Genomic DNA, 144,179 nt, shown 5'->3' on the forward strand with positions numbered 1-144,179 from the left:
TTGGTTTGCGGTTATCATATGGCCCATCCTTGATTGGATCCTCCTAATTGCAATGTTTCTTTCCCTGATTGGTCACCCTTCACAGAAGACAGCCATATTCTAATATTAAGGACACAGAAAGGTTGCTTTCCATGGCACGTTTTGTGTTGCTTAGCTGTGTGCCTCTAAATTGCATCTTTAATGTTTGAATTTTGCATACAAGCACAATAAGCAAATAATTTACCGGTTGATACAGTTTTATGATAAATCCCATGGCCCGGCGATGCTGATAAGCACATAATCAGTGTAGACTACTTTTGTAAATGATGTGAAAATGTTAGTGTGTTGACAGAGATTTTGTTTAAAAATGTAGTTTTTTAAATGAAAATATAGTAGTATGGACATAGCCTAAGCTGAAAATTGGAAAGTTATAAGACCTTATAATAAAGGCCCTCACTTTAACCAGAAATTAAATTTCAGACTAAGTGTCAGAAGGGGACCTTGTTTTTCAATTTCCTGGATAATCCAGTTACTGAGTGTGTCATGGCTGTCTGCAGGATGTAGGTATTTGCTGGATTGCATAGGAGTCCCCATTTTGAAGTTTATGGCTGGTTGAGATTTACAAACAATACCACGTGTGATAACAGAACTGCTGCTTCCTTGGAGGATCCTGGATAATCCAGTTACTGATTGTGTCAGGATTGTTTGTGTAAGTATCAGCTGTCTTGCAAAGGAGTCGCCGCTTTGACGTCTTGCCTTGGAGGATTTCTGGATTTACCTGACTTGGCAATTAACATTTTTGACAATATTGATTTCTAAACAGCAGATCTGTACTCATTCATGGTTGGTAACAATACATTTTGTTAACTCGTGTTTTCATTATTTGTTAAACCCAGGAAATTTAGCTGTGCCACTTGTTTAATCTGGTTGTCCAGGACTGATAATTGCAGGGACTGAAGGAGATTTAAGCCCTGGCCAGGAGAAGGCAAAAGAAGAGGGGGACGATCCACTGAGAGCACTGCCAAGACACTCGGACAGAGCACAGAGGCTCGCAGGCTGACAAGGGTACGTGTGGCTGGCACGACGTGAGGCACAAGGGTGGCAATACTTCCAGGGAGGAAGGGACAGCTCCACAAGGAGACGTCGGTTGTGGGTCCAGCGAGAGAGGGAAGCCACATGAAAGGACCGAGCAAAGCTGGCAGACAAGAAATAAGGTGTGCCTAATTCACAGCAATGCAAGGAGCCCAGAGTGAAAAAAAAAGGAACAACGAAGAGACGTCAACAGGGATTCCACAATTCTCTTGGAAACGAGTGTCCGGTGAACAGAATGCATTCATGGACAGTTGAACAATTAAGTGTTGGGGTAAAACTTAGAACAAACTGGACTTTGCCCCACTACAGGTTGTATCATCCAATTCTTGTTTTTAATGGACTTTTATAGTGTGAACTGTGTGCTTTCCTTTCTAAAATAAGCAATTTTCTTCATGATACTGTTAGATTTGGTTTATGTTCATTTATCTTTTTCATGTACTTATTATTGTCTGGTGTAATAGAAGTTACTGTTGCTTCCTGAAGTTGCTGTTGTGTCTTTCATTGTGTGTTTACTCACCACCCAATTTAAAGAGACCTGTGTGCTATTATCGGTAAATTTCAGGAGTTCCCAGTCTCTTAATAAAACTGGGTGGCGTAGTCGCATATTCTAACGGTGTCTAGGTTAGATTACCTATAAGTTGACCAGACACCTGTCACATAAGACTGCCTAATGCTATAACATCATCTACTCCCTATTTATAAAATCCAATATTGTGCAAAGATTTTATGTCACTTTTTTTTGTCACGCTTGAAATCGGGCTTATTTTAAAACCTACATATATATATATATATGTTTGGTATCATTCTTTTCAGAATTTATTGAACTTTAATGTGATGTTGTTAGATTTTCAGATTCTTATTCCGTTTGTAAATTATAAACTAAAAAATATCAAGAACTCACTTCCCGCAAGACAAGACTTAACCAAGAGTACCAAGAAATTTAACCACGCCCGGGGCTGGAAATAAAAGACAAAGAGTAGGACAGCTGCTGTTCAGGCTTTTAAATGTTTGAAGCTTTGTACGAGATGCAGCCAGCAGCTGATCGAGCAGAGAGGAGGTAAAAAAAAACTGTATTTGTATCCCATTGTATCACCGTTTAAGAGGGGGGTTTCTTAGGAGTGACCGCGTCTCCTTGGGGTGCGTTCAGCCCCCCTCTTCACAACGCGAGCAGCAGACTGGCTGCAATTGGAGGTTGGGTGCCAAAGACGCCGGGGGGATTGCCCCCCTAGTAATTCTATGAATTAGATATCTAGTTCCCTATAACTTGGTGACCTGCCCAGAGAAGGTTCCATCTCTTGTGACCCTGTGATGCCCCATGCCAGAGCACCTTTATACAAACCTGTGTATCTGGTGTCGTAACTGAATGTATCAGTGGTTGAGAGAAACAAGACCAAATCCAAATACGAAAGTGTAAAATAGTGATTCTATATTTACTAGTGCGTTTACTAGAGTGAAAAATGGAAAGCGGTGTTGTGTGATCAATTAAAATAAACACGGCCCAGAGGACACGTAATAAAAACTATAAAGGGAAATTAAAAAAAAAATCACAAAATCTTTTCTTCTTCTTCCCACCATTAACACAGAAGAAACAACTCTTCAAAAAAGTATTTAGAAAAAATAAACAGATTGCTCACCACTATCAGCCTTACTGTTAAATTCTATGCCTTTTAAATCGTGTACACTACACCTCCTTCTCTCATTCTGCTTCTCAAACTGGTTGACACCTTAATCAAAAGATGACGTCTAGCATCAGCCGCCTGGTTTTACATGAATATGGGTTTGATGTGACCAGTTCTTGACGACGCTCGTCCTGTCTTCTCCATATAAAGAGCACGACACGTGAGGCTGGTGACGTGCTATGTTTCCTCTAACAGGATCTCAATACTTAATTGAACTCATGATCATACAGATGGACAAGTGTTCACGCCTCTCTCTCACAGTACTTAATTGAATTCACCATTGCACAGATGGATGAACTTCTACACCTTTCTCACTTTGACAAATACTCTTATAATTTTTAGACAGAACCTCTTACTTGAATACAAACAGCTTCATTTATCTGTTTCTTCCACTCTGTAGTTGTCAACAAACACCAGTTTTTCTCAGGGACACGCGTGGAGCTGTAGGCCCCCCAGGTCCTACGCAGTATCCGAGTGCCACTCCACCCGTAGTGCATCGCTGTGTCCCTGCACTTCCATTTTTTATCACAGCCTCCCTGTACACATTCAAATGGCAAAACCTTTATAAATAGAAAGGTAGCTATGCAAAAAAACTAATCCATGTGACATGACCCATCACAAACCCTCAACCGAACACTGAAGGTACAGAGAATGGACAACTGGAAGCATTTGTAATTTTGACCTAATACTCCAATCTGCAATCTACTGTGTGTAAAATGCTTACTGGTGTAATAAGTAGAGACTTGAGGCGTGAAAAGGTTTGGGGCAGCCACCCGTTTAATTCGGTTTCCTGGCTGCAAACGTACTTGGGACATCATAGTCAAGTTTACACAACAGAGTCCAAAACAGAACTGCCTGCCTAAGCAAGGCAGTGAGCTTTATAGCTCAGAGGGCGGAAATGATGTCGTCCTCTGGGCGGAACTGGAAGTGACATCACCCTTGGGGCCGGAACCGGAAGTGACCTCATTCTTGGGGCCGGAACCGGAGGTGGTGTGTCCTTCCTGGAAATGGCGGCTCCTGGTGGGATTTCCCGGGTAAGACCTGCAGAGAACTCAGAAAGAGCGTCAGCGTACCCCGCCCCCCCCTGGGCAGATGTATAAACAGTATTGTCTAAGCCCTTCAGCTGCTTCCCATGCACACGTGTGTGACAAGACTCCCCCCTCAGCCCAGACCCGCCGGGTCGGGCGACCTGCACCGAGAGGTCGTGGGCCCGGGAGAGGGCATCGGCGTTGGCATGAAGGGACCCCTGACGATGAACGAGCGTATATTTGTACTGCTGCAGGTCAAGAAACCACCTCGTGACCCGCGGATTGACTCCCTGTGAAGGGCCATCCACTTTAAAGGCGCATGATCCGTCACCAGAGTGAACACGCGACCCAAGAGGTAGTACCGCAGCTGCGTCACCGCCCATTTGATCGCCAGAGCCTCCTTCTCCACCGCCGCGCACCTGGTCTCCCGTCCAACAGTTTCCGCTCAGGTACATAACGGGTGTTCAACACCGCCGACGCTTTGGCTCAACACGGCTCCCAAGCCTGTGTCGGCGTCCGCCTGGAGGACAAAAGGAGAGAGAAGTTAGGGGAGATTAAGATAGGTGCTGAAGTCAGAGCCCTTTTTAAGTCACTGAATGCAGCCCCCGCTTTATCAGACCATACCACCGTATTAGGAGCTCTTTTCTTTGTCAAGTCGGTCAAAGGCGCTCTCTCGAGAAGCGAGGCACAAACCGGCGGTAGTACCCGCCAAACCGAGAAAGGATTGGACTTGCCGCTTGGTTTTGGACGGGCCAGGCCATTATGGCTTGCAACTTGGAACACTGTGGCCTCACAGTACCCCGCCCACTAGGTAGCCCAAATATTTGGCTTCCTCAACCAAGTAACATTTCTTGGGGTTGATGCGAGCCCGCCTCTCCCAATGTCCGTAATACTGCTGTGACCTGCTGTATGTGCTCCTTCCAGGTGCTGGAATAGATGACAACGCCATCCAGATAGGCAGCACAGAACGAGTTATGGGGCGGAGCACTTTGTCCACCAGACGCTGAAAAGTCGCAGGGCCCGTGTAACCCGAATGGAAGGACACGATACTGCCAGTGTCCGCTAGGAGTGCTAAACGCGGTTTTTCCTTCGGACTCGTTAAAGGAACCTGCCAGTACCCCTTTGTCATGTCAAGTGTAGTCAAGAATTTGGCTGGTCCCAGTCTCGAGGAGGTCGCCCACGCGAGGCATGGGATAAGCATCAAATCGGGAAACTTGGTTGAGCCGACGGAAGTCATTGCAAAACCTCCAACTGCCGTCAGGCTTAGCAATCAAGACGATGGGGCTGGACCAGGGACTACTACTTTCCTCGATCACTCCTAGTGCCAGCATTCGCTTGATTTCCAGTTCCACTTCTACTTTCTTTGCCTCCGGGAGTCTGTAGGGTCGCCACGGACGATCACCCCGGTCAGTCACTATGTCGCGCAATCAGAGAGGTCCGACCTGGTTGTTCACTTACCACCTCTGGGACCGGCGGATAGCTGCTTCGAGCTCCTGTCTCTGTCTGGGAGATAGCTGTTGCGAAATTAAGGGCACTTACTTCCGAGAGAGAGCAGGGCTGTCCGGAGGAGGGATCGGGATCCCTCTCCTTCCACGGTTTCAGCAGGTTTACATGATATATTCGCTCAGCTGGTCGGCGATTGGGCTGTTTCACCAAATAGTCGACCAATCCCTTCCTCTCCTTAATTTCGTAGGGGCCTAGCCAATGTGCGAGCAGTTTAGAGTGTGAAGTAGGAACCAATACCATGACGCGATCCCCCGGTTGGAACTCCCGGAGAGTCGTACACGGTCATACAGGCGGGCCTGTGCTGATTGTGCCTCCTCGATATGACTTTTAGTATAGGTCTTATTACATCAAATCTATCGCGCAACTGGGCGATATACTCCAAAATGTTAGTGGAGGGCTGTGCCTCCCCTTCCCAGCCCTCTTTTAAAATATCTAATAAGCCCCGGGGCTGTCTTCCGTATAGTAATTCAAAGGGAGAGAACCCGTAGAGGCTTGAGGACTTCCGGTAGGCAAAGAGGACAAGGGGAGGAGTTGGTCCCAATTCCTCCCATCCTTGCTGACTACCTTACGTAGCATTTGCTTGAGAGTTTGATTGAATCTCTCCACTAGCCCATCGGTTTGAGGATGATACACCGAGGTTTTTAAATGCTTTATTTTCAGTAACTTGGCAGTCTCCTTGAACGTTTCCGAGGTGAAAGGCGTTCCTTGGTCCGTCAGGACTTCTCTAGGAATGCCCACGCGTGAAAAGACTCCTACTAGTTCCGTGCAATATTTTTAGTGGTAGCGGCGCAATGGAACGGCTTCAGGGAATCGGGTTGCATAATCCACGAGGACGAGTATATATTTATATCCTCGGCTGAGGGCTCCAGGGTCCTACTATATCCACCCCAATCCTGTCAAAGGAACGTCAATAAGGGAAGGGGAATCAGAGGAGCACGGTCCTTCCTAGGAATTTGCCGCAGTTGACACTCCGGCAGGAAATGCAAAAGCGCGAACCTCCTCATTAATCCCGGCCAAAAAACGGAGCTTAATGCGCTCTAATGTTTTATCGGAGCCGAGATGGCCTCCAAGAAGGTGAGAGTGGGCTAACTCGCAAACCTGCCGCCGGTAGGTCCGGGACTAGCAACAACTTCCGGACCTTCCCTCATGTTCAGCAACCCGATACAATAATTCATTATCCATGACAAAGTGAGGTCCCTGTGGCATGGGCAAATGCGTGCGTTGGCCGTTAACGAGAACCACTGCATTCTTTATGTGCTTCAGAGAGTCGCCATTCCACTGTTCTCTCTTGAAAGAAGCCGGAGTCGCTCTAAACTGAAAGTGCAACTCAGAGAGCGGGTCCGGTCTGACCTCAAGGGGCGGAGAATCCTCCTCGCTGCCGGGCGCTAGTGGATGACGTAGTAGCCCGCGACGGTCCGGGAGTATCTTCGTCACTCTCTTGGCCTACCGCCCACTCCCTGTCGGCTGATTACACGGTGTGGAAGCAGCTTGAGATGAGTCTTTATCATCTATAACGAGGCCAAAAGCTTTTCGGGAATGCTTTCTAAACTACCGCGTTACTGTCAGACCAGTCCGCCCGAGGATTACGGAAACGGAGGATCCGGTGTACCGCCACGTAAGCCGCCAAGGGTTCCTCCGAGACACACGTAACACCGGCGGTATTGTACGAGCGGATATCTCCGTGTATACATTTTAGACTGGTCTTTTTCTTAATCCATTGTTGCGGTAGAACAAAACGGCGAGCAACGACAGACACGTTACTGCCGGAATCAAACAGCGCTGTTACCCATGTCCATTAATAATAAGCTCTCCCGTATGTTTATCCGCCAGGGATTCCTAAGGGCACACAAACAACCCCCGCCATTGTCCCCTACGGTCCGCCTTGTTCCCCGACAGGTCGCAAGCCAGGCGGCCCGGCGACTTCGGAACAGGCTCTGGATTGCGTGGAAGGGACTGCTTTAGTGGGACATAACTCCGGGTAGTCCACAAGCAGCTGTTCTGCCCTCCCAGGTTTCACAGCCGGCCTCTGGGTTTTTAGGAGCTGTAGTAGCTCGTCCATTGAATGGAATTCCCCAGGCGGCTGGGCAAATTCCTGGGGTAGGTGTTGTAGCAGCAAAAACAGGCCACTTGCTGCACTATTTGTAAGGGGTAATCAAATGGCGTAGCCACTCACCCACCTGTTGCCAGAGAGCCATAGCCTGCTCTGACAGCCCTTTACTGGGTTAAACTCCCAGTTTATATTTCTTTACCTGCTGGCCTGGGGATAACCCATCATTAACAGGGACCTTGGTCCCGATGGGCTCGGCTTTCCTGCCCAGGAAAGCATACTGAGCCACTCGTGTGTGTTCCCCAGAAGCCAGCCCACGCCTGTGGGTCCCCTCCACCTTCTCCACGAGATGGGTTGGTAGCCCCGGGTTATGCTCGTGGAGCAGAGCCTGCACAGCGTCCTTCCTGACCCCGCGCACTCCCTGCCCAAACTCGGCCCCGTACTCACCCACCTGGTTCCTTGAAGGTCGTGTCCCGGTTCTTCAGGGACACCATCCTGCCGACTACGCCACTGTAATAAGTAGAGACCAGAGGCGGAAAGGTTTGGGGCAGCCACCCGCTTAATCGGTTTCCTGGCTGCAAAGCATTTGAGGACATCATAGTCAAGTTTACACAACAGAGTCCAAAACAGAACTGCCTGCCTAAGCAAGGCAGTGAGCTTTATAGCTCAGAGGGCGGAAATGATGTCGTCCTCTGGGCCGGAACTGGAAGTGACATCACCCTTGGGGCCGGAACCGGAAGTGACCTCATTCTTGGGGCCGGAACCGGAGGTGGGGTGTCCTTCCTGGAAATGGCGGCTCCTGGTGGGATTTCCCGGGTAAGACCTGCAGAGAACTCAGAAAGAGCGTCAGCGTACCCCCCCCCCCCTGGGCAGATGTATAAACAGTATTGTCTAAGCCCTTCAGCTGCTTCCCATGCACACGTGTGTGACACTGGCTTTCATCATAATAATCTTTTTTATCTATACCACAGCCTTATCAAAAGCATATGTTGATTTTAACGCTTGTAGTTTTCTAATTTATGTTTGTATGTCACTTATTATCTTTGGATTTATCTTATTTTCATCCCACAGCTTGCTAGAAGAGAGCAACTGCAGGGCCTCAGCTCTGGATTTCCTCAAAACTTGGGTAACATTTCAGAAATGGGGCAACACAGATGCATCTATCAGTCAGTCAGAGGTATAACAAAGGCATTTTGGTGCTACAGAGCAGAGACTAATAGGCTCACTGTAACAATGTTATATTTCAGTCACAGTTCCCCCATCTGTGGTTCAAATATCTCATTTTTCTTTGCTTTTCTCATATTTTATGTTAACGTTGTTGGTCATTTAGTTTCTTTACGTCTATGCAGCTTTCTATTTGCACTCTGTGTTTTGTTGGGTTGGTCCTCCAAGAGGCGGAGCCACCTGCCCATCAAGCCAAAGAACTGCCCACAACCTGATAAAGGCTGAAGAAAACCCACAGTCCCTTGTGGTTCATTAAATGCACTGGCATTAATGAGTTTGTGAGATTTTGATTATCGATTGTTCTGTGCTTTTTATAAATTTTACGGATTTTTAATGTTATGCTCTGTCTTTGGCTTTGCCTTCTGAATTTGTGTATTGGGAAATTGTTGCTACCCAATTGCAACTCTTTCCTTGCATTTTTGATCACCCTTTGATGAACACAGCCTTTTTAAAAAAATCTTTTGTTTGTAACAATTCAGCGTTCACTTGTTGTAACTAGCTGGGGCTTGACAATTTTTTCACTCTAGTGGGCTTTGTTCAGATATTTTGGGATCATTGTGCTTAGGAACTCTCTAGTTCATGACAGAACTAATTACCAAAATAAAATAAAAAGTCCCCTTTCAGCAGATCAGTGGAAATGGAATTGCAGCTTTTTAACGATTCTTCAGATACGGTGGATGGTCATTTCTGTGATTATTGTTCAGCCGTGAATAAGCGCCTGTCTCTGATCGTACACTTGAGTATGTATAATCACGTGATGGTCATCCAGGATAAACTGTTTGATGCCTCATCTCTCGTAGCCAGGATAAAGGATTTACGTGAAGATTATTAGAAATTCTGAGTGAGAAGGTGAAGTCAAAAACAGAGAACAAGGTCAAAAATCTGGAAAATTCATGAAAGCTCCGAATAATCAATAATCAAAATTTCACAAATGCCAGATAATTCAATGAACCACAAGGGACTGTGGGTTTTCCTCAGGCTTCATAGGGTTGAGTGAAGTTCCTTGATCTGATGGGCAGGTGGCTCCGCCTCTTGGAGGACCAACCTAACAAAACACAGGGTACAAAGACAAAGCTGTGTAGATGTAAAGAAGCTAAATGATCAACAATGTTAACATAAAATATGGGGTTTCCGACAGTCCCTTGATGCCGATGGGCAGGTGACTCCACCTCCTGGGGATCCCCCCTCAGAGCACTTTGTACATAGACAAAAAAACGAAATGATCAACAGTATAACAATATAAAATGATTAAGACAGACATTAAAGAGACATTCAAACCCAAGCTGAGGGGAAACCCTGACAGAAACATAACAAGCAATCCTCTGAAGGCCCTGCTCGAACATGTTATTGAAAACAGAGTTAGACTCTTAGACTCAGTTTGGTCATCTGATATTTTAAGAAGAGAACACAAAATTGATTGCAGTACTATCAAATAATAATGAAAAAGTAATGTCAGTATACAGTAGAAATAATAATTACATGTTTTATTTATATATGATATTCCTCAAAGTATTTATAGAGGCATTAGTAATCTAACAGAACAGAGTTCTGCTGTTCTAATGGGTCCATTAGGTAGTTTTCATGGGTCTCAGGTCAAAGTCGAGCAGGTTCATACAGATGTAAAATCTAATTAACTGGAACAAGGAGAAGTTAAATGCTGTTACTGTGAGGTTATGAAGGACATATTACTAAACAGAACTGATTTGTTGAATTTAATCCATTCCAACAGTGCTGGCATTCGTTCAACCAGGAGGAGTGGTGTTAATGAAAGTCAAATGCAAACTCACTCCTTGCCGAGGTTTCTCAAAATGTGTCAATTTATCCATCTGTTTTCTGGGCCGCATGTCCTTGTTAGACTCATAAACAGATTCCTACCCCCACCCAACCACCTCCCACCCCCAAGGGAATACCAGATGTTTCTAGGCCAGCTGTTAAATGTAACTACTTCTTTGTGTTCCAGTTCCAACTTGGGCCCACCAGAAGGAGACCCTATCTCACCTCTGAATGGCAGTGTTCATGGCATATGCACAACATGTGCCCAAACTTCTTTAAAAGTCTCTTCTGAATTGAAGAAAAGACATATTATTCCAAGGTCCTCCCAGGTTACTAAACAGTTTAAAATGTTACTAAAAATGACAACTGAGAACATGATCACTTCTAACCATGATTGTTCCTAGAATTTGTAACCACAAAAAAGGCTCTGACAGATTGTTAAGCAATGTTCGAAACCTTATCTCCATCTTCACTGCTACATGAAGATATAAATCCTTATATCTGCTGCTTTCACATGCGCTGATTAATCTCATTGGTGAAGAAAACTCACAGGTACATAACTTGTGTAACCCTCACTTACAGGAGACTGGCGACTAGTGAAAAGCAAAATAATTTGCACTAAACTGAATATATATATATATATATATATATATATATATATATATATATATATATATATATATATATATATTTATGTATGTGTGTGTGTGTGTGTGTATTCAAGAAACAAATCATCTCCATTGTCAAGGCTGGAAAAAGCTTACCCTGCAGCCAAGGCCTTCTGGGCATGCAACTATAGTTTTCTAAGCACACTGCCATAACAATACTCAGTCGTGATATTGGTCATTTTCTCAAACACCACCAAAAATGTGATCATGTTAGAACTCACCATTCCTTGGGCAGTGCACATGGAGAATATATATGAGATGAAGCTCCCCAAGTAGCAGCTGCTGATAAAACAATTTTGAACATGGAGCTGGAACACTGGGCTGTCAGGGCTTTGAAGGTTGGTCACTATGTAAATGTGGAGGGGTTGGCAAAGAAGAAGGCCATTGGCATCATCACTGATGCCACAAAAAGAACTACCAGATCACCCTAAACTGGGATTTCCTTTTAGCCAACTGCTGCTGGGACACAAGCCAGGGACTGATCACTTATGGCTTTAATACCTGGGTGTCAAGAAATAGGAGTGCCAAATACTGAAATTTTCCAAAGCATGTTGTCCCAAAACACGCCCAATAAGAGAGGGATATCATCATTAAACCCCTGCTAAGAATAACAGCGAACCCCAAATCTTAATAAAATAAAAGATTTATTCTTCCAATCACAAGAAAGCTGTTTGGGGACCACCCACAAAACACATGGAATATACCAAAGGCACCTTATATACATAGACAAAACCAAAAATAAAAAAGATGCACATAAACAATATAAAAAAGAATAAGAAATGAACAAAAGAGACATTCAACATGAATTTGAACCCCATTTAAATCATGGCTGAGACATGACAAAGGCAGAAAGGTCTCAGAACATCCATAAGATTTATTGAGTAAGTAAGGTGGATATGGGAAGAAAGTTGTTTTCCGGCATTATTTCTACATGCATCTGCCTGTCATTTAGTGTCTACCATTGAATAGAAAACTTTGCTGTGCAAGTTTTAGAGGTCAGGGAATCTTGTGGTCAGGTTTATTTCTCGATTTCGTTCATCTTTACATCATTATATTGTGTTTTAATGACATTTTTCCATTACTGTACATCATTATGAAACAATTGTTCTGATGGTTGCTTGCGTGTGAGGCAAGATGACCAGGAGTGCGCAACATGTGATGTCATTATGAGGATGGCCTAAAGGTCAAGGTTGACCACTTCCTGGTTTGACCAGTGTTGTGTGAATTCAACCTAAAAGTCTGCAGTGTTGGCTATTGTGCATCATTTTGATCCCTGCTTTCAAAATCTTTTCTGTTTTGTTGAAAACATCTCTTAGCTTATGTTTTGGATCAATTTACGTGCATATCCTGGTTTTCAACACTTGCTACCCTCCATGACTAGAATTTTGGTTTCGCACCATGATCTTGTTTTCTCCATTCTTGATCTCCTGGTAGTTGAACTTGGCTAGTTTACATTTTTCCATCTCTCCTGAATACATTTCCTTTCAAAACTGTTGCCAGCCTTTGCTGCCAGTACAATAATGTTTCGGGTTAGCTGAGTCTTTTGGATTGTCCATCATCCTCCATCATGCTCTACTTTGCTCAACTTCCGAACAGGGTGCTGTTCTCCAGAGACCTGTAGATCATTGTGACTCTCTTCCAATGGAAGCAACATGGACACAGTTCCTCAGCTAGAGTCTGCACACTTCCACTGCTTGAGGTCTTGTAACCAATCTTTTATCTCCAAACTCCTGTCCTTGGTGGTCTAGAACTCTGGGGCCTGTCTTCTCATACAGGAGTTTTTCTCTGCAGGGCCATCTACTGTTCCTGGCTATTTTGTAATGGCTTTGCACCAGAGAAACTAGTCAATCAGACCAAAGATTGAGACACCTTAGCTATCTTCTTGTATAATACCCTACTGTTGCTGTCTGTTTGTCTGTCCAGGATTTTCAATCACCTGTAGCTTACAAACCATTTGACCGACTGATCCAAAATTTGGTACACATATACTACGTGACATTTACTATCCGCTTTCGGGGTGATGATTGACCTCTAAGGTTATTCCTCTTTTTATTTTTATTTTATTTAATTAGGTGCATTGGTGATCCTAAAATTGTCCCTATTGTGTGTGTGTGTGCACCCTGCGGTGGGCTTGTGCCCCACCCAGGGTTTGTTTCCTGCCTTGCACCCTATGTTGGGTGAGATTGGCTCCAGCAGACCTCCGTAACCCTGTGGATAGGATATAGTGGGTTGGATAAAGGATGGATGGATTATTTTATTGTAGAATCAACTCTCGGCAGCGGCCAGCAGGGCGGCCATGTGGTGCATGCATATGAGCGTCATTCTCTTCCCTACCACCTTCGTCATCACTTCCTCTACTTCTTAATATCTTAAGTCATTCATGAGGCAGATTGAAAACCTAAGTGCCAGCTTAAGTGAAAAATTAAGGAACACGTACTAAGTAATTGCAACACAAGCACTGACTTAATCAGGTTTAAATCAAAAAGATGCAGACGAAAGAAGAGAAGAAGCAGGGAAAAGAAGAGCTGCTCAGGAAGCAGCAAGCACATCAACCTCTGAGAAAACAAATGCCAAACGTACAGAGAAAGAAGATGAAAACTGTTAATGCTCAAGTCAAATGTGCTCACTATGTGCAGTGTGCCATTACTGGTTAGAAAAATGAATGGCCTTGATGGACTAAATGGTCTCTTCTCGTTACGAGAACGCACACCAGAGAGGGAGTGCCAGTCAAGAATGACTGAGGGACATGATGATAGAGAGGAACACGTAGGACAAGAGATGTTATATATTTCTAAATTTATTCTATTAGTTGTCAATAAAGTGGGAAGCTCGAGTAAATATTTAATTGTTAGTCGTATCAAAATTGAGATTCAGTGCTGGATTGATTCTTGCAAACAAGTTATTAGATATACGGACAATAAACACCTCAATGTTTTTATCTATGTTGCAGAGTAGTCCTAACATGTTTTTCTTACTCCGGACGTGGAGAACCTTGTTGGTTTGCATGTTTAACAAATCAAGTATTTCCAAGTGATTCCACAGTCATCATTTTAGATGACTTTTCCTGTGAAATTTGGTATTTGGAGCTCCTCAAATCCAAGTAACTGGTGAAATGTGCCACTAGAAAAAAGACCACCTCAAGAATATTATTTCAAATGCTTACCATGCCATTCCGAAGGCTTCTCTTGGCGACTCTAACCATGCCATGATATTTTGTGTCCCCTAAAATCTGCTAAACAAGAAAAAAAAACAAAAACAAAACAGTGCATAAGCAGAGTAGTGAGGCTGTGAAGAGACTATAGGATGGCTTGGGAGGAAGATATGTGGCAAAGCCTCTGCTGGCTTAGACAAGTACAAAGACAGTTTATGCCAGAAAAATTGTATTCCTACAAAAACAAGCATCAAATATATTAATGACAAACCAAGGTTTTCTTAAGTGAAGAAAAATGAGGAAGCTTGGAAAAGTAGAGATAAGCCTGTTTACAAAGACGCTAACTAACGATGAACTAGACAAGGCAGTTAAGGCTGCCAAGAGTAGACATAAGATCAAGCTGGAACCACATCTTTCTAAAACAAAAATGTTGTGATGCTTCTGGTCAACACAATGTCTCACCCTCCATGCTAAGACACTGAGTGGTCAGTTAGCCCCTGTGTTTACCAATATTTTGAATCTTTCTTTGGTGTTAATGCAAACTCCCTACCTGTTTCAAAGAATCCATAAACATTCCTGTGGCCAGGAAGCAAAAAAAAAATCCTGTTTAAAGGATCACAGGCCAGTGGCACTGACCTCAGCAATAATAGATAGATATTAATTTTAGTGTAGTTGGCAGGATTAGATAAATAGATATTGATTGTACAGTAGTTGGAAGGATTAGATCGATAGATGGATAGATTTTAATTGTAGTGTAGTTAGCAGGATTAGATAGATAGATAGATAGATAGATAGATAGATAGATAGATAGATAGATAGATAGATAGATAGATAGATAGATAGATATTAATTGTAGTGTAGTTGGCAGGATTGTAGTTGCCCACAGGTGTCCCAACACTTCTTTTTGTGTCCTCTTGTTCATACACTTTATAAAAACTTACTTTGACACACATCCATACCTAAATACTGCAGCTAAAAATAAAAGATTTCAACTCTGTCCCACTTCTTCCTATTCTTGAGCACAGATTGAATACCTAAACGGTAGTGAGATACAAAAACGTTGGTTTTCTTGGCTCTCTCTGCCCACAAAGGCCAAAAGGAGGCGTTACCTGATTGGCAATGCATTTTTGTATAAGCTGTATTAAATTATTAAAAAAAAATTGATCACACAAAAATGAATAAATAAATAAATAAAAGTTTATAATGTAAATTATTGGGCATTAAGTGCAGTTCTGCATCATCAAGTTGTTGTATATATTTGTTTTTCTTTGTACAGTATATTGTCTATGACTCTATGTAATGTTGGGATGGTGTCATTTAATGTATATTGTATTTACTTTTGTTATGTGTATGGACATAATACCAATAGATATCTTTAGGAGCTACTATGTTTGGCAATAAAGTTCAATTCAGTTCAATTGTTTTATAGATATAAATGATGATCCATATTGTTAAAGGTGGCTAATGTTATGTAACAGTTTATGTTTTTATTGTACTTTTTCCAATTTTTTGAATTATCATTTTGCCTGTTTTTGTTTGTAATTATGTATTTTTGTGACCCTGTGTTAGGATATAGCAGATTGGAAAATGACTAACTGACTCTTAGTGTGTCTGTATTAATTGTGTTTTATGGGTGGTCCTCCAATAGACAGGGCCACTCGGGTGTCACCACTCGTGAGAAGTTGTTGAGAGTCTTTGTCAGTATTGTTTTTTTTATTTTATTTGATTTACTGTGTTTTCAAACTATTCTACTCTCTTCCTTGGGTTACAGCTCTTGAATTGTGTTTTGGGACTTGTTTGCATGGCATTGCTTTTTATGAAACTTTTAATTTGCTCTTTTTTCACATTTTGTTAATTTTCTGACTTTTTGAAAAAATATTTTTACTTAATACAGATTTCATAGTTTCTATGTCTTGCATAGCATTTTTGATATTTCAAGATTTGAAAGCATATTTTGAACTTTAAAAATTAGTTTCCCAATTATGGAGCCTGCTAAGCTAGAAGACTGTAGCTAGGGGTTGGGGCACTAGCCATATTACAGTGTAGAATATTGAAGCGAGTATAGACAGAGCAACATTTTGTGAATTTTGTGAAGATATACATATCCTGAGGACAGATACCTGTTCCAAACATTGCATCTATAGTGACCTTGTCTAAATTACATCAAAATAAGAAAACTGATAATTGGAAAAACAACTGTTTCCGGCTTCAGATAAAGCACCACAGAGACTGAGCAATTACAGATAATTGAGTAATCATCCCCTGAAAGAATCTCAAGAAAGCCAATTTATATCAGAGTTGAGGCTGTTTCACCAGCGGAAGATTGATAGGAGTTAGAGACTCAAACCTCTTTCCATCTGATAACTATTGATTGGTGAAGGTTTACTTAATTATCAGTCTTTGTTTTCAGTTGGTGTTCCAAAACTGGTCCAGGCAACATAACAGACTATGAAATGACTGTAACCCAAGGGCAATTTGAGAGATCCTAGGGCAATCTCCCAGAATGCATATCTATATTCTTAGGAGAAAACTACTGTGAAAATTGCAAAGAATATAAATTAACCTGGTTACTGAAAGTAATTCCACAAAACAGAGTAAGCAGAAAATTCAACACAATTGTAAAGCATCAATCAATCATTGAGCAGGCTACAGGAGAACTAATCTGCTAACAAAAGTATTTAATTCCACAACTCAATCAACCATCTATCTATCCTGCCTACTATACTAAAATAAGCATCTATCTATCTATCTATCTATCTATCTATCTATCTATCTATCTATCTATCTATCTATCTATCTATCTATCTATCTATCTATCTATACTAATAAAATTGCAAAGCCTACACTGACTGACTAACTAATCAATAATTCTCCAACTACCCGTGTAGGTAGAAGGCTGAAATTTGGCAGGTTCATTCCTTACAGCTTACTTACAAAGGTTGGGCAGGTTTCATTTCGAAATTCTACGCTAAATGGTCATTACTAAAACCTATTTTTTCGTCCAAATACCATAATAGACTTCTGCTCGATGGCCGTGGGAGGCGGAGTTACGCCTCCCACCTAATTTAGTGCCTGCCCATATAAGGCCGTCCGTCAGCGGCAATCCAATAGAAACACTGCCGCTAAATATTCACGGGTGAAGGACTGTGCTTATGCAGACGAAGGTGAGATGGTCAGGGTGGTGTTTGGCACAAACTCAGCGAAACTGCGAGAGAAACTTTTAAGTGCCGGGTCTTAGCTAACATTAAATACAGCCGTGGACATCACACGAGATGGCACCAGCACAGCTGTGAAACTTCGATGCATGTACACCGAGCGGCTCACGTGAACTGACGCAGTGCACAGACAAAAAGCAACAGTTCCAAAGAGTGCTGAACAAAAACTGAATTACACAATTGGAAAGGCAGCAAAGATATATGAAGCGTCTGATACATACAAGCATATTCATAAGTGCAGCTACTGCGGAAACAAAGCACACGGTGGAAAAAGTCAATGTCCCGCTAAAGGAAGACAGTGTAAAAAACCCGTGCATGCAGTGTGTCACGTCTCAGATAAAGAGGAAGACGAGCTGTTTATTGATGCAGTAAGAAACGAATCGATGAATGAAACCTGCCATCTTTACAACGATTGACAAACACGGAATGTAACTTGAACACAACACCTCCTACAAATACGAACCTGATTGAAAGAAATAATGATAATCAAATCCTTGATGACAGCAACACTCAGTAACACTCACAAAACAATTACTGTATATTGACAATCATGTGACCTTATTTTTAAAATATTCCCTTTTCTTTTTCATAACTTCTTTAACACACTACTTCTTCGCTGCGAAGCATGGGTATATATATATATATATATATACCCCGATCTACATACTCTCAAATAGACTATATATATACTGTATATAACCTGCTCTTCACGTGTATTCTGCATGTGTGAAGAAATAACTTTGATTTGAAAAATACCCAAATTTTCTGCTAGGTACTGTAGAAGTCTTAGAACTCCTAGAGGTTGTGATGAAGACAAAGACCAGACATCATAAAAAGGTTTGGAGCAGCCACCTATATAATATTCCTGACTGCGAAAAGGTTTGTAAATTGACAGAGATGTTCACAACACTGAGTCCAAAACAGAATTGATTCCTTGGTGGTAAAATGGTGGCTTTAAAGGCCCATATAGGAAGTGATGTCATCGAAGGGACGGGTTCTGGAAATGACGTCTTCTGAGGTACCGGAACCTGGCAGGAGTTCTTGGGAAAGGTCTGCAGGGCACTAAGAAAGACAGTTAGTGCACCCCACCGCCCCCTGGTCAGATGTGGTATTACCATTACTTAAGCCCTTTAGCTGCCTGCCACTCACACGTGTGTGACAAGGTTTATTTCCTCCAGCATCATCGCCAGGTGAAGTTTTTTGCTTTCCTCGTCCTCTTTTGTACCATAACATATGTTACAAAATCTCACTTTAACATCATAATATTTTAACCATCAGATATTTACGAACAAGGGGTTGCTCATTTTTTACCTCTTTTATAACTGGAATTTTCCATTTAGTTCTTGTAAAACACTTTAAACTACACTTATCTATAAACATATCCTTATAGAAATAAATATTGCAGTTTAATCCGCCTGTTCCAACTGTGCCATCCTCTAGGGAAAACTGTGATTCCTTCCAAACCAAAGTACCTCATAGACAAAGGCAGTTTTGGATGAATATGCATGAACACATTGCAAATAAATGGACATGACCTGATGTCAGCTTTACAATTACATCTGTGAAGTCCCTGCTGAAACATAAGAATTGGCTTTTCCAAGTCCTCTCTAATCTTCATATGATATTTAATTTCAAGAGAGCATCAGGATGACAAATAAGAAAAACAAGCAGGGGTCAGTGTGACAGGACTGCAAATGGAGTATTTGCTCAAGTCCACAGAGATGTGTAGCTGTGCGCATGCAAGTGTAATCACCAATAGACGTGTGTGTGTGAGTGAGTGAGTTCTTTTTTCAAGGTCTGATTCTCCTGCCAGCATAAACATGTACTCCAGACCAGCCGTCACTTTGACCCAATCAACGGCATGCCCGGTGACCTCACTCTGCTGGAGTGGAGTGCAACTCTGACAGCGTTTGATTATTAAAAAAAAAAGAGATTGAAAAGAAACCAGATTCTGCCAGCGCAAAGCGTTTGTGGGATTGTGTGTGTGTGTTTTTGGTCTTTAAACATGGCAGAAGTGACTAACACTGGCTCAAACAGACTCCTTGGCACAGCAACCAGAGTGTCTACACATTAATCAGCTAGCACTAAAAAAATCAATCTGCTCCATGGGAATGAAAATGGAAGTGAGGATTTGGTGGTGCATTGAGGTGACGGTGCGGTAAGGATATTGGGGGTCTTGTCTAGCCCACCATCTAGGTGATTAACATGTCAGCCACAGCAACCACATCTTATCCTCAACTGATCAAGCATAAGAATTTCATGAAAGTTTCTAGTAAGCCAATTACAGGAAAAAAAGAAAAATATTATGTACTGCTTGCAAATAAATGCCTTGTGGCCTGCTTATTGAATTAAAAAAATAGCCCTTTGACTGGAAAATGTAAAATATTAATTGAATATTAGGATCAGACACTTTAACCAACCTGGCGGCACTGGAGAATCAAAACCAACCTGAATGGTTGTTATTACAACAATGGCCAGAGGAATGGACAGAACATTCAGAAGCATCCATTATAACTCATGAAGTTCATTCCACAGATGAGGTTCCTGTCTGCCACATTCCACTGACGCCATGCTGGGGTGGGGAAACTGTATAACGCTGCCACATGCAGTAGTGTCTTGGTCTGCTTACCTTTTTGTCTTAATGTCTGTCATCTCAGTATTTCTGTGTGTGGGGAAAGAATGAAGCCGATGGAGGCAGCGGCACAAACATAACGGACCCTTTGCTTCGGGTTCCAGCCAGTGTTATTAGGGTTGCCTTCACAACAGCTCAACTAAAAAAGGAAGTAGATGGAACTTGTGGGAAAATCAAAAGGAAAAAGAATGAGGATAACCAAAAAAAATCAAAGATGAGAGAGAGGAACCTAAGTGGGCATAAGCACACACATCTAACTTGGACACATTTACAACCTTGCTGAATTGTCGGACTTTGAGAGTTGCAACCTCGAAGATTGTCTTTAGCAGGCAAGTAATCGAAAGATTAAGGAGGGCTTGAATCTGACTGCGTTTTATTCTCGCATATGGGTGAGACAGACAGGATTCTTTTTTTTTTCATAGACAGTGGAATAGCGCAGGTACACCAAACCCCAGGATGTGGGAGTAGCCAGCGTCTGTTCTTATTTTCTCACATTTACTGTTATATAAAGGGGACTGGGACATTATGTTCTGTGTACTTCCCTTAACGCGCACACATACCGGTCCCGGGGCATAACAGCGTTTTAAAAACGTTACAGTAATGTGTGCATGCCCATCTGCCATGCATCTCGACACCCTACCCATCAAATGAAACTTCAAAGTCTCGTCTTTCCGATGATATAAACCATTTTGACACACAACAACCACAGCACTGACACTAAAGCCTTTTTTACAGAGAAGTACATACTTTTAAGAGTTGACTTTCCCTACCTTTGAGACCCCCTGCAAGTCAAACATCAATATTTCCGAGCAGTATTGATCCCATTCTGTCCGTAAGGCTCCAGCGAATATAATCCAGTAAAACGATTAGATCGAAAACACACGATTATATCCTCAAAGGGACAAAAACTCCAGAAAACGTTTCATAACATGAGACTAGCTACGTAATTTTTTTTCACTTCTATTGATCATATCAGACGTAATTTGTTTCTGTCGGCGATAACCATGCTACCGCATGTAACACGGAAGTGTTAGCTTCTGATCGACACCTAAGTTGGCCAGTTACGACGGGTCTGGGGTTGACTGGCACCTCGTATAGCCAACGAGTGTCACAGACAGCTGAACGATGACGTACAACTCAAAACCCTGGTAGAATCTACCAGTTTGATTGGACACTGTGAGTGACACTCAAAACTTACAGCCAATGAGCAGCCGAGCATTTTGATATGTAACTTGCCATACTAACTTGTAAACAAACGCGATGAGCTGCGAAGGTGGCATTTGTGCCAGTCTGCAGAGTTGGTGCGTGGTTGTTTATTGTGATTTAGCCAAGTTTTTTCGAATTTTAAATATGAATAAACGTACCGATAAACGTAAATAAACGCTCGATTAAATAATAGATGCGGCGTGAAAGTAATCAATCGGCCCAGGTGACGTCTAATGGCAGAGAGCGACATGTGACACGCCCTTGTGCTTTCTGCTTGCTAGTGATTGCTGCCATCAAGTGGCACATGGAAAAACGCTGAGCTGTGTTGTAACAGTTCGTAAAAGAAATGTATATAGTTTGTGTGCATTTTATAAAAAAAAAAGTAAAAAATAAAAAATATAAATATATTTTTGGCCCATAAGACTTGTATTGACTATTTTTACATAGAAATGTGTATTTTTTATTGTTTTTATTATTTTTATAACTAATAGAGTGACACTGTGTGTAGATATAGATTCCTTTAGGTGTAAGCTTTCAGTAGAGCCCTCATTGATATCTGTGGGTTGAAGCATTCACAAGTTATTACACTTTTTCTATACGTTCCAAAATGTGGATAATGGGCCCTCTAAAAAGTCCCTGGACATGCCCACATAAAAACTGGTGTAAAAAATGTCATTTTTACAATTATTCTGTTCAAATTTGAAATTCGAGTAGTCAACAAGTTATTCTGTTGGTACATAGTGTGTTTCTGTCCCCACCTACCTACTGCAGCTTTATTTTCCTTTATTTTCATAAAAAAAACAAAAAAATTCATTTTTTCTGTGAGTTCTAATGTGCATAACTTTTGATCAGTCACACCTACAGTGATTCTGACTACTAAGGGTGAAACTAGAGAATGTTACCTTTACAAAGAGACCAAACACGTGTTTATACTCCAGATAGTTCAATAACAGCAATGATTCTAATTTGGAGAGGTCAAATTACAAGCGATTTAGCAAAAATGACCCCGCTTGATAAGGGGTGTTAAGTAAGTGTTTACATATAGTGTATTATATGAATTATTGAGCTATGTGTGGTGTATTATATGTATTATTGTGACATGTGTATTGTGTTACATGTAATATCATGCATTGTGCGTATGTTACTGCAAATGTGATGTATTTTTTGTTTTCAAATATATTCTAGAAAAACTAGTTTCCTATTATTTCTGAAGCTAACTGCTACTGGAGAAGGGGCTTTGATCAAATCTGTAGGGTAATGAATGCTATCCTAAATACTTACAACTATTAATATTGCTGTAATTGTGCTCCTATATAAGGGTGAGTGTTACAAGCCAATGAAACTAGCTGATTAAAAGAAGGTATTCTATTGTGTTTCTTCAGTCTGCCATGTTGCATTGAAGAAGCCCATAGGGCTCCACCAACAGGTGTAAATAAATGCATCCAAGTTGGAGTACATGTATAACAATGGCTCAAGACTCTTCTTTATTTACTGAGTATTTTCAGATACATTTAAAAAACCTAGGCCAGAAACAATAGTTTTAAAATAATCAATAATGGCCACAGAGATAGTTTATAGTATAGTAGGCAGGATAAGATAGATAGATAGATAGATAGATAGATAGATAGATAGATAGATAGATAGATAGATAGATAGATAGATAGATAGATAGATAGATAGATAGATAGATAGATATTTTAGTATAATAGGCAGGATCAGACAGATAGATAGATAGATAGAAAAGCAGCTATGTTTGTAGTCAGGATGTGAGGATTGGCTCACATCCTGATAGACAGAGTGCTCAGGGTATACTCTTTAACATAATAGTTCAGATTAATTTCATCGAAGGTGGACATCCTTCATTACAACAAGCTTGAAGGTGCCTGACATGTGTACAAGTCAGTTTTCCATGACAAGACTAAAGAATATAACAACGCAATGAACTTAAGTAAAAGATTAATTAGCACCACAGAGTTAAGATACACATCGGTCTACACCAATCAGCATCCAGATAAATAGTATAATCTTTAACATATTCTATTTCTTATGATTCTAAAGGTTCCAAAATATATAAACTGACTAGAAATCTTTGGAGAATATGCAGTCATTTGTGACAGATAGGGGGCGCTATTGTACCCTCAGACAACATGTTCAGACACCAGGTAAAAAGTCCCAATAATTTATTATTTCAATAATGTGCACAAAGCACCTCAACCACCACAATATTGAATAAATCAACACAATAATCACAATAATAGTCCAATAAATCCTCCCCCCTCCACCCAGCAGCTCCGTCACACTTCCTCCCCACTCAGCTCTACTTCTGGAGGGAGGTGGCCCCTTTTATACTGTCCCGGATGGGCTCCAGGTGCTCCGTCTGACGTCACTTCCTGGTGTGGCGGAAGTGCTGCCCTCCAAGGTTCCAACCACGTCCGGGCGGCCCCTGGAGGCGACTCCGTCTTCGCAGCTCCGTGACACCCATGCATTCCAGGGTACATGTTGTCCCATTTCCGGTCCACTGCTTCTTCCGGCTTCCTGGTTGAGCAACGTCTCTGTGCGTCTATGACACATTATATACAAATTCTTATATACTGCATGATATTAAAGTTAAAATGTCATATGATCTCATCTCTATAGTACAGATGGTACAGAGTGTCTTAGTTACACAAGCAGGCAGTCAGAAGCACTATACAAATTCAAATAGAAAGCTTTTCCCTAACGGCACCTATAGAATGTTTTCACCCCTTTGGAGGTTTTCAAATTTTATTATTATAATAAAAAAAAAGTAATTACAGTGGATTTAATTTGTCTTTTTGGACATTGATTAACAGAAAATACCTCTGTAATATCAAAGTAAAAACTAATGTCTGCAAAGTGGTTTAAATTGATTACAAATTTGAAACGTAAAATAATGGATCAAATAAGTATTGACCTGTTTAACTTAACAAACCAAAAGCATCACTGGGTCAGCCATTTGGATTTTATCTTATAAACAATTGAAAGAAATTGATATCAGTAATAATAATAATAATAATAATAATATTCTTAAGGTGGTGATCATGATTAAAAAGCATGTGAATAACTTCAAGGGTACAGGTCAAGGCCTGGTCAGGGATGGCTGCCAGAGCGTTTGAGACCAAATGAATGTAACATGTGGCGCCAGGACTTGTGTGTTCAGTGGAGACATTCTGTTTGTGCTTTTAGATAATGCCGTATGTCTGTGTGTGTGCGTCTGAAAATGTTCAGTATGTACAGAGGAATCTCGTTTTTTTGTCACAGAAGGCATTCTCTCTAAATAGAGTAAAAATGGAAAGTTATAATGTATTTTTTCATTTCTTCATTTTATACAAACTCTGCAATTATGGTTAACCCTGGAGTATTTAATTGTAATTATCTTTAGTCATTTTATTAGATTAAATGTAAATAATTTATCAACTCTCCCACCCCAAACTCCCAAACTATGTCAGCCAGCCTGCTCTTAGCACAAAATCTACTTGAGTGTTTAATTTCCAGATGTCATGTAAATCCCTCCTCTTACTAATAAACCCTCAATCTGACATTTCTTAAATCCCTCTTGCATATAAAAAAGCAACAGTTTTAGAGAGTTTTAGAAAACTGACATTGATGTCATAGCTTAGCAAGACAGAAAAGGAATGTTTTATTCCAGTATATTTATGTTATATTCAATGCAAATCACTTTTGTTTTCATTGTTTCATAGGTTTTACACTAGAAAATCCTTCAATATGCTGATGGAGTGGGGATTTCTTTCTGAATGCTGCAAAAGAAATACTGGTGGGAACAGCGGTAAGCACTGCTGCCTCAATGCGCCACCACAGGCATGGATTCAAAACCCTGGGTGTGCAAGGGAACAACTTGTGTTGAGCTTGTCCATCCTCCTGTGTTTATAAGCTCTTCAAACAACTACTCTGGTGTTCTGCGCTTCGTAAAATGTGCATTGGTAAGACAAAACTAACGTTATGTGAATGTTTCCCATAATGGGTTTGGTCTTTGCTGAGAGAGGCACTCTACAAATGTGTAATGGCTGGAAGGAAGGTAATTAGACAGCAACTCCTACATACCAAGAACCTGCAACTGGAAAGCTGATCTGTTCTTGACATCGTTGGTCTCGGGGGAAAGTACTGGCAGACTTTGGTAACCTCGTGGCAGCCAGGGTCAACTAGCAAACTTATAGATGAGGAAGGTGCTATTAGATAATAATAATAATAATAATTCTTTGCAGTTATAAAGCACTTTTATCACTACTCAAAGTGCTCAGCAATTGCAGGTTAAGGGCCTTTCTCAAGAGCCCAACAGAGCAGAGTTCGTTTTGGCATTTACGGGATTCGAACCGGCAACCTTTCGATTGTCAGTGCAGATCTCTAGTCCTCAGAGCCACCACTCTACCAGATAGATAGATAGATAGATAGATAGATAGATAGATAGATAGATAGATAGATAGATAGATAGATAGATAGATAGATAGATAGATAGATAGATAGATAGATAGATACTAAATGGAAAATTGTTCCTAAGGTTAAATGCCCTTGTTTCTTTTATTTGGACTTGGTGCTTTTAATCACTGTTTACTGTGAGAATGAGGTTGATTTCTGTTTTCTTACGTTGAAGTCCTCTTGTGAAACACTTCTGTTATGACAAGTCAACAATTCCCATTGCCAGTACCACTGAAGGTGCATGTGAAACACTCACCAACTGTTAAATCCCAATTGAGTGCCCAATGACTTTCTTTTGTAGCTAATGCTGACCCTCAAGACACATCTTGCTCATGCTACATATTAAGAAATATAGTTACGTAAAATGTGGAGACTGCATATGAAACATTGGCGCATTCTGAGCGCCTCGATTTTGATCTTTTTTGCTCCTTTTATTTACTGTATGAAATGATTTCTGTATGAGACATTACTGGATACAAAAGCAGCTACCAGGTCTATAGTAACCAGCTGTCATATCTATCTATCTATCTATCTATCTATCTATCTATCTATCTATCTATCTATCTATCTATCTATCTATCTATCTATCTACCTATTCCTGCCTACTACACTAACATCTATCTATCTAATCCTTCCTACTACACTAATGTCTATCTATCTATCTATCTATTGTGAAAGATAAACCCGACCCAGACAGATACACAGACTCACAAGTCCAAAAGCACACACCTTTATTATTCTTCTGTAGCTCACATAATGCACAAACCCAGAATAATTGCTCAGTCCTTTATTTTCCTGTCTTTTCTTCTGCCGCCTCCTCTTCTCCCATATGCTCTGTCCTCTTCCTCCCGACTCTGGCTCCTCGAATGGAGTGAGGTGGGCTCTTTTATACCACACCCAGAAGTGCTCCAGGTGCTCCCTGATCAATTTCTGGTAGCACTTCCGGGTGTGGCAGAAGTGCTGCATGCCAAGGATCCGCAGCTGTCCAGGCACCCTCTGTTGGTGACCATGGGCCGCAGCAGGGTTAAGCTTCTAAGCTCCAATCCCGTGGCCCCAATGCCATCCAGGGGGGCTCCCCTCTCGTGTCCTGGGGGAGGTACTGCTGATATGTCCTATTCGCCGGTCCTCTACTCAGAAGGGCATCCCGACTGGGCAAGGGCCCCGGCCGTCTGTCATACTATCTATTTCTTTTGTATCTTCACACACTTAACAAACACCATGTAAGTAGTTTGAGGCACCAAACCTTTACTAACAGTAAAACTTCAAACAAGTAAACATGAACCACAGCGTCGTTGCCCCCTTTTTATGAACTCTGGTAAGTCCCTGCACAGCACCTCACACTGTTTGATCCATTAGTTTATCAAATAAGAGGTTCTGTGAACTAGCAAGCCTAATGGTCGTTTTAAAGTCATCCCCGTCTTCCTCCCCAGTATGAGAACAACATTAGATTCTTCTGAAACAGCAGTCACGACTCAGATCAGTCTTACTGAGCCAGAGGCGTTTGATTACTTTTAATAAAGTTCTTAAACAATAACTGCATCCACATGCTTTATTTTTTATTACATTGCACTGGTAATGATGGCCATTGGCATGAAAAACTCTTAAATTGTTTTATCTCAAAGATTTCCATTGTTGGAAGATTGCCCTTCAGTTTAGTTTCATCTGATAAATTCCCATTTAAAACAAACCGTGTACATTTTCCATAAGTTTATGCAAAGAACAGAATGCTTTCTTTATTGCTTTAATATTTTATTGACTATAATTACTTTATGATAATGGCTGATTTTTACTTACTGTAAGCAATGCAATGAAAATACATTTTAATCATGTACATTTTTTAAAAATTAATTTATACATTCACTTTCTCCTCTGCAGGACATAAAAAAGAACCTTAGTGCAAACAAAAAGCAGACTAGCAAATTAGTGGCTTTACATTAAATAACCCGAGCTGCCCAGATTAAACATGATAGCCCTCATTTTCTACAGCAATTCTGAGGGGAAAAAATGTCTAAAATATTTCCTCTCAGCTCTTGGACACTCATTCTAAAGGAGTGCCAGAAATAATAAATTGTATAAATGCTACAATGCTAAGGAACAATGCTAAAAAAAACTGTACAGAGTTCAAGGGTCACCTAAAAAGTAATGCTTGCTGTTCCTTTTAAAGGCTTTTTAATGGTGCAGGCCAAAGTGTACATGTAAAGCCAAATGTCTGATTCAACGCACAGCATTTAATGTGAAAAATTCATTTCTGAAAAAAGCATTACTTTCGAGGTGATCGTTTTATGAAAAGTACGTAGAATCGGTCGAGCTACAAAGAAGTGTCCGACACCTCCGTTCACAAGATGACTTCCTTGATCCAGGGTATTAGTCTGGTGACACGAGTGTACACTCCATAGTAGAAAGGCCTTCCACAGCCTACACCCCAGCTGACAAGGCCGACAAGAAACCAGCGGCCACTTGGTTCCTTGCATACCAGAGGACCTCCAGAATCCCCCTAGAAAAGACAAAGGATCTTAGAAGCAGGACAGTTTCTTAGGATTGCAGAATACATGATAAAATATACACAGAATAATTAAAACTTGCTTTTCTACTCTGTAGTACACTTAGATTATGTACAATATATAACCAGTCTCTCATTAACAAAGTGTTTCTGTCTGCAGGACTGACACTTACTGAATGCTGCTTTGTTTTTCGCACCATTCTAAGTAAACTCTAAGGACTGTTGTGTGTGAAAATCTCAGGAGATCAGCAGTTCCAGAAATAATCAAACCAGTCTGACTGGCAGCAACAAACATGGCATGGTCAAATTCACATTTTTGTTCTAATTTTCTGGTGTTTGATATAAACCTTAACCAAAGCCCTGACTTGTGTCTGCATGATTTTATGCATTTCCCTGCTGCCACATGATTGGTTGATTAGATAATTGCATGGATAAGCAGCTGGAAATTATATAAATTATGCTGGAAGGCAATGAGTGGATGGGCATCCCGGCTGGGTTAGTTGCTGGTTCCTTTCTCTTCTAGGAGGCCATCATAATAGAAAGAATCAGAATCAGAATCTCTTTATTGTCATTGTAACAAATATAACGAAATTAGGTGCAGTCTCTGCGGTGTCAAAAAATAATATCAAAAAAAATATCTCTTATATATATTTCTTCTGGTTCGTCCTGCTTCCACTTCAAAACCGGTCCCGCCCACACGCAGCCGACATGGCATTCCCAATCGTCGTCTTCCAAACCCTTCCCCGCGCTGCCTGCGGCCTCCCATGCACCTTGCTATTTTCGTTATACTGTGATGGTTGTTTCCTAAGCCTTTGTTATAAAAATGAACGACAGTATCTTCTCTGTTGATGAGTTTTTGTACAACGTCATCTCTATTCCGGGATCCGGCAACTGCCTGTTCCTATCAGTGGGTTATTTCTTGACACAAACGGTTGACGAAGGCAATGCACCGTTTTCCGTTCCCATTCTTACACTGCTGTATGCTACGGCAGGCGTTGGCTATCTAGTATATATATATATACTAGCAGAATACCGAGCCAAGAGGAGAAGTAGTGTGTTAAAGAAGTTATGAAAAAGAAAAGCAAACATTTTAAAAATAACGTAAGATGATTGTTAATGTAATTGTTTTGTCATTGATATGAGTGTTGCTGGTATATATATATATATATATATATATACACACACACAGACACATATATAAACATATATATACATATAAACATATATATATATATATATATATATATATATACACATCTATACACATATATATACAAATCTACATATATATATCTACATATATATATATATATATTAGGTGGGACTCGATTAAAAAATTAATCCAATTAATTAGAGGCTGTGTAAGAATTAATCTTGATTAATCGTATGTAATCGACACGAATTTGCCCCAAATCGCAAATGTTTTTTTTTTTATTTAAAACGGTTTTAGTGGGCTTACAGAATCAAATAATAGACATGGACATGAATATTGTAAACTGAAGCTGTTTTAATTTCTGAAAAAAAGCCTTTAAACTGAATTTGAATTCAAAACAGAAAAAAAATATCATCCCTGGTTAAAATTGGGCAGACTTAAAAATAAAGTGGTAGTTTAAGTACTTTAAGTACATTTTCAGAATAGTATTGTCTTTAAATAATAATAACCAAAATTTCACCATAAAGTGCAGTTTTTCTTCTTAAAAAATAAGTCAGAAACATAAAAGGTAATTTGACCAGCTTACTCTTTAAACTCTGAGTAACATTAGCCAAAATTATTTTGTACATTAGGCTAAAACAGTGTGATCATTGAACATTTTGTAATTAGATGTATTTAGAATTACTAACGGTCACGGAAGTCCAATGATCCCCAGTAAGAGCCACAAAGTCCGCTTTCTGTAATGCATCTAATTTTGCTTGCTTTTCAGTGTGCACAAAACCATGCTTTTATCAAGGCTTCGCCGGAAGTCGAAATGATCAGTCGTAGAACGCGCTTTATTCCGACTCTAACATTTTTGTAGCTGTGATGTGTGCATCAGTGTAATGGATGTACCAGGAAATCATGCATTGACAAAAGTTCCCGCTTGCTTGGAATTGAAAGTGTGATTAAATCGTTATTTTTAACGCGTTATGGAGTACATGCATCGAAGCTTCTCAGCTGTGCTTGTGCTAAGAAAGGGAAAATTTTAAAAATAACGTAACATGATTCTGCGCTAACCTAATATTTTTCATACGTCCCAAACCAAGGAGATGCTAAGGTAAATGAATCGGTAGCGCTAGCGTACATAGTCAGTACATCCCTCTCGAATCGAACCTCAATGTCGGCGTTAGAGGCTTAAGACTCTACAATTGCACCACAGCGTGTGGCTTGTCTATGCTAAAGTATGTATTGTAGATCGGGTATATATATACATTTATATATATACCGTGTATCGCAGTGGAGAAGTAGAAGTTATGAAAAGAAAAGGGAACATTTTAAAAATAACGTAACATGATTGTCAATATACAGTAATTGTTTTGTGAGTGTTATTGAATGTTGCTGTCATCAAGGATTTGATTATCATTATTTCTTTCAATCAGGCTCGTATTTGTAGGATGTGTTCAAGTTACATTCCGTGTTTGTCAATCGCTGTAAAGATAAGAGGTTTCATTCATCGATTAGTTCCTTACTGCATCAATAAACAGCTCGCCTTCCTTTTATCTGTGATGTGACAAACTGCATGCACGGGTTTTTTTACACTGTCTTCCTTTAGCAGGACATTCACTTTTTCCACCGTGTGCTTTGTTTCCGCAGTAGCTGCACTTATGAATATGATTGTATGTATAAGACGCTTCATATTTTTTTGCTGCCTTCTCAATTGTGTAATTCGGTTTTGTTCAGCACTCTTTGGAACTGTTGCTTTTGTCTGTGCATTGCGCCAGTTCACGGAGCCGCTTGGTGTTCTTGCATCGAAGGTTCCCAGCTGTACTGGTGCCATCTCGTAATGTCAGCTAAGACCCGCACTTAAAACTTTCTCTCGCAGTTTCAATGAGTTTGTGCCAAACACCACCCTGACCATCTCATCTTCCTCTGCATAAGCACAGTCCTTCACACGTGAATATTTACCGGCAGTGTTTGTATTGGATTGCCGCTGATGGACGGCCTTATATGGGCAGGCACTAAATTACAAACGCTAGTGGTAGCCTATGAACTTAATTTAATATAAACTTACGGTTCACGCCGTGCTTTGTTTCCGCAGTAGCTGTACTTATGAATATGCTTGTATGCATCATTTGCTTCATAATGGTTTCTGCCTTCTCAATTGTGAAATGGCGCTTTGTGCTGATCGCTGTTTGGAGTTCTTCCTTGTGCTCTACGTACTTACGTAGGAGGCGTGATGATGTCACACTAAACTCCCCCCAGCCATCTCCAACTCAAGACTCCATTACATTATATGGGGAAAAATAGCTTCCAGTTATGACCCTTATGCGTAGAATTTCGAAATGAAACCTGCCCAACTTTTGTAAGTAAGCTGTAAGGAATAAGCCTTTGAAATTTCAGCCTTCTACCTACACGGGAAGTTGGAGAATTAGTGATGAGTCAGTGAGTGAGTCAGTGAGTGAGTGAGTGAGTGAGGGCTTTGCCTTTTATTAGTATAGATATATATATACTAGATAGGCAACGCCTGCCGTAGCATACAGCATTGTAAGAATGGGAACGAAAATGGTGCACATATATATATATATATATATATATATATATATATATATACATATATATATATATATATATATATATACACACATACATATATATATATATATACACACATATATATATATATATACATATATATATATATATATATATATATATATATATATATATATATATATATATATATATATATATATATATATATATATATATATATATGGCCAAAACCCAATTCAGCCAAAGCGGGAAGTGTCCGGCCAAATCGGGAAATGGCCAATGTGGCTGTAAATTGACTGGCCAATGTCCGATCTTTTCTTTGATTTCGGGATTTGGCCAGGCAGTTTGTGAAATGGCCTGGGCTAATCGGCAAATGTCAGAAGATAAAAGGCATGAGCAGCAATTTGTTGCATACTTAGTAGTGCGACTACATCGAGTGTAGCCTTAGCGGCTCTTGTTCAGAAAGCAGACGCCACTTGGTTGTTTCACAATAATTAAAATTAGGTATATAAGTAGGTTTCACATTTCTGTTATCATTTTAGCCCTAAAATAGTGACTTAACATCAATGACCTATTTTATCGTGTTTATGTGTTTGGAAAAGGGGAAGGCCATCTCAAGTGGCGTCCACTTTCTGAACAAGACCCGCCTTGAGCAGTTTCTCATGCAGAATGGAAAACTCACTTCTGAATCTACATCTGAAAGTTTTTAAGCATCTTCGCACCTTGAGTGGACAGTCTTACATCAGCCCATCGGATTTGAAATGGCTGGCCAAAGTAACACCTCGTGGCCAAAATACGAAACGGCCGGCCAATTCAGGAACTGGCTGAACTTCGGGTTTTGGACGTAACATATATACAAATAAATATAATTACAAAAGGATAAGAGGATAAGAAGGTAGAACACAAACATTCAACATAAAACCTTATTGCACATGAAACACTATTACACAAGATGACATCTATTGCACTGTAATCAACAAGCTGAATTGGAGGTGATTAGGTGGCATTCAGTGCCCTAAGAGCAACAGGGTAGAAACTGCTATTTGGTCTGTTAGTCTTTGTTTTGATGATCCTATATTTTTTGCCTAATGGCAACAGTTGGAACATGTTATGAGACTGCCTCCTCAGGCCTTGTATTTTCCTGACACACTAGATGGCAGTATCTTCTATGGTGGAGCTCCCATTTGTACACCCATGGGACAACATAGGAGTTGTAGTCCTAATGGGCAGTCTTACAGGGGACTTTCAGGGGGAGCTGCTGAAAGAGGTCTTCTCCAGGTCAAGGAGGTTCCGCTTGAACCAGAAATGCTTCCACGGTGTAATGCTGCCGTGGCACCGGAACTAATCCCATGTCTGACATAAAAGGGGCCGCTCTGCATCTCCTAGGTGAGTTGGAATTGGGTGAGGAGAAGGACAAGAACAAAGAGGGAAGAATAAAGTCTTGTAATCATGTTTGTGGACTATGAATTACAGAGGACACCTGATCAGTTCTTGGACCTGGGATATTTATTTGTGTAGTTGTGTCTGGGGTTTAGGTGCTCAGTGACACCCTCTAGTGGCCACTATATACAAAAAAAGGAAAAAACTTGCAATAAGACATGTAAAACTGAACCTTGTTGAAACCGACCAATGCATATGGGGAATCGTTCAATGATTACAATTTTAGAACTAGATAAATAATAAAGGAAAACAGAAGAGCACTCTACCAAAGATATAAAAAAACAGACACTCAGAACCAATCAGTCAAATCCATCCTTACCTGGCATGCATCCTTCTTTCCACCAAGGTAACCTGCACAAAGCATTCTTGGAGTGATCTTGTAACGGTATGATTGGTTACAGATTTCTTGAGTGATCAGTGATACATTAACCTTCTGCAAGATGTTACTCATTTCTCCTGGGTGAAAAAAAAAAAATAATAATAGTAATCGAGACTCCCTCTACTTTCTTGTAAACTGAGATAGAGGAAAAGGCCATCAGAACCACTTCCAGTTTCAGTCAAATATCATGTCTTTCTTTGTCATCATAACTAATTGATAATATCAATATACAATCATTTACAGTATCTCTATTTATAATCAAACTTTATATTAAAATGATATTCTCGCAGTTAGGGAGGTTGAAAACGCTGGTGTAGTTTTTTCATGGTTACATATGCATTACCTAAATTAGTGCAAAGTAAAAACAGTTATAGTCATCTAAAAAAAAAGAAAAAGTGTTAATATTATATAATATTTGTTGCAATAAATTACTATAGGAAAAACTGCATTTAGTTACGTTTAATTATAACGATGGTGGGAATAAAAAAAAAATCATTCAATTAAACATATTACCAGGAACACTACAGGATCATAGCAGCTTATCGTTCCCATCTTTGTATTTACATGGAAAGTTCAATGTTTACACATTATTGTTAAACTGATGATGTATAAATTAAAATAAAATTAATAATCGCTATTGAAAGAATATACATTATATTTAATACAGTTATTAATATTGTGTACACATTTATTTTTCCATGATACAAAAAATTCAGATGGTTGTTTAAATAAAATACTACTTCCTGTTGAGTAATTTTTCTCAAATTTGATATCTGTGTGATTTTTACCATTAAAAATATCGATACAAAATTTGAATCATCTATCTGTAATTATAGCCATGGTTTATTTGAAAATTATCAAAAGTATTTAGTTAGAGAACCACTTCAGGTTGCCAGGAAGACTCAGGAAGACTCAGGAAGGTCTAAATCATCAAGATTCATCAAAATCTTGAGGTTGAATTTTTTCACGATTCCTATACTTAGTATTTTTGGACTCAGGAAGGCCTAAGTCGTCAAGATTCATCAAAAACTTGAGGATGATTCCTATACTTTTTCTATACTTGGTATTTTCGGACTCAAGAAGGCCTAAATCATCACGATTCATCAAAATCTCAAGGTCGAATTTTTTCATGATTCCTATACTTTCTGTATATTATGTATATGAAATAGGAACCACCTATCAAATCAGGCAGCACAGTGTCAAAGTCACCACCGGGTCTGGTCAGTGTCTGCGTGGAGTTTGTACGTTCCTGTTACGTCTGGCAAAGGTTTCTCCAAGGAGTTTGATTTCCTTCCAAAGCATACCTATCAGGTTTGGAAGTAAACTGGTGATCTCTAAGAAAACCATGCAGACAAACAGAGAACATGCAGACGTCACACAGACAATGTAGTGTTGCAGTTGGGATTCAAAGCTGGAGTGTGGAACTGTGAGACAGTGAGCAGACTGAATGAATAATGTGCCACCATGCTGCCCTGTTAATGACAGCTCCTGATTATTCTGTTATTGGCTAAAATGAAATGTTTGAGAGAGTATGTAAAAATCAGAGTTTGTTCTTTAAGATTCTTTTCATGATTAAAAGCATCGCCATGAGACATTTTATAGGAGAGTTACTTTGAGACTTGCTTACCGCCCTCTCTTGTAGAGCCCCATCCAGTCACCCAGCACTTAAATCCCGGGTCAAACACATGAGTCTGGGCTGGCAGGCAGATGGGCACAGCGAGGGTGGTAGTGGGGACTGGCCTGTCCAGTTGTAGCAGAGCAATGTCATAATCTTGGGTCTCCATGTCGTAGTAGTGATGAGTCACAATGCGGAGCACTTTAAAGGACGATTCCAGTGGACTGTTGCTTCGCAGCCTGAACTTCCCCAGATAAACAGTCCAAGTTGATGGAGAAGCAAGTCTGTAAAAGGAAAGAGTAAGCACTTGAATTGTCTTCTTTACCTTTTAAGTAAATCTTTGGAGAATCTCCTTCACCTTATTTTCATAAAGCTATATAAATGCAGACTTTTCAGTTTTTGTGTCACGTATCAGACATTCAGTCTAGCTAATGCTACATTGTTATTTTCAGTGGTACTTATTGCTTCCACCGTCTTCTTCTTCTTCTTCTTCTTCTTCTTCTTATTATTATTATTCACCATCTTATTCTTATTATCCACCTGTAATAGCCAATCTTAGAAAGTTCATTCTTGAAGTTAAATTCATATAGTGTTTCCTTGACTCCTATAGAAGAACAGCTATTAGAATATGGTATAATCTTTTCCCCCTATAAGTTAGTAAAATATAGAACTTTCTTGCTATAACTAGGATACAGTATGTTAATTAAGTCAGTTGTTGTTTAGAACAGTTCTCAGTGCTAGCAGGAACTGAAAGACCCATTTACAGTATGAAAATGGGATAGGCATACAGTTTTCTGACCGTTTAGAAATATAATTCAACCAGTTTGCAGTGATCTGTTTTAACTTTGACATTAAAGAGTCTTTCTCTGTTGATCGATGTTAAAAATGCCTACTCAGTTTTAATAGGCACTGTATCCATTTTGTATCCTTCGACATTCATGTCTCTGGTGACTCTTTTTATGAAGTCAGTAGATGGATTGTGAGAGCATGGAGCGGGGGTCATGAGGTCTCTGGAAAGGGGTGTGTGGCGCTCCCGATATCTATGCAAAAAAGACAAAGGTCCAGGGGCCTCAAGTATAAACGGTGCATACGCACAAAAATGCTGCATACGAATGTTTCCACGCTCATATCGCGATGTATAAAAACTAAACTGGCCGTAAAGCCACGCACATTTTCACACAAGCTCAGCCCCTTGCGTACACAAGTTTTCCGCTTGGTTTTGCAAACTGGCATCCCCCAGCATCAAAACAGTGCCACTGTTCCTGTGTGGTTTCCCTTTAGTTTTTAGACTCACATCCCTGACGGGGCTTTATCAAATGCACTGAAATTAACCGCATATCATTTATTAGTTTAAGGCATCTCATTGTAATCAACCCGTCACCATATAGTGGTGCACCGAATGGCCAAACTATTCAAAATATGATCACTGCTTTAGTGTTGTTATTCCCAGTGCACCACTATTTAATCCACTGTATCTGAGTGTGGAATCAGAGCTGTACAGCAGCTGATTAGATTATTAGTATGCAGCGTCTTGTACACGCTGTCTCAGCCATGCGCACAATCTATTTGAAGTGTTCCCATACGGCAAATGCTTCAGAGCCTTTCCTGTAGGGACCTCGCAGTTCAGAAACAGTTTCATCCCAAGTGCTCTAATCGCACTCAATCAGTCCATCAAGTGCTCCTTGTAGAACTGTTTGTACTTATAAGTACAATCACCTCACTGTAAACTTGCACTACAGTTATAATATTGCACAACCTGAGCCACTTTATAAAGCGTATTTACATATGATGACGACTGGCTTCTAAATCGATTTAGATTTTCAAGCGCTATCTTCTTGGATCTCTTGATATCATTTTTAAGATGAAATGCAGTAAAGCATGTTTATTACTTTATACAGATAAGATTTAAACTTCATTAAAATAATGCATATTGTTAATAAACATGTGAGGACACGGTGACGCAGCGCTAGCGATAAGCTGGCGCCCCATTCAGGGATTGTTCCTGCCTCGCGCTGTATGCTTTCTGGGATTGGTGCAACCTAGATGGATAGAATAATTAAACATGTACTACGAAGATATTTCAATGTTTCATAAAAGTTTTGAAGCTTTGGCGTTCTAAGCTTACAGATGGCTTAGCATCTATTACAGAGCTGATTGTGTGGTGATTGGTTACTTGGAGAAAGAAAAGGAAGGACAGGAATAGGAGGTTAGTACATTTGAGAGAGACAGTACAGCTGCAATAAATTATTTCATTGAAAGTCACGTACGGTGCAGCAAGCATCTTGTCGGATGCAGGAACAATCTCTGGACGGATCACCAGGTCGTCACTATCACTGCGCCACCGTGTTCCCATGTTTAATACATGCTTTAATTCCTATCATCATGAAAATGATATCAAGTATACATCTTAGTATGTATTGTATGTAATGTATTCTGTGTCCTGTCGGCGGAAGAGAAAGCCCCTTTAAGATGCACGTAGTGATTCACACACATAGAACACATACAAGAACACATAGAAAGAAGCATTTAACATGCTACTTTAGCTACGATGGGATCTAAGAAACTAGTAAATTAAACGATTATAAGATGAAGTTTATGACGTTCTACTTTGATGACAAAATAAACTACGTGATTAAAGTGGAAATTTTGAGATTAAAGTTCACATTTGGGATTTTTTTTCAACTGTGTCCCTATTTTGTTTTTCTTTTCTCTGTACCCTAATAAGCTTCCATATGAAACTCAGATGGTGGACTATGGCTCGCCATTTCACTGCGACCTTGATATCTGACCACTTCTTATTTATTTCGGACACTTTGTGACTTTCTGAACTTGAACTTTCGAGTTTCTTCGCCACTCTGTCACTCAATCAATTTCCGTTTGTTGATTATATCACTGCTTAAACCAACAAATTGTACTTTTTCCCTTGCCTCTACCTGGTATTCGCTGAAATTGTTCTCTTTCTCCTGTGCTTTTGCCAATGCCTTTTCACAGAATGTTGAGCTTAAGGGCTATTAATATTGATTTGCATATTCACAGGAGCATAATTCTTGGAGGAGTTGGGGAGTGGCAGCAGGCCCGTGCGTTACTTTTCAAACTGACTGGGATTTATGGAGCAGAAGAATGTGGAAGTGGGCGTTGGCACAGATTTATGCATCTGGATTTTTTTGTGCGTACGCACATTTCCACTTTTGTCTGTACGCCATGTTTTAGTGTGAATTCTACGCATGGCGTTATGCATGAGGCCCCAGGTCTTTAGAGTCCTGATGCTTCCTGTCTTGCAATATGGTTGCGAGACATGGATGCTATCCAGTGACCTGAGATGAAGGAGACTGGATTCCTTTAGTACTGTGTTTCTTCAGAGAATCCTTGGGTACCACTGGTTTGACTTTGTGTTGAATGAGCAGTTTTTCACAGAGACCTGAATGAGGTACATTACCTGCATTGTGAGGGAGCATCAGTTATGTCACTACGGCCATGTGGCGCAATTCCCCAAGGGTGTTTCGGCTTGCAGTATATTCATCGTTGATGACCAGGCCAAGGGGACGCCCACGTAACACCTGGCTGCATCAGATAGACAGCCATTTTCCAGAGGGTGGGACTGGACTGCGTGTCTGCCCTGGGAGGTTGCCAACCAGGATCTCAAGGTGTTTCATCATTTGGTGGGTGCAACAATATACTGTACTGGTACATGCTCCCTAACCTGACCTAACCGGACCTGTATCCATTTCATATGGACAGCACCAGAAGCAAAGCATAAACTAAGAAATGCACAAGGTGCCAGTCTGTCACAATGTATGTTTATGCACACCGATACTCACCCATATTAAGTTATTTACAGTTTAGTAGCCTAACATGTAAGCCTTTGGAATGAGTAACTTTTAAGAGTATAGTTAGTATTTCCCTATATCATTCCTTTAGAAACCTTAAAAACAGAAAAAATTAAACATTTTTGTACCTGTCATCCTGAAAACAGTGTGCAACAGAGACAATCCATTGATCTGAGATCAAAGCGCCGGCACATAGGTGCTGTCCTCTGACCTGGAGGCTTGCCTGCCATGGCCATTCCCCTTCCAATGCCTCTGTTCCTCCCACAATCCGAGGAGATGTCCGCTGAAGTCCACAATCTACGATATGAATGATAAGAGTCAGACAGCAATATGCACTCTACTCACACAAACATCCCAAAACCCATCTGCCTTGTCATTTCTTTAATGGAATTACCATAAGATAACCACATACAGTGGGTGTTTTAAGAGCACATATTTACCAAATATTTAAGCCGATAGCAAAAACCAGTAGGTAATACTCATTGACAATGTCAACTTAGTTTTACCATTAAACTGACATACTCACCACACTGTTTCTCATCAGAATAATCATGGCAGTCAGTTACAAAGTCACATTCTGGATTGGCTTTCTTGATGCAGCTGCCATCGGCACATCTATAGGTGGATGGGGTACATGGCACGGCTGTAGGTTGCAAGCAAATAATAAAAGAATGTTTAAACAAAGGGAATTATTTTATTCCAGGGAACATGGCAGTCAACTTTAGTGGAGCTGATAAGGTTACCATAACAAGGATTTTCAGAGAAAACCATTAGTCGAATTGAAAAGTGTGACTGGGGATGTAAGATTCCAATTTTTGTTTTTATTATCTGGAGACTGGAACTGCATTCAGAAAGAAAGAAAGAAAGAAAGAAACAAAGAAAGAAAGAAACTTTGAATCTTGATGCCCCTCAATCTCCTGGATGATGGACTACCTGACCAACAGACAGCAATTTGTGAAGTTGAGGGACTGCGTATCAGAAGTGGTGGTATGTAACTCTGGAGCACTTCAGGGGACTGTCCTGTCTCCTTCCCTGTTCACCTTCTACACAACAGATTTACAACACAATACCAGCAAATGCCATCCACAGAAATTTTCAGATGACTCGTCCATCACAGGCTGCATTTATAATGGAGACAAGTCAGAGTACAGGAAAAGTTGTGGAGGAATTACTCTTGGGGTACAACTCAACATCAGCAAAACTAAAGAGCTGCTGGTGGACTTCCGACATGCCAGTGAGCCTCTGAGAGCTGTCACCATTCAGGGGGAGGATGTGAAAGTGCTACAAGTCCCAGGGGGTTCACATGAACAACAAAATGGACTGGTCTGACAACACAGTGGCACTGGACAAGAAGGACAAGAGCAGACTGGACTTGTTAAGGAGACTCGGGTCTTTTGATGTGTGCAGCAAGCTGCTGGAGATGTTCTAACAGTCCATAGTAGCCAGTGTGGTGTTTTACACTGCAGTCTCCTGGGGAAGCAACTTGAGCACAAAAGAAGCACAAGGCCTGAATAACCATATCAGAAAAGTCTGCTCCATCACAGGGCGAACCCTTGATACACTGGAAGCTGTTGTGGAAAGAAGGATAGTAGTAAAATTGGATGCCATCATGAAAAATCCCCACTAGGAGGCACTCTCCGGGAGAACTTTAAGCCACAGCCTCCTTCCATCATGGTGTGCCATGAAGCACCACTGGGGGTCTGTTTTACATACTGTCATCAAGCAATTCAATTCTTCCACTTAATGTACTTGTTAAGTTTGGTTTTTATTTATTGATTTACTTATCAATTGATTGATTGATTGGCTTTATTGTCTGTCCTGTGAGTCTGTATTCTGGTTTTTATATTTCTGTTGCTGTATGCATTTGAATTTCCCCATGGGTTTAGTAAAATTTTATCTAATCTAATCTCATCTCATCTCATCTAATGTTTTTACTCTAAAGTTCAAAAAATGGGTAACTGTGTGGTTGAACAAACCTTTTTTGTTTACCTTAAGCAAATTCATCCCTTATAAATAATAATATACTGTATATTGCAATTCCATATATTCCTATAAACTGCACAGTACCTATTAATAAATAGAAAATAGAGTCTCATGTCTTGGATTTCAAATAGGCTGACGAACAAAAATTTTAAACTCATACTTTTCGATTCACATTTACTGCTTTTTCCTTAAAGGGTAATTCTGGTATTTTTCAATTCATAGTTATTTCTTCTGATTATTTTATATATTAACTAGGGGGTTCATCCCTTGCTTGCTTCGTTTGCCAACCCCACCGGCCTGCGCTATGCGCCAGACACTTCGCGTCTCTGCCACTCGCGTTGTGAAGAGGGGGGCTGAATGCACCCCAAGGAGATACGGTCTCTCCTCTGAAACCCCCTCTTAACCCAGTGATACAATGGGAAACAAATACAGTTTTTTTTTTACCTCCTCTTTGCTCAGTCAGCTGCTGGGCTGCTACTGCATGGTGCTTTGAATGTTTAAAAACCTCTACAGCAGCTGTCCTACTCTTTGCCTCTTATTTCCGGCCCCGGGCGTGGTTAAATCTCTTGGCACAAAGTCTCATCTCGCGGGACGTGAGTTCTTCATTAACTTCATTAAAATTTGATACATTCTAAAAAGAATGATGCCAAATATATATCTATGTAGGTTTTAAAATAAACCCAATTTAAAGCATGACAAAAAAGTGACATAAAATTGCTGCACAAAATCATTGCACTTTTAGGCTTAGGATTATATATATATATATCTCAATATCAATATCGTGTCACGCATGCGCGCATAGGGAGCCGCGGAAAGACCCGACGAGCCGCGTATCATATCAGGCCAGGGGATCAAGGTGAGGAACTATCCTTTCTTTTGTTTCCCTAGATAGACAGACTCAGCGCTGCCATAAAATCCTGGATGCCTGGACAATAACATGTAACCACTTCCACATTCTGTCCCTTCCTGGTTGCCCTACGATGACGTCATTCCTCCCACACACCACTACGGTTCCCTCTCAGCATGCCATTCAGTTTCCGGTCCCTCTTTATTAAAGTTCCCCTCTGCCAACGGAGACTGTGTGATGCTATGACCTACTGTCAAAGCATAGCGCCTGTGCAGATTGTTAAAAATACTTTATTTTTGTTCTTTACAGTATACGGAGCCAGAAACTCTAGACCTTGACCTGTCTTTGTGTTCTTATTACAATATTTTATATATATATATATATATATATATATATATATATATATATATATATATATATATATATATATATACTCAAAAAAAGAAACGTCCTCTGACTTTCAACTGTTTTCACTTTCAGTAAACTTAATGTGTAAATATTTGTATGAACACTAAAAGAGTCAACACCATAAGACATAAACTAAAAATGTTTCACAATGTGTCCCTGAATGAAGGGAGGCTCAAAATCAAAAGTACCAGTCAGTATCTGGTATGGCCACCAGCTGCTTGAAGTACTGCAGTGCATCTCCTCCTCATGGACTGGACCAGATTTGTCAGTTCTTGCTGTGAGATGTTACCCCACTCTTCCACCAAGGCACCTGCAAGTTCCTGGACATTTCTGGGGGGAATGGCCCTAGCCCTCACCCTGCGATCCAACAGGTCCCAGACGTGCTCAATGGGATTGAGATCCGGGCTCTTCCACTGCGAGGATGATCAGCTGTCCTTCCTGTCTCCCTGTAGCGGTGTCTTAGGCGTCTCACAGTGCGGACATGGCAATTTATTGCCCTAGCCACATCAGCAGTCCTCATGCCTCCCTGCAGCATGCCTAATGCACGTTCACGCAGATGAGCAGGGACCCTGGGCATCTTTCTTTGGGTGTTTTTCACAGTCGGTAGACAAGTCTCTTTAGTGTCCTGCGTTTTTAGAACTGTGACCTTAAATGCCTACTTTCTGTAAGCTGTTAAGGTCTTAACGACCATTCCACAGGTGCATGTTAATTAATTGATTATGGTTAATTGAACATGCATGGAAAACATTGTTTAAACCCTTTACAATGAAGATCTGTAAAGTTATTTGGATTTTTAAAACATTATTGTTGAAATACACAGTCCTGGAAAAAGGGACGTTTCTTTTTTTGCTGAGTATATATAGTATATAGAGTAGATTTGCCACAATTTGGTGATGTTGTAATGGAGTGGGGAATGTTTTCTTGCCACACTTTGTGCCATACCAACCCATCATAGCTTGGATGCCACGGCTTATTTGAGTTTTGTTGCTGACCATTCTTATCTCTTCAATTTACGCTTCAATTAATGATAATTCACCATGTCACAAAGCAAGGTTGTCTCAAACTTGTTTTGTGAACACAGTAATGAGTTCAAGTGTTATTATTTGGCCCACCCAATCACCAGATCCACAGTCCAGCAGAACAACTTTAGGATGTGGTTAAACAGGACATTCACAAATCTGCAGTTTTTATGTAAGGCAACAAAGTCAACGAAGACCAGAACCTTAAAGAAAAGTTTAAAACCATCTTGTGGAATCCATGCCCTGAAGATCTGAGAATGTTTTGAGAGTAAAAAGAAGGCCCTTTCTGGTATTCGAATAAAGGTCCTAATAATTTTCTCATTGAGTGTTGCATGAAAAGCTGCTGCATGAAAACTGTTGTCTCCTGACCCTGTCAAATATTTTCTTTGTCCCACAGGCTATTGCACCACTGTGGTGAAGACCTGAAAGAAATGTCAGTCTCAGTTTGGATGTCATCGTCCTTGCACCATTCTACATTTAAGACCATAGCAATGCTTTTGTTATGGAAGATTTACAATATCATCTGACATTCATGCTTATTGTTACCTAAAGGTTACCCTTTCTCTCCCAAGAGACACATAAATCCAAAATTCCTTCATACCATCAGAGCAGTTGGATTCATCCTTGCCATCTAAACAGTCATTGTGCTGGTCACAGAGCTTGTAGTATTCCAGACACCGGCTATCCCCTGGACATTGATATTTTCCTACACACACTGTGATTTAAACAGAGTAGTCACACAATCAATAAATAAGAGCAGAAGAATTTTCTCCATTAAAAATGGCAGAAACAGTTAAAAAAAACAGGCACTTTCACATAAATCATCTCAAAGAATGCAGATGCCTGATCACTGTAAAAGCATTGAGGGCCTTTCCTTAATATTAACAATTTTCTTAATCTATTATACATTATAAATTAAAGGACCTTGTTTAAAATATTTTAACATCCTCTAGGAGGATGACAAGTGCATTACAAATGAAAGCCACAAATGGCTCATTTAAAAAACAATCCATTTAATTCATTTAATATAGAAAGTGAAGTGAATAGAGGAGAAGATTGAGTTGAAAAGGACAAATTTAGAAAGGATTGCATGCTGTATATACGTCTTCAAACCTGCTCATGGAAGCAAATTATTGTCGGTGACAAAGAATAAAAAATGCAAATACAATTTTGAGTACGTAAGGAAAAAGTGTCCACCGTTTGGAGAGCCTGTCTTCCTCTCTCAGTAAATACTTTACAGCAGGATCTCCTGATAAGATACCGCATAATCAAGCACCCTGAAAGTGCCATTGTCTGTGCTTATGACGCAGTTTATAATCACAGGATAAGTGGTGCTGGAGCAGTAGAAGTGGCCAAAATATATTACAAAATATATACTGTACAATATGTCAAGCATGCACACTTGGGGACATCTTCAGGGCTCCAAAATGGAAAGCAACAGCACACCAAGTATAGTGAGGATGCCCTCACTAACTGCATCTCACTTTCCATCTGCAGTTCTGACACCCGCCAGCCACATTATGTATAACTTGGCTTCAATTTCCTCCCTGAGGCTCTACCCCTTCTGGGTCAGCACCTTAAAAACACTTTTTGCACCATGTTCATTAAACAGGCTTACTGGCTGCAACCTGAACACTTCATTATAGGTCTTCATTTTTTTAACAGGTCAATATACTGTATATATATATATATATATATATATATATATATATATATATATATATATATATGTGTGTATATATATATATATACACATACATACATACATACATACATACATATATATATATATATATATACACAGTGGAACCTGGGTTCACGAACGTCTCTGAACATGTACAAATCGAGTTACGACCAAAAAGTTCACCAAACTTTTGCATCAGTTCACGACCACACACTCGGGTGACAAACAAGCCAGTTTCCCTTCCGGTACATACGCGCCGATGATTTCCGTACATGTTCAGTCTCTCCCAGTGCAGCGAGCGTGAGAGAGAGAGAGAGAGAGTGCGAGCGATCAAGGAGCTGCCGTGACCAGAAGAAGGACGGCTGGCCACTTAAGGCCGATAAGGCAGTTAAAGAATGCAACCGGGCTTGTTTTTAAAGAGACTGCTTTGAGCATTGTTTTAATCTCGTATTTAATGAAAACTTTTTTCTATTGGATTTTAACCTCCACTTCACTTCTGTTTTTATGAGATCATTTATTTATTGAAGGATTCTGAAAGCACTGCCCTTTATTTAATTTGGACTTTGGTTTTGATTGTTGTTTTGTTGATTTTAATAAAAACACTTGGCACTTTTTGCACAATCCGATTGCTCCATTGTAGTGCCTCACTGTCGTGCTCATCAGTAACATTACCGACGGTGACGGGTTTAAGGGCTCCGAGAAGCAAGATGGGGGGATGCAGTGAACCCGCATCATCACAGACTTTACCTCAAAAGTGTAATCTCCTCTCCACCCAGTTCCTCCTCACTTCCTTCAAGCAAGAACTCGACTCATACAAGGTTAGTTTTCTTGGTTGTTTATGGTTAGTTTTTGTATAAATTATGGATTTTTCAAATGTTCCTTTTTTTCCCTATGCTTAAAACTCATTAAAAAAAGTGTTTACAGAAAGCGGTTCGTAAGGCTGTAGCGTGAACTCTTGCAATGTTAGTTTTCTCTGTTCAAGGTTTTCTCAGTGTTATTCAATGTTTTTACATTTAGTTTACTATTACACTGTGCATTCTATGGTATAATTTACTATTTTTGTGCTTAAAACTCTTTAAAAAAATATATATTTACACACAGCTCATACGGTCCGGAACAGATTAATTGTATTTACATACAATCCTATTGGAGAAATTATTTCGGGTCAAGACTAAATCGGTTTGCAAGCAGAGTTTTGGAACAAATTACGGTCATGACCAGAGGTTACACTGTGTGTGTGTGTATATATATATATATATATATATATATATATATATATATATATATATATATATGGCTATTCAAAATGTAAGAGCACATTTCAAAAATTTATTTCAAACAAACTATAAGACAGAAATACATACTGCAAATCACTGGATAGAGTAAAGTTCAAAGTTTAAAAAGTCAACTTCATGAAGATTCAAATGACTTATTTTTCATGCAAGATGGTGCCCCGCCTCATTTCCACTTGGTTGTCTGACATTACCTGAACAACACCATTCCAGGATGTTGGACTGGAAGAGGTGGACAACAAGATCTTGCTCATCATCTATGGCCTCCCAGGTCTCCAGGCCTTACCCCCTGCAAGTTTTATCTATGGGGGTACATTAACGAAAGAGTATTTGTTCCACCTATGCCCACTAATCTTCAAGATTTGCAATGTTCGAATTGAGGAAGCTATGAATTCAGTAACTAGGGACCAGTTGACTTGTGTGTGACAAGACATGGTCTACCGTTTTGATGTTTGACGCGCTACACATGGTGGAGTGCATGCAACCTCAAGGACCACAGGACCAAACTTTGAACTTTCCTCTATCCAGTAATATGCAGAATGCGTTTCTGTCTTATATGGTTTGTTTGAAATACATTTTTTGAAATCTGCTTTTTCATTCTGAATAGCCTTGTGTATATATATATATATATATATATATATATATATATATATATATATATATATATATATATATATATATATATATATATATATACACACAGTATATGATAACACGCCCCCACTAGGATCACATTCATTTGAACAAGAGGCACCCCCAATTGCGCTCAATTCATTTAAGTGTCGTTAAGACAATTAAATGGAAAAAAGTGGGTTGTGACACCAGAAAGGTTGAGAAATACTGATTTAGACCACTTTGTAGAGATTTCTTTTCACTCTAACATTAGTCTTTTCTGTTAATCAATGTTAAAAAAAGCGGATTTAATTTTAACGTGATTCATTGTTGTATAACAATTAAATGTGAAAACTTTCAAGAGGTGAATACTTCTGTATAGGCACAGTAAATATACAAACACATATATAAAAACAAAATAAAACATGGTCTTGATTAAAAATACTGGAATATTTCCCTAATTTGTCCTCATTCTCTACCACCAACATTCTTCTGTTACTTCCAGAAAATAATAAACCCACCAACACCTACCACAGTTCCTTTCATCGAGTCCGTTAGGGCAATCATTAATGCCATCACACGCGGGTACACAGAGGCCGTTGACTGTGCACAGGAAATCACCAGGACAAGCTGTTAGGTAAAATAACACAATAAACAAGTGAAGAAAGATATTAGAAACTTTTTAAATCACATCTGATGTTTTTCATTTTGTTTTACATAATTAAATTTTAGTGTTATCTAAAATATCTGAAAATCTCTTTTGTTTTACTGATTTCTTTATCATTTAGGTTTATTCGTAAGATTATCGTTGTTACGTGTGCAATATGTCGTCACTCGCAAGAGCCATACTATATCTATATGGAATACTTTCAATTTTCATTAATTCCTAAATTATTGTGTTTCTTTTATCTTTAGGAAATGCTGGTTGAAATATTTTCATTTTGCACAAAGTAATGTTACATGTTGTCACACATGTGCATTTGGATTAAAACTTCAGGGCTCGTCTACTACTTGGCACTGTCATTTACTGCGTCTCCTTTCCTCTTGAACTCAAATGCGAAGAGCAGCAGTGTGAGGGGCAGTGCCGACACCTCCAGTTCTGTCAACTTGAACCCACATAACATCTGATGTTTTAAATGCGTTTTTGTAAATAAAAATCTAATGCTAAAAATCTAGCTGTTTCAAAACATGATCAACTTAATACCTTTTTTGTGACAACATAACTACGGACTGTCTATTTATAATACTATTTTCCACAAGTTGTTGCATCTAAAAATAAATTTGGACGTTAGCGTCATTAGGCTTTGCGAACCTGGGAGCCAAGTTACCCAAACTATTCTATGACATTTCAGTTATTATTATTTACTGCTGTGATGCTGATCTTTCTGATCCTAAAATCAGTTGATGAGAAGAATTCATAATTAATTGCAGAATTACAGTATTTGTAATCCCCTAGAGTGCCTCTTTCTATTGCATGATTTGGCTCAAAACCTAATCAGTACATTGACATCTAATAACAGGCTTAAGTTTCAAGTAGAGTATTGTTCTGTCCGGCCATTTTAGCTCTAGACCACCCATACGAAATTATGACACACCGATAGACACATGCACCTACCATCGAGATACTGATATTTTCGGTATCAGGGGACCCATAAACGACAACATCTGTCGAAAACCGGAGATTGAAATTTTTAACAAATCTAAAGCTTTCGCTCCTCCACCATAGGTTATGGTGTGGGAAGGTGCAAAGCAAAAATACTAATTCTATGGCTATCCACAAGATGGCAGCACTATAGCAGATAACTGATAATAGTGGCTGTATACCGAGATACAAGATATATTTATTGTATGTCACGCCTTGATAGGCTCAATGAGACACAATTTAACTCGTACCTCGTGTTCAAAGAGTTCATTTCCACCAGCATCCTTGACCAGGTGAGTCACTATTTAACTGAAAGAATTCTAATGAATTAATTTTTCAATTAGTTTTAAGAAGTTATCTGGGTAGGATTAGGATTCCAAGCAGCATCTTGTACTCAAGACCACATAAATTTACAAAGTAATTCCCTTAGCTTGGCCAAGTAGGCTATGCCTTTCAGAAATGAGATGCACATGGATGCTCTACTTTGTACTGTTTCTTGTAATGTCGTGACCAGAACTGCATATACTACATTAGTTGTGGTCTCACTACACAAATTTATTACAATTGGGTTAGGTGAATTGGTTAGGATGACAGGGGGGTCTGAGGCAGAATTTGAAATGGCAGCTTCGGCATTTAAAGTAATGAGCCTTATCAACTGCACTATACAGCCTGTCTAATCAAGCTTTTAAATTTTTTTAAAAATAATAATTCCCTGCTCAGTCGGAAATCTCAAGGTTATCATATAATAAATATTACGTTGGGTGAACCCTTCACCGTTGTATAGTTCAGCAAGAATGAAATTCATTGGAATGATTTTTCCATTGATCATGCAGTTAGAACTTCTTACGATCTGATTGATTGAAGATACTGTAGAAGACCTGAATTCCTGGGCCGGTCAGTGAGTTCTCGGAGGTCATTACTACCGTGATGGACTGAGACAACATGAAAATTCGTTCCGTGTAAGGCTGAATGACTCCGGTGCCACAAAGCCTGCAAGATGATAAAAATACAAAGCAAAACACAGTAAAGTAGTAACAAAAGTTAAATAAGTGCACTAATGATATGAATACAGTCATACAGTGCCCTCCATTAAAATGTGGTTCAAAGGCACATTTTTCTTTGATTGACCCCTCTGCTCCACAGTTTAAAATTACAACTCAAACAATTCAGACTTTGTTAAAGTGCACATCGACTTTCATTTAATGGGATTTGCATACATTTCAGTCACAACGTGTAGAAATAACGACACTTTTTCTTCATTGTCCCCCCCATTTCAGGGCACCATTAATGTTTCAGATAATTGGCATCACAGGTGTTTGTGATTACTCAGGTGGGTTTCATTGCTTCATAAAACATGTCAGCTTGCTTCTACCCTTTGAAGTATGTAGGTGCCATTGTTCAACATGACGACAGGAGCTGTGCAATGCAAATCAAAGAAGCCATTATGAGGCTGACAAACAAGAATAAACGCATTAGAGACGTCAATAAAACCTCAGGTGACCGAACTCAACTGTCTGGAATATCACAAAGAAGAAAGAACACACTGGTGAGCTCATTAATCACAAAGGGACTGATAGGCCAAGGAAGACCGCCACTGCTGATGAGAGAAGAATCCTCACTATGGTAAAGAAAAAGACACAAACACCTGTCTGACAGATCAGAAACAGACTTCAGAAGGCCAATGTGCGTGTGTCAGAGATGACTATCAGCAGAAGACGTCGTAAACAGAAATACAGAGGCCACACTGCAAGATACAAACCACTAGTTAGCCACAGAAACAGGATGGCCAGATTATAGTTTGGCAAAAAAGGACTTCAAAGAGGCTACAGAATTCTGGGAAAAAGTTATTGTGGACAGATGAGACAAAGATGAACTTGATCAGAGTGATGACAAAAGCAAAGTGTGGAGACGAAAAGGAACTACCTGAAATCCAAAGCAGACCATCTCATCTGTTAAACATGGTGGTGAAGGTGTTTTTTAATGGCTTTGGTATGTATGGCCACCACAGGGACTGGACTCTTATCTTCATTGATGATGTGACTGCTGACGGCAGTTGCATGATGTATTATGAGGTGTGTAGAAACATCTGATCTCCTCAAGTTCCAGTAAATGCCTCCAAACCCATTGGATGGCACTTCATTGTACAACAAGATAATGATCCCAAATATATTGCTGAGGCAAGCTAACAAAAGGAAAATTCTTCAATGGCCAAGCCAGTCACCCAATTTAAATCCAATTGAGCAGGCCTTCAATATGCTGAAGAGGAAACACAACAGATGAAGACCCTGAAACAAGCAGGAGCTGAAGATGGCTGCTTTAGAGGCTTGACAGAACATCACCAGAGAAGACCCTTGGCACCTGGTGATGTTTATGAATCACAGACTTCAAACAGTCATTACATGCCAGGAATATGAAACAAAGTCCTAAATATGACAATGGCTTTAATAGACCTGCTGTTGCTGTGTCCCAAACATTATGGTGCTCTGTAATGGGGGGACTATGTAGAAAAAGTGTTGTGTGACTAAAATGAATGCAAATGCCCTTAAATGAAAATCTGCAATCTGAATTGTTTGATTTGTCATTTTAAACTGCGGTGCAGAGGGGTAAATCAAAGAAAAAATGTGCCTTTGACCCAAAGATTATGGTGCACACTGTAAGTGGCACAGTTGCACGGCAGATGTCTACTAGATCCAGAGACGTGGGTTCAAATCCCAGCCCAGGCATTACCTGTGGGGAGTTAACAAGCAGCATTACAAAACCTGAATGATCGAGTTTTGGTTGCAGGGTGTGGAGCCCATCATGGCTATACTGAGTGCAAAGCACAAACCAAATCTGGATGAAGAACCAGTCCATTATTGGGACCACTCATGCACATTTACTCTCAAGTAGATTCTAATTAACCTACAATGCTCATCTCTGAGAGGTAGGAGAAAAAACAAATGGAGAAAACTCGCGTACACAATTTGAGAATATACAGACAATGAACCGGCCGTGATTCAAACACTGTCTACTAGAATTGTGAGAAACCATCAAATCACTAGGAAAACAATTTATATTATCTATACATTTAAACGAGAGTTGGGATCCGAGAGACTGTGTTTGTGTGTTTATGGAAGGATGGAGAGCTAAGGCGAGGTGGGGGAATCACGTGATCATCTCCCCTCCCATTCACCTCATTTCATTCACTTCATTTCGCTCAGAGCTGAGCTCTGCAGCTGACACGGTCTTGCCGTTCTTTTTCCTTAGTGTTTAGTCCTCTCTCCTTTACTGATTTATATAAAGGAGAGTTGGAATCCGAGAGACTGTGTTTGTGTGTTTATGAAAGGATGGAGAGCTAAGGCGGGTGGGGGAGTCACGTGATCATCTCCCCTCCCATTCACCTCATTTCATTCACTTCATTTCGCTCTGAGCTGAGCTCCGCACCTGACGCAGTGTTGCCATTCTTTTTCCTTAGTGTTTAGTCCTCTCTCCTTTACTGATTTACTGTTTACTAGACGCAGTACTTACTGAATAGTATTTTTTCCTTTAGTGTTTATACTTAGTGTTTCTTAGTGTTTAGCAGACGCGGTGTGCTGGTGTTCCCGGCGGTGTTGCGGTTTACTGTTACTTTCTACTTCGTTTTTGTACTTTAGTATTTGGTAGACTTTTACTTTATCTCATTTACTGTTGTTTTTTTACTGTTGTTCCCGGCGCTGTTGCCCTTTTTTACTTTATCTCATTTAGTGTTTGGTAGACTTTTACTTTATCTCATTTACTGTTGTTCCCGGCGGTGTTGCCGTTTTTTCCGTCTCTATTTTTTATGTAGCATATTTCACGAATTAGTCATAGAGAAAATTTATATATTTTGGCTCCAGGAGGACAAACTAAAAATGTTGTATATAAAGAAGCTCTATAAGTTGCATGTAGATACATAATTATTCCAACTACAGCAACTGCAGCGAAGCGCACAAGGTCTGCTTGTTATGAATAAAGGTAATAAAATGAGTAGATGGATAGCAATTATAGTGCCTAACAAGCTAACGCAAAGTATTTAAATACTGACAAAAGCATATGCTGAAACAATATTTACAATGCACTATGAATGTTGACCTAATGTTTTAATATTTAAAAACCTGTACAAAACAAAATAGCAACGTTCGTACTAAAATCAGAAGCATTTGAACATAATTTTATCTGCTACTCGAATCAGCCAACTCAAATAATGGCAAGGAAAAGGAATACATTGCTTTGACAAGCTGAATTAACATTCTCCATCCAAACTATTTCCAAAACAGTTTCCAAAAAAGCATTCTGGAGTCAAAGTCTCAGAGAAACTAATCATTTCCAGTATTCATTTGAAACGAGCAAGTCACTGCTAGACACCACTGCTCCCTTCCAGATGTTTAAGAGGAGAGAGTGTTAGCCACTGCTGTTGAAGAGCAAAGTCAGCATTGTTAAACTGGGAAATCCAGGTGCTCAATAGTACATCGTGTTATTATTATTATTATTATTAGCAGCAGCAGTAGTAGCATTGCTTTTGTTAATGTCATTGTGCATTTGTCTTGCCTTCAACCATAGTGACCTATAAGCTCAAGATATATGCCCATATATTTTTTTAATTGCAGCACAAGGAAGGAAACACATCTGCAGTGCCTATAAAAAGTATTCACCGCCTTGGAAGTTTATACATTTTATTGTTAATACAAAATTGACTCACGGTGGATTTACTTTGGCTTTTCTGAGAATGAGCAACATAAAAATGTTCCATATTGACAAAGTGAAAACAGAGCTCTGCAGAGTGGTCTAATTTAATTACAAGTAAAAAATACAAAATAATTGATCAAATAGGTGTTCACCCATTTAATTTGACACCACCAAATCACCACTGGTGTGGCCAGTTGGTTTTAGAAGTCCCAGAATTAGTTCAGTGGAGATCGCCTGTCTCAGGGGTTTCAGTTGATTGCAGCAAACATCGTTGAGTTACAACATTGAAACTCTGACAGGTAAAGTGAATAACATTGATTATCTCATTACAATGGCACCTGACAAGGGATGGGATACATTGGAGAGCAAGTGAACAGTCAGTTCTTGGAAGGAAGCAAGAAGAATGGTAAAGCATAAGGATATGAGTGACTTTGACAAGGGCCACATTGTGATAGCTAAATGAGTGGGTCAGAACATCTCCAAAACAGCAGGTCTTGTACCTACCAGAAGTGGTCTAAGGAAGGGCAACCAGTGAACTGGTGACAGGGTTATGGGCACCCAAGGCTCATGACTGGAAGGAGTTTGACAGTAGTCTGTTATTATGTGTTACAAAAAGCATGAAAAAACCTAAACGCCAACACCATCACAGTAGGAAAGGTTTGTCACGTATTCACTGCTGTACTCATGCAGATTTAGTACACATGCTCTGTGTGATATGTTTTGAAACAGTCATCAATGCACATTGACACTGTTCAAGTAGTATTTTTTTCTGCTGCTTGCAGAGTAACAGAGTAGAATGTCAGTGCCTGATCCACACAATCGTTTCGACATCCATCATTGCAATTGCCATCCTATTCTACTGGTGTGAAGCATCGAGTTCCAGATGGCCCCAGAATTTGCTTCTCACAGCATGCTGAACTTGATACCAAATCACACCTATTTGAATGTTATGTACCGTTATCCAGCCTTCCTTTGTCACCCATGAGACTTTTATCACTACTTAGGTCACAATCTAGAACATACACCTTATGCATTTTTTTGATGATCATCTGAGACACATCCCAAAGTTTGGACAGTTTTAGTGCAGGGTGATTGGCTTCATCCTAGTCAATGTTGTTAGTGAAATGAGGGTATTTCATAAAGAGTGAAAAATGACACTCACTCATAACTTTGCTGAAAATGAGTGTCTGCAACAAATGAACTGTAGACCTGCACCATCAGCGACAGGCTTCTAGTAACTGTGATAAGCAAATGGTTTACAATGACTTTTCTGACATTGCTCAGCACAGAGGTTCATTTCAACAACAATTTTCTCTACCATAAATAACATCAATAAATTATGAATACTCCAGATAATCATAATCAGCAGACATCTTTAGCATGGACTTACTTGTCAATGGGCAACAAGAAGATGCAGGATTGTCATCAGTAGTGTGAAGCCAACACCAAACAAGAACATCACTGAAGCTTGGCAGATCATGTCCATGTGCATGTCTGATGACCAATTCACATCGTCATCACTATCGCTCGATTTCAAGCAATGATTTTGTCACTATAATGTCGTGTTCTATAACTGATTTTACAGCTATTTTTTGGCCATTGTGTTTTTGGTTGATGGCTCTGCCCTATTAATGAATACTGATGAGTTACCATAAAGTAGCAGAATTACGTTATTGTAGGCTACCACATTGAAATGTAATGCATATGCACATGGCGCATTTCACTTTGGCACATTTTTATTGTGTCATAATAAAAAATATATCAAACGATCGATTGCTTTTCAGTATGACATGCAATTTTCATGTCAGTTTCAAATGAAATGCAAAGGCAATGTAAGGGACATTCATGGATGTCATAACTAAAAACTAAGCACTTTAAAAGCTAACAGTGTGAGATTTATTGGTGGTGTTTGTAGAAAGATAAGCAGATATAACTGAAAGTGTAAAGGTTTTCTTTGGGCACTAGCAGAAATATCTCTTGCATACCCTGACTGTGTTAAAATGAAATTATAATTTGTGAACAGCGTATCCAGCAGGGGTCACTAGCTTCCTTGTTGTAATGAGTTCTTTTTTAATTGCGGCATGTTACAAAACCCAAAACTATATACATGTAGATATAATATAAAAAGGCGATACCCCTCCCTTAGTGATACAGCGGTAAGAAATCACATAGGAGAAATAACTCAGCTTTATTTAATGACGGTTTACGCGGCATAACAGATGAAGGAAGCCGATGGCAAGAACCCAGTTCGGGAGTGGGGGCCCAATGTGTAGAGTCTGCCATTTTCATCGCTGTGTTGGAAGGATTTTCAGGATTGGATGACGGTATCTCTCATCCGTCCGTCGGCTTCAAAGGTGTGTCGGGCAATGTTCCAAGGCTTTATACTCTCTCTTTATGTGCAGGTGCCCCACTTAGGCGAATCATGCCATTCCAAACAAGTCAAAGAGAGGACAGAGTTTCATGCTGACTTTGACACACGATATACAATGGTCCCTAACTTGTCTTGTCTTAAAATGCTTGCCTAGCAGTTCTAAATGATGAGCCCCTGTGCTAAATCTGTGTCCACTGTGCATGTGAGTAGAAAGAATAGTAAATTTATAAAGTATTTTTATACAGAGTACAGTGACATATTAAACTCACGTTATAAAGTGCCACAGACTGTCGGTGCTTATTTTATATTAAACTTGTTCTGCCTTCTTTAATTTGTAAATGCAAGTGGCAGACGTGTGCTTCATTGAAAGAAATAAAGGTGCCCTCCTGAGTACCATTTTTTTGGATCCTATAATATCTACAGGGTGCACCATGCACTGTATGTAATGCTATGAAATTGGTGTTGTGTAAATGTCCTCACACTGGCCGTCCAAGAACATATGCACCAGGCTGTGTTTGCATGGGTGGTCATGCCAGCTATTGATCTTGGCTACTTTCTCATCATGGTATACACTTCAAGAGCTCAAGGAATGGTTTACAGAATCAGCAGCTAACCAGACCAACGAAAAAAGGCTGTTGCATAATCTGTCTGCTCTGAAAGAGGCGTCATCCACATCCTCCTACTGCAGATGTGTCACACAAAATTCGCAAAGTCAAGTAAAAGTTGTCTCAGAATAAATTTCAAAGTGTCCACATTTTTCTTCTTTTCCTTATTTTATTTAACTCTGTAGTGATCTTACCTTCGGTTCTGAATGAGCCACTGCCCCTGGTTACAGCGTTGGTTGTATATGGGTCTGCTTAACTCATAGCCAGTGAATGAGAGCGAGAGCCCATAATCTCGAGATGGCACCTGGGGTATATTAAAAATATAAATATATGTAAATCTCAAATCGAATGATCTACCTTTCCACTATCTAACACAATAGTGAGGGGAACTGGGTACTAGAACACCAGGAGAAACTCAAAAGAGACTGTAAGGGACATTCATGAAAGGTCGTCAGGTGCAAAAAAGGGCCAAGAAAGACAAAATAAAAATAAAATCAAAAAAAGGTTTAACTATAAGGGAAATTAAATACGAGAGGGAGAACATAAAGCAGGGAAAGTACTAAACCACATAACGGTTATAATTGTGTATCGCTGATATTTTTTATGCTTCTAGTTGCACTTTTTGAGGTGTTTTATTCTCAATGAAGTCCTTTTTGGCATTTATTTTTACTTTTGCTTTCATTTGAAAATCAAGTTGAAAGTTTTTCACTTCTTAAATTTGTGGACACTAATTGTTTGCTGTTGCTGTGTTGGGACCACTACGAATGTGTGACTCGTGACATTGTGACATTGTACTTTCCACTTTGCTTTGCATTCAGTCAACACATTTATTGTGTGCTTTAATGTTTAGTTTTATGCCTATCAGTCGTTTGCTGTAAAACATTTATTCACGATTCAGCTTAGTGTTTTGGTGTTAATGACTTGGTTTCACTGACCTCCCAGTACTGATGTTTTCTGATCACTTTATATCTACTGGTCCTTTGTCAATCTGCCTATCATGTTTCTACCATTGGAAGAATAATGTCACGAATTGTAGTCATGACCAGAGCTAGAGTAGATATGGGGCCTTCAAAAGGCTCCACAATCCAGGCCAGGCCTCCTTTATCTGCCTAGAATAGGCCTCACCCCAAAGGGCTTAACCCCAACTAACCTGAAAAGGGTGGCTCTTAAAAATGTACTCAAAATGTCTCCTGACTGTTCCGGTATTGTCTCCCGAGACTGTTTTGTGAGGTTTACACAGATACTCACATCATTCTCATTTTTTTTTTTCGTATATGTTACCTGTTGATTTCTTAACTAATTGTTAATTGAAATCCATCCATCCATCCATTATCCAATCCGCTATATCCTAACTACAGGGTCACATGGGGTCTGCTGGAGCCAATCCCAGCCAACACAGGACACAAGGCAGGAAACAAACCCCGGGCAGGGCGCCAGCCCAAAGCAGTGTTAATTGAAATTTTTCTATATATTCTTTGCCTTAACCATGATGCTCTGAATCATTAAAGATTAAAGATCACATTATAAATGTCATGACTCAGAGTGTCTTTATGCTCAAATTCATCATTTGTACAGTTTTAGTACATACGAGGTGTGATCAAAAAGTACGGTGAATGTTGATGCAGAGCTCCATCCAAGAGCAACGCAAAGCAATTCAATGCAGGGTCAGACATGTCCATCCTAGAGCTGAGTTCAACTTTTTTGATACTGTCAGTCATTTGTGAGCCACTGTTGAGTGTGTTTTTCAAGTTTGTCGCTAATAATGGATATCGAGCAACGTATTAATATGAAATTTTGTTTCAAATTGCAAAAAGCTCAGGAAACCTGTCAGATGTTAAAATTAGTTTATGGTGACACTGTACCGACAATTAATACTGTTTACAAGTGGTTTGATCTATTTCGTAATGGATCTAACTCAGTTGAAGACGAGAAAAGATCAGGACGTCCTCCAACATCAAAAACCGAGGAAAATGTTGAAACAGTTTCATTCTTCATCATGACAACGCTCCTTTCACACATCCCTTCTAGCACAACAATTTCTGTCGAATAAAAACATTACCCTGCGTCCGCATCCACCTTATTTGCCGGACCTGGTACCGTGCGACGTCTGGCTGTTCCCTAAATTGAAAATAACCATGAAAGGCAAACGATTTCAATCCATTGAGGACATCCAGGTAGCCACGACAGCCCAACTAAAGACACTCTTGAAAGAAACCTTCCAGAACTGCTTCGCAAAGTGGCAGGAGCATTGGGATAAGTGCATTCGAAGTGGAGGAGAGGATTCTGAGGGTGACTAGTAGTTGTAAATCTTTTACTACAATAAACGTTTCTTTTCTATTTCTATTCAAGAAATGTTTTCCACTGAGAACCAATTTGCTTCATGCAGACTGACAGATAGATCAACATGTGTGAAAGTTACTTTTTATTGATAAATATGATTTTCATGAATTGATTATATATTGATTATATTGAATAGGTTCTGTCCTTGTTAATTGTTAGCTTTTGTCTTTAACATTTTAATTAAAGGCTGTTGATCTGTGACCTAGTCCCGCCGCTACCTCTCTGCAAGGACATGCATTGATAAGAAAACCAGTATAATCCAGTGTAGCAGAATCCCGACTCCTAGGGTCTTGTTTATTAGTAACTAGCAAGGACATGAAATGTGAAACAAGTCACGTATTTCCATGATTGACAAGTGCATTTAAGAAATGTTACCAGCATCTGTGAGTCAATCATATCTTTCCATGTACTCAGTGAATTCATGTACGTGTCAATAAAGGTATTCCTCTCATCCTTTAACTTTGACACATGCATACAGACAGACAAACATGCAGATAACAGTACGGGCTTTTTTGTGAATGCACTTAAGAATGGACGGATATACATTTACAAATTTCCTAAATGCAATTTATACAAAGAAGTGTAATGCGTCTTAATACATTACCAGCCATTCTAAACCCTTCATTTCTAAATACAAACCCATCACTGCACTGCACAGTGCCAATTTATTAATGATTCTAGTCATTTTAACCATTCATTCATCCATGTTGTAATCCGGTATGGATCAGGGGAGCTGGTGCTATCACTGGGTGCTTGACAGGACCCAACTTCCTACTCAAATTTGCCTCTACCTTTACTGACTAGGCTGCAATATTATTGTTGGTCAGTAATTCTCTAATTGTCATATGTGAATATATTCTACACATCAATAATTTCTTTATATTCCTGTGATTCTGTATTGCAATAAGTAACGTAATGTAACTTTTTCAAACCCACACAATGCAATTCAGAATTGCGTAGGGCCAGAGCTTATTTCAGCATCCTTGGTTGTAGGGCTGGGACCAACTTCTGGAAGGGAAGCCAGTCCTTCACAAGGTCTATTCATGCGAGTTAAAACAACCTGCTTTTCTTTGGGGATGTAGGAAGAAAAACTTGAGTACTTGGATGATCCACACAGACCTATGGAGAATGTACAATCAATCCCAATAAGATGAATCTGTGAGGCAACTGCAGTAACTACCAAGCCACGGTGCCATCCTGTATTGGAAAAACTGGGCTAAGAAAATGACTAGTGAGATTGGCATTTGCTAAATATATTTTCTACATTTCTGAGTAGTAGTGATGAACACATTACTCTCATCTCTCTCTTTTGCAGATATCTGTTCCCATGATGCTGTGCTCGTGATACTTACAGACTGGAGCTTTTCTTCAATCACCTTTCATGGCTGTACTTACCGTGAAGTGCCAGGTGCACTTGGAGTCAGGTGGGTAGTAGCTGGGGTAGTTGGGAGTTGTGATGTTGCCCTGGATGCCCTTCACTTCCATTAAGGTGATGTTGGCCTCACAAGCTGTAATGGCAGAGTCAAGTCAATTTTCTGTTTTACATTTGATAATAGCTATGACTTAGTAAAATAAAGAGTAGTGCACATGTACAAACATGGATTAATTTTCTGAATTAGTTCATTTCTTTTTCTGATAATCCAACAAGCAGCCCCCATCCTACTGAAGGAGCTCATAAACTGAGTGTGGCTTTCTGAATCAAATCCTCTGTAATCATACCTTCTACAAAATGCTTTGATGAGTGGGGAGAAAGGCTAAATAGTTTCATGAAGGATTCAGATTAAATAATCTTAAAAAGTCAAAAGACTTTTCAATTATAAGAGATCATACGAGATTAGTGAGAAGGATAAATTTGCCGCATTATGGATGTCTGTGATCATGAAATCATTGTAGTACCTTTAGTTTTCATACACAGCACAGGTTGGTGAAGGGCTGCCAGACCCAAAAGTGGCACCAGGATGGCACAGCAGCCAGACATGGGTCCAAGAGAGAAACAAGGAGAAAGAGAGGGCAGCATCCGCATTGGCACAACACCATGCTGGTATTAGAATTGGCCCTGCATCTCTTTGACAGCTGGGCAATACTGTAAATAGGAATATGTTTGCTTTGACATGTTATAATTTACATCTTTTTTGTTTAGTTTCTATAAAATAATGTCTTGATAGCCTAAACTGCCATTTATTAGTGGTATAGTAAGTTAAAATGACATATCTGGTTAAGTTGCTGCGCCTCCACAATTCGTCGCGTCTGGATGTGTAATGCCCAACATATTATTTGAGTACCTAGGATTGGCTCAGCAGTGGCGCTCAGAAAGAAAGGGTCATAGTAGCTGTACATCCCCTGCTTCCAGATCACAATCATAAAATTGCGTGAAGACAGGACATCAACTGTGGGCTCCTGTCGGCTGCAGCCATAAAGCCTAATAACGAGGAAAAAGAAAGCATCACATTTAAAAGGCTAGCTAGTAATCTTAAAGACAATAACAAGTGAGGTACGTTTAATCACATTGCAAGATTGTTTCTTCGTCTACTTCAGGCATTTGTGACGTCACAACCAAATCAGAATTTCAGCCAATTTGCACCCTGCATACATTTAAAAATGTAAACAAATTGCAGTATTTTCATTCGAGGGGTACATTAACTGACTATAATAAGAATGAGTTCTGCAATTGACCCTTGTGCAGCACCATATTTCTAATTCTACATACATAATTAGCCATGTGTCACACCTACCAGTCAAACCCAGCCTTAAAGAAGCTCCCCCCAACACCCGAGAAAGAAAACACGACACCCTGTGAAATATATATATGTTACATAGTTAACTGTCAAATAATGCAAAGAGTACACGACACGTGTTTCGCCCTAATTTGGGCTCATCAGGCGTGCACACTCCACTGCACCCCTCACCGGGGATCAAACCTCAGACGTCAGCACTAGAGGCAAAGGCTCTTTACGTTGCGCCACGGCGTGTGGTTTGTTTACTTGACAGCCTGGAGATTGGGGTAATTACATACATAACATTCGAAGTCTGAATCACAAGCTGATTGTATGCGTGGTTACCTACCAGGTAACGCGTGTGCTTGGTCTGCAAGTCGGCAAACATCTGCCACGGGTGCCCTCTCAGTTGCGAGAAGCAGATCATAGAATGGAGAGTTGTGTAGGGCGAAACACATGTTGCGTACTCTTTGCATTATTTGACAGTTAACTATGTAGCATTCTTTGATTCTATCCCTTCCCCTCGGCCCACAGCCACTGTCTCAGATTAGCACAAATATATCACTCCTGTAAGCGTACTATGATTCTTAGCACAATGAGAGAAGTTGCAAACTCAACAGAATGTTCAAGCAAATTATAGAAAAAAAAGCTCTAAATCCATTAAGTAGTTCTCTCGTTCACTAACTAATCGTAGTTAATGTTACACCCCAAGGCAGGTGCGTAAGTGAGGAGGTCCCAGCAGCCCAATGAGTCTCTCTCTATTTGCGCTAATAAATCAGTACTGCACGCAAACTATGATACTTAGCGCGATGAGAAAGTTGCAAAATCAACAGAATGTTCTAACAAATTATAGAAAAAAAACGATCTAAATGCGTTATGTAGTTCTCTCATGAAAAGCAGACAGACATACAAACAGGTCTAAAAAAAACTATAAGAAATTTTGTGCTATCTTAATGAAATTTTTAAAAGCGTTTCTTAGCGAACACCTATGGATCAAGGGTAACCTACATTCCAAATTTCGTGTCACAAGTCCTCATGGTTCTGGAGATTTCCAGAATATATATATACACTCACCTAAAGGATTATTAGGAACACCATACTAATACGGTGTTTGACACCCTTTCGCCTTCAGAACTGCCTTAATTCTACGTGGCATTGATTCAACAAGGTGCTGAAAGCATTCTTTAGAAATGTTGGCCCATATTGATAGGATAGCATCTTGCAGTTGATGGAGATTTGTGGGATGCACATCCAGGACACGAAGCTCCCGTTCCACCACATCCCAAAGATGCTCTATTGGGTTGAGATCTGGTGACTGTGGGGCCATTTTAGTACAGTGAACTCATTGTCATGTTCAAGAAACCAATTTGAAATGATTCGAGCTTTGTGACATGGTGCATTATCCTGCTGGAAGTAGCCATCAGAGGATGGGTACATGGTGGTCATGAAGGGATGGACATGGTCAGAAACAATGCTCAGGTAGCTCGTGGCATTTAAACGATGCCCAATTGGCACTAAGGGGCCTAAGTGTGCCAAGAAAACATCCCTCACACCATTACACCACCACCACCAGCCTGCACAGTGGTAACAAGGCATGATGGATCCATGTTCTCATTCTGTTTACGCCAAATTCTGACTCTACCATTTGAGTGTCTCAACAGAAATCGAGACTCATCAGACCAGGCAACATTTTTCCAGTCTTCAACTGTCCAATTTTGGTGAGCTTGTGCAAATTGTAGCCTCTTTTTCCTATTTGTAGTGGAGATGAGTGGTACCCGGTGGGGTCTCCTGCTGTTGTAGCCCATCCACCTCAAGGTTGTGCGAGTTGTGGCTTCACAAATGCTTTGCTGCATACCTCGGTTGTAACGAGTGGTTATTTCAGTCAAAGTTGCTCTTCTATCAGCTTGAATCAGTCGTCCCATATTCCTCTGACCTCTAGCATCAACAAGGCATTTTCACCCACAGGACTGCCGCATACTGGATGTTTTTCCCTTTTCACACCATTCTTTGTAAACCCTAGAAATGGTTGTGGGTGAAAATCCCAGTAACTGACCAGATTGTGAAATACTCAGACCGGCCCGTCTGGCACCAACAACCTCGCCACGCTCCAAATTGCTTAAATCACTTTTCTTTCCCATTCTGACATTCAGTTTGGAGTTCAGGAGATTGTCTTGACCAGGACCACACCCCTAAATGCATTGAAGCAACTGCCATGTGATTGGTTGATTAGATAATTTCATTAATGAGAAATTGAACAAGTGTTCCTAATAATCGTTTAGGTGAGTATATATATATATATATATATATATATATATATATATATATATATTGTGGCGGCCGGACGCAGGAGGACGTGAGGAGGGCTTGTGCCTCCTCCAGACCGCGAGGGGGCGTCCGTCCTGGTTCTATTGGGAGCCACGGGTCGAGGGCATGGAAGCCCTACCCTGTAGGGGCCCGTGGTTACCGCCAGGCGGCGCCCCGATGCCGGTTCATCCCGTGTGGCCCTCGGCCGGGGGTGGAGCCCGGCCGGGACGCCTTAGAAGACCGGAGGAGGCGTGTGCCTCCTCCAGACCGAGTGGGGCGTCCGTCCTGGTTAGACAGGGGGCCTCGGGTACAGGGCTTTGAAGCCCAGCCCTGTAGGGACCCGTGGCCACCGCCAGGCGGCGCCCCAGTGCCTAATTATCCCGGGAGCCCGGCACTTCCGCCACACCAGGAAGTGCCGGGGGGAAGACTTTGTGTGGTACCCGGAGAGCTGCCAGGAAGACAGCCGACACTTCCGCCACGCTTGGGCGTGGCTAACGACGGAACACCTGGGGCTCATCCGGGAACCTTATTTAAGGGGCCGCCTCCCTCCAGTCATTGGTGGAAGTCGGGAGGAAGCAGACGGAACTGGAGAGAGAGGACGGGAGGCGGCCAGGAAGGCACAAAGACTGTGGGCCCTGGACTTTGGGGAATCAGTGCAAGAAGGCACTGGGGGTGCACGTGAGCAAACCTTGTAAATAGTGAATATAAATAAATGGTGTGTGGTGAAACATTGATGTCCGTCTGTCTGTGCCGGGGCCAGGTTTCACAATATATATAGTCACACAAGTGTGATTGGAAGGCAGCTAAAGAGCCAGAATAATAGTAGTCCCACGCCAGACCAGGGGGTCTCTCTCAATCCTCTGCAGACCATCCACGGGAAATTCTGCTCACTTCTGGCACCTATGATGACGTCACTTCCGGTATTGGTGCTATTGATGACGTCACTTCAGGAACGTTTTGGGGTACATTGAGGACATCACGTCCTGTCCCGGTCCAGATGACGTCACTTCATGTCTCGGCCATTAAAAGCCGCCCTCTTCCCATCCTAAAATCAGTTCTGTTTTGGACTCTGTTTGGTGAACAACAATTTACCCATTTGCTGCCAGGGCACAATATATGGGTGGCTGACCCAAACCTTTTTTGATGGCTCTGGCTTGTTTGTATGACAATATATTACATATTACTCATAGCTAGCTTGTGGCCATTTCTTGCATTTTGCTTGTGGTTATCGCTCTGTCTGTGTTTTTTGTTTGTTTGCTTGAAGCACAGTGGTATAACTACTGCCTCACAGCTCAGATCACATCTTTGACCACATTAATCTCTCCAGCAGGAGTTAGCAGGTGCTTCCCTAGCCCTCAGGGACACTTAAAAGACCATTGCACCATTATAACGCACTCAAAACTAGTTCAATCCCTCCTTCAGCAAAGTTCCTGAATATTTTCATAATTTCACTGAACTCCACAAATACCCCGAACTAAATAAAGTTAAATTAAAAATTGGGGAACAGAGGTTTTCATTAAATTTGGGTTGCTGATGTAACACTTTCTCCAGACTAATGTGTTTAACAGAAACATAGTAAGCATTTCTTTCTCCGTCCCAGAGTCACAACAACATACTCACGATGTGATGAGCTTGTTGTCATCTGGAACGATGCCATCATACACAGCCAAGCGGTCGCGGCACTCTGTCAGCGCCCACTCCAAGTGCAGCTTGATCCGATGTGCTGGTGGTCCTTCGATAAGCCACATGCATGTAGAAAGGGAGGAATCCGGTCCCTTTAGAGACGTGAGAGCCTTGGAATCAACAGAGTTGTGCCGATAACACCCTAGGCAGGGAAACCAAACGATCAAATTCATCATCTGAGTACTGTCTGAGATAACCAGATGAGATTGGAGCTCCTTAATCGTATTACATATTAGAGCTGAAAACCTACAGCATTTGTGGTATTTTCAAAAATATTTTTTAAATAAACTGCACTAACAACCAAAATTGTCATTATGATGTAAAGGTCGCATTTACCTCTAGCTATTATTGTCAAAGGTGTTTTGGTTTAATTTCTAAGAGCATATATAATGAAGTTTGTCTATTCACAGCTCTTAACGATCACATTTACAATATGTTTACTGTTCATTAGGTCTCAGGCAGACATCTTTATATAAATTTAAGACTTTTAAATAAAGTAAAAGAAAATGGCAACTTTAACATTGGTGTATGTTTAATAAACAATGTAAGAGGGGTTCCAAAACAAACGAGCACAATTAATCACAATTAAAGGATGAAATTCAATTTAAACTTAACAAAACTCTGTCTTCTTTTGCCCCCTGTTCATAGTTAAAGGGAATACTCCACCCAAAAAGTGATATATTTATTTTATACAGTATGTTGCTTACCATATGTAGTTGGTAATGAGGGCCAAGAAAAACTCTTAATCTGACATTTTCATGCTGGTTAATTTATGATTTAATACAAGCCAGTAGAGAGCAATACCGTAAAATGTCAAGCAATGTGAAAAACATCCACGGGAAAAAGAAAAAAAACAATCTCATGTTACTTGTGTTGCATATTCCAGATGTCACTTATACATTCATATGCTCTAAATGTGCAAACTACACCCATTTTTGGGTAAAATATTGATAATTCCAGTCAAATCAGCACACATCGTAAACAGAAAATGCAAATCACATCTTTTTGAACTGAAGATCCGGCTCTTCTCCTCATTCATTGGTGATGAGACTTGTCTTCAATTCAAAAACTCAGCCCCATGTAACTTGCATTTCCTGTTTCCAGAATTATCTGTTTAACAATATTTTAGCAAAAAAGTGAATCCATTTAGGATTGTATGACTGGATATTTGACATGTTTTTTATACGACTTGAGTAAATCATTTTCTTTCCCCCCAATTTTTCACATCGTTTACCACTGCAGACCATTGGACGCTATTGGCTTGCATTATATTGTATTTTTTTTTTTTATCTCCTGGGATTAAAAATATTTCATAGCCATCAGAAAAAAAACTACACGGGGTAAGTAGCATACAGGTATAAAAATATATATTTGTGTGGACCATTCCTTTAAGCTTCATCCACCTCACTACCGAATCTAATAACCAGTTTCATCTACTGTGAAGCATGTCGATTATGGACTGAATAATAATTATGTATGAATTACGGCGCACTGACAGAAGCATGCAGAACCAAAAGGCACAGACAAAAGAGCAAATCTGTTTGGGAAGAATGAGGGGAGCTAATGGGCTGCCTTTTATATCTCAGACAGTTGATGTGGCAAAAGGTGCAGGAATTTAAGTTAGCAGACATTTTCTAAAAACAATTAATTCTTTGCATGTTAAAATTAGCTTTAGGTGTTGTCCCTTGTAATGACATTCCCACTGCTTTTGAAGAGCTCATGAATACTTTTAAATGTTGTTATACTAAGGTTGGTATAATATTAAGAATTGTGTCACTGTATCTGTTTTAGATCTCTTTAAATGTATTTTTCATTCTTTTTCTGTGTAACATGCCATGAAGAGCTGAGCCAGCTTTAGCACAGAGTGTCAGCTTTCAGAATTGCTGGGCCAAGCAAAGCATAAAGATAGACAAGAACAGCTGTTGTCAGCCCTAAAAGGCCTAAGTGTTATATGATCTGACTGTCTGCTGCTTAGCCTAAGTTTGTCTACCTTGTTTGGCATTGTACTGGGGGATTTGGTCGTGTGGACACAATATAAAAGAACGCTGGAACCTTGCTAAGCTTTGAGGACCCGAGGGAGTGGAAGCTATAGACTCCAACGCCACCTCCGTTGTGACAGAAAAAAAGCCATTTCTACACGACCGAATCCCCGCGGTTAGAGATAAAATGTGACTGGTCTTCCCTGTCATTTTAAAGCAACGTAAGCCGCATTAAACAAGCTAAGTATATTCTGTCTTTTCTGTGACTTTGTCGCCGCCTATCGCCGAAAAGAGGGATATCGCCGTTATAATTTATACTTATTTAACTAAAGGGTTATTAAAACGCCGCAATATAAAAGAACATATTTCCACGGAACTAACACTCCCATCGGAAACAAATGTAAAGCACGTTATATCAAAAAACATAACAGAGGTAACAGGTATTTATAGGTAATAGCTTTGCGTTTTTCATTGTTTGTAATCTGTCTGCAATAAGTGATCCTAACCTTTAAAGAATATTGTGCATACGAAAAGAAAATGCATTTTCTGTCACTGTTAGGACCGGTTTATACTTCGTCCTCAGAACGCGTACACATTGCGGCTGCCACGTGTTCCCAGAGGGTCTGCTGAGCACATTATCAGAGATTATCATGACACATGTGTGAGTTTCAGTAGCAGCAAAAATGTGGGTGGTGTGTGCGTTCAAGTTTTGGTATGTATCATTTTACTATCAACTTGTGACAACAAGATGCAGTGCCACCCCAACAGGATAAATCTGCATGCTTCGATGTTTGATGAATGGTTCGATGTGGTGAAGCAAATCATCAGACTTAAATGCTGACCTGTGAATGTATTCATGGTGTTTTTTTTTTCATTCATTTCTGGCATAGGCGATACAAGTGTCGCATATTCCCCATCGTAATAACGCATTTACAGGTCTCACATACTGTCTTTGGTGTCTCTGTTGCCATCGTTTTTGTTTTTTTTTAACCTTCACGACAGCATCAGAATACAATGAATTTTTATCTTTAACAACTTTCTTCCCTCGACTCACAACACAGCAAAACCTGACGCGGTTTTCTCATTGTGATTTTGTCTCGCACTGCCACCTGGTGGAATCCTCCAGATTTACAAAAAGTACACCTGCAGGTATAGTCAGTACACTGCTTACGTAGCAGCAGCATCCTCAAGAGCACGTGTCGCATAGCGTTAAGTACATCCCCGGCCTTAGAGTTACCATACGTCTGCAATTTTAACAGAAATGTCCTCTTTTTAGGTGCTTATGAAGGCACTCAGGTGGATTTTACAAAATTGTCAGTTTGTCCGGGTTTTTCACACTGTGGCCCATAGTTTCCAAACAACTTTGCATTTTTTCAATTCAGTTAAGGCCAATATAAAGACGGGTGCTGCTTTTAGACCTGTTGTGAAGGATTGCACAGTACAGGCTCCCTTTCATTTAAAATGATTTGTTGTCCGTCTTTATCTTGTTAGCATTACTTTTTTCCTTATGTCACATATACATTTCATATATATTATTAAAAAATATCTTACCAGTAGATAAAACTAACCCCAAAGGGCTTTACGAGTTTGTGCTCTTTGCCACTACGCACAATTATCACTCTGCTCTTTTGTCTGCAACCTTTTATTGTGTCGCCCTGAATTACATCAAAATCTGACTGCAGGCTTTTCTGGACTCACACCAACATGTAATTTTACAGCCTTAATTCATAACCTGCATATTTTCCGTGTCAGTTTCCCTCCAGAAACAATTTGTTCCTGACAGCTTCATTTTTTCATGGCTCTGTACTCTTTCTTTTTTTTCAGTTTTGTGTCAATGGCAAAGCACAGCAAAATCATAAACAAAAAATAAAGGCAAAGAAATAAAGGTCTTCATACCAGAGGTAACTTTCAAAGCATCTATGATCTTTGAACTTGATTCTGTTCAGAAATAAAAATAAATAAATAAAAGCACATACACAAAAATTAATAAAGGAAAACATGAACATGCAAAAATGAAAATGTGTTAACATTCTAAAGAAAAAAAACATAACCTGACAAAAGGAAAACTGAAATACTACTTAGGATGACAAAAAATAAATAATAATAATAATAATAATAATAATAATAATAATAATAATAATAATAATAATAATGGAGTGAACACCTACAATAGTATGGTATATAGAATATTATCTATTTTTATTTATTAAAGCCTCTTGTGGCACAATCTGATTTATGTATATTTCAGTTCTTTTTATAGGTTTCTTTTTTTACATTGAAAGTGTAAAATGGTGTTTAATTGTGAAAAATCACATTTGATGAGATGACTCGTGGAATGCTCAAACGACCATTTACAATGATTACAAAGGCATGAATGATCGAAAACTGTGTTGTTTTTAACTCAAGGAAATCCAGGGAGGCCCTAAGCGGAATCTCCTTAGAAGTCTCTCACCACTCACTAAATCCATTACGTTAGTATTTCTTATTACACCTATAATTGGAACAATAAACATAAATAAATAATAAATAAACAAATAAGCACATATCATAAACTCAACTATAACCTTTAATGTCACATACAAATACTTTTCTCCCTATTATAAAAAAATCTTGGGAGGGAGACGAGACGTGATCTTCTCAGAATAAACTTTGACGTCATGTAAGACAAGGCAGTGAGACAAAAGGACAGCTGCTGTACAGGCTTTTAAATGATCGACGTGCAGCGCGACAAGCAGAATACATAGCTCGCCAGCAATAGCAAGCCAGCAGATGATCCGAACGCATCTCCTTAGTGTGTGTTCAGCCTCATCCCCCCCCCTACCCCCACAATGTGAGTAGCATTATACGTCCCACGAGAAAGACATTTAACCACGCCCGGGGCCGGAAATAAAGGACAAAGAGTAGATGACAAAGTAAAACATCGTAAAGAATTCAAAAAAGTTGGCGTGGTACACATGCACAGCAAGTCTTCTCGGAAGACACTTTGAAGTCCCGGGAGATTACTTACACATCACGTCCTACTTACAAACAATTTCTTGGACACACCTTAACATCCCTCAAGACAAAGAAGTGACACAAAAGGACAGCTGCTATACAGGCTTTTAAATGATCGATGTACAGCGCAACAAGCAGAATACACAGCTCGCCAGCAGCAGCAAGCCAGCAGATGATCCGAACGCATCTCCTTAGCGTGTGTTCAGCCCCATCGCACCCCTCCGCCCCATGTGAGTAGCATTATACGTCCCACGAGAAAGACATTTAACCACGCCCAGGGCCGGAAATAAAGGACAAAGAGTAGATGACAAAGTAAAACATTATAAAGAATTCAAAACTGTTGGCATGGTACACATGCACAGCAGGTGTTCTCGGATCTTCTCGGAAGACACTTTGAAGTTCCTGGAGACTACTTGCACATCACGTCCTACTTACAAACAATTTCACGGAGACACCTTAACATCCCGCAAGATAAAGAAGTGAGACAAAAGGACAGCTGCTGTACAGGCTTTTAAATGAATGACGCGCAGCGCAACATGTAGATCACGCAACACAGTACTAGCAGCTCCTTGGAATAACTCATTCACTGCAACTTTATTACTGGCAAATATCAAGAAATAAAAAATGCATAAAAAGGAATGAAATGAAAATTACAATCTCTTTAAATTGTATATCCGGTTAACCAAACCTGAGGGTTTGGTGAGCGAAGCGAGCAGGGGGCAGAGCCCCCTAGTGTTTTATACAGTATAATCAAAACATGGAAGTGAACATTGAGGCATTTCATCAGTCTCTTTAATGAACATTTCAACAGCACACATCTACGTTTTCTGAAGGCAAAGTCTTCTTGGAGGTCATCACATGACAGCTTCTGTGCGAGGTCACAGCTCATGCTGATGAGAGCTAATCTGCCTGTATGTTGTTGTGTCATGGATGACCTCAAGTGTGTCGTGATGAGCTTAAGTTATGAAAAACTGGTCACTGGGAGGGTCACTGCCATTCAGAGGGTAATCCATAGATTTGGTCTTCAGTGGTATTTAATGGCAATTATGTACCAAGTGATTTGTTTCCTTTATAAATAAAGACCTAATTAATATAATAATAATAATAATAATAATGGTCCAGGGTGTCAATGTACTGTTACTTTTTGTTTCTTGATATAGCCAACAGAATCATTCGTGACATGATAGAACAACAACAACAACCCTAACCTAACTCTAACCACTACTATTACTACTACTACTACTACTAATGATAATAATAATAAAATAAAAACTACTAATTCCACTACTGAATGTGCTTAATAAACTTACATAATACAGTAAATACAGAGTGAAATTGAAGCTGAATATTTAGATGTTTAACAAATCAATATATGAATATATCACCTACACTGCCAATAGCTGCCAATAAAATTCACCAACAGTTGAAATGAATCTGAGCTCAATGCTCTTTTGTATGTCAAAGTTGCTTGTGTGGTGCTTTTCTACAATTCAGGCATGAACTCTTTGTATAATGGCGGGTTGGTCAGGCAGCACGCTACTGGCTGTCAGAAAAAGGGGCAAGCATGAATGTACTAGAAAGTCATCATGTGTAGCTAAATTTGACATGTCCACCATTTTAAGTCATGTAAACTGAACACAATCCACCAATGAGCTCAGCAGCCTCAGTCAGCAAGCCTTATATACCTGACGATTAGAAGCCACATAATGTGACATTGGCCTTAGATGGGGAGCTTCTGGTTCCTTGGTCATTTGTGTCTTATTGCTAATAACAGGTGGAGGCTCTCAGGCTAAGGATCTGTGCTGGTATCTGGAAGGTTGCTGACTCCATTAGGCCCTTGACCCAAAATTTGTTCCGGGGTGCTGTACAATGGCTGACTCAACGCCCTGACCCCCAAAAGTCATGCAAAAAGACAATATACTCTGGGGGCTTAATCAAGTATAACAAATCAAAATCAAAAATAAAAAACAATGCAATTAAAACAGTGAATGCAGCTGATTAAATCTAAAAGAAGCAAATAATGGTGGTGAATGTTAACAAATAAAGCCTAAAAATGATGCTCGAGTGATAATTGGTACAACCTGCTGCCACTACAGCCCTCCAGGACTGACTTTGCAGATCCCTGCTTTAGGTTATTATCATTTAATATGACCCTTAAAATATATTACTTTTCTTTTTCTTTTTTTTTAAATATCATCCATCCATCCATTTTCCAACCCACTGAATCCAAACACAGGGTCACGGGGGTCTGCTGGAGCCAATCCCAGCCAACACAGGGCACAAGGCAGGAATCCAATCCCGGGCAGGGTGCCAGCCCACCACAGCACACACAAGGGTCAATTTAGAATCGACAATCCACCTAACCTGCATGTCTTTGGACTGTGGGATGAAACCGGAGCGCCCAGAGGAAACCCACGCAGACACGGGGAGAACATGCAAACTCCACACAGGGAGGACCAGGGAAGCAAACCCGGGTCTTCTAACTGCGAGGCAGCAGCGCTACCACTGCACCACCGTTCCGCCCTTTTTTAAATATCAAGTTATTAAAACTTATAATACATTTTTTAACATTGAGACTGCTAATTCAACTCCTTGTAAAGGATATCTAAGCTGAAGTGTTCATATACTTACTTGATACCTGCTAATAAAAGAAATATAAAAAATACCACCTATTAATATAAAATTTTAATAATTATTAATAAGTCAAATCTATATACTGCAAATAATGACAACTATAAATTATCCATTTAGTGTACTTCTTTGTATTATATTTTATATTATTGTATAGAATCTGTCTCTATTTTGCATTGCACATCACCAAAGCTCATTGGTTTCTTTTGCCAGGACAGAAATTTGTTGTGTGCTTTATTTCTAGTATTATTATTTAAAACTTAATTGTGCATTAGTATGGGAGCAAATGTTTTGGGCTGCACTGCATCACAGCCATCCTTTCATATTCATAAAAATCATCTTTTCAAGATGTGATCACTACTATTATTCATTTCTTCTATGACAGCTTCTTCATCTCCCCCACCAAACCCTTCAACCTCCTCCTGCAACATTCCCCTCATCCCATGAGACATGAGACCACATTCCAGAAGCTGAGAAACACTTCAGCAAGGGATCTGCATTTGTAATGGTTAACTTTCCTCCTCCCATTCCAGTTTCACATGTGCAGTTCTCTGACTTCTAAAGCTCATGGCTTTTAAAACAGTAAAGTTGGTCGACAAGTTAGCTCAGAGCAAATGCACTGCACTGCGTATCTTTATAACTCACCGCTAATGGTGAACGACTCAATGTCCACTAGGTAGTCCCCTTGAGCAGACACTCCTAAGGTGCCATTAGCGCGTAGAGTTCTCTGTAGACTCTCAGCGATTGATTCCGCAGTCAGAATCTCTCGCTTTCTCTCAGGCACTGATAGGATCAACCAGAAGTAGCACACCAGGCTGCCTTCCCTGTTGAGAAGAACACAGAAATTGTCAAGGAAATGTGGTCACTGCTACTGTATTCTCACTCTCTTCATATTTGTTTTCACATTTTACACATGTCTACACTCCTGATAAGTGCTTCAACAGTAACACAGCTTATTACTCAATGATTACTCTTCAAAATACAAAGGTTTTCATTCTGCACAAGTCATGGGCATTGCTTTGCAAATCAAATAGGTGAGCAAAATTACAAAGCTCAGTCAGTTAGGGTACTTTTTGAGACGAGTGTGCAATATTTTTATGAATTTAAAACCAGACAAAATGTTTTCTATATTTGAATTAGGGGAATGTTCAAAAATTGCTCAAAAGGACATTTAAGAAAAAAAAAACTATAAAAAATTTGATATCTATATCAGGGGTCACCAACTCCGGTCCTGGGGGACCACTATGGCTTCAGGTTTTCATTCTAACTCTTTTCTTAATGAGTAACCTGTTTTTGCTGCTAATTAACTTCTTTTGAAATTTAATTGACTTGTTCTTGAAGACTCAGATCCCTTAATTGTTTCTTTTTCTTTAATTAACAGGCAAACAATAATAAGATATAAAATGAGACAAAACAACTGGTGTCCATCATACAATATCTGAAAATAAAGAAAGGTGAAGGTCTCAGAAATGTCAATCTGCTCAGGTCCCCAAAACATTTTATCTCTTAGAAAGAGAAAATCAATAATTTTGGAAATTTCTGCTAATGCACCAGGAAAGCAGTAAAAAAAAAAGCCACAAAATTAAAGAACAGGTTTAATTAACGACAAGAATCAGCACCTCATTATGCAGCTGGTTGGAATGAAATTGGTTGGAGTTTGAGGCCCTGACTTAGTTGGTCTTCTGTTGGCTCACTCACTTCACATGTCATTTCTGTTTGGGTGCCATTTAAGGAAAGAAATTAAGCAATTCGAGAAACGATGAAGAAATTCATGGGCACAAATTTTAAAAAAGCAATTTAATTAAAATTAAGTTAATTAGCACCACAAACAGGACACTTTTTTTAAAAAAGGGTTAGAATGAAAACCTGCAGCCATGATGGTCCTCCAGGATTGGACTTGGCGACCCCTGTTCTATATGATAGTGATTAAGGGGCAAATATACATCAGGTCTGCTTATGGTATTATCAATAAGAATAGCTGTTGAGTGTTGGTGAGTGAAAAATTTCATTCGAAATTGAATTTGCAGCGAAAGTCAAAAACATATAAATTGTGTTCCACTTCCAGTAAAATTTGCAGCGTTCACTTAGTTTCAGTCTGCAAACATTTAACTGTATTCATTTAGTAGTCTTGCAAGGGCCAGACGTGATTCTTGCATGAGAATACGCACATGGGGTCAACCCGTTAAAAAGCGTGTTGTGAAGAGCGTTGAAATCCTGCACTGCAAAGGCTCCATCCACAGAGATTTTTCCTATAACAACAACCCCTCAATTCCTAAAGTTCATGCATTTTAAACTAACACCAGGGCATCAGGGGGAGAGCCAAAGATACTGAGTCTTGATGTTGAGAGAAAAATAAAAAGAGAGAAAATAAAAAGCTATTATGGAGCTCAGTTGCACGGTTCACCGACAAAAGCGCGATAGACATATGCACCCCGACAAAACCACGACCGACAAATGAGCGCTGGCAAACCCGCTAACTGGTTTTCGACAAATGCGTGCCGACAAAATCGCAATGAAAAAATCGCGAGAGAGGCCAAGAGAGTGGGACGCCCATGCTGCAATTCTTCCTATGTATGCAGGGTGTGATCTTAAGGACTATCTGCGTGCCGTGCTGATGGCATGCCGCGTCTCATAATATTGACTTCTAAAATAAAGATTATTATATATGGTTTAAACTAGTAATTCATATTTAATGAAACTGGGGCGATTTTGTCAGCGCGTTTTAATCGGCGCTATTTTGTTGGCGAGCATATGCCTATCTCGCAAACGACGGGTCACACAGTTGCACAAGGTAGCTAAAGCTTAATAATTAATTTTCACGTTGTAAAGAGTATGGCAACAGTAGAGACAGACCGACAGACAGACACACATATAGAGATGACCTCAACTAATGGTCTTCACACCTTTAATAATTATAATAATAAAATTTGTTTATATAGCACCTTTCTCATGTTCATGCTAGAGAGGTGCCTCAGTCCGCTACGATATCTTTCTATCATTACCTACTGCATCAGCATATAACATAACAGCTGCAAATGGAATTTAAGTAAGCATTGTGTTCCCAGGATATACAACGTGTTAAAACACTGCGGCTATTCTGTCACAGCGTGTTTGTGTTTCCAATTTGTCAGTAATGTTAAATTTCTTTAGTTATTTGTTTAGATTTTGTGCAGTTTTGTGAAGTCAGAAGGTGGATGGAGTGCAGCCTCCTCTGTGTGTCTACTGGTGTTGTTAGTCAGATTTGTTGATTTGGGTGTTTTGAGCACTGAAATCTGCATTTCTATTGGCTCTTTGTTATCAGCTCTCTTCATGGCAGCCATTTTGATGGGTTGTGACACACCGTTTACTTCAAATTCATATTTAGTAGTTTATATTTTCATTATATATAGCTGCCAACTATGTTAAGCTTACATTGACTCCTACAATATCATCATAATGCTGAACAACAGAGAGCCCACATAGCAGCTTTGATAACGTATTGTTCATGTTTACCGTTTGTTCATTGGTGCTGTTGAATGCCAGTTTTTCTCTTTCATCAGGTTGTGTTTAATTTTAAAACGTGTAATGAGCTCTTTGCACATGCAACACACATTTATATGTCTAATATGGCTTTTTTAGGAGCTTGCTGTCTGTCAGACCAGGTTAACAAGAGCACCTTTGATCTTTGCAGTTCATGCGGCATTTGATTAGTTTAGATGTGTGACACTCAATGAATCTTTTAGTTGTTTCCACCCAGTTTTAAACAAAATTCATGGTTGTCTCCAGATATATATATTATGTTTCTGGCTTCAGTGAGATTAGCCATTTAGTATTTACAGTAAATAAAGATCTCTGATCTGTTTTTGGAAACTAGTGGTGCAAGTTCAAATGGTCCAGAATGAAGGAGAGAGAAAGGCAACTATGTAAGATGGTGGGGATCTTTAATAATAATGTGGCACTTTCAGTGGCAGCATGTGTTATATATGTCCCCAGATGGCAGGGCAGTGTGTCGCAGTAGTATGCTTAGATAACTTCAGCACCTACAAGAGTTCTATGCAGTCCCGAGAAGATCAGGACTGTTGCCTTGGCACCTGTTCCAAAGGGCAAATCTCTTCTCTGCAAGATGTCTTATCATTGTTGGTGATTAGACTTATGAATGTTTTGGAAATAGGAAATTTAACGATGCAGCTGGAGCTATGCAAGGCCAGGCAGTCACATCTGAACGAGGTGTAGAGCAAAGAGCTCACCCTGAAGTATGTATTTGCTGAGGATCAGTGTGGAGAAAATGATACTACCAATCTGCTCATACTGAGTACTTCTAATCAGAAAGTCCAATTTGAGGACAGGGGTCGGGTCAGGTCAGGTCATGTCAGGTTTGGGAGCATGCACTGGTACAAAACGTTGCCGTACCCAGAGCACGATGAAACACCTCAGGATCCCAGTTGGCAACCCCTTCAGGAATACATGCGGTCCATTTCTACCATCCATGAATGACCATCTAACTGCCACAGCTAGGTGTTCCGTGGGTGTCCCCTTGGCCTGGTCCATCCACTCGGTTCCTCAGCAATGAGGATCATGTTATCCAGATCACCCTCAGGGAATCGAGCCACATGGCTGTAAGTGCCATAACTGACACTCCCTCACAATGCAGGTAATGTGCCTCATTGAGCAACACAAACTCAAACCAGCGATACCCAAGGATTCTCTGTAGAGACACAGTACTGAAGGACTCCAGTCTTCATCTCAGGTCACTGGATAGCGTCCATGTCTCGCAACCATATAGCAAGACAGGAAGCACAAGGACTCTAAAGACTTGCACCTTTGTCGTTTTGCAAAGAAATTGAGAGTTCCACACACACACCTTTCCAGCAATCTCATCTCTCCGTCTACTGACTTCATAGGAAGAGTCACCAGAGACATGAATGTCGCTGCCAAGTTAAGTAAACCGAAGATGTCTGATGTCACTCTTTGAGGACATAGACAGATGTAATTTTTGATGCAAATAAGTTAATTTTTAAACAAAACCTTGAAATCAATGTCTTTCTCTGATTGCTGCTAATGTTGTCAAGTGCTGGACTGATCAAGTCTTCATTTAGATCTTTTGTTTCGAGTTACAGGGTTGGCCCAAGCACAACAGAAATAGCTTTTTTCTTGAAAATTCTCCTAAGACCACAGCAGATTATCATTGTCAAGCTACAGTTAATGTCTGCTTTAACATTTTGTTTTCTTCTATAGCTTTTACTTACCCAAATGCAAAGACCTTAGTGGTGTTGAAGATCTGCGAGAGATCAGATGACTTGAATAACTTCTCGATCTGGTGAAGCAAGAACAACTGTCAGATACCTCTGTTTCTGTTTTGCTTTGGGTATATTCTTTAGTAAAGAAATAAAGGCAGACTCCACTCTGTATAGTCTAAAAGCGGTAAACCAACCAAAATATACACTGTGGAGAATAAAGAAGGTGAGCAGTTGGATTATTTGTAGAAATAAATAAGAAACACAAAAAGAATAACTCTAATCTATATTCTGCAATATCCCATTTTACTGATGAAAATGATTGCAAGTTGCAAGGTGAATTTTACACGCGTCTCTCTTTCACATTCAGATTTCACAGCTGCTTTAATTTACATTGTTTAATTTGTTGCTGTGTTCATTATATGTTTAAGTAGGATTTTTTTTCTCAACACACTATATTTTTCCTTATAAATGACATCCTTTTCTTCGCCATCTGCATTTAAATTAACTGGAGTCTTAGCGGGTCACTAGTAAAATATGTCACTTGTACCCCTGCCATTTCTTCCAATTATTTATCAGTGTTACAAAACCACACAAATTTAACATATACACCTCTTATGACATCTGGACGAAACCAAAGTACTGGTAAGAAGAACAGACAAAACCTGCTCTGCCTAAAGAGAGACAGAGGACAAAAAATGAAAATGACCAAAAGATGCAACAGTCAAAAAATGATCTGAGATCCAAACCAGGAATCCTTCGTCAAAACTCAAAACACAAATCACAAATTTGAAGTCAAAATACAGGATTAAAGGGATCGCAACCAGGAATTCAAAGGGTAAGTGGAGATTATGGTAAAGAATACATTTGTTATTCATCAAGTTTGGATGCCCAGCAATTGAAGGGAATGGCCTTCATGCGATGAGACTGGTTTCCATAGAAATGGTCAACACCATGTTCTTATAGTGGTGGTGCTTGTGATGAAAAGAACATGGCATTGAGGTAGAATTGCACAAATATTCAACTTTGTCAGGAGGCAACAAACACAAAAACAGATTCTCTGTACTTCAAAATGCCCATAAATAGACATAAAATAGTCCCAAACAATCGCTACAGCGAGCTTTAAAATAGATACATATAGGAGATTGTTCTAAAATCCATACGCATTCACCAAGCTGTAGATCAAACCCATGTCCCTTGAAATGTAGGCTTGCAAAGAAATCCACTGCACCTGTGCGAGATAAACAACGATATTAAATATGGAGATGGCATACATTATCAAACTTGCTTAACCCATCTGAGTGTTGCAGCAACCCAAAATCCAACCTCGATAGCAATTGGAACCATGCCTGGATACTCATCTACACACCACTTGACTTGTGAACGCCAGGCATACCATTCATCCTAACCTGTATGTCTTTGGGAGGAAAACGGACTTGGTGAAATCTCTATGATCCACAAAGGTGGGCTCTAAGACAGCAGTGCTAACTCCTACACCATCATGTCATCACCAGGACTCATCTGTCATGATTACCACTGCTGAAGGCATTGCCAGCTTTGCCCTTTTATTCGATCTATAATGCTTGTTGTAGGGACTTTTTTTAAATATTTGATTCTGAGCCTACTGTAGGACGTATGATGTAAATTCTTTAAATTAAATAAACTTTGAATTTTTAAGATATGTTTTAATTACTTTAATCCTTTGTGTTATCAATTTACCTTGACTTTGTTTTCTTGAATAACCTTCCCTTTTGTAAGGGAATTACTCTTAAATAAAAGCCTAAATTATCACTCTTATTGGTTCTAATATTTCACATCATTTTCTAACCTGCTTAATCTAGACCAGGGTTATGGTGGGGAACTGGAGCCTATCCCAGCTAGCATAGAGCACAAGGCAGGAACAATCCCTGGACCGGGCACCAGTCAATTGCAGGGCAAACATACACACATCTAACAAACACAGGCCAATTTAGCATTACCAGTTCACCAAACCTGCATGTGGAGGAAACCGGTGCATCAGGAGGAAACGCACACAGACACAGGGACAGCATGCAAAATCCATGAAGGGAGAACTCAGAATTGACACCCTGATCTCTTCACTGCAAGACAGCAGTGCTACCACTGCAACACCATATCGCCCGGTTCCAATATAGACTTCTTTAATTGCATTTGGTTTAACGGAGTATAGGAACAGCTCAATTAACCATATGGAATGGTTTGAACCTATGAAGATAGAATCATTTGCATATCATAGAGAGAGAGGTTAGGGGCACACGCTGATACAATGCATTGCCGCACCCACCACATGCGAAACCAACTCAGGATCCCAGATTAGGACATGAGTGTAGCCATGCAATTGGTGACACCTCAGCACCACACAAGCTCAGATGGAATAGAACCAGTGTGAGGTTTTTTTTGCAGTGGCTGGAGTGCCAATTCTGTCACCAAACCCGAAGCTTTTCCCTGCAGGCTGGATTAGATGCAGATTAATGTCATACCCAGGACGGAGCAATTGCAGATTAAGGGCTTTGCTCAAGGGCCCAACGAAATAGCATAGCTGTAAAATATTTCAGTTTGCGCCATTCAGTATAAAGACAATAGCAGAGCTCATCCATCCATCCATCCATTATCCAGCCCCCTAAATCCTAACTACAGGGTCACGGGGGACTGCTGGAACCAATCCCAGCCAGCACAGGGCACAAGGCAGGAAACAAACTCTGGGCAGGGCGCGCACACACACACTAGGGACAATTTAGGATCACAGAGCTCATCATGCATCCTATTTAAGGTACATTTGACAGGAGAAGAAGCCATTCAGGCTCATCAGTTTATCCGATAGTCAGGTTGTTTCAGTGTCTCATTCAGATGCCATTCTTCGTTGCATTGCATGTAATTGCACAACGGAAGAAAAATCAAAATGGCTTAGGGGCCGGTGAAAATGAACATAATTACAAACATCTGTTTTAAGTGTTAATGCAGACCTGAGTATTTACTGGGGAAATTGACTGGACACTCTTGTTCGGGATAACAGTAGAAATAATAAAATCAATGGGCAAGAATTATGCCTGCAATTTATTGTGTAAAGCAGGGGTTCTTACATTTTTGAATCTAAAGACCCAAATTAGAAAACTGGTACTGTACTGGGACCCAAGAAGAGGGTTATTATCATAATGACAGTACAGACATAAAGAGGCAAACAGCAATGGCTACATAAAAATAATAATACTTTACATTTATATAGCACTTTTTATAGTGAGTGGGGAGCCACTTCAGTCACCACTGATGTGTAGCATTCACCAGGATGATGCAACAGCAGCCATTTTTGTGCCAGTATACTCACCACACGTGAGCCTTTAGGTGGTGAAGGGGTGAGAGAGAGTTAGTCAGTTAGAGACAGGGGATGATTACTGGGCCAGAATGACTAGGCTGAGATTGACAATTTAACCGGAACATCGGGATACCCCCTGGTCTTTACAAAGGATGCCCAGAGATCTTTTATGACCACAGAGAGTCAAGACCTCAGTTTTTACTTCTCATTCGAAGGACAGCACAGTGTCCCCCATCACTGCACTGGGGCATTGGGATCCATTTTCAGACCTCAGTGGAAGCGCCCCCTGCTGGCCACACTAACACCTCTTCTAGCAGCAACTAAGACTTTTCCTAGATGGCATTAACAATACATTTTTCTAAATGAGTTTGTCAATAATTTTACATACCTCTGTTTCCATTGAACAATTCAATTAACCGAATTTATAAAAAAAAAAACAACTAAATTATTCCTGAAAAATGTATATGCTTGCATTTTATACAGCATAAATCTTGGAGAATAGTCCAGTCTGATATGTACACAAAACAGAAATGGTTGGAAGATTTGCGCAATGTAAGGTGAAATGCATAGGTAAACGATGTTATGCTTTTTTATAAGTAAGGAGAATGGAAATACATACAGTCATATGAAAAAGTTTGGGAACCCCTCTTAATTCTTTGGATTTTTGTTTATCATTGGCTGAGCCTTCAAAGTAGCAACTTCCTTTTAATATAAGACATGCCTTATGGAAACAGTAGGATTTCAGCAGTGACATTAAGTTTATTGGATTAACAGAAAATATGCAATATGCATCATAACAAAATTAGACAGGTGCATAAATTTGGACAACCCAACAGAGATATGACATCAATAATTAGTTGAGCCTCCTTTTTCTCCTTTGAGCCTCTAGACGCATCCTGTAGCCTTTGATGAGTGTCTGGATTCTGGATGGAGGTATTTTTGACCATTCTATCATACAAAATCTCTCCAGCTCAGTTAAATTTGATGGCTGCCAAGCATGGACAGCCTGCTTCAAATCATCCCATAGATTTTCGATGATATTCAAGTCAGGGGACTGTGACGGCCATTCCAGAACATTGTACTTCTCCCTCTGCATGAATGACTTTGTAGATTTCGAACTGTGTTTTGGGTCATTGTCTTGTTGGAATTTCCAACCCCTGCGTAACTTCAACTTTGTGACTGATGCTTGAACATTATCCTGAAGAATTTGTTGATATTGGGTTGAATTCATCTGACGTTCAACTTTAACAAAGGCTCACTCCCTGAACTATCCACACAGCCCCACAGCATGATGGAACCTCCACCAAATTTGACAGTAGGTAGTTGGTGTTTTTCTTGGAATGTGGTGTTCTTCTTCCGCCATGCAAAGTGCTTTTTGTTATGACCAAATAACTCAATTTTTGTCTCATCAGTCCAAAGCACTTTGTTCCAAAATGAATCTGGCTTGTCTAAATGAGCATTGGCATACAACATGCGACTCTGTTTGTGACATGAGTGCAGAAAGGGCTTCTTTCTCATCACCCTGCCATACAGATGTTCTTTGTGCAAATTGTGCTGGATTGTAGAACGATGTACAAGTACACCATCTGAAGCGAGATGTTCTTGCAGGTCTTTGGACGTGATCTGTGGGTTGTCTGTAACCATTCTCACAATCCTGCGCATATGCCATTCCTGCATTTTTTTCTTGGCCTGCCAGACCTGCTGGGTTTAACAGCAACTGTGCCTGTGGCCTTCCATTTCCTGATTACATTCCTTACAGTTGAAACTGACAGTTTAAACCTCTGAGATGGCTTTTTGTAGCCTTCCCCTAAACCATGAGACTCAACAATCTTTGTTTTCAGATCTTTTGAGAGTTGCTTTGAGGATCCTATGCTGTCTGTCACTCTTCAGAGGAGAGTCAAAGGGAAGCACAACTTCCAATGGACCACCTTAAATACCTTTTACCACTCATGATTGGACACTCCTGTCTATGAAGTTCAAGGCTTAACGAGCTAATCCAACCAATTTGGTGATGCAGGTAATCAGCATTGAGCAGTGACATGTATTCAAATCAGCAAAATTACAAGGGGACCCACATTTTTTCACTGCCAGTTATTCACATTTGATGTAATACTGCTTAACTAAAAATCTTTGTTCAGAAAACACCCCAGTACTCAGGTGTTCCTAGGAAATGAAAGACATACCACTGTTATCTTTTTTGCTGAAAGTAGAGTAAATTATTATACAGGCTGAGAGGGATTCCCAAACTTTTTCATATGACTGCAAAGGCGACCGAAAAGGGAAACCTGCGCTCTTCTGCCTTGTAACACATGAATCCATGTACTCATCTGTGAGTGAATAACTTGGGCAATTCCTGTCTTCCTCGGAGGGTTCTTTCACAATATATATATATATAAAATAAAATGTCTGTCTGTCTTTATGTCTGACCACTTTTCATGAGAGAACTACTTAACAAATTTATATTGCATTTTTTTCTATAATTTGCTTTGAACATTCCGGTTGATTTTGCGACTTCTCTCATCGCGCTAAGTATCATAGTTTGCTTGCGGTAACAAATTAATAGTGCAAAACCGAGAGAGAGGCTGCAGGCTGAGGAGAGGGGGCAGTGCCCTCCTCACTCATGCGCCAGCCTCCGTTCGAGTCGCTTTACCTCTCACCACATGTTGGAGCGTTCCTTGCCTCCGCTTAGCTAACGATGCCTGTTTGTTCAACAGACATTATTATCTATAGATTGTTAAGGAGTAACGTTTGATGTTTTTGAGGGAGAGATCACAGCTGGGGGCGGCACGGTGGTGCAGTGGTAGCACTGCTGCCTCGCAGTTAGGAGACCCGGGTTCGCTTCCCGGGTCCTCCCTGCGTGGAGTTTGCATGTTCTCCCGTGTCTGCGTGGGTTTCCTCCGGGCGCTCCGGTTTCCTCCCACAATCCAAAGACATGCAGGTTAGGTGGATTGGTGATTCTAAATTGACCCTAGTGTGTGCTTGGTGTGTGGGTGTGTTTGTGTGTGTCCTGTGGTGGGTTGGCACCCTGCCCAGGATTGGTTCCTGCCTTGTGCCCTGTGTTGGCTGGGATTGGCTCCAGCAGACCCCCGTGACCCTATTCGGATTCAGCGGGTTAGACAATGGATGGATGGATGGATCACAGCTGCATATGTGTTGGAGAGGGTAACTGCTGATTGCCTGACATATCACGGCCACATACTTCTCTACTCATCTCGTCAGAGCTGAACACGATCAGATACAGTGCCAGCGTTTATTGATTTTTAAAGTTTGTTCTGTTTCACTACTACGTGGGTGCAGAAACAGCGAACAGCTAGTTTATATATATATATCATTTTTATATATATTCCCACCCAATTCACTCACTTTTTATAACAACCTCAGAATCATCATACCTTTGTCAAGCACTTGTTATTTTCATTTCGACATTTTCATCTAGCTCAGCCGTCCTTTCCTTCTCAAGCTAGTCTCCCTGATTCTTATATATGTCTTTGCTGTCAGTCTTCTCAGACTGACTGCTTAATAGCTTGTGAAATGACAGGTAGGGGATACTTATTATGTTTTCACACCGCAGAAACGAAATCTCTCTGTGATGTGTCAACAGCATTATTTCACATACTGCTGCAATAAATAGTTCACTAAATAGCAGGTGGCATATCATTTGACACAGAAATTCTCACTTGGTTGAAGTCGACAGTTTGACTACACAATCACATGGTGTCCCATCGTTTAAGGAGCACTGGTTTAAAGGGTAAATGAGAATTTACACAAATAATGGTAGACCTCTGAAAGATACACAGGAGCTGCAGTCTTACCATGTGTTGTACTTTGCCTGCTTCAACAATGAAAACATTCGAGTCTTGGTTGGAGAGACTTGAAGTGAACTCCCTGTTGATTATTTTCAGCTTTCCGGTCAAGATCAAAGCAAAACATGGCTCCAGATGTTTGGGTCTGTAATCTAAGTCAGGGTTTAAATAGAGATATCATTTTAAGCCACAATCTCCATTTTAATTTTCATCTTCAAGTTCTGTGCTTTAACCCAAAAACCGTTCACATTAGAGGCAATATTTGCAAGTTTACATTCCAAAACATTTATTATAGGAGAAATGGAGCCACCATAAAGACTACTATCACCAAAGTGCATGGCAGCTTTTGAACTCTGGGACCCATATGTGAATGCAACTCCAATTGCAAACGTTTGGCTGCATCTGGCAAAATATTCTACAAAAAAGACATTAATAACAAAGTAGGGAAAATCAAAGGCAAAGACACAGAAGCTCCTATTATCTTAGAAAAAAAAATTGAGGCCAAAATCAGAAAAGTACCTGATGGAGATTAAAAATTTGTGCTGAGATCTCAGGCTAAAACTGTAAATTGTGAAAGTTAGACCTCTTGTAATGATGATAAAGATAGTGAGAAATTAATTCATTCTGGTTTTAGTTGTCTAGATTACCGTAATGTGCCTTAGCACTCCCACTGTATTAACAAGGAGTCTTGATAAGGCTGGAAATTAAGATAGAATTAAATAAGGGAACAATTTCAAAATTAAAAAAAATATATATACATTAGCTGTATAAGCCCTGCTGTAAAAAGCCCGGGGTTCTAGAAACTATTGAAATTGTCAGAAATGTCAAGTGATTAAAAGGAACTACTCTGGTCATCTCTCGTCTTAAGAGGTTTTGTTTTGCTGACATGCTTGCATTGCTTGAGCATTAGCGGCTAAGTGACTTTGTCTTTCTTCAGAGGTTTTGTTTTGCCGATGTGCTTGTCTCACTTGTGTATAAGCGGCTAGGTGAGTTTCTGTTTCCTCGGAGGTGGAGCCCTTACCCTGACTCCACTTTACACTTCCGGGCCAGACAGACAGACACAAACACTTCTATGAGCAGACATTTATATACAAGATTTGTAATAGGTTGCTGGACAGGCACCATCAACCAACCTGGCCAGAGGGCCATAAAGAATGGACGGAGCAGATTGTCTGCCCAGAGCAATTTCTCGCCTAGTATAAAAGATGGCAGTGCTCTTCTGGCATGGGTCCAGTATGGAAACCCACAGGGATCCATGGGATTCATAGTTCAGAAGGCCAACTTTTTGGGATCCTTGGGTGCCACCAGAGGGCACTGCAGGGAGAAGAACTCCCCGGTTTTATTAACCTTTGACATGACTCATAAGGACATCTCCCTTTCAGTGCCCCAAGTACTCCTGGGTCCAACATAAAAGAAAGTGCTGGACCTCATTCAGGTGAGTCAGAGGTGGGAAGCAAAAGGCAACACTCACCTGGATGAGCTGAAGGAAGGAAAGGAACAGTATATTATCAGTGGCTGTAAAAGTAGATTTTGATCATTTGTAAAGGTGCTGTGTTTGATAAACAAAAACCTTTATTTGAACCCAGGACTGTGTTGGGTGAGTTGGTGTCTGGGGCTCTGTGCTCAGAATGGTTACTATAGTTACATGCATGGGCTTTGGCGAGAGTAAGTACCCACTGGACCAGGTGTTGGCACTGTGTGCTAATACCTTCTCTTCCCTTCCCTCTGCAAAACAGAAGGATGACAGCTACTCCAATGCTGACGTCATTTCTGTTGTCTTTGCACCCATACCCAATCCTTCCTGCCTCATGACATGTTAAACTGGCACCCGGCCATTTTGTTTCGAGTTCCCAACTGAACTCCCATCTGAAAAGACAAATTCGCAACTGCTGCATGTTTTTTTCTTATTGTTATTTCATCTCATCATATGGATTCACCAACACGGTGCCCCATCTCTTCATCTTTGCTATGTATTTTTCTTTCAGTGTAAACTGACACCATTTCTCACTTTTTTTTGGTCATTGCAAAGAAAACTTTCAATAGCGCTATGAAACTCGAACAGTGCAGTATCCGCACATGGCACAACTACCCACACGGACACTAGGTGGAGCACTGACTCTGAATTCGGCTATGTGTATGATGTCGCACCTACACTCTCGCCGAGACTGTCCGAGCCTGAAAATTTCACAACAGACTGTCAGTTTCTTTTGGACAAACAAGAAAGAGAGAGCCTGTTGCAGGTTTCCTGAGACTCGGCGTTAAGTATAAGCACAGCATTAAGTATTTTTTGCATCGTATTATTACCTTCAGTGGCCATTTTTGGAAAAAAAAAAAAATATATATATATATATATATATATTTGTTACAGTAAAATTTAAATTTCACTAAAACAAAATGATGTTGTATGAATGTTGGTCCAGGCCAAAAAAGTATTAATTGTTCTGAAATTTTGTTACTTTGTTATTCGTATAACGGGATTTGACATGTATATTTTATATATTGTAGAAGTAGGGGCACTATTGCTCCCTTGAACCCTCAGGTACCATGCCAAACACCAGGTAAAAGTGCTACAATAATTATTTTTAGTATTATAATTATGTGCACCAAGCACCCTCCACTCTACACTACTCATAAATAAACACAATACAATAATAATAACTATAACCAATCCTCCGACTCCCAGGCGCATTGCCTTCCTACCACCCAGCTCAGCTCGCCATCTGGGAGCTCCCATAGTCGTTTTATAGTACACGACCCGGAAGTGCTCCTTACTCTGCAGTCTATGTGGCTTCCCAGCACTTCAGGGTCAAATCAAAACTCTTCTCTTCTTTGTCAGCCCAGAAGCACTTTATTCCTTCCATCCTCGTGACCGGCAAGTACTTCCGGGCTGTAGGAAAAGTCAATGTCTCTGTGTCTCCCTGCAGCGTCCCCTGGCGGCCCCGATGTTATCCAGCAGGGCTGTGTATTACAACTCCAAAGTCCATGATGCCCTGCTGTAATTCGGGGCATCTCCACATTGCAGGGAGGGCTCCATCTGGCGGCTTGGGGGACTTGGCCGGGATAAACTATATCTATAAATGTAGAATAAAAAAATATATATATATGTGTGTGTATGGAGTTTTTATAAAACTATGCCTTCTATGATTATATTACTTTTGTTTTATGTAATGCAAAGACCATAACTTAATAAACTGTTCGAGCGGAGACTTCATTAGTTCTTTGTGTAGTTTAATAGTTTATAATAATCTCCTTCTATTTGTACTCAACTCATCATGCTATTTAATCCAATTTTCTAATAGGCTTCATAATCACTTCTGTACTGTCTGAATCTGGGGATTGAAGAGAATACTATGACCCTCAGTTCTTGTTCATAAGGTGAACTTAAGTTTCAGACCTCAGCAAATTGCTTTTATATTTAACATTTTTACTTCCTACATGTAGTACAATGCATTTATTTATATTACAGTTAATAGCCACAACATCTAAATAAGCTCATAGCAGATTCTTCCGTAATGATGTGGCAGAAACTCTGCTGAATTGCAACTTGTTTGGTTTCCTCTGCAAACCGAGGCAGCTTCTTATTTATATTCCTAAGAAGATCATTGATATAAATTAAAAAGCCATGTCACTAACATTGGCCCATCAGGGTTGCCGGGTTTAACATCACCTGCAGTTCTACTCTCCATTTCTCTTTGCTTTCTGTTTTTTCTGCACTTGGTTTACCTGTTTATACACTGCGCTTTAAACCTTCACTTATTTCAGCTCTTTTGCTAGCTTCTCATATGGTACTTTAACAAAAGCGTTTTGAAAATCAACATAAATAATATTGTATGTGCACCTGTGATGTGTTGCATTCTCTTATTAGCATATTAATGGTACTTGGGATCCTCGTCCATCTCATGTTCAACGTTTACTTACACACCTGTTCTCAGTCTTTTCTTTTAATGTTTGCCATTAATTTTCTCCTGATACGTGATTGGTTTACTGGGCTGCACTTACTAGGAGTGGCTTGTTCACCTGTTTGGTATACAGTAATGGTGCACCATTTGATAGCTTTCTGTCTTTTGAAATTTGGCCAGTGTGCGGTGACTTCTGAAAAAATGCCATACAGCTAATCCTGAAGTTCTCTAAACACTGTAGGATTAATGTTACCTGGTGCTGTTGATTGATTTGATTTATGCCTTTATTATTCCAGTAGCACTTGTCTTTCTTGGCTATCAGATAGATAGATAGATAGATAGATAGATAGATAGATAGATAGATAGATAGATAGATAGATAGATAGATAGATAGATAGATAGATAGATTTTATTATAGTAGGCAGGATTAGATCGATCTATCTACAGTATCTATCTATCTATCTATCACGGAGTACCTCTTTTTAGTAGTCCCTGTAGCTAGATGATACTGTAGTTCCTGTAGCTAGATGATACTGTACTACCGTATTCAGGAACCATGTTGCTAGGGTCTCTTGGTCTTGCAGATTCACTTTGTATAATATCTGCACAAACAGACTGTATCTAACAGAGTATGCAGTACAATTCCTGGTCAAGGCTTTGACTCTATCATATCTGGAGTATTGTAGCCCTCTGTTGGCAGGAGTACCCAAGTGTGTCATCAAGCTTTTACAGATGATTCAAAATGCAGTTGTACATTTGGTGTTCAGCTAAGCCGAGACGGTGACACGTCACTCCACTTTTCAGATCGCTACACAGGCTCACTGTAGTGGCATGTGCTAAGTTCACATCTGTATATTGTGACAGATAAGGGGGCGCTGTGGCTCCCTTGAACCCTTGTCCAATACGCCAGACACCAGATAAAAGTCCAAAAGTAGACTATATTTATTCTGCACAGGGCACAAATCACCCTCTCCTCCACAATACCCATTAAATAACACAATAATCACAATAAACAATCCTCCACTCCCAGATGCGTTGCAACCCTTCCACCCAGCTCAGGTCCCCGTCTGGGAGCTCCCACAATCCTTTTATATTCCCTGACCCAGAAGTGTTCCAATCCCCAGTCCATGTGATCTCCTGCCACTTCCAGGTCAGATAAAAAGTTCTTTTCTTCACCCCGGAAGCACGTCATTCCAATTGTCCATGTGACTCAGGCGTACTTCTGGGGCGTAAGGCAAATAACCATCGTTCCTCCTTGCACCATCTCCTAGTGGCCCCCATGGTATCCAGCAGGGCTGTGTATTAAAAACTCCAATGTCCAGGATGCCCTGCTGGTCTTCGGGGCACCTCCATACTGCAGGGAGGGCTCCACCTGGCGGGTTGGGGGTATTGGCCAGGATAAATGGCCAGCCATACACCACAATATATAAATGCCTACATTCAGAGACACTCATGAGGTCCTATGCCCTCGGCTGTGGAATGGCGTCTGATGATGCCACCTCTGTGTGGTATTAAATCTCTCTTTTCACGTGTAGCTCCTGGCTGGTGGAACAAGCTGCTCCCCTCCATTCAGAATTCTGACTCCCTCAGTGTGTTTATGTAGCATTTGAAGACTCTCTTACTCTTGCTTAGTGAATTTCTGTCTTAACTGATTTCAGCTGTGAGGTTTATGTAAATCGCTTACATTTTGTTCTGACTTCTACATTTGTGATAATAAATTTTGTATCCTGGTTCTGTAACAGTTAATCCCAAATAGTCCTCCAGACTGAAGTTTACTTGATTATGTTGACCTCTTTTGTAAGTCGCTTTGGATAACAGCGTCTGCTAAGCAAAAAAATGTAAATTTAAATGTAATGCTGGCATCAAGTGTGAAGGATCTGCAGAAGACAGAAGAATGGATCTGCAAAGTGTGTAAGGCATGGCTCCTCAGTTACATCCTGGAGGTCTGCAGTGCTGCAGATGTTCATTTCAACCAATTTTCTTAATTAGAACCCATATATTTACTGCTAAAGCAATGTGTTTTTTTGGCTTAGTTTTAGTTAACTTGTTTGTTGCAATTCAGAACCCTTAACTGCCTATTTAAGTTTTAAACCGCCGCATTTAGGTTTTAGCTGCTGCCTGTTTTCTTAACCAGCCATCAGTTAATAAGGAAGTGTAAATGACAAAGGAACCAGCAGCTCTCCGGCTAACGTACTTCCATTTAAACTTGGATGTATACATCATGAAGTATCCGTGTTAATAGAAATAAAGGAGAGAGTAGGGAAGGACCATGAAGTGCAAATCTGTTCCAGACCACAAAACATATGGACAACGTTCTCAGAAAACAAAAAATTTACAACGTGATAAAGATACGTCTTGGGAGAATGAAAGCTCTAAGAAGCTATATAATTAAATACCAAGTTTCATTATCTGCTAGGCCCGGCTTCTAATTACGAAACTGGTTGGAAAGAAAACCTGCAGCCACTGCGGCCTTCCAGGAGCATAATTGAAGACTTCTGGAATGGGTATGGGATGGAAATGAATGCAAACAAGACTTAAGTAATAGTGACTAGAAAGAAGGAAATGCCGCAGATAAATATAAAAAGTTGGAGAAGGTGAAGGAACATACCTTAGAAGCTGGATTACAGAGCAATGTAAAATAAAAGTGATGCACAATAAAAAGAAGAATAAGTAAAGAAAAGGAGAGCTTCTGGAATTGTAAAGAACTCCTGAGAAGGAGTCTGAGTATTGACCTTAAAAAGAAATTACTGACAAAATACATCTTTCTCAGGGTTAGGTTAGGGTGGCAATACACGGACATCTGGAAAGCAACTACTAAGAGGCTGGAAAGCTTCAAGATGTGGTTCTACAGACGGGTAATGAAAATCAGTTTGAATTATGAAGGTGATAAATGAAGAAGTGATGAAGAGAATGGGTGCAGAAATGAGTATGGTGAAGGAGATGATGAGAAGAAAGGTGAAGATATGTCGAGGGGGCAGAAAATGACATAGCTGGTGATAGAAGGGAGGACAGATGGAACCAGAAACAAGGGAAGACTAAAAACAGAGTGGGGATGATAATATAAAACAATAATCAGCATTGAAAGAATTGGGGGCAAAATAAAGAAAGGCAGAAGATAAGTTGAAGGGGAAAGACATGTCTGCTTAGCCTCAGAACAAAGAAGGCACATAAGAAGAACAACAACAAGCAGTAGCTAATGGGGAAGTATCAACTTCTTCACAAATGAAAATGAGAAAAATATTAATTTACAGCATTACATGTTAAATTGTACCTTTACTGTTCCTAATACACCACAACTTTTTGCTGGGCATTCTACTTCTACTAAAATATTAAAATAACCTTTTTGGATGATTTATTTCATATCCTTGCAGAACTTCTCTCTACCTGCTTTTTAGCACTCCGGTTCTCCTTTTTACGAGAGGGGACCCAAAAATTCCCAGAATCGGTCAATAACACTGGAATAGGGTGGAGTTGTCAAATATGCCAACCAGGTATTGTATGCCTAAAGTCTGGGTAATCACCACCGAGGGTTTATTGAGTGTGCATTTCTGGCGTTTATTCAACAATTGTGCAGTTGACTTTGCCAGTTATTTTTCTCCAAGCCAATATGGCAGATTTTTTTGAAGAGACAATGATGATCGCATTTTCCGACATTGACGGACATGTTCATAAAGAGGTGGTTTCTTGTGGAACCTGCATACAACACAATGTCAGAGTTTTTGGCATATAACAATTCCATGAATTTTTTGTCTCCCTCCTTGTATGTCCTCTGAAGTTTTATTGTTAATCCTGGCCTTAACTGTCTTGTACGTGTTACCTGGATGTTTTTTTTTTTTTCTTTTGTTTAATTTTGCAGCTGCTATTTGAGCTTCTTATTCATCCACTGTGATTTCTCATTCCCTACTGTTTGTCAAAAAAAAGGATGGACTTCTACATTTCATGTCAAATACTCATATATGAACTCCTTTACTTCTCCGTCATTTCTCGACTAAATATATTAGTAGATTAGAGTATGTTCAGATTTCTGCTGCTCGTTTACTTATGCACACTGAATCTGCTCACATCACTCCTGTCCTCTATGATGGTTGCCAGTCTTTTCAAGAATCAAATATAACATTATTCTTCTCACCTTTAAAGCCCTTCATGGTTTAGCCCCTCATTATCTGTCTGAGCTGCTGCTTCCTTACACTCCTGCCCGTGCATTAAGATCATCGGACGCTCACTTACTCACTGTACCTAAACACAGGTTAGTGACTATGGGTGGCAGAGCTTTCAGTGTGATGGCCCCTAAAATTTGGAATTCTCTTCCTCTCAGTCTTCGTGAGGAAAAATCTATCATTCATTTCAAACTCCTGTGAAAAACACAGCTTTTCAATGAGTATTATTCATTTTCTTGTATGTAATTTCTAAGGTCTTGTTAATGTGTTTATTGAATTGTAAAGTGTCCTTGAGTGTATGAAAGGCTCTACATAAATAAAACATTATTATTATTATTATTATTACTATTATTATTTATTATCATCATCTCTGCTTTTAGAATTTTGGCCAAGTGTATCTCTTTTAGACTTTGCCAGAATTGTTCAATTACTAAAGTTATATTTAGCACTTTTAGTTTTAATATAAAAATGATGCAAAACACAGTGATACTTATTTATTATGATCATTTAAATCTATTCCCTGAATTATATCCTGAGTTTTTATGGAATAACACGCTAAAAAAAGGTTTTCTTTTGAAGTTATTATAAAAATCTTACTAAAAAGTTGCATATTAGCATTGATACTTGTGCTAGGGGTCTACAACACACTAGGTGACTGTTCTGGCAGCTCATAATCAAATCCCCATATCATCACAAAGATGTGACTCATATTTTAATTTGCCTAATGAAAATTTCTCCCCAATTTTTCAATTTACAAGCTTTTTATTTTTTGTTTTTGTTTAACTAGCATAGAGAAATGCCCGTTTTAATATTGTACAATGGTAAGGCTGTCTGTTTTGAACACGTCGTGCATTTACGAAGTTCTGTTCACCTGATACGCCTTACATCCCTCTTTCCTTGTAGATCCTGTTGCCTTTTTACAACAGACCTTTAGCCCTTACATCCCCTTCATTTGCGCTTCTTGCCCTGTTGTGGATGGAAGACATTGTAACGTCTGGATGCACAGATGTACACCACATGGTTTACTATCTTACACCGGCCACATGACTTTTCTCATTGGACATTCCCACCTTCTTGTGGACGCCTGACAACATCATGCCTGGTCAAAGGTATGGATGCTGGATGGGCGGACATCTTATTGCTTTATAAATATATATATATATATATATATATATATATATATATATATATATATATATATATATATATGTATATATATATACAGGTACTTGTCGACATACGACCTATGCAAGTTACGACTGGTCGACTTTACGACGTGTTCGACAGTTTCCCCCGCCAGCTGTTGGCAGCGCCTGTTTCCCACAGTCCCAAGTCTCGCTACGCAGCAGTAATAATATATGCAGCAGTGTTGCCCCACGTGTGTTTGTGTCTTGTTGTTTTGGCAGTTTTATATAATAATATACCCCTAACATGTCTACCAAGAGGAAATTGTCTCTCTCCACTCCTCAGCCTGCCAAAAAGGAAAGAACGGCCATTGATCTAGACACCAAAATGATGATGATAAAACAGTATGAAGGAGGAAAGAAAGTGAATGCGATCGCATGTGATATGAAGTTATCACACTCTACTGTGTTGACTATTTTAAAGGACAAAAATAGAATTCGTGAAGCTGTGAAATGTTCTGCACCTTTGTGATCAACAGTGATTATGAAGCAACGTACCTGGCCCATCCATGAAATGGAGAAATTGTTAAACATTTGAATGGAAGATCAGATTCAAAGCGGACGCCGTTAAGACTCTTTACAATACAGTCGAAGGCTAGAAGTCTGTTCGAGAATTTAAAGCAGCGCTTCCTGATTCATTTTACCCTCGCACCCCCTGTGACGGACGAGGCCGATTTCGCACCCCTTGGTTTGAGAAGAAGTATGAAAAATATGAGTTCATATCATAGTTCATAATATCCACACAGCACTAAGTGCGCGTAAGGGCGGAAGTCATCTGTTTTAACAAGAAGCGTATTGCACTGATACGAAATAGCCTGTCCATTTAATTATTTAGGAATGGATAGATAAATTAAGATTTTGTACAAATAATGTTTTTCATTTTTCTTCCTCGATGGATTCTGGCACCCCCAGCAACAGTTGCTCGCACCCCTTTGCTTGCACCCCCAATCGGGAAGCGCTGCTTTAAAGGAATGCGCCGGAGAGGACACATTTCGTCCTTATTGCGAAATTTATGAAGAGAGAAAAAAAAAACCAAACAATTCAGACGAAGCTCACTATGTTTATGAAAAGAGCAACTCCTCCCATCACCCCGTCCGCAGCCTTGCCTGATGAAGGCGATATCAACAACCCGCAGCCAAGTACCAGTGGTGCCAGGAATTTAAATGTACAGTATTTCTTATTTTTGTATGTTTTTCAAATATTAAGCCAATTGTACTGTAGTATGCTGTGTTTGACTTTGAAAGTAAGAAAATGTTAATAAAATATTACTTTAAGATGATTACAATATCATTACCCAGTCTAATATTCTTACCTTTATTTAACATAGGCCGACTTACATCCAGATCAACTTACAACCAGTCAGTCGGAACCAATCACGGTCGTAAGTCGACGAGTACCTGTATATAAATATATATATAAAATATATATATATATATATATATATATATATATATATATATATATATATATATATATATATATATATATATATAAATATATATATATATATATAAATATATATATATATATAAATATATATATATAGTGACAGATAGGGGGCGCTATCGCTCCCTTGAACCCTCAGACAATACATCAGACACCAGGTAAAAGTCCAATAGTTGACTTTATTTGTACAATACAGTGCACAAAGCACCCTCCACTTCACAATACTCATTAACTATACCAATAAACAATAATCAATCACAATCCTCCACTCCCAGATGCGTTGCCACCCAGCTCAGCTCGCCGTCTGGGATTTCCCACCATCCTTTATAGTACGTGACCTGGAAGTGCTTTCGAACCCTGAGTCCATGTGACTTCCTAGCACTTCCAGGTCAGATCTAAAGTCTTCTTTTCATCCCGGAAGTACGTCATTCCTCCTGTCGCTGTGACTAAGACGTACTTCCGGGTTATAGGGCACGTACGAGTCTCTGGGCCTTCCTGCAGCGTCCTTCTGTTGGCCCCTAAGGTATCCAGCAGGGCTGTAAAGGAAAACTCCACTGTCCATGATTCCCTACTGGCATTCAGGGCACCTCCATACTGAAGAGAGGGCTCTACGTGGTGGCCTGGGGGTATTGGCCGGGATGACTGGCTGGCCATATTCCACAAGATATATACACATACATATATATACTGTATATGCTCGTGTATAATTCAGGTTTTGAAACTTGAAAAAATGATTATAAAATCAGACCCCGACTTATACGCCCATTCAAAAATGCGACACTTAATTGTTTTTTTTACATCTTCTTGCTTCCTCCAAGCTCACACCAGTTTCTCAGACACATCGAATTTTGTTGCAGCAGCGCAGTTATAAATTTCTTTCGCCACTTCAATGACTTTTAATTTAAAACCAGCTTCATATTTTATTCTAATCGAACGCTCCATCGTAGATAAGGGATGCTCTTATGATAAAGGTGTATGATGGTATGAGATACAAAAAGCACAGAACAGTGCAAACGTCACTTCAGAATTGTTCGGGTATTACCGTGTGGTCACGTAGGCACAATAGAGAAAGAGAGAGGTTAGGAGCACACGCTGATACAGCACATTGCCGCACCCACATAGACAAAAAAGTCTGTGTGCTCAGTGGTTACTCTGTCAGGTGGGCGTTAGCATATCATAATCTCTTGGACCAATAGCATGAATTTTCCACATTTGACTTATATGACCGACATTATAAAATACCAGAAATTATACTGTAAAATCAAGTCCCGACTTATCTGTGAGAGAACTTATCCGCGAGTATATACTTCAAGTATTAAATTGAGCAATTTTTAATGTATTGCTGATTTCATTTTAGCGTATTGCCTGCAGGCTGGACATTTCAAAGTTGATTAACCTATGCATTTGCCTACACAATACATCATTGATTCTCTCTGGTTTATATAAAACCCCTCCTGACAGTACAGTTTAATCTGTTCCAAAAAGTGGTCTATTGTGCTATAACCCTTAACTGCTCTACAGTATCCTACAACAAAATTTAAAGCGCAAATTAAATCTAATCTCGCGTGTTGCCTGGATTGGTACATTACAAAGGCAGAAATTCAGAGACTATCACCTTGTCAGTTCTGTTCCATAGCTTTGCACCTAATGTGTACTGGTCTCCTACCAATTCACCAGGAATCCAACATACTTTAAGATACTCACTGTCACCGGAGCTAAGCTTTTATTTCGGTCCCTCAAATAAAAGAGTCCCATACTACCATTACTTCTCGATTCTAAGAGCTGACTTAGAGGTCTGCGGTAGGCTGGTGCCCTGCCTGGGGTTTGTTTCCTGCCTTGCACCCTGTGTTGGGTGGGATTGGCTCCGGCAGATTCCTTTGACCCTGCAGTTAGGATATATTGGGTTGAATAATGGATGGATGGATGGATGGATGGACTTAGAGGTGACTCAATCGGCCTCCTCATCCTTGCCAGACACCTCAGATTTATCCAGAAAATTATTGTGCGCCTCTAGCTCTGGGGTTGATGCTCCTAGGCAGTGTACATGTCTTACCTTGCCCTTGTATGCAACCATGACTCACGTATTGTATTTCTACCTATCTAGTCTAGAATCTCCTCCCATGCCACTTCAAGGGTGAACGATATATCTGTAGAGAACACCTGGACAAATTCTCTATGCCAATGCAGGTTAGCTACCTTCTCATTAAGTTCAGAAACCCTGTGTGACTCCATCTGCCGTCATGTAATTTTCAAACATTTTTAGGCCTTTGTTGGCTCCCCCACATTTTTTTTTTCCTTCTCCTGTTTGTTTCTTTTTATGACCAAGTGACATTTGTTTTACCTTCTAGAACAAACGTGGAAATATCCACCTACACTCTACCTTAAATCACCCCATTCCCAATTACACAGTATGCTTTGACATCACTTTCTTTCTTTTTAATAAAGTACAATCTGTAAAGTGCACATTGATAAAGAGCTGATGTATTAGTGATAATGCAATAATTGTAACTGGGGATACTGTTATAAACTAGTAGTTGTCACAATTTTATAATCTCCATGCACAAGGCACTATTAAACACATAATAAATGTATCTATAACCACTATCTGAATCTGCGTGCTATTCTTGATAAATTACAATTTTTATGAATTTGTAAAACAATTCTTACCGCAGATGTCTGTGTATATGAATGCTTAAATTTCTTTTTGGATGCCCCATTACAATCTGATTACTCCCCCATCAGGATTTACGACATTACAATATTCATTTATTCATCATTCTTAAATACTCCGGCCACAAGCTTAAATAGTTTGAGGATGCCCATGTTATTAAATGGCCAACATGGCAACTTATACACTATGTTATCTTTGAAAAGAGTTTAAGCACTTTAGTATTGAAAGATGTTATTGCTTTCTTTGTGTATCCAGTTTCTCTTAAGGTATTGTTCTGGTATGATATTAAACCTGACCTACTGAAAAGCAATACAAAATGTCATTTTTTTCTTCTATATCACATAAAACTCTAATGAAGTATACTTAGGGGTACATTTAAAATATGAAATTATACAATGACTCAGTTTCACAAATATGCATTTCCCACTACAGAGTTTTCTCAAGGTGCGCCAGTTACCTTCCACAGTCCAAAAACATTCAGGTTAGGTGGATTGGCAATGCTAAATTGGCCCTAGTTAGTGTTTATGTGTATGTGTATCTGTGTGTGTTTGCCCTATGATGGACTGGTGCCCTGTCCTGGTGTTATTCCTGCCTTGCGCCCTGTGGATGCTGGGCTAGACCCCAGCTGCCCTGCAACCAGAAAGAACCATCGGAGAAGCGAATGAGAATCATGAATTAGACAGGCAGTTCTTCTACATGTGCTTTAAACATCCATGAAAAAAGCATTCTGGTGGCATCACATGTGTACTTTAGCATTCCCATTGAGCTCTGCTGAATCAATTTGTTTGTGGTCACGAACTGATTCCTATGATCCACTGAAAAGAGACATTCAAAAAAAAACAACAAATTTCTTGCTAATCACCTATCATTAATAAAGCAATACTGAATCCAATGCGTGCACCAGAAAACCAGGAAGAATTGTGCAGAAATTCAATGCATGCACCAGCAGAATTCAATCTGTGTATCGGCTAACTGAATGAGCTATGAGCTAATCGAATGAGTTGTGCTGAAACCATTGTGTGCACCAGCAAATCAATATGCATGTCACCTAACTGATGGAACTGTGCTGAGTCCAGTGTGTGCGCGAACAAACCAATATGTGTGCCAACAAACTGAATGAGCTATTCTGAATCCAATGTGGGCACCTGCAAATTGATAGAGCTGTGCTAACTCCAGACTGTGCTCCATCATAGTAATATGTGTGTAGGCTAACTGGTTCAGTTGTGCTGAATCCAATATGTACACCAGCAAAACTGCTGAATCCAGTGTGTAATGCAAACAAAACTGATAGAGTCATGCTGAATACAATGTGTGCAGCACCAAACAGATATGTACAGTATCTCAACTAAGTGATCAAGCTGTACTGAAATGAATGTGTGCACCAGAAAATCGATAAGAGTCGTGCTGAATCTAATGTGTGCACCACCAAACAGATATGTATATTAACTAAGAGATTGAGCTGTGCAGAATTGAATGTGTGAACCATCAAATCGATAGAATCATGCTGAATTGAATGTGTGTACCACCAAACAGATATGTACAGTATATCAACTAAATGATCAAGCTGTACTGAAATGAATGTGTGCACCAGAAAACTGAATGTGTGCACCATCAAATCGATAGAGTTATGCTGAATTGAATGTGTGCACCAGAAAATCGATAAGAGTTATGCTGAATTGAATGTGTGCAGCACCAAACAGATATGTATATCAACTAAGAGATTGAGCTGTGCAGAATTGAATGTGTGAACCATCAAATCGATAGAGTCATGCCGAATCCAGAATGTGCTCCAGCCAACCAATATACATATGACAGCAAACCAACTGATCTGTGCTGAGTCCAATGTATGCATAAGGCTAAAGTATGCATCTGCTAGCTAACCAGTTTATGTTCCAGCAAACTAAGTGTTGTAAGTAAATTAAAATAAAAAGAAATCCAATGTGCGTCAGTAAACCAATATGTGCACCAGCAAACCGATCGAGTTGTGCTGAAGTAAAACCCATAAATATTCAGGCACACCAATAGTGATGTACTAAAACCAATAGCATTTCAATACAGCCATACTAAAAACTTACAAGCTCTTCAAGCTCTTCAAGTGAACACACCTAAAATTGACTTTGCGCGTTACCTTTTGAAACACCTTGTCACCTTGCTGCATCTGCTCCAGGGGAGCAACCATGGACAGCTCAGCACCTCCCCCGGAACGCTTGGTGGCAGCCTCCCTGGGGGACGGTGATCCCCCAGCCTGTCGCATGGCTCCATGGGAGATGAAGTCCTCCACAGCCTGGTTGGGGGCTCAGATGGCCGCTAGGGGGAGCTGCATGGAGTCAGCAGCCTGGCTGGATGATTCTTCAGCCCCACCCGGAGGTGCAATCAGGACCAGGTGGTCAAGCGCCTGGAACACTTCCGGGTGGGTTATAAAAAGGGCCAGCCACCACCACTCAAAGAGCCAGAGTTGGGAGGAGGAGGACTAAGTTTGAGGAGTAGTGGTGGTAAAGGAGAAGAGAGTGTTTAGTGGTGTAATTGTGCTTTTGGGACTGTGTTGGGCTGTGTGGCATGGGGAAGACGTGCCCCACAGCTGAAGAATTAATAAAGTCTTTGTGTTCATTTTGTATGTGCCTCTGCATCAGTCTGTGCCGGGTCGGGCGCTCATATAGCGCCTTATTACAATAGATAGATAGATAGATAGATAGATAGATAGATAGATAGATAGATAGATAGATAGATAGATAGATAGATAGATAGATAGATGCAAAAGCAAGAAAATTTCTGATTGACAGTCCCAGTGAGGCATTATGCAGGTGTATTCCTATTGGTATAAAGGCCCCCAGTCGTGTTTCCTGACACACTTCTGCTGAATGATTTGTTAGCTGAAAGTCCTCAGTGTTGCTGGGTCAGAGAGAGGATGTGCAGTATTGTTCATAATGGCAGTCAGTTTTGTTTAAATTCTCTCTTTTGCTATGACCTATAGGGGGTCCAGAGTGCGTCCCCTTTCAGTCATGCTGTTGATTTTGTGGGCCTCTCTGGAAGTGATATTACCAGCCCAGCACACCACATCTAGAGAACTGCACTGGCCATCACAGAGTTATACAAGATATGAAGGATGTCACTTCCCATATTAAAGGAATAGAGTCTCCTAAAGAAGAAGAGTCTGATCTCTCCTTTCTTATAGAATTCTTGTGCGTTCCAAGACCAGTCCATCCTGTCATTAATGTAGACCCCTACGTACTTGTAGGAGTGGACCACCTCTATATCCGCTCCCTGAATAGTGTCTGGACATAGAGGCTCTTTGGTGCGGTGAAAGTCAATAAGCAGTTCTTTGGTTTTGCTGATGTTTAGTTGCAGATAATTCTCTTTGTATCAAGAAACAAAGTTCTCCACCTGACTCCTACACTCTATCTCGTTCCTCTTATCAATACACCCCATAAGTGCAGAATCATCTGAAAATTTCTATAAATGACATGACCTGCTGCTATATTTGTAATCAGAGATGTGGAGAATGAAGAGTAAAGGACACAAGCCTGTTCCTTGTGGTGCTCCAGTGTCGCTCACATCCATATCAGAAATACAGTCCTTATTTCTCAAAAACTGTGGTCTTCCTGGCAGATTATCCAGGACACCACAGGCTTATCCACCTTCATATCTCTGAGGTTACTTCTTAACAGGGATGGCTGGATGGTATTGAAGATGTTGGAGAAATGACAATACATAATTCTCACAGTGCTGACTTGTTTGTCCAGACTTATGGAACAGAAAGATAATTGCATCCTCCACTCCAGTGCAGTAGTTAGCCTTGAACTTATTGTCACTAAGACACCTTTCACCACAAATGTTGACATGCCTCCAATCTTCCCCACTAAGGGGGCATATGCACCTTTTTCATCTAGAACTGACCTTCAATGTATTGCTTTTGTAACTGTCATTGTTAAAAGGGAGTGCTGAACTCATTCCTACTATCCACAAGCTTGGTGTGTAGCTTCTTTCTCTAGTTACCTGCCTTGGTGTTTCCTGACTGTGGTCTTTCATTCACTTGCTGAGCTCCTCCCGTGACTGTAGCCTACATCATGCCACACAACATATTGTTCAATATTAAATTAACTCTTAGTGTCATCAGTTAAGTATGTATATGAAAACATTGTTTTCAGAGATATGCTTTCTAGTGTTAATTTAACACTGGCCAATTTGCTGTGTAATTGCCAGTTGCTGGGAAGCCACATGGTCCTCTGGGTAATGCGCTTGATGCCAGAATATTACATAACTGTTTTAGTTCCCTGGGTGAAAAAGTCAGATCAAATTATGAAAAAGCAACTGCTGTGTATTTGTCAAGGGTGCCGACTTAAAAGCAGAATAGGAATCGTTCAGTCTTTAGAGAATCAATTTATGGCAAGCTTATAAAGGATGAGGTAGGAAATGCACAAGTTTATCTGCCTATGAATATCTGGGGTTGGTTGCAATACAAAGTGGAGTTATGGGTTTATGAGGTTTATTGAAATCTTTTTCAAAGTCTCCAGTTGCTGAAAGCACAGTGGAAATGTTTAATAATGTGAAGACGATGGCTGCAAATAACATGTCAGGGCCAAAATGTCCTTCCCTAGGGATGGATCTACAACAGCCTGCGAGCGAACTGCTTTGAACAAACAGCGTGTTGTTGTTTTTGACAAACGATCAAGCTAAGTGATTACACAGCACTCTCTGAATGCTCCCACGGCTCAATAATAATTTTAGGACTACGATCTGGGACAGGCCTCAAGTGCCACACAGCAAATTGAAATGGGCTTGTCATTCATGAGGTGACTCCAGGTTAAAGTCTGAAATGTCTCATTCTGCAAATTAGGTGAAAGCAATCAAGTCAACAATAAAAATCCATGCAATCATTTCTTTTTCTAAGTTCATTGTGTTTAAATTTATATGTTGCAAATGAGCAAAATCTGTTTGGCTTTGCATGATGCTGATTCTTTTCATCTCATTCTATGTCACCTTTCAGATGTGGTTATGAATTCAGCTAAAATTAAACCAGTCTCATCTCGTGAAGCATGCAGCTTCTCCGGCCAAAAAAAATACATAAATAGTAAGGACAGCTATGAAGAGGATGAAGCATGGAAAAGCCGTTGGTCCAGATGACATACCTGTGGAAGCATGGAGGTGTTTAGGAGAGATGGCAGTGGAGTTTTTAACCAGATTGTTTAATGGAATCTTGGACAGTGAGATGATGCCTGAGGAGTGGAGATGAAGTGTACTGGTACTGATTTTTAAGAATAAGGGGGATGTGCAGGACTACAGAGGAGTAAAAATGATGAGCCACATCTTTAAGTTATGGGAAAGAGTAGTGGAAGCTCGGTTAAGAAGGGAGGTGATGATTATATGGCAGCAGTATGGTTTTAATGCCAAGAAAGAGCACCATAGATGCAATGTTTGCTCTGAGGGTGTTGATGGAGAAGTATAGAGAAGGTCAGAAGGAGTTGCGTTGCGTCTTTATAGACTTGGAGAAAGCATATGACAGGGTGCCTTGAGTGGAGTTTTGGTATTGTATGAGGAAGTCGGGAGTGGCAGAGAAGTATGTAAGAGTGGTATAGGTTATGTACGAGGGAAGTGTGACAGTGGTGAGGACTGCAGGATTAAATCAGGGATTGGCTCTGAGCCCTTTCTTGACAGACGAGATTAGACAGGAGTCCCCGTGGACTATAATGAATTATAGTGGAATGAAGGTCAGTAGGACCACCAAGACAGAATACATGTGTGTGAATGAGAAGGAGGTCAGGTGGAATGGTGAGGATGCAGGGAGAAGAATTGGTGAAGGTGGATGAGTTCAAATACTTGGAATCAACAGTACAGAGTAATAGGGATTGTGAAAGAGAGGTGAAAAAGAGAGTGCAGGCAGGGTGGAATGGGAGGAGAAGAGTGTCAGGAGTGATTTGTGACAGACGGGTATCAGCAAGAGTGAAAGGGAAGGTCTACAGGATGGTAGTGAGACCAGCTATGTAATATGGGTTTAGATACTGGCACTGACCAGAAAGCAGGAGATAAAGCTGGAGGTGACAGAGTTAAAGATGCTAAGATTTGCATTGGGTGTGACGAGGATGGACAGGATTAGAAATGAGTACATCAGAGGGTCAGCCCAGGTTGGACAGTTGGGAGACAAAGTCAGAGAGGCGAGATTGCGTTGGTTTGGACTTGTGCAGAGGAGAGATGTTGAGTATATTGGGAGAAGGATGCTAAGGATAGAACTGCCAGGCCAGAGAAAAAGAGGAAGGCCTAAAAGAAATGGATGCCTGAAGGGAGATTTCATGAAGAATGGCAACTGAAAGCATCTGAGTGCAGTCCAGCTTGAACAAATATATCAGATTACACCACTAGAGCACAACCAATTTGGTAAATTTCAAAACTTGTTGTTTCCTGTAAGAAACATGGCTTCATTTAAAAGAAGTGAACATTCTTACCTACAAAATACCAGACGACGGCAGCAACTCCTGCAAAAAGCAGAACAATCAGGACGGGAGCAATAAATGAAAAGATATCTGATAAAAGGCCATTCGGCTTCTCCGGGTCCTCAGGGACAGTCTTAATTTTTGGAACCTGTTAAGGACAAAAAGTTAGAGTTGAAATACTCATGGGGAAGAAAAACACTACCTGGAATCATTTATAATGCAAGTGAAGTGAAGCTACCTGGGAAATTTCTGGTCATTGTTACACTAAAAAGCTCAACTTGCTTTTATTGAGTTAACTATAATGGAAGCAGCACATAAAGTGCTACATGTCATGGAGTATAGAGTTATATTCAGACACTTTTAAACAGATGAGAAGGACAAAATTACTTAGTCATGACACGGCACCTGGAAATGCAGGTGTTGCTTGTGAAGGGTGTACAATGACATTGTTGTTTGTTGAGCGGCTCGAGGATACAAGAGAGCTTTTCTAAGATACTCATCAGAGGCACTCGTACTTATTATCTCTGACCACGCAGTAAATCTGACTGGAGCATCTCAATTTTCCTGCTTCTGACTAGAAGCTTTAATTTAAGAAGTCTGGCTGGAAAAGTCTCTGAAACAGATGTGAGTATGAAAGGAAGTATGACAGAAAACAACTGAGCAGAGCAACTGCGAATGCTGAACTGACATGACAGGCTTGTCTACTGAATTATCGACCAAAGAGGCTTAGCTCCACTTAGTTGACCAAAGTAATCCTGACATAATGCAACACACCAGAAGGTCTGTAACACTGCTTAAGTGACCAAACAAATACCAGAGTGGCATCCAGAGATGGGCAAACAAACCTGAAATAGTGAGGAGTGAAAAAAGCAAAGAATTACTGACTACAGACAATGCATCATTATTGATGAACAAGAAAGAGGCTGGAGTAGCTCTGATGAAACAAACACACATACATATATTCTTAAATCTGCAAAGTCCAATTTAGATTCATGGATGGTCTTACTGTATCCTGGCAGCACAGGGCACAAAACAGGATCCAACCCTGGACAAAGTGCCAGTCCATGCAACTCTAAACACTTTCCTAATAAGAAAGACTCAAATATCAGGTTATTAACCATTCTGACTTAATATAAATGACACGAGAGGGGGATTTTACCCATAATAACTGACCAGAGAGTGTTATAAGCAGTTTTACTGTTCGAAGGAACTGTTAATACTACTACAGAGGAAAACAGACAATGACCACATCAGGGTTTCACAAAAGAAATGGCAGATGAAAAGTGTCTGATTTTTGACTCATAACTGCTCAGATTAAATTTTGATACATATTGTAGAAAGATAGATTTTAGTATAGTAGGTGGGATCAGATCAGATAGATAGATAGATAGATAGATAGATAGATAGATAGATAGATAGATAGATAGATAGATAGATAGATAGATAGATAGATAGATAGATATGAAAGACACTATATGATAGATAGATAGATTTTAGTATATCGGGCAGGATAAGATAGATACATATTTATTTTTTAAATGACCTTTATTATGACCATAAAAAAAATATTAACAATATACACAGCCAAAAGGCAAACAAGTCCAATATTCAGGATAAAACAAAAAGGTATATATCAGACAACCACCACTACTCCCCCTTTACATTCCTCCTACTCCGCACATTAATTAGAACATATTGTTGATGCCCACCAAAACTTTTCATTCCCAGTTGAGCACCAGTTTGCCCCCCTCCACAGCACACAGTACCTGTTTTGTCCCCCACATGTCGCTGAACATTTCTAAATTGTTTGTAAGTTTATGATACATGAATTCAAGTTTCAGTCGACTTTTAGTTAAAACTTTGAAGAGCAGCACAGCGTCAGTCCCCATGAGGTTTTTCTCTTGGTTGATAGATAGATAGATAGATAGATAGATAGATAGATAGATAGATAGATAGAACTTAATTTGTCCACGGGGGAAATTTGGGTTTTTACAGAAGGTCCTTCAATACATACTGTAAATAGGTAGATAACTAAGTAAATAAATAAATATACACACATTTGAGTCTGAACAAACACCAGAATGACAATAAAGCAAGAAAATTCAAAAGCAAGAAAATTTCTGATTGACAGTCCCAGTGAGGCATTATGCAGGTGTATTCCTATTGGTATAAAGGCCCCCAGTCGTGTTTCCTGACACACTTCTGCTGAATGATTTGTTAGCTGAAAGTCCTCAGTGTTGCTGGGTCAGAGAGAGGATGTGCAGTATTGTTCATAATGGCAGTCAGTTTTGTTTAAATTCTCTCTTTTGCTATGACCTATAGGGGGTCCAGAGTGCGTCCCCTTTCAGTCATGCTGTTGATTTTGTGGGCCTCTCTGAAAGTGATATTACCAGCCCAGCACACCACATCTAGAGAACTGCACTGGCCATCACAGAGTTATACAAGATATGAAGGATGTCACTTCCCGTATTAAAGGAACAGAGTCTCCTAAAGAAGAAGAGTCTGCTATCTCCTTTCTTATAGAATTCTTGTGCGTTCCAAGACCAGTCCATCCTGTCATTAATGTAGACCCCTACGTACTTGTAGGAGTGGACCACCTCTATATCCGCTCCCTGAATAGTGTCTGGACATAGAGGCTCTTTGGTGCGGTGAAAGTCAATAAGCAGTTCTTTGGTTTTGCTGATGTTTAGTTGCAGATAATTATCTTTGTATCAAGAAACAAATCTTTGAAGAGCAGCACAGCGTCAGTCCCCATGAGGTTTTTCTCTTGGTTGATAGATAGATAGATAGATAGATAGATAGATAGATAGATAGATAGATAGATAGATAGATAGATAGATAGATAGGCATAATGCAGATGGATTTTGCAGCAGATCCAAATCTGTCTATCGTGAATATGCCCCATATGTACAAAATGAAACTAAAAGATGAGAGTTACTTCTCTGCTTTACATCATTTCAAGGCAAATTCATCAGCTCATGGTGGCAAAAAAGAAAATCAAGAATAAAAAGATGAGGGCTGTTGGTTTGAGTACATTTATCACAGCTCATGTTCTGTACTTACTGAAATAACAAAGTGACCTAAAGGACAGGAGACAGGACTGGTGACAGCGGTGTGGACAGTTTAGATGCAGAACAGTCATTACAAGAGCAGTGGACATAGTTTCTAAAATGTGTGGCTTCAGTTATGTTTTTTGCTTATTATTTTTCTGTAAAAAAATGAGATCTTTGTTACATATGAGTGAAAAAATGGGAACTAAGCTGCAGTGCGTGCAGTCACCTTTTTTGGTTTTTAAATAATTAATGTAAGGTTGCTCTCAATAACAATAATATTTTAACAGATTAAATAAACCAAGTCAGGGCACTTCAAACCGGATGATATCTATTAATCTTAGAAAAAACTGAAGTTTAAATTTATACATTACAAAAAACCCTGAACACAGCTGATGTGAGAGTGATTGCTCAGAGAAGCTCCAAACTAGCCTACCTGACCAGAGGAGCTGTAACTCCCTTCGCAGACGCTGTGACGGAGGACCGGGGAGGTGCTGATGCAGGATGACTGGCCAGAATGACCTTAAGATGCTTCCTCTGTAACCTACTGACTCACCGACTGCCTGACAAGAAACTGTTCACCATTGGCAGATAACTTAAGGAGAATGTTTTTACCAATTAGCCCTGAGTAAATTTAAATGTCAAAGGAGTGGATAAAACCGTGATGTTGCTTTGCATTTGATAGTCAGAAAGGGTGATCTGGGTGGCAGACTACAGCAGGTGTAGGACAATGGAGATAGTCAGTGGCATTATGGTTCACGTCCTATCTGTGTCCTTTTTTATTTCGATCTTATATATGTGTGGTCTATAATAATATGTGCAGAAGAATTATTATCAATACTATGTAAATAATAATCAAAAATTGGTTTACAATTACTAAAATATGATCTCTTACAATAGATAAAAATATTGTTCTAAAAATGTACCATTCAGTCTTTATTTCCATTCTTTTCTTATGTATTAAGTGCCTTTATTTTATTTTACCTGTAGGGAAGCATAACATCTTTTGATTTTCTTTGAATTTGTATATCACACTTTAAACTCACTGCATTGCCAGTGTTCCTTAAGAAATCAGAATGAGTTCTGTTTCTATCCTGCATTGTACTTTTGGTTCATATGTCTGACATGGTGTTCCTGCACAATTATTTAGGTAGGAGTTCAAAGTCAACACTCCAGTTCACAAGTACACCATTAGTGTTTTATAAATGTCTTTGATTCTGTAATATCATGATAACCCTTCCAAGAGAAAAACAACATGGATAGCAAGCCTTAATTTACATTTATTTGTTTAGCAGGTAATTTTATCCAAAGCAACTTACAAGAAAGGTCAATATAGTCACATAAACAGCAGTCTGGGGGCTTTCGGGGAACAAGTGTTGCAGGACAAGGTTACAAAACTGATCATCACAAGTGAAGAGCTCCATAGAAAATGCAAGCGAGTTCTACTTTCTGGGTTCCAAGCACCTGCAGTCCCTGCTGTCATATATACATGGAGTGACGGAAATGTACGGAAATCTCCTTAAATGAAAATCTTCAATGTGCACTCTAATTACCTCTAAGTTGTTTGATTTGCAATTTTCAATTGTGGAGCAGAGGGGTAAATTGAGGAAAAATGTGTCTGGTCCAAACATTATGGAGGCCTCTGTAACAGCTAATGTCTGTTAGATGGGAGTTCACTAAAACAAAGAGAGTTTTCCAACGTGTCTTAATCGCATTGAGGGAGTCACAGCTTCAAATGGATGTGGGAAGCTCATTCCACTATCTAGCAGGTACACATGAGAAGAGTCTGGATTGAGATTTCATGTTATACTGAGGCGACATCATCAGACGCAATACATCAGCAGACCCAAGTTGTTGAGTAGGAGCACAAGGGTCTTCGTATGCATAGGTGTTGACCCATCGAATACACTGTAGGCATTTATCAAGTATTTGACCATAAAAAGTGTTTCTACAGGGAAACAACATAATGATCTGAAAAGAGAAGTGACTTGTGTCCACCTCAGTTGGAAGGACACCAGATGTACCACTGCATTTTGAATTATTGGTGGCAGCTTAGCGACACAGGGAGGTAACTCCTGCCACTGAGAGCTGCAATAGTCTGGACATGACAAGACCAAAGCCTGGACCAGGAGTTGTACTCATTATTGGTAGAACAGAATAAATGACTACTAAACATATCAAACAGAATTATTTCTCAAAAATACGCTGACCAGATAATGACTGCTCATAGCATCTTTGAACACTTTGCAATAAGCAAGAGGCTACCATTAACTTTGTGACCATTCTAACCCAGTGTAGCAGGCCTGAAAGACAATTTAATATTCAATCACTGTTCAAAGTGCCTCCAAGACAGCTTAACTGATCAGAGAGGCTGCAGGGTTGTTGTAATATGGTATAGCTATATCCTTCACAAAGAGTGTCTGACCAGATTTTCTCTGAAATTTGGCTTTTAAGTGACCAAATGGTTTTATCTCATTCAAACACAAGTTCTTATTACAGTTTTTAACACAAAGATACACTGATGAGAGTGATCATATAGAATGGTATTTTAAAATATTCCATTCATAAATCCCTTCATCCATTTCCAAAGGCATTTAGTCCGTTTCACTATCACTGACGTCCAAAACCCAGGCCAGCAGAAGAAGTCTCACTAGACAAGGGGCCAAACATAACATTCTTAAACCCACATAATCCAATTCAAGCCCACAGGGGTACAATCCCAACAGTACTGGCACCTATCCAGTGAGGCAGGCCGTTTCACCCCTCAAGGCTCAGCTGAGGAAGGGGCAGTGTGGCTGGTGGGCAGCCGGGATGCCTTCATGCTGGAAGGACCAGGGGAGGAAACGTGGCCAGAGCATTACCTCGCCCTAAGCGCTAGGTGACAGTCCCCCCTGGGTTGCAGCGGTGCCTCGGACTCCCGCAGGGCTCCATAGGAGTTGGAGTTTGATACAGCCTTGTTGGGATATGCGAGCTCTGCCAGGGGGTGTTGCAGGAAATCACACCCTGAAGTGCTGCAGGAAATGCATCGACGAGCACCTGGAGCACTTCTGGGTACCTTATAAAAGGGGCCAGCACACACTACACCGGCAGCCAGAGTCAGATGGGAGAAGATGAATCTTGCTGGAAGAAGTAGAGGAGAAAAGAGAAGAAGAAGAAGTGATTTGTGTATTGTGTGCTGTGCTTGGAGACTGTATTTGGCTTGTGGGAGACAGGGAAGACGTTACCCACAAGGAAAAAGAAAATAAAAAGTCCTGTGTCTTTTGCAGTTGTGTCTCTGCGCCGGTCTGTGCCAGGTTGGGGCGGGGGTGCCCACCTTTGACGTCCACACCAGTTAATCTAACAGTTTTTGGGAGTGTTGGAGATACCACCACAGGGGTGGAACAGTTTGGCTTTATACCAGGGAGAGGAACAAGTGATGAAGTCTCAGTATTCAGACAGCTCATAGAGTAGTATAGAGAAAAGCAGAAAGGACCGCATATGGTGTTGATAGACTTATGATAGAGTGCCACATCAAGAGGTCTGTTGGTTCATAAGAGAGAAAACGAGGACCAGAGATGTGTGCCCAGGATATGTAAGAGGGAGTGAGGACTCAAGTTAAAAGCAGTGGTGGGGTAACAGACATGATTCAAGATAGAGTTATGTCTGCACCAGGGATCTTCTGTAAGTCCTCACCTCGTTGATCTGCTTATAGATGCGTTGAGTCATGGGATAAAATTCCAATTCCCCTGGTGCAGACTTTTTGCTGATGACATTGTGCTGTGTAGCACCAGAAATTGAGGAACGGGAGAGGAAGTTGGAAGAATGAAGAAGGGCTTTGAAAGATAGAGGGTTGAAGAAAAATAGGAAGCAATCCATTAGCAGACCCGAGCAGTCGAGAAGGAGCAAACGACCCCACAAGTCTTTGCATGCATAGATGTTGACCCGTTGAATATTCTGTAGGCATTTATCAAGTATTTGAACATAATAAGTGCTGCTACAGGAAAACAAGTGCTCTGAAAAGAGAAGTGACTTGTGCCCACCTCAGCTAGGAAATAGATAGGTTTAATGATGATCAGGTTTCAGAAATTACCCTGAAGGAGAAGAGTGTATAAATGTAACTATCTAGGACCAGTGGTAGCCCAAGAAGGAAACGTAGATGCAGAGATGACCCATAGAGTGCAGTGTGGATGAAACAACTGGAAGAAGGAATCAGAAGTATTGTGTGATTGAAGGCAAGGTTTTTAAGACCAACAATGATGGATGGAGCTAAGACATGGGCAGTAAAGAGGGTGCAGAAGAAGAAGTTAGAAGTTAGTGGCAGAAATGAGAATGCTGAGATGAATACTGTGGAGCTACAAAGAAGGACAGAATAAGAAATGAGACAATCATTGGTACAACAAAAGTGGGAGACATGTCTATGAAAGCACAAGAAAGCAGATTGAAGTGGTATGGACATGTGATGAGGAGACACAAGGAATATGTGGGCAAAAGCGTAATGGGAATGAAAGTGTAGGGGAAGAGAAAGCGAGAGAGGCCAAAGTGGAGCCTGATGGATTAAGAAAATGAGGTCTGAAGGAAAAGGGTTTGACTGAGGAGGGCATGCAGGACCGAACTGTATGGAGAAGGTTGATCAAACACATCGAACTCACAAAAAGAAGAAGAAGAAGGAGGAAAATCATAGCCGATATGCAGTCAATGAGTAGGAGGATTTAAAGCAGGATCTGTAAGCCGGCAGAACTTACTACTGGGTCACCATACCACCCACCAGTGTAATACTCTGATATACACTAAGCAGCCAGAGAAATATTTAAAAATTTAGACGTGAGCGTCAGTAAGCTTTGCGCCCTTGGAACCAAGTTACTCAAACTATTCTAAAACATTTAATTAATCATTATCATTCTGATGCTGATCTTTCTGATTATAAAATAGGTCATTACGATAGCAATTTACAAGACAAATTTGTAATTAATTGCAGAATTATAGTATTTTAGGGTTCCTCTAGAGTGTCTCGTTCTCTTGCACGATTTGGCTCATAAACTAATCAGCACTTTGTCACCTCATAACAGGCCTAAGTGTCGAGTTTGGTATTTTTCCATCCAGCCGTTTTAGCTCTAGACAGTCTTCAAAAAACTGTGACACACAAACACACAGACAAACACCCATCATCGAGAAGGGAACCCTAACACATCGAAATCCGTCGAAAAACCAGAGATCGCAATTTTTAACAAATCTAAAGTTTTTGCTCCCCCCCGTACATAGATGATAAATTCTGGTGTGGGAGAGCACAAACCAAAAAATACCCACAGTTTTAACAGACTATAAAGCCATCAATATCATTTTTACCTCCCTAAAACCCACCTATTCCAGATCTAAGCCGTGGGATTTGGCAAAGGAACACACATCTGTTCCTTAAAGGAACATTTAAAATGTTATTCACAATACAATAAGAAATCAACGGATCATCAGCCAGGTATGCTGTAACTGTCCAGAGAGACCATAACACCATCTCACTGACCCTCATGGATGCTTCTCATGACCAACTGGTTGACCAATCTTAGATATTCGTTAGCCAAACAAACACGATGGCGTCCTCTAACCAGATATTTTATTCATGTGCTCTAAAACAGAAAGACTTAAACACCAATTGGCTAAACACAGAGACTCTGACCAGAAACACCTGATGAAGGCTGTACAGTCAAACATTGCGTCTTTAATTTTCTTTCCGTTTCAATGTGGCAATAGCCTTTAACTTTGTTTCTCATAAACAGCATGAGATTTACTTACACAGAATCTCTTTAACACCGTTTCAATGGCTGAAGAGGTAATCCAATACTTAACAGCACACTAGAGACACTTAGAATGACTGATCTTTCGTCTTCCAAGATAGAATAAACTGTTGGAGCAGAGAATCGCTAATCAGAATAAATTGAAAAATGTAGTCTACCTGAGAGAGCTTAAATGCAGCCTGAATGACCAGAGGAGTACCACACTGTACAACAAACCCGACACAGAATCTTAATACATTGTACCCGACCCCTACGCCCCTAAGGCACATTCACTAATCACAGAATGACTGAGAAAGAACCATTTGAACAGTTTGACCGATCCAACACAACTGATAAGGAGGACTGTGACACCGTCTGATATAATCATGCCCCCCTCTGTCCTGACTTCCTGGACTTAGGTTCAAGTTTCACTAGATTTTTGTTTTATGTAACCTGTGGTTATTTCCTGCTTGAATTGAAAAAGTTCAGTAGAGTTTTACTGACCACCTCTACAGTATAAGGCTGTTTTATAATGATTAAAGCAGTAATCTCACCTTCTTGTTGTCTTTTTTCTCTGTCGCCTTCTCTAAAACATTCTTACAGAAATCCTTCAGATGCTCAGATCCATTTTCTAAAGCCATGCCTGTATTTCCCCAGTCGAGCGTGGATGCAGCTTCTCCTCTCTTCTCACAGTCATTAAATCCACTGTTGCCACATGGTGAGAAGCCCTGGTGGACTCTGAAAACAAAATGTCGTAGTTCTGTATAAAAAAAAGACACAGACACAGAGAGAGAGAGAGAGATAGGGAGAGAGAGAAAGATTTCTGTCTCCTATTTGGCCGGTCAAGGTCTGCACAGATCAATACTGGATGTTTCCCTGCCCCTCATTTCAATGTTTGCTTTGCTGGAGATGAGCTGACGGTTGGAAGGTGGCAGAAGCTCCCAGGTGAGATTGCATTACAGGAGCACAGGTGCTGAGGTTGACAATTAATTAGCTCTGCCAACAGAAGCCCTGCCAAAAGAATGCCTTCGTTTAACACCGAGCAGGCAGCGGGAGCGGAAGACACTTGAAGACATCCATTCGAAACTACCTGACCCCAGCTGACCCTCATATATAACCAGCTTATTAGTTCAGAAACCACATGACAGAGCGCTGTGTGCATCAGGCAAATTAATCCTGGAGAAGTCTTCTGTGAGGCATGATGGTGCAGTGGTTAGCACAGCAATATGAATCCTCGCCTGGCCAATGCTGACAGTGATCTATGAAAGAAAAGGCTTTATTGCTTATCCTCTTGATCTTCTTTGAAAATATTAACAAAAAATCAAACCTTTAGTTGAAGTAAAATAATTTAAAAGAAAAAAAAAATTCTCATCCTAAATGAAATCCATCGCATCCTTCCATTTTGCCACAATTATAGGCACCTCCAGAAAGCCCTATGAGTAAAGTCTAACTGAAGTATGTTCTCATGCATATCTCACATTTTTAAATTCATCTGAGTGAGTAGGAACTCATACATGGTCAGCCATGACTTCCTGTTTCACTGGGGTGTAAATACGAGGTGACAGACAGGGCCCATTCCCTAAGTCATCCATCACAGTGGGAAAGACCTGAAAATGCAGCAATGATGTGTGACAAAATGGCATTGAGCTGCAAAAATGAGGAAATGGCTGAAAATGCCCATTTCGACTCTCAGGGTAATCTACTATATAATAAAACAGTAAGATGTGTATGTGGGTGAGTGTGTGTGTGTGTGGCCTGTCCCTCAGCACAATCTGATCGGTCAGTTCAGCTCTGGTGATGGATTTGAAAGAGGAAATGTGAGGGTGAGCCACACAAGGAGGAGAAAAGGCTTTGGAGCCATACTAAGAAAGGGACCTTCAAGGACGGGACTTATAAAATCGGGCAGGAAGTGTGGAAGGTGTCTTGAAAATAATGGCAGAGTCAGAGAAGCAGGCTTCACGGCAATGTGCAGAAGAGAAGAAGCGGCGGTCAAGACAGCTTCAGAAACATGCGGATACCGAGGAAAGGAAAGGCACTGAAATTACACGCAGGGTAAGAGAAATTGCAAATATTTTTAAGTTTTCTGTTGCCTGGAGGAGGGAAGAATCAGTTTAAATGAGGGTGTGTGTCTATATTGACCCCATGCACATTGAAGAGGACAGTTCAAGTAAGGAAAGAATCTCCAAGGATCAAAGCTGGAGAACTGCAGACACTAGTTGGGTCTTGGGATCAGAAAGTCTGTAACTACAATCAGACACCACCCACATAACCTCAAGTTGACTTGGAGCATTACCAGAAAAAGCCTCTGTTGCCATCAAACAACAAACTCAAGTGCCTACAGATTGCCAAACATCACTAGAGCGGCCAAAGGGACCGAGTTCCATGGTCAGATCAGATAAAAAGAGATCATGAGATGAGGGTTTGGTGCAGCGCATGCAGAAAAGTACCTCATCCCCATTGTAAAGAATGGTGGTGGATCTTTGATGTTATGGAGACTCGATCAATTATCTGCAGATACTAAATCAAAAACTCAACTGCCTCTTCCTAGAAGCTTAAACTTGGCCATGGTTGGATCTTCCAGATGGACAATGATTCAAAACACAAATCAACACAAAAATGGTTCATTCACCACAAAATCAAGATGTTGCCATGGCCTTTCTAGTTCCCTGACCTACACCCCATTGAACATCTGTGGGGAGAGCTAGAAGAGTATAATCCACAAGCCTGGACCTTGAAATCTGAAGGACCTGGAGAGATTCTGTATGGAAGAATGGTCTTAGATCTTTCGCCATGTGGTCTCCTAACAAGTATTGCAGGAGAAGGCATGGAGTTGTCATCTTGTAAAAGGAGGGGAGGTGCACAAAGTAGTAAATGAAGGGGTGCCATTTATTATTAAAAAATATTGTTTAATAAGAATTTCTTTTTCCTTCAAATTATTTTACTTTATTTTTGTTAATATTTTAAAGATCAAGAGGATACACAATAACTTTTTTTGCAGCCCATTTTGCTTTTATTTACCCATTGTGACCATATTAATGGAGGGTGGTTTATCATTATTGGTTTTGTTCCAACCATCCAAAGACTCTAAATTGTGGGGTATGGGCATGGGTGTGCCCAGTTCCCCTTGCGCCTGATGTGGCAGGGATGCTCATCAGTCTTCTAAGATCCTAAACTTGATTGGACAGATTTGTGCACATGGACATCATGCTGCCACGGGCTTCTTAACTACAGGTGAATGATTTTTGTTTCCATCCATCCATTTTGTGGCATGCTGAACTTAATTTTTAGATGTTTTTCAGATGTTTGCTCTGAGGGTGTTGATGGATAAGTATAGAGAAGGACAGAAGAAGTTTCCTTGTGTCTTTGTGGACCTAGAGAAAGCATATGACACAGTGCCTCGAGAGGAGCTATGGTATTGTATGAAGAAGTCGGGAGTGGCAGAGAAGTACATAAGAGTTGTACAGGATATGTACGAGGGAAGTGTGACAGTGGTGAGGTCTGCGGTAGGAGTGACAGATGCATTCAAGGTGGAGGTGGGATTACATCAGGGATCGGCTCTCTTTCTTATTTGCAATGGTGATGGACGTGTTGACAGATGAGATTAGACAGGAGTCTCCATGGACTATGATGTTTGCTGGAGGTGGAAGAGTTAAAGATGCTAAGATTTGCATTGGGTGTGATGAGGATGGATAGGATTAGAAATGAGTACATTATAGGGTCAGCTCAGGTTGGATGGTTGGGAGACAAAGTCAGAGAGGCAAGATTGCGTTGGTTTGGACATGTGCAGAGGAGAGATGCTGGGTATATTGGGAGAAGGATGCTAAGGATAGAGCTGCCAAGGAAAAGGAAAAGAGGAAGGCCTAAGAGAAGGTTTATGGATGTTGTAAGAGAGGACATCAAGATGATGGGTGTGACAGAGCAAGATGAGGAGGTCAGGAAGATATGGAACAAGATAATCTGCTGTGGCAACCCCTAACAGGAGTAGCTGAAAGAAGAAGGGAGTCTGAGCATACTTGCCTCATGATCAACCGATATGGCTGACAACTGTCTTGCTATCAACCAATACTCTGCACAGTTACATCATTTTTAAAGAACAACTATGGCCAACATGACAAGGATATGTAGAGCTAGGATCAGAGGGGTACATCGAGGGTTTCATTACCAGACACTTCTCTTCAGTCCATCTAATAATTTATATTCCTGATTTTTCCAAAACTAAGGAGAGTGAGATCCTACCATGACGGCTTTTGTGCCAGCTATAGCTGAGGTGCACTTAAAGCAGGCCAGTTTGAGGTTGAGGCCTGACATGGACATCTATGGGTTGTAGGTGGACACTTTAGAAACAGCCACACGTTCAGGGCCAGGATGCAAAAAAACTCCAGGCTGGAGTTGTACATTATTTTGGATTCTTTAACTGTTTAAAACAAAGCAATTCTTAAATTTCTTTTGAAAGCTTGACAAATTCCTGGCTTGATTTTTGAGGCTTTGTCATTTAAACAAAACACACTGCACTGAAGATGACATATACAATGAAAACTCTCCATGAATGTCTAAAAAGACAATGCCTAAGTTGAAACATGCTGACAGAGAGAATAAAACAAAACGGATGATGTATCTATGAGAGGAAACGGAGTGAGCACTCGGCAAGTAATGTCTGTTTGTTAAAGTCATGACAGCTTTTGCTAAAGAAAATTACAGTGCAAACCATTCCTGTAGCCCCACAAAAGGTAATCTCTCTTGACATAATAGATACATTGGCATAGGAACAATAACATTATATCATCATTATTCTGTATTATTAAAAAGATAGAGTGGCATGGTGCACCACTTATTAGGCCTGCTGCCTTACATACTTGGCATTCAGTTCCATTCCCTGCTTTTGTGCCCTGTGTGGCTGTCTTGTTCTTTCTGTGCCTGTGTGGGGTTTTCTCCACGCAATCCTGCTTTTATCCCACATCCCTCCAAAAAATGCTGGGTCAGTTAACTTGAAATATCAGATTGTCCCAATGTGGGTAAAAGTGGAACCTGGGATGAACTGGTGCCCTGTCCAGGGCTGTTCCCAGGACTACTGGGCCCCCATGACTCTGAGTCAGATAAGGTTGGCTATGTTAAATCATTATGATTGGTCTTGCCCTTATGTAATAGTTTTCACTTTGTTACTTACTGCTAGGTTTTTATGTTCAGTATTGCTGCTGGAGATAATTAAGTGCCTTGAGCATGAGAAAGGTGCTATATAATGCAATGTATTAATTTTATTGTTCCTATTATTAATTTCTCCTCATGCGTTGATCTGTCTGTCCATCTACAGTGAATTTAGAAAGTATTCAGACACCTTCACTTTCTGCACACTTTATTGTGTTGTTGATTTCATTTTAAATTGTAATATTTTCCATATTTGCCCATCAATCTGCACTCAATATGTCATAACATCCATCCATCTATTATCCAGCCCGCTATATCCTAACTACAGGGTCACGGGGGTCTGCTGGAGCCAATCCCAGCCAACACAGGTCGCAAGGCAGGAAACAAACCTTGGGCAGGGTGCCAACCCACCGCAGGGCGGACACCCCCACACCAAGCACACACTGGGGACAATTTAGAATCGCCAATGCACCTAACCTGCATGTCTTTGGACTGTGGGAGGAAACCTGAGCACCCGGAGGAAACCCACACAGACACGGGGAGATCATGCAAACTCCACGCAGGGAGGACAAGGGAAGCTCTCCTAATTACGAGGCAGCAGCGATACCCACTGCGCTACCGTGCCGCCCATAAGCCATAACAGCATAGTGAAGATAGATAGATAGATAGATAGATAGATAGATAGATAGATAGATAGATAGATAGATAGATAGATAGATAGATAGATAGATAGATAGATAGATAGATAGATAGATAGATACTTTATTAATTCCAAGGGGAAATTCACATACTCCAGCAGCAGCATACTGATAAAGAACACTATTAAATTAAAGAGCGATAACAATGCAGGAATAACAGACAATAACTTGGGGTGGAACTGAAGAATCACATAGTGTGGGGGAGGAACGATCTCCTCAGTCTGTCAGTGGAGCAGGATGGTGACAGCAGTCTGTCACTGAAGCTGCTCCTCTGTCTGGAGATGATCCTGTTCAGTGGATGCAGTGGATTCTCCATAATTGACAGGAGCCTGCTCAGTGCCCGTCGCTCTGCCACGGATGTCAAACTGTCAAGCTCCATGCCTACAATACAGCCTGCCTTCCTCACCAGTTTGTCCAGGCGTGAGGTGTCCCTCTTCTACGCGGTGGTGTAGGCAGCATAAAGAAGAGGTCACTCGTCACAACCGTCTGATAGAACATCTGCAGCATCTTATTGCAGATGTTGAAGGACGCCAGCCTTCTAAGGAAGTATAGTTTGCTCTGACCTTTCTTACACAGAGCATCAGTATTGGCAGTCCAGTCCAATTTATCATCCAGCTGTACTCCCAGATATTTAAAGGTCTGCACCCTCTGCACACAGTCACCTCTGATGATCACGGGGTCCATGAGTGGCCTGGGCCTCCTAAAATCCACCACCAGCTCCTTGGTTTTGCTGGTGTTCAGGTGTAAGTGGTTTGAGTCGCACCATTTAACAAAGTCCTTGATTAGGTTCCTATATTCTTCCTCCTGCCCATTCCTGATGCAGCCTACAATAGCAGTGTCGTCAGCGAACTTTTGCACGTGGCCAACTATGTTGGCTGAACAGGACCAGAGAAAGTACAGTCCCCTGCAGTGCTCCTGTGTTGCTGACCACAATGTCAGACCTGCAGTTCCCAAGACGCACAAACTGAGGTCTGTCTGTAAGATAGTCCATGATCCATGCCACCAGGTATGAATCTACTCCCATCTTTGTCAGCTAAGGAGCAGAGGTTGGATGGTGTTGAAGGCGCTAGAGAAGTCCAGAAACATAATTCTTACAGCACCACTGCCTCTGTCCCAGTGCGAGAGGGATCGATGTGCTTTGAGAAAGGTTTACAAATTTATTAAAAATCAAAAACTGAGGTCTCTCACTCATGTAAGTATTCAGTACTTTGTTGAAGTCCCTTTGGCAGCAGTTACAAGTTTGAGTCTTCTTGTTCAGACTTGGTAGGGAAACAAGTCAAGTCAAGTTGCGGAGCATGCACTGGTACAGTGTGTTGCCGCACCCTCTACATGATGAAACATCAGGTGATCCCGGTTTGCAACCCCCCAGGCAGACACGCGGTCCAGTCCCAGCATCCGGAAATGACCCTCTATCTGCTGCAGCCAGGTGTTACATGAGCGACCCCTTGTCCTGGTCCAGCCACTCGAGTCCCTAACAACGAGGATCTTACGAGCTGGATCAATCTCTGGGAAACGCGCCACATGGCCATACTGCCGTAACTGATGCTCCCTCACAATGCAGTTAATGTGCCTCATTTGAGAATCCATGAGCAACACAAAGTCAAACCAACGGTACCCAAGAAATTTCTGGAGAGACACAGTAACAAAGAAGTCCAGACTTTGTCACAGGTAACTGCATAGAGTTCATGTCTCGCAACCAAAGAGCGAGACAGGAAGCACCAGGACTCTAAACACTTGGACCTTCGTCCTTTTGCATAGATATTGGGAGCGCCACACACCCCTTTCTAGTGACCTCATGACTGCCCATGCTCTCCCAATCCGGCTACTGACTTCACAGGAAGAGTCACCATAGACATGAATGTCACTGCCACGGTAAGTAAACCTCTCGACAAGGTCGACACTCTCTCTGCAAACAGACACACTGCTGATGGCCATGCCCAAGAGGTCATTAAAGGCCTGGGCCTTGGTTTTTATCAGGACACTCGCAAGCCCAGACACTCAGACTCCACACTCAGTCTCTCGAGCGCCCCGATCAGAGCCTCCATTGACTCCATGAAGATCACAGCATCATCAGCAAAGTCAAGATCTGTGAATCTTTCTTCACCATCAGATGCCCCACAGCCGCTGGACCCCACGACCCTGCCCAACACCCAGTCCATGCAAGCATTGAACAGAGTAGGTGCAGAACACACCCCTGACAAACCCCAGAATCAACTGGGAAAAACACAGAGGTCCTGCCTCCACTCTGCACAGCACTCACAGTACCAGTGTACAGGCCGGCCATGATATCCAGCAACCTCAAGAAGATCCCAAGAACCCTCAGGATGTCCCACAGGGCAGCTCGATCAACTGAGTCAAACGCTTTGCGAAAATCAACAAAGGCTGCAAAGAAACTCTGCCGATATTCGCGTTTGCACTCCATGAGAACCCTCAATGCCGGGATGCTGTCAATGGTAGATTTCTTAGGTGTAAAACCAGACTGCTCCAGTCGCTGGTAGGTAAGCAAGTGATCACGGATCCTATTGAGGACAACCCTAGCAAGGACCCTACCCGGCACCGAGAGCAGTGTTGTCCCCCTGTAGTTGCTGCAATCCAGGCGATCACCCTTCCCTTTCCAGACAGGGACAACAAGTCCCGTTTTCCAGTCAGTTAGGATGATGCCAGTCTCCCAAATGGAAGCAAAGATTGCTTGCAATGCCAGGACGACAGCCTTACCACCAGCCTGGAGAAGTTCACCCAGATACCACAGATTCCTGCAGCCTTTCTCCCCTTCAGCTGGTTCACCACCTGTGCAATTGTAGCAAAGTGTAAAATGTTATAATTTTTTTTTTTAGTTATGAACTTCCCCAAAAAGAGTTGATCCCTGTAAATAGTTAATAGTATACCAACAATATAATCTGTTGTAGTACGGGCGTTAATTAGCGTCACACCTCACAACCTGAATGCACCATGTTTTTGGCTCTAATGCCAGAATCGCGGTGGATGCTATGGGGGTAGGTTGTTGTTTCAGTCCTCCCTAAGTTTTTCCTGACTTTTATTTATTTTACTCTGTGTTAATAATTTATAATCAATTTAATTTATTATTTAATAGGCAGAGGGGAGAAGACATTTCTATATTTATCCTTTTGTTTTGAAAAGGTATCCATCCATCCATTATACAACCCTCTATATCCTAAGTACAGGGTCACGGGGGTTTGCTGGAGCCAATCCCAGCCAACACAGGGCGCAAGGCAGGAAACAAACCTCTTGCAGGGCACACACACATACACACACCAGACATAAACTGGGGACAATTAAGGATCACCAATACACCTAACCTGCATGTCTTTGGACTGTGGGAAGAAACGGGAGAGCCTGCAGGAAAACATGCAAACTCCATGCAGGGAGGACCCAGGAAGCAAACCTGGGTCTCCTAACTGCGAGGCAGCAGTGCCACCAACTGCGCCATCATTCGTCCTATAATAATTATATCCATCCATCCATTATCCAACCTGCTATATCCTAACACAGGGTCACAGGGGGTTTGCTGGAGCCAATCCCAGCCAACACAAGACGCAAGGCAGGAACAAACCTCAGGCAGGGCGCCAGCCCATCACAGGACACACCCACACACCAAGCACACACTAGGGACAATTTAGAATCGCCAATGCATGTCTTTGGACTGTGGGAGGAAACCAGAGTTCCCGGAGGAAAACATGCAAACTCCACGCAGGGAGGACCCAGGAAGCAAACCAGGGTCTCCTAACTGCGAGGCAGCAGCGCTACCCACTGCACCACCGCGCCGCCCTTAAAAAGGTATGCTATATATATTTTTCAATATTTACATATTTTATATGTAATGTGGGCGAGAAGTGCGGTGAACGCTGTGGGGGCAGAGGGGAGAAGATGTTTATCTGACGCCCCGTCTATTTTTTCCTATTGTTTTGAAAAGATTTTCTGGAAGAGGAAAATAAAAGCTTGTGTTTTAACCCTACATGCCTACATGACAATCATTTACACAAACGCAGGGAAAGGTGGATTGCAGTCGGTTACACAATCTCAGTGAGATTGGGTGGTTCACAGTTAATTGGAGGATCAGCCTCGACAACCGTGGACCCAGAGACATCCAACGTCCTAGCCGGAGGATCAGCTTTGAACAACTGCTCAAAGTAGCCAGCCCAGCGGGTCACAACTGCAGTGTCATCCGTAAGGACCGTTCCATCAGCTGCCCTGACTGCGACTCTCCGAGGAACAGATTCAGATGTGCGTAATGTTTCGATTCCCCTGTAAGCAGGTAGAGGAACAGATAACTAATTTCTTTGTTAAACTGGGAGATGCATGCAAATGGTAAAATAAACCTAACTTAAGGAAAAGATGCTATACAAATAAAATGTATAGGGTGGTCCAGATCTAATTATTCAATTTTCTTTACGCTATAACTTATTAAGTTTATTACATAGAAAATCACCCGAAAAATCCCGGACCATTGAGAAGTGTGCGAACTGACGACATGAAGAATTGCCTTTGCACCGAACAGGAACTGTCCCCACATAAATCAAAGTCATCCAGACGATCTGGATCTGCATAATTAGATCTGGACCACCCTGTATTATTATTAGCATAATTAATGAAATAAAACAAAGCGACCAAAACACAGACGACAGGCAAAATTGTACTCGGAATTCAGGCAAGAAATCGAATAACCAGGCCAGACATGAAAATAAAACACAAAGAGAATAAAACAATGGTTTTGAATGATTTATCCACAGATTGCATAAAGCTCAATGCAACTGCTTACCTTTTAATCCAGTCTGCTGATGAACTCGAGGTCACAATCCCGGAGACCATGCCCCTAGCAATGCAGGACACAACCCTAACAACAGTCCACAAAATGGCGTCCGTTTTAGGAAAAGGCTATAAGACCCCCAAAATTCAGGCCCGGTCGTGACACCACTTAGGTTAAGTCTTTACAAGCTTTGCACAAACTGCAGTTTATCTCATTCTTCCTAGTAGATCCCCTGAAGCTTCAGTTGATTGGATGGGAAGCATCCATAAGCTGCCATGTTTAGTTCAGTTCCCTCCATAGATGTTCTGTGGGGTTTATGTGTGGGCTTTGGCTGGGCAGCTCAAGGACACTCAGAAATGTATCCCAAAGTTATTCTGGCATTGTCTTGGCTGTAGGTCAGGTGAAAGGTGAGCAATCACCCCAGGTGTTCTTCAAGGACCTCTCTGGATTTGACTGCATCCCTGTCCCTTCTGCGGAGAAGCACTCCATAGAACGATGCTGACACCACCAAACTTCACCATAGGGATGGTATTAGTCAGGGGATGAGCAGTGCCTGGTCTTTGACATACAGGGTGGGCCATTTATATGGATACACCTTAATAAAATGGGAATGGTTGGTGATATTAACTTCCTCTTTGTGGCACATTAGTATATGTGAGGGGGTAAACTTTTCAAGATGGGTGGTGACCATGGTGGCCATTTTGAAGTCGGCCATATTGGATCCAACTTTTGTTTTATCAATAGGAAGAGGGTCATTTGACACATCAAACTTATTGGGAATTTCACAAGAAAAACAATGGTGTGCTTGGTTTTAACGTAACTTTATTCTTTCATGAGTTATTTACAAGTTTCTGACCACTTATAAAATGTGTTCAATGTGCTGCTCATTGTGTTTGTGTTAACAAACAAAACCACCGCTATTGGTCTGACACTAACCCACATTGGATAGATCCATCCAAGACTGTTGGAACAAAAAAATTGATGGTATGGTGTGGTATATGGGGTACAATGATAGTGGGGCCATTCTATATCAATGGAAACCTCAAGGCCACTGGATATGCGAAATTGCTACATGATGATGTGTTTCCCTCTTTATGCACTGAAGCTGGCACGTTCCCTGAGTTTTTCCAGCAAGATGGTGCACCACCACATTATGGGTGTCGGGTCCGAGCATTCCTAGATGAACAGTTTCCTGGAAAGTGGATTGGTCGTGGGCCAGTTGAATGGCCCCCAAGGTCTCCCGATCTGACCCCCTTAGACTTTTATCTTTGGGGTCATCTGAAGGCAATTGTCTATGCTGTGAAGATACGAGATGTGCAGCACCTGAAACTATGGATACTGGAAGCCTGTGCTAGCATTTCTCCCGCGGTGTTGCTATCAGTGTGTGAAGAGTGGGAGAAGAGGGTTGCATTGACAATCCAACACAATGGGCAGCACATTGAACACATTTTATAAGTGGTCAGAAACTTGTAAATAACTCATGAAAGAATAAAGTTACATTAAAACCAAGCACACCATTGTTTTTCTTGTGAAATTCCCAATAAGTTTGATGTGTCACATGACCCTCTTCCTATTGAAAAAACAAAAGTTGGATCCAAAATGGCCGACTTAACAATGGCCACCATGGTCACCACCCATCTTGAAAAGTTTACCCCCTCACATATACTAATGTGCCACAAAGAGGAAGTTAATATCACCAACCATTCCCATTTTATTAAGGTGTATCCATATAAATGGCCCACCCTGTACATCACATTTGGAGTTCTGCCCAAAGAGTTCAGTTTTTGTCACTCGGAGCATTACTAATGTTTTTTATCCCCTTGCCCTGATCCATGCCTCACCACAATTTGATCATAGATGTCTACAGAGAGTTCCTTAAACTTTATGGCTTGACCTTTATCCTGAAATGCAGTTTGAGTTGTGGGACTTTATATACACAAGTGTGGTCCAATCAGTTCAATCGGCCACATTTGAACTCCAATCAAGTTCTTCAAGGGGAATTAAAGCAAACGGGATGCAACCGACCACAATTTGGAGGACCACAGCAAAGAGTCTGAATACTTATAGGAATGAGAGATTTCACTTTTTGATTTTCAACAAAGTTGCAAACAATTCTGAAAATATGTTCTCACTTTGTCATTAGCAAAAACATGCCATTAATTAAGAAAAGGGCTAGAATGAAAACCTGCAGCCACTGCGGCCCTCCAGGACTGGAGTTGATGACCCCTGCCATACATTCATCCAATCAATAATACCAGTAATGTTAGCAAATCTGACAAATAGATAAGATTGATTGTAAATGTAACTGACGCCTCATCTAGCATTAAATAATTACAATCACAGAGGATTTCCTTTTGGCTTTTTTGACACTGATCAACAGAAAAAAAAGACACTTTAATGTCAATGTGAAAATAAACCACTGCAGTGTGTTCTAAATTAGTTTCAAATATAAAGCACAAAATGATTGTCGACACAAGTACAGTATTTAATAAGCACACATCGAAATCATCTGCCCTTTTTATTTTTCTCGTGGACAAAGTATAGGGAAAGTATTGTAATCATCCAAAGACTCCATGTCGTGGTTTTGATAAATCTCGACGTTTTAGACCTCCCGGAGTCTGAAAATACCATTTTTGGAATTATGTCTGTATGTCTGTAAACACGATAACATGAGGATACTTTCACTTCGGTCAACCAAATTTTGCATACATATTAGGTACAAAACAGAGTTTTGTGTCAACCTTTGGGCTATTTCCATTAACCAGAAGTGGTATTTTACCTTTTCATACAACTGCAGAGTCCGATTTATTCAACTTTGCTTTTATAATAACTGTTCAATATATTATTAATTTGATTCGTTAATGATGGTTCTTTAATGTACATCTCTCTATTATAAATGAAAATCTTGAGACGAGACTATTGCCAAGAGATGTTTTTTCAAGTCCCGCTCCGAGTGCAGAAGACACCTTCTTCCAGGACGCCGGGCTTCTTATAGCTCGTAAAATGGAAGGGGCGGGGCTAAGTGACAAAAAAGTAAATAGCCTCTTGGGCACAATAATAAAGCAACAGGCTTTTGATCATCAAAATAAGAGTCATTCACTGGTTCTCCGCCCAGCACGTCACTTTTAGTGGAAATGATGCCGCCTTCAGGGCAGCCTGGCTTCTTACAGAGTACAAACTGGAAAGGGGCGGGGCTAAGTGCCCACACTGAATGGTTTCTCAGAGCTACAGAGAGAGAAGGAGAAGAGAATGTTAGTGAGAGCGGCCCCTCTCGTCTGGGCCCATGAGGAGATCCTTAAATGCAGGATGTCACACGTTGCTTATCGGAGAAACTAATGAACAATAATGTTAATAATCAACTAAACGTAACGTTCATCAACCTACTTAATCCAGTTTATCATCATGGAGGGCCAAGTGCACAAGAGGAAGCAGACTTGGATGGAGAAATACTGCACTGTGAAGCCCACTCATCAGACTCCAACACTGACACTGGGCAAATGTAAAATTTGCAAACTTCACATAGACAGCAACCAACAACCAGGCACGGGATTTAAAGAAAGGACTCTGGATTCATGAGGCAGCAGCACAAATCAGTGTTTCTGCATATGCTGAAGTATGGGAGCCAGAACACGTCAATTACCCACAAAGGTCTCCTGGGGACTCATAAACACAAAAAGGTGACAGAAAGAGTGTAGGATTTAGGAGCCATTCCAGAGAAGTATGCGCTCTCCACAGAAAAAGGGGAAAGACTTGAATGCAGCATACGGAATCACAGTCCAGACACGACAAAAAAAGAAAAAACAGATGTTAAAAATTAATGAGAAAGACAAACACGGTGTAACGTGGGCTTCTTAACTCCCAAAACCAGGTCCGTCTTCTGGAGAAGGAAGCTCCCTCACTGCACATCCTCAAAATTGTCACACTGTACTTTGTCTCCCTCTAGTGGTGCATTACAGCATTGTTCAGGAGTTTTCAGAATCAGCCTGTAAGGAAGGAGAAGGCAAACCTGATCCTGGGGAGATGCAGCGCAGGGAGTGTCTGCTCACTAAAAGTCTCTTTAAATGTCCCTTTAAACCACTTTCTTTATCTTAATTGCAAACTTTCTCTTTTGTAATGCAAAACTAGATTCTTTTGAATTTTCAATGAAAAACAGTATTCAAAACTCCATCAATATTGCATGCTCAAAAGACAGAGAGACTATATTGAAAATAACACAAGTTCCTTAAAATAACAGCAGTACTACCCCTCACCTACTCTGTTTTTCTACTCGGTACTCAAATGTGGCACTTGGTGCCATGGCCCACCTGCCAAGTTGTTGTGCCCGCTTATGGTAAAGTCATCCCTGATGGAGGATCGCTGGAATCATGGGAAAGAGAGATGCTTTCACCAGATTGGCTGGCCCAGCTCCGTTTCAGCTGTGGAATGGCCAGATGGGGGAGGCAGCTTGATGGATGAGGTCTCCAGGACTATAGACAAATCCAAATCATATTATGTGATGTCATCCATTGTTAAATTCTGCTACGTATTTCTAAAATTTTTATTTTTATACTGTATTGAGGATTCGTTCTGTTCTGTGTATTGTATTGTATTGTATTGACCCCCTTCTTTTGACACCCACTGCACGCCCAACCTACCTGGAAAGGGGTCTCTCTTTGAACTGCCTTTCCCAAGGTTTCTTCCATTTTTTCCCTACTGGGTTTTTTTTTGGGAGTTGTTCCTTGTCTTCTTAGAGAGTCAAGGCTGATGGGCTGTCAAGAGGTAGGGCCTGTTAAAGCCCATTGCGGCACTTCGTGCGTGATTTTGGGCTATACAAAAATAAATTGTATTGTATTGTATTGTACTAATGTCACCTTGTCATTATTGAACTGACAGACCTTACTGGCCTTGTCACTAAAGAAACGGACACAAGGCTAGCGGATCAGTTCCCATCACCCATTAACCTTGACAGTCGAAGCAAGGAATATAACTTCCTGTATTGTTTAACTGGTGCAACTGGACCTCCAGGAGCTGTTTCAAAAGAAAAGACACCAGATCATGGTGTGCACTTCTAATTCCAGCCATTCATTTTTGATAGAAAAGTCTCTCTTCTTCAGCGGATCAAAAATTCCTATTAACGGACTAGGGCCGGGTGGGTGTTAAGAAAATTAAACATCCTTTGAGGCAAGTCTAAGTCACTCATCTGCTTCTTTTGACTCTCAGTTAAGCTCCTTAAATGTCCATTTGTACTGTTATTTCACTAACAACAGGCCCAGATAAAGTGTCCATTTTTGTCACTAGTCCCTCTTCATACAGTGTGTGCACCATTACTAAGGACGTCAGTATTCTGGCTTTATAGATTAATAGATAGGTTTGAAAGGCAATATGTATCGATTTTATCCTGTCTACTATACTAAAATATACCTATGTCTGCTATATTGTGCCTTTTGCTTGTCTATCTGTTATATAGTGCCTTATCTGTCTATCTATCTATCGGTCTGTCTAATAGTGTTTAAAATCTGTCTTCTCAGATACACAAATTTGAAACACACTATTGGATGGATGGATGGATAGAGGTTACAGTTATGTGGTCACCATACTGATCTGTAGTGGTGAAGAAGGAGATGAGCCAGAACTCCAAGCAGTTAATCTATGTCCAGACCGTCATCTATGGTCATGAGCTTTGAGTAATGACTGAAAGGATGAGATCAGATGAAATTACCTTTCTCTGCAGATTAGCTGGGCTCTCCCTTAGATACACGATGAAAAGCGCAGGGAGAGGCTCAGAGCAGAGCTGCTGACCCTCTGCATCAAAAGGAGCCAACTGAAGTGGATCAGGCATCTCATACGGTTGCCTACTGGGCACATCCCTGTGCGGTCCTTACATGCATGACCAGCTGGACGGAAACCCTAGGAAAGACCCAGGACTTGCTGGTAGGATTTTATCTCCTTGATGGCCTGGGAACACCTTGGGATGCTAAGCATGTGTTGGCAAGTGAAGGTGTAGAAAAAGACGTATGGGCTTCACTGCTAAGACTGTTCCCCTCGCCCAAGTCCCAATGGAAAAAGAATGAAGGAGTTAATTAATTAATAGTTTACTACACGCAAGCAACCATTTGAAGTGGCTCGTGCTATTCTGGCCACCAGTCACAAATTGTAAGTCAAGGTTTGTTTAAACTCTTTCGATCTAAAGCTAAAAAAATAAAAATAAAAAATAAATAAAAAATTCCTTCTGTAAGTTACAGCAACTTGTGTTTCCCATAATGCCACACTGTATCAGAGAAAGAAAGGCTGCTCAGTCTATAGGCAATGAGTGTAGTGTCCTCCACCTACAGTTTGTAGTTAAAAAATACTGCCATTGCATTCGAAGTACAGCAATTACAGTATCAGAGCAAATGTAAGGTTTATTGCAAAGCTACTTTTCAGTACTCCATATACAAGGGGTCCCCAACTCCGGTCCTACTATACTAAAATCTAAGTATCTGTCTGTCTGCGATTTTGTGCCTTTTGCTTTTGTCTGTTACATAGTGTCTTACCGGTCTATCTGTTTGTCTGTCCTATAGTGTGTTTCAAATCTATCTATCAGTAAGACACATTTGAAACACACGATCGATAGATAGATAGATAGATATTTAATTTTAGCATAGTAGGCAGGATGTCTTTCTCTCAAATGCACACCAGAATGACTAAAAAGGGAGACAAGTAAAAACAGAGAAAACTTACTTGGCAGTTCCAGCCCCAGTGAGGTGTTATGCAGGCGTACTCCTGTAGGTATGAAGGAGCCCCCATAGCTTTTCTCAATACACTTCTGCTGAATGATTTATTGTTGAAAGTCCTTGGCGTTAGTGTGGCGTGTGTACTTTGTGACATTTCAAGTTCTTTTGTAAAAAATATCTTTAAGGTATCTGGAGGTCAAAGAACTCTTTCTGAAGACTTTCTGTCTTTTCTTGACTATTTCGCACAGTGGCAACATACAGAGTATAAATATATTTTTTCTATAATTCAGCTTATTGTCAGATATTGTTCACCAGACAAAAGGTACATGCTGAAGCAAAAAACAGCTTCTAATTTACATAGGCATTTTCTAGAAAACATACTTTTGCATTTTAGGTTACTGCCCCTCCATTCATCCATCCATCTTCTTAACACGCTTATCCAGGGCAGGGGCAGGGTGCAGCCTGAGCCCATCACAGCAAGCATCGGGCACAATCCCAGGACAAGGAGCCAGTCCATCACAGGGTGAAAACACACACACGTGCACACGCACACACACACACACACACACACACAGGTCAGCCTTTCTTTGGACTGTGAGAGGAAACCCACACAGACACAGCAAGAACATGCATACATCATCCCGGGAACACCAGGGACACAAACCCCTGCCTCCTTACTGCAAGGCAGCAGCTCTACCTGGCCAGCACCATATTTAGGTTATAATAAAATGTAATTTGCCTTTTAATACTACAGCAAGAAACTCCGTCCAATAAAAAGAAAAATAATAGTCCTGTATACCCATTTCTGTAGATATCCTGGTGAATGTTTGCTTCATTCAATGAACTCTTTGAACGTTTATGACATTATTTCATAGCATTGCAAACTGTTTAGTATTCTTTGAAGTATGAATTAAGTTTTATGAATACCACCAATAATATTAGTGCCATAACTGCAATCGGGAATAAGCAATCTTAGCAAGTTGTGTGGATGTTTGGAAGTGACACTGTGTTGGCTTTGTGGCAAATGTTTGTTTAATGTCCCCCTCTAGTGGTAGCATTCAATACTGCACTACCTTTCAGAACAACAAATCTCCATTGTGAGCCACAGGTGCCGCAGGGTCTGCCGTAACGAGCTTCTTACGAATTTTAATTGCCTGCTACATTCATTGCTTTGTCTGAGTCATTAAGTCTTTGCAATTAAATATTGCTGATTAAGCCATTCCGTGCTAGTATACTGTGTTTTATTTCCATCCTTCCATTTCCTGACTGTAACTTATGTAGTAAATGACTGCAGGGAGCAATGCAACTGCTCTGTTTCTGCCAAAATATCATAATGAAGAAGCAAACACAGAAAGCCAATATGACCACACTACATCATCAGGCGTGATCCACCAGGACTTGTCATCCAATACGTATAATTTACGCTTCATCAGTGGAGTAGATATTGAAATGGATGAAAACTATATATATATATATATATATATATATTTATTGTTACAGCATATAAAATTGCTGCTCCTATCGGCAAACAGGCCCTCAAGCAGCTATTTAAGTGACGTTGCACGCACGTGTTTCTGTGTCTTCTAGTGAATGTGCTGCCTGTACAAACAGCACTAAGGTGGTCTGATCAAACTCCTGTGACAAATTAGTAAACAAAAAAGTGAATTAAAAAACAAAATACTTTAACTTTCTATCAATCCATCCTTTTACTAAATGCATTTATCCAGAGCTAGATGTGTCCAGCTGCAGATCTCCACAACTCCGCATTTCAGTAGCTTCACTGGAGAGCTAATTGGATTGCAGGTTTTTGTCAGTTGGTTTACTTGACTTGAGTCAGATAAGCCTCCCCTAATCCTCACCTTAACCACAGGTGTTATCACTAATATATAATTTAAAGGCAACCTCCCCAATGGACTGGAGAGTGACTCACAGGAGCAATCCCAATCTCAGAACACTTGACGCCACGCATACATTTTCTAACTTAATGAAAAGACCAAATGAGTTTATGTTACCACATATACAATAAGTAGACAAAAAGAGAAATGTTTATTGTTGTTCTAATATCATCAGTGGAACTTTTCAGAATTTCCAAGTTCTAAACGTGCTATTTTAAATGAGGGTTATATTGTAACTTTATCTTACAAACCATTTATGATATGCGACTTGTGCTATGATGTTAATATATACAAGTATAGTTGTACGATTATTCTTTCTAGGTTTGTCTGACACCGCCCCCCTCAAACTCCACCCATAAGTCCAAAGTTCCAATCAACGTAGTCTCACGACGGAGTACTTACTCTTTGTTCAGCTCTATTCATTGAGCTGATGCCTTCTCCCAGCTTTCTCAGGCCCCACAATGAGCTTAAGGATGCCGCTCTCTGTCCAGATGCTTTCTTCTCTCTCGATTTTGGTTATATCTTGTGGTTGCTCATGTAAACCTTTACACACCGTGGTCCTTTTCTGCGAGCATGAAATACTTTGGTGCTCTGCCACCACAAGGTGGAGGTACACAAGAATTGTAGAGAGAATACGACATGAAATAAAGGACAAAACAACAAGAAAACCAAAGTGGAGGGGCAAACCAGCATAACAAGCCTACCTTTAACTGGGGATAAACATAAACCAAAACTCAGAAAACAAAGCCAAGAGCAGAGAATTACTTTTGACCAATGATTATAAAGGAATGAGTAGACATTTTATTATTGCTTTCTTGTGTGTACACAAGTTCAACCTTTTTTTGTGATAATTGGTGCAAAGATCTCTCAGTCAAAATTGGAAAAGGTCAAGTTATGCCGATTATCCTCCCTGAGCTGGGAAATGAACAGTAGATGACCAAGAGATGGCCGACCATGGATATACCTGCACTGGTGTCATTCGGGTACAATTAATACTGTCTCATTTGATAGTGACCCAGATGCTGTTGTGTTCAAACAGTCCCAATGTGTGGCTCCACCTACTCCATTTCCTCCCGGGCCCTGGGATTGGTGGTTCCGTTTTTTAAAGTCACCCTGTGAGTGTCTGTTATGATAATTGACAAGTTTTACTGCTTCCCAACTCCTCTGTTCTCATCTCCGATTGGCCAAGTGCATTTTTTTTTCAAATTTTTGCAACATTTAATTGGTGCATTCCAATTTATCCAAGTCCCCCCTCCCACCTTAAAGTTACTGCGTCCATTTATGTCGATGAAGTGTCCAGATTCATCAATAATAAAAATAATTAACTGAAATAAAACTTGACATAATGGTGTAATCACTCAGAATGATGGTGATGATGAATATTTACTGTAGTAAAATCAATGCCATATTTATTAATTTTAGATTTTATTTTACACAAACAATTTCAGGTTTTTAGTAATAAAAGTAATACAAATTAGCTGTTGAAGAAACTAATGCTGATGATGAAGATAAAAATATTACCTTTTATAATTTTATGCAAATTGTTTAGGGGATGATGGTGAAGATTAATATTATCAATAATAATAATAATAATAATGCAGTATTAACTACTTTTTTAATGCATGCACATTGTTTAGGATGTTTTATTTTGTGAAGAATAATTATAAAAAACATTTATTTTTTTTCTTTTATGCAAATTGTTTAGTGAAGGATACTTATGATGAGGATTAAAGTAATCATAAGAATAAAACATTAGCTACTTTGTTTAATGCAGATGGATTAATATGATGATAATAAAAATGCAGTATTTTTCTTTTGCACAAACTGAAACAACTTGGAAGAAAAGTAAAATTTAATAGTTTAACACCATTTTTTTTTTTTTTTTAAGAGTATGATGATAATTATTATAATGCAGTATTAGCTACTTTATTTGATGCACATTGTTTAGGATGTCTTATTTTGTGCAGAATAATAATAAAAAAATAGTATTATTCATTTTTTCTTTTGTATAAATTGTTTAGTGAAGGATACTTATGATGATGATGATTATAATAATTATAACAATAATCCAATATTAGCTACTTTGTTTAATGGAGATGGTTTAATGTGAAAATGATAATAAAAATGCAGTATTTTTCTTTTGCACAAACTGAAACAACTTGAAAGAAAAGTAACATTTAACAGCTTTTTTTTTTTTAGAGGATGATAATAATAATAATTATTATAATGCAGTATTAGCTACTTTATTTGATGCAGATTGTTCAGAATACTAATGGTCATAATGCATTAGCTGTCTTTTTTTGTGTCCATTAATAATAATTAAAAAGTATTATTTATTACTTTTTTATTTTATGCAGATCATTTATGGTGATGATAATGATAAAAAATAGTAATACAATATTAGCTGTCCTCTTCTGCACACATTGAAGATGACAACAAAAGTATGTGATATTTACTAGAATTCTTATTTTGCTGCTGTAATCACCAACTGATGATAATAGTGAAAGCAAACATTCCCTCTTTATGGGGGGAGCGGTGGTCTCAGGCTCCTTTAAGGAAGGCACCGTGAGGCTAATTGCACATGCAGCCCGCCTTGCTTCTCTTACAGGGACCTGGATGTAAGCCCGGCTGCTGGCTTTAAAGATTGAATGCGGTCTTCATTCCAAAGACTGGCCCAGTGTAGCAGTTGCACTGAAAACTTAATTTTTTACCTTAAAGGATAAGTTTGGTATTTTACGAGTTATTTCTTCACAATTATGGTATATGTTAATGTGCCACATAAAAATGAGAAGCATTTTTTTTTTTACAAAATTTAAAAATGTCTCGTCTGTTCTTGTAGCTTATAATGGGGCTAAAGGGTACAAAAGTCCATAGGTAATAGAAAAAGATTCAACATCTTACCAAGAACATCCACTTTGAAGCAACAGAGTTTTGATTTTAAAAAACGTGACTTCCGCATTTATGAAAATGAATGATGATGGAAAGAAACTCCAAAAATGAGGGGCAGTCAAAAAGTTTCTGGGAATTGTAATATTGCAGGAGAGTGAGAATTCAGATTACGGGGAGCGCAGCATGTCTGCAGACCAGTTACGACAGGTGTTTTTTGGTTTCGGCGGGTAGTACTGTTTTAATTACCATTTGAGTCAGACGTGTGCATAGTCATTCGGCACAATGTCTCACTTCGAACAACGTGCTAAAATCAAGTTCATGTGCATGTTGCGCAACCAAACGGTAATTAAAACAATACTACACGCCAAAACCAATCCAGACCTGTTGTAACTGGTCTATCGATGTGCTGCTCTCCCCTCCAGAACAGTGTGTGCGTAATCTGATCTCTTACTCTCTCGCTATATCACAATTCAGGGAAATTTTTGACTGCCCCTCGTAATTACATTGTCGCAGGTTCCCTGAGGAAATACGTTTCCTGTTTGTTTGCCTGCTCACAAGCTACCATTATGGGAGGAGTTTAGATATAAATAAGAAAAGTTGCCAAAAACACATGTTTGAAGCTGTTTACAGCAATTTGGTTCTACAAGAAAATGGTTAGACAAATGATCATTTCCAGGGTGTAAACCTAAACTTAAAAAAACAAAGTGGTTCCAGTTTCATCAACCTCCGCACCTGAACTTCATGGTTTGCACTGGATATGAACACTCAAACAGAAGACCCCACCGAAAGTAGGCCTACAAGTTTGCAGCACTCATTTCTCCGTGGATGACTACTTGCAGCCGAAGAGGAAAAGAAAATGTTTCCCCAATCGGCCATTATGGAAGCCAACTGCAGTTCCAAACATGTTTCAGGCGAGTTATTTAATTGCAGCTCTAACTGAAATTGGATGAATTGTAGAATAATAACAATGGAAATGTCACATACTAGCAAAGTAAATACGGTAGAGACGAGTGCTTCTTCTGTAGGGCGGCAAGGCAGAACAATCACTAGTGGTGCTGTTTCACTGATCTAGCGCCATGGGTTTGAAGTGGTTGCGTGGCAGATGTCCGTGTACTTAACAATAATCTCCATACAGTCATTCAGATCTCTCACGCATCAACACTAAGTAAGCATTTAGCACTGCAAAAAATAGGATCAATAGCTAAACCTACTCAAACAAAAGTTGCCCATTTGGTTTTTCAGGCTTTGATCGTTTCTTCCAGTTTAATTTTGGAAAGTGGGAAAATTGTTGCCAGAACTCCATGATTAATGATAGCTGACAATTTGTCTTCATCAGTAACAAGGTTTTTCGGCAGAATGTACCCTTATGCTGCAGCAAAGACACAATTCCTTGATTCAAAGTCTTTCAATTGTCACATGTGCACCATCTTCACAATCACCACTTGTTTGTTGCACTTCTTACCTTGCAGATGTATATTTTGTTCTTTCTGTCTCTCCGATTCTGCTCTCCACACCATTCTTCTCTGTTTGATCTATTGGAGCGCCTCATCGGTGGATTCCAGCTGGAACAAATACGGCTTAGTGATTATCCTCGCCGTCGTGGTTAAAATGATAGCTTATTTGTCTAAATCCTGAAAGAAAGCATACCCATAAGGGATCGATTCTCAAGATGATAATTCATGTACAGAATTCACTAAAAGAGACAGAGGAAACCACACCACTGGAGGGTTGAAAGGTCGTGCGAAGGGAGAAATAATCGATGAGGTACATAGCCGTTTTTTTTGTTTTTTTTTAAGATGGCAGCATTTTACAGATCGCCTACTTCATTTTTTATTCCTTTCTAAAGTGACATGGATACACTCTTTTACAAGATTTGTGCAATCACAAGATGCAAATTAATCTCCAATAGTGCAACGTAATGAACATACTTAGTAAGTTTACACCTTTTTTTTTTTTTTTCATACTTGGACCCTTGTACCCTTACGCCCTAAATTTGCTTTTAAAATTTATAAAAAAAATGCAATTTTATATAGCAAATTAATATACACCATGATTGATTTTTTTCAAGTCAAAGTTATTTCTTCACAAACTTACCCTTTAAGTTTAGGGATAAGTATCAGTGAAGGGGGACTGCAGCCATACATCTTACACGCCAAGCTAAAGAAAAGAGGGCAAGTGTTGTCTTATATGTTTCCTCGCTAGAATGAAGGTGATGGCGACCAGTTTATAATGGTGTGTAAGTGCAAGGAAAGTTGAAGGGCTTTAGACGACCAGTGAAATCAGTCAATAGTGTTCTAGGGCATCCTCAACAAAAAGGTGAGTCTAACTGAACGATCCTTACACGGGAATCTGGATAGAGAGAAAAAGCAGGATACAGCGGCCCTGTGAAATTGGTCTTGAATCTGTACAGTAAGCTTGTCTGCTGTGAGATGCTATAAAATGACAGACACTTAGCTGGCCAGTCTAAGTACACCCCAATTCGATGACTAGGTGCGGCATTTAGTATGACTTCTTGATCATTGTGATATACAGAGCAAAAAGAATCTGAGCAGAACAAACTCCAGGACCTGTCATTGCGCCCGATGATACAACTCGCATCTTTGCCTTTTCTATCAATATCAACATATGTAACACCTATAACTGCTCCTTGTCCACATCTCTCCACCTCCCAATAAAAGCGAGAGCCAAAAAGACCGTCTGAGCAGAGAACTTGAAAGACGTTGTCAAATCTGGCAGGGTGGGCAGGCACAATCCTTCTCATATTAATGCACGTCACCTCCCTGTTTCCTTCAAACAGGTAAAGATTTTTATTGGCCGTGTTGGGGTCCAGAGTGACAGAATGGGCATCTGAGGGGAGAAATAAAGGAAAAAAAGACAGTTAAGCTAAAAGCAATTTGTACTGGAAAATTGTAACTTTACATGACGACCAGGCAGAATTAACCCATGCAAAAACAACTCCTGTCATCTTCTAAAGTATTTAGCGTCCTACAGAGCGGGTGCCTGTCCTGGAGACATGTAACCCAAGGAGAGGACCAGCCATTAATGGGACGCCAGTCCATCCCAGGATCTTCTTCTTCCTCTTCATCTTTTCCCACTTCTGTGTGGAGTTGATGTGCTTGATTGAAGTTCTCCGAACAGCTTGGTCCTGCACTTCTTCCTCAGTCAAGTCCCTTTTCCTTTAGATCTTCTTTTCTTTTATCCATCCACCTCTGCTTTGGCCTCCCTCTATTTTCTCTTCTCCTGTACTTCCACTCCTTTCACTGTTTTGACAACATATCCATTGTATCTCCTCATCACATCTCCATATCACTTCAACCTACTTCTCCGAATACACTTGATAATTTAGTGTTGGTGATTAACGAAATGCAAGTTTAAGGATGTTGGAGGAAATCTGGAGTTCCAACCATTGTGGACATGGGGAGAACATGTACAGTGGGTGCTTGAAAGTTTGTGAACCCTTTAGAATGTTCAATATTTCTGCATAAATATGACCTAAAACATCATCAGATATTCACTCAAGTCCTAAAAGTAGATAAAGAGAAACCAGTTAAACAAATGATACAAAAATATTATACTTGGTCATTTATTTATTAAGGAAAATGATCAAATATTAAATATTTGTGAGTGGCAAAAGTATGTGAACCTTTGCTTTCAGTATCTGGTGTGACCCCCCTTTGCAGCAATAACTGCAACTAAACATTTCTGGTAACTTTTGATCATTCCTGCACACCGGCTTGGAGGAATTTTAGCCCATTCCTCCGTACAGAACAGCTTCAACTCTGGGATGTTGGTGGGTTTCCTCACATTAACTGCTCACTTCAGGTCCTTCCACAACATTTTGATTGGATTAAGGTTAGGACTTTGACTTGGCCATTCTAAAACATTAACTTTACTCTTTTTTAACCATTCTTTGGTAGAACGACTTGTGTGCTTAGGGTCATTCATTGTCTTGCTGCATGACCCACCTTCTCTTGAGATTCAGTTCATGGACAGATGTCCTGACATTTTCCTTTAGAATTCTCTGATATAATTCAGAATTCATTGTTCCATCAATGAAGGCAAGCCATCCTGGCCCAGGTTCAGCAAAACAGGCCCAAACCATGATACTACCACCACCATGTTTCACAGATGGGATAAGGTTCTTATGCTGGAATGCAGTGTTTTCCTTTCTCCAAACATAACGCTTTTCATTTAAACCAAAAAGTTCTATTTTGGTCTCATCCGTCCACAAAACATTCTTCCAATAGCCTTCTGGTTTGTCCACGTGATCTTTAGCAAACTGCAGACGAGCAGCAATTTTTTTTGGAGAGCAGTGGCTTTCTCCTTGCAACCCTGCCATGCACACCATTGTTGTTCAGTGTTCTCCTGATGGTGGACTCATGAACATGAACATTAGCCAATGTGAGAGAGGCCTTCACCTGCTTAGAAGTTGCCCTGTGGTCCTTTGTGATCTCACCGACTATTACACACCTCGCTCTTGGAGTGATCTTTGTTGGTCGACCACTCCTGGGGAGGGTAACAATGGTCTTGAATTTCCTCCATTTGTACACAATCTGTCTGACTGTGGGTTGGTGGAGTCCAAACTCTTTAAAGATGGTTTTGTAACCTTTTCCAGCCTGATGAGCATCAACAACTCTTTTTCTGAGGTCCTCAGAAATCTCCTTTATTCGTGCCATGATACACGTCCACAAACATGTGTTGTGAAGAGCAGACTTTGATAGATCCTGTTCTTTAAATAACACAGGGTGCCCACTCACACCTGATTGTCATCCCATTGATTGTAAACAGCTGACTCTAATTTCACCTTCAAACTAACTGCTAATCCTAGAGGTTCACATACTTTTGCCACTCACAAATATGTAATATTCGATCCTCAATAAATAAATGACCAAGTATAATATTTTTGTCCCATTTGTTTAACTGGTTTCTTTTTATCTACTTTTAGGACTTGAGTGAAAATCTGATGATGTTTTAGGTCATATTTATGCAGAAATATTGAAAATTCTAAAGGGTTCACAAACTTTCAAGCACAACTGTAGATTACAACGCAAGCAGCACTTGGGCCGACTGTTGGGTGGCAGACAGCAGCACTAACAACTACACCGCCCACAAAAGAAATTTCACTCATAGTTACATATAAACAAACATTTCAGACCATATTGTTCAACATTAGACATGACAACTGGTGCATCCAGACATGAAACAGTAAATAATACATAGTACCATATATACTCGTGTATAAATTGGGTCTTGAAACCCAAAAAAACATCTTCTTGCCTCCTCTAATCTTGCACCAGTTTCTCAGACACATCGAATTTGATGCAGCAGCGCAGTTACCAATTTCTTTCACCACTTCAACGACTTTTAATTTAAAACCAGCTTCAAATTTTCTTCTGATCGAATGCTCCATCGTAGATAAGGGATGCTCTTACGATATAGGTGTATGATGGTGTGAGATACACAAATCAGTGCAAACGTCACTTCGGAATAGTTTGTGTATTACCGTGGGGTCACGCAGGCACAATACATAGGGAAATAAAAGGCAGTGTGCTCCGTGGTTACTCTCTACGGTGGGCGTTGGCATATCATAATCTCTTGGACCAATAGCATGAGTTTTCCGCAGTCGACTTATGCAACAAACATTATAAAACACCAGAAATTATGCAGTAAAATCAAGCACCAACTTATCTTATATGGTTTTAATTCCAAAAATCTTTTACACAAATCCAATACCTTAGTGGATTCTCCACAAACTCATAAAGATGCAGGGAAGTGACAAAATGAGCAAAACACTTGAAGTAATAATTGGGAATTATGTACACTCAACTTAGCTGACCTGCTTATCCATTGAGACGGGTGCTAGGGAGAGAGCTGCCAGGCAAGAGGAAAAGAGGAAGGCCTAAGAAGAGGTTTATGGATGTGGTGAGAGAGGACATGCTGGTGATGGGTGTGACAGAGGAAGAAGAGGAAGAAGAAGAAGAGGAAGAAGAAGAAGATACAGATAAGGCAAGGAGCAATTTTTGACCCATTATGAATGTGTGAGGTAAACCCACCAACATTTTTATTAACTTAGCATAAAATGCTTAAACCCACTTAGTCCACTTCAAGGTTGCAAAGGACTGGTGCCAATCCCCCAGCATTAGGCTTAAGGCAAGAAATAGTTAAACACCTTCCTCCGTAACGCCTCCGTAGAAAGTTCTTTTACGAGAATAGGAATCATTTCTGTCAGGGCAGTTTGCTTCATTCGGTGCTTTCCCGGTCTCCCTGTGCAATCTTAAAACCTTATCAGCAGTCTGCCTTGTGCAATGTTTTATAACAATTACTTAGTTTTTAGATGCTTTTGTGTCAAATGAGGTGTAATGCGGTATTTCACTTCCAAATATAAGCCAGCCCACCACGTGTCATTCAATATGTCATTCACAATGAACACGCATCAGGTGTGGGCAGGAGGAGGAGTACAGAAAGTTAATCAAAGACTTTGTTAAATGGTGCGACTCAAACCACTTACACCTTAACACCAGCAAAACCAAGAGAGCTAGTGGTGGATTTTAGGAGGCCTAGGCCCCTCATGGACCCTGTGATCATCAGAGGTGACTGTGTGCAGAGGGTGTAGACCTTTAAATATCTGGGAGTGCAGCTGGATGATAAATTGGACTGAACTGCCAATACTGATGCTCTGTGTAAGAAAGGACAGAGCAGACTATACTTTCTAAAAAGGTTGGCATCCTTCAACATCTACAATAAGATGCTGCAGATGTTCTACCAGACGGTTGTGGCGAGTGCCCTCTTCTACGCGGTGGTGTGCAGGGGTGGCAGCATAAAGATGAAAGATGCCTCACGCCTGGACAAACTTGTTAAGAAGGCAGGCTCTATTGTAGGATTAAAGTTGGACAGTTTAACATCTGTGGCAGAGCGACGGGCACTAAGCAAACTCCTGTCAATCATGAAGAATCCACTGCATCCACTTAACAGTGTCATCTCCAGACAGAGGAGTAGCTTCAGTGACAGACTTTTGTCACTGTCCTGCTCCACTGACAGACTGAGGAGATCGTTCCTCCACCACACCATGCGACTCTTCAATTCCACCCGGGGGAGTAAATGCTAACATTAATTTTATTTTTATTTTTTCATTTCTTCATTTTATTACTATTTAATTTAATATTGTTTCTTTGGATCAGTATACTGCTGCTGGATTATGTGAATTTCCCCTTGGGATTAATAAAGTATCTATCTATCTATCTATCTCTGTCTATCACTATCTATCACTCTGGGCATTCCAAATAATAAAGCAAAGACTCACATGGAAGAAGGGCATCTCTGGGACTTGGTATTGGAGCTGGAACATTAGAAATAGGAGCTTCAGGTGCTAAATAAAAAAAAAAAATACAAACATAATAAAAGATTCTCTATATTACATGATTATGTATAGATGTGCATATGTGTGTATAATATATACATATTTATACACACACACAAACGCACACCCACACACATCATAGACCCTTTCTCCCTCGGACTGACAGAGGGGAACCCCCTTGACTTCCAGCAGGGCCACGGGTTGTGAGCATGGAAGCTCAGCCCTGCTGGGGCTTGTGGCCACCACTAGGGGGCACCTGGACTTTAACAGGGACCTATTTGGCCGCATTTCCGCTACACCTGGAAGTGCTGCCAGAAGAAGCTCGGTTGGGCACCTGGAGTCCTTCCAGGTGCCCTATAAGAAGGGGCCAGTTACCACCACTTGAAGGCCAGAGTTGGGAGAAAGAGGACAAAGCCTGAGAAGGAGTGGAGGTGGAAGGACTGGCGGCAAATAAGGGACTGCGCTTTACTTCGTGCTGTGGAAGGCAATAAACTGTGTGGCAAAACCTGTGCGACCTGCCAGTCTGTGTCGGGGTTAGGGGGCCTATATGCTGTAGTATAATATATACACACACACACACATACATACATATACACACACACACACACACACACATACATATATATATATATATATATATACACATATATATATATACATATATATATATATATATATATATATATATACACATACATACAAACATATATATACATACATATATATACATACATATATATACATACATATACATATACATATACTGCTCAAAAGAATTAAAGGAACACTTTTTAATCAGAGTATAGCATAAAGTCAATGAAACTTATGGGATATTAATCTGGTCAGTTAAGTAGCAGAGGGGGTTGTTAATCAGTTTCAGCTGCTGTGGTGTTAATGAAATTAACAACAGATGCACTAGAGGGGCAACA

At 40.4% G+C, this 144,179-nt stretch overlaps 2 protein-coding genes across 2 annotated transcripts in view; both read right to left on the reverse strand.

Moving 5' to 3' along the window:
- Positions 1–27,083: 27,083 nt before the first annotated feature.
- On the reverse strand, positions 27,084–114,636 carry LOC120536975 (transmembrane protease serine 6). The gene is made up of 18 exons (XM_039765557.1): positions 114,367–114,636; positions 105,031–105,166; positions 85,246–85,388; positions 78,118–78,185; positions 73,538–73,716; positions 69,164–69,205; positions 65,226–65,430; positions 60,870–61,006; positions 59,983–60,095; positions 56,442–56,551; positions 49,436–49,578; positions 47,478–47,576; positions 43,960–44,073; positions 39,628–39,744; positions 39,230–39,398; positions 35,287–35,558; positions 33,600–33,736; positions 27,084–28,146 (listed from the first exon to the last, which is right to left on the reverse strand). The coding sequence occupies exons 1-18, from the start codon at positions 114,451–114,453 to the stop codon at positions 27,988–27,990; spliced, it is 2,430 nt and encodes an 809-aa protein (XP_039621491.1). The 5' UTR covers positions 114,454–114,636; the 3' UTR covers positions 27,084–27,987.
- Positions 114,637–133,782: 19,146 nt separating this feature from the next.
- Positions 133,783–144,179, reverse strand: part of LOC120536976 (tripartite motif-containing protein 16-like protein) — a 37,914-nt gene continuing 27,517 nt past the window's right edge. The window contains exons 6-7 of the mRNA XM_039765558.1: positions 143,194–143,259; positions 133,783–138,740 (exon numbers count right to left, since the gene is read on the reverse strand). Coding sequence (XP_039621492.1) covers positions 138,199–138,740; positions 143,194–143,259 — 608 coding nt within the window. The 3' untranslated portion in view covers positions 133,783–138,198. The remainder of the gene's footprint in view (positions 138,741–143,193; positions 143,260–144,179) is intronic.

The sequence above is a fragment of the Polypterus senegalus genome, chromosome 10 (assembly GCF_016835505.1).
Source record: "Polypterus senegalus isolate Bchr_013 chromosome 10, ASM1683550v1, whole genome shotgun sequence".
Classification (NCBI taxonomy): Eukaryota; Metazoa; Chordata; class Cladistia; order Polypteriformes; family Polypteridae; genus Polypterus; species Polypterus senegalus.

Coding starts and splice junctions, on each gene's coding strand:
- LOC120536975 (XM_039765557.1), bottom strand. CDS start 114,453: ATGGCTTTAGAAAATGGATCTGAGCATCTGAAGGATTTCTGTAAGAAT. Junction 56,552..59,982: donor AGTGCACCTGGCACTTCACG/GTAAGTACAGCC, acceptor AATATACCCCAG/GTGCCATCTCGAGATTATGG. Junction 49,579..56,441: donor TGGCTCATTCAGAACCGAAG/GTAAGATCACTA, acceptor ATCATCTTGCAG/GCTTTGTGGCACCGGAGTCA.